This window comes from Oreochromis niloticus, linkage group LG7, assembly GCF_001858045.2.
Source record: "Oreochromis niloticus isolate F11D_XX linkage group LG7, O_niloticus_UMD_NMBU, whole genome shotgun sequence".
Taxonomy (NCBI): domain Eukaryota; kingdom Metazoa; phylum Chordata; class Actinopteri; order Cichliformes; family Cichlidae; genus Oreochromis; species Oreochromis niloticus.
Genome location: NC_031972.2, coordinates 8994676 through 9121081, shown reverse-complemented (window position 1 = coordinate 9121081; position 126406 = coordinate 8994676). Strand labels below are relative to the sequence as shown.

The window sequence follows — 126406 nt, the reverse complement described above, 5'->3', positions numbered from 1 at the left end:
TATTCTCCCTCTACACCCGAGACTTCAGTCTCTGAACAGAGCCCTGCAATCTTCAGAAGTTTTCTGATGACTCTGCAGTGGTTGGATGCATCGGTGAGGGTGATAAGACAGAGTACTGGGTTGTGGTTGACTGGTGCGAGCAGAATCATCTGCAGCTCAACGTGACAAAGACCAAGGAATGTATTGTGGAGATTAGGAGGACCAGGAAACCTGTGACCCCTGTTTCAATCCAGGTGGTCGATGTGGACATTGCGGAGGACTATAACTACCTCGGAGTACACACTGATAATAAACTGGACTGAGTTAAAAACACCCCTGGACACTGCATGAAGGGCCAGAGTCCTCTCTATTTTGTGAAGCAGCTGATGTCATTTAACATCTGTCAGACAATGTTCAGGATTTTCTATGAGTCTGTTGTGGCCAGTGCCATCCTCTGTGCTGTTGCATGCTGGGGAAGCCAGTTGAGGGTTGCAGACTGTGAGAGCTGGACTTCCTTAAGGTGGTATCAGGGAGGTGAACGCTGTCCAAGATAAGGACAATGCTGGACAATTCCTCCCAACCACTTCATGATGTGCTGGCCAGTCACAGGAGCATGCTCAGTGAGAGACTGAGATTAGTGCACCACTGGACGACATAGGAATCATGTGGATATCTCTGTAAACCTCCTCCATTTAATGCACAGTACACACTGCAGTAGTTACATACCCTACAGTTTAAACATCCTTTACAGAGAAAATAAAGTACAGTATGATAAGAAGGGGCACCTCAATGTCAACCAGATATATTTAATTTGTGTAATAAACTGGGATATTTATAATTAGAGCTATTGGTATCTATTAGAACCACTTTATATTATATTATATTTTGTAATTTTTTAATATATTTTCATATTGAATTTAGTTTAGTTACTCTCCAAAAGTTGAATCTGTTCATCTGGACGTAGCGTTTTGTGGGAGAAACGTTTCGTCACTCATCCAAGTGACTTCTTCAGTCTCAGTTTAGTTACGTTCTGTAGTTGCTGTCTTGGAGCAACTGTGACCAAATAATTTCCTCAGAGATAAAGTATTCTGCCTCCAAAGTGTGAAATGGACACGCATGCAGAAGTTGCAGTACCTGCAGAGGGAAATCTGGAAATCTTAAGGAACCTGCACTTCATACCTACTTTGCTCACTAGCGACTTCTTGCCTTTAAACATCTCCCCCTGCTGGTACTGCAACTTCAAGCTTTGGAGAGGCAAAGCGTGAAATGGACACAGTGGACCGGCGTGTCTATTACACGCTTTGCCGTGATACTGGGTTGTCCCCTCACCCCCAACCTATTTCGACAAATTGCTGCCCCTCCCTGAGCCTAGTTCTGCCAGATGTTTCTTCCAGTTAAAATGGAGTTTCCCCTTCCCACTGCTGCCAAAGTGCTTGTTTGAGGGTCATTTTGATTGTTGGGGTTTCTCTGTATTATTGTCAGGTCTTCTCCTTGCAGTATTAAGTGGCATTAGGTAACTGTTGTTGTGATTTGGTGCTATATAAAATGAAGTGAATTGAACTGAAACTGAAATTCATCAAACAACTTTAGATCCTGAAAGTGTTTCTTTGCCATTTAAACTTTCATAAGGACATGCATCACACTAAAGTCAGGGGTTCATGGATGCTTTTTTCATAATTTGTTGCTTCATTGCCAACCTTCTTTTGGCACAAGACGAATGTCCCTTTTATTTTAACGCTTGTGTCTGGTGCTCATCCTGAGGACACCAACTGACAAATACCCCAACCATTTGCGTTCAGGCTTAAGTTAGACACTGAGCTCGTCCTCTCATCCAAAAAGAGTAATAGGTGTCATTAACAAGACTGTTTATTATTTATGCTATTACACTGACCAACTGTTTCTAAGGTCCCGTAAAATGAATTTTAATGATTTGGTTTCATTTAAAATAATGCAAATAATGTTCAAAGAAAAAATTTACGTTACTCCAGACTGTGTACAAAGGTTTTTTCAGTGCAGGAGAGTAAATAATGTAGTTTCACTGTATAAAAAGCAAAGAGACTAAATAAAGATATATTTCTGCTGGGGTTAAATTGTATGTTGATGTTCATATGAGCATAAAAAATGTATAATTTATTTTTGGTCTTCAAAAGACTGTTTTACAAATATATTTTTGAGGGTTTCATGTGAGAATATTTTAACTCATCTCTTTGTTGATATTATTTCATTTTCTACTTGGGTAGCCTTATCCAACCAAACTGAGGTCTAAACATTTATTTTTCATATATAGTTATATACTTTGTCAATGAAAGACTGGTGTACAGATAAACTTTCTGTGCTACAAAGTATCTAAAGTTTAATGGTAAACTGATCTTATTGGTAGACTGTTTGATGGTGCAGGGTAAGGGGCACTACGTCATTAGTTTCAGGTCTTCAGATGAGCTACGTACAGCCCTGTTGGCTGGAGTAAGTATTTCCGTGCATGTCGGTACAGGTTTCGGCGTGTTTGCAGCCGCTTGATGCGACGAAATAGGACAAACGGGGTAGTTCAGTGGTCCTGTCCACCGATGTGACAGCCTGCCGGAGCTCCGAGTAGAGGCGGGAATGGAGCGGAGCGAGGCGGACGAGAATGAGAGCAGTTCATCCCAACAAAACACGATGTGGAAACAGCTTCAAGCCAAAGCCAAGCCGCTGCTCAGCCCCAAGCTGGGCGCCAGAGAGCCAGAAGACAAGAAGGAGCGAGGCATGTGGATGTTCAAGAAGATGAAGCGGAAGGAAAATGTCGTCCTGGACCGGGTGATCTCCTCCTCACAGCCCGACCTGCTCTTCTCCTCTCCGGCTGATGTGGACATTAAGGAGGCACAGCTCTGCGGCAAAACAGTCGGCCGGGACAAGCTGCAGTTTTCGATCAAGCACAAGTCCACCAGCCCAAACAAACCCACGGTGTCTCAGCTGGTGCAGTCCCACCACAAGAGCTCATCTCTGGGGTCTGCTTGCCTGGAGAGGCTGGCCGAACCTCCGGGCGGCGATGGCGGGGGCGACGCAGCAACAGCTGCCGCAGCGGAGGAGACACATCTGGAGAGCAGTGAGGATCAGCTGGTGAGCTCCTGCCTCGATGATTTGGGTTTTTAACTGAATATATGTCTGAGATATCCAGTTTAGTAATCATTAGATTAACCCTCATTAATACTGACAGGTTAACGATCACAAGTTTTGAGTGTGTGAGCGGAAACAAGCAAGTACATGACAAGATTTGTAAAGCGATAAGTGTCAAATGGCATATGCGTCAAAATCTGATAGGTTAACAGATAATGACAACATAAAAACTGTTCCGTGATCTACATTTTACATCACATTACTGTGTTTTAAGTAGTTAAGAGTAGTCATTGTATAAAGTATTTAATTATTGTGTTGTATTCTTATCGGAGAGAGCCCTAACCATCAGAGTACGAAGAAGCACTAAGCAATCACAGGGTGCAAGAACTCCCCTTTAACAGGAAGAGATCTCAGGAGATTTGGTTGGTTGAGGGTGAGGGAAAAGACAGGAACAAAGATGAGAAGCAATACCACAAACAACAAACAGGACATAACACAAACTGGAGAGGAAAGAAGATAAAAGTTAATTAAAACATTATATGTAACTTAGCTAAGTTATAAGTTCTGACCTTTAAATTGCATCTTTACTAGTAACTTCTGTCTTGCATGAAATCCTTTTACTTAAACTAAGAGCAGAGTATCACTCTTTGTACTAACACAGTGATTGTCAGGAACATAACACACTGCAGTCATCACCTACTGACATTCGAGGTATATAAAATGCAGCATGAGCTAATTTACAAAAAAACGACTCATGATGCAACATTTAGTTAGAATAAAGTGGGACCTCCTTTGTGCTTTTATTAAATAGTTGGACCTGTAAATACACATGATAGCTTAATTAAATAGTGCTTACTTTGTCCACAGACAGTTAAATAGAATAGAATTAGCTTATATTAGTCTCCTCTTGTGGAAGTTAGCATTATTCGTCTTCTGTTGTGCTTTTTTGTTGTGCAGATTTAAAAAATAAAATTATATACATTGTAATAAATAAGTTAAAATATTTGAAAATAGTATTAAATAATAGCCATAACCCATAAACTGTGATAATACTCTGTTAGATTTGTATTGTTTATTGCCATTTATGCTTAGAAATATCTACTTATATATTCTTAGAGTTTTATAATTAGGTGTAGATTGGTAGAGGTTTGATCCTTAATAGTCTGCAAGCTTTGTGTGCATTCCAGAGCTCTCTGACTTTCACACCCACATTTTAGGAGCATGGGAAAGGTCGTACCTTGTCTTATTGTTTTATGGTAGGATAAACGTATCTATATCTGTTTTAGGCTAAGTACCTTTTGTTTAGATGGACGGCTCTGGGGAGTCTTCCTGGGGTCACAGTTTGACCCCCCCCCCCCCCCCCCCACACACACACACACACACACAAGGTATTCTTTGTTCACATGTATACCTATGTAAGCCGTTATATGTTAATGACCCTATGCATATTCATGTAACCACAATAAAAGAGCAGTGTTACGGGGGAGCGGACGAGAGCAACTGGGGTCAAGCGAAGGAACGGCGCCTGTCCAGTTCTCTCCCGTGCACGAGAAACATAAAGAATGTTGCCTACTCGTGTCTTGCTTGCTGTGTAATTACATTGCCTTCAACGTTCCAGCGAATAGGGTTAAGCTATAAACCTATCATACTCCCAATAACTGGCTCTGTTTTCATGTAAACAGTGTAGGCTTCTAGTATTTTGAAGGCTTATGAGAGAAATAGATTTCTAGGTCATTTGACAAATGACCCACCCATCAGCACGCCATAAGTGAGTGGCATCACTTTAGACTGATTTTACAAAAGCAAGGATTTCTATAATATCACATCTCTCATTTAGATCTCTCTCAAATCCTTGCTGGGATCCAGACAACTTTGGCTTCTCTGGGAAAATGATCCCTGTCTTCCCTGCTCTATGACCTCTATAAACAAACAGAAATGATGTTGAGTTTGATTTTGGTCCCTAATAAAGTGAAAAATATAAATAAAGCAGAATATGTTCCAGGACTGGCCTGCTTCTCATTTTTCTGTCACCTTTTTGCTTCTCATACCTGATTTCAAAATACCAAGATGGCAAAACAGTCAGCTAATTGGAGATAAAGTATCTGAAATTCAGGAGCGGGGCCACGCCTCCAAACACGCTCCTTCCGGTTCTCATCTATATATGTTCCCCCTGTTCTACAAGCTGTTTGTTCTCGTTTACATGCCCCACCCTCCCTCCCTCCCCTTTTTAATTCTTTAACTTCTTCTTTACTTCTCTACCAGGCCAGGGCCCAATCCCCTTCGAGGCTTTCCCCAAACCGCAGCTCAATTCATGTCCAAGCCATTTACCTTTATCTACTAAAATGCTGTCAAACCTCAAATGAGGACGTGGACCTAGCGAGTGAAATGCTTTAAAATGGGACTTCACTGTGGTCACATCACACTTTTAAATGAACTGACACTATCACACTATCATCTGCTAAGAACGCTGCTGTTATTTTTAAGAAAACATTTCATTATGAATTTTACATTTCAAAGCTCACCCAGTTTGTTTCTTTCATGTCAGAAGCATTGCAAAACTCAAACCTTTATTTACTGTATGTAATAACTTTTAATTCATTCATTCATTCTAATTTCTGTCTATAATTGTTCTGGTAATCTGTGCCTGCTGTAATGAATTTAAGGGCATGTGTTTGACTCTGTGTTTTTATGTTTGAATGTGTGATTCAACAGTGAAGCACTTTGTAACTGTGTGTTTTTAAAAAGTGCTATACAAATAATATTATTGCTATTGTTGTGAGAATGGATTGGCTAGACTGAGAGAGGTGCGCCTGGCGGCCTGGCAGCTAGTGAATAGTAACATGTTTAAGTAGACTAAATCAGTAACTCAATGAACCCCAATGAACACATTTGTGTGTCCTCCAAAGTCACACACAAATCATTTTAACGTTTGTAAATCTTAGTTTACCATTTGGATCATATCACACATATCACCCTGCCTACTGCGGTCTGCATGGTTCCTTGTGCAAGATAGGTTCCAAAGTCTCATTTACTTATCCATGTATGCCGAAATTAATATAGTCATTGCAGATAAGAAAAGATTATTGGTAAATCAGATGCTAATGGTTTTCCTTCACTTTATATATACACTGTTCCGCGGACAGATGCTCATTGGTCAAAGGTCAGTGTATGCACAGTTAATCCTTGTGAGCCAAAGGCTCAGGTTTCAGACTGTATTTTTTCTAATCTCAGATCCACATGATGAGTGGATGAATATCACACACACAAGCTCTACCACCTTCTGTTTGCAAGGGGGAAAATTTGGCTTATAAGAAAGGTGTTCTTAAATGGCAAGGAGCTAAAACAGAAGGGTTCCTTACTAGGAACTCAGAAATTCTTACTTCTAATTAAACTCACTATTAATACAAGATTAATAATTACTTATTTTAAAATCTGAATTATGCAAATCTCCATTACTACAATGCAAGAATTTTAAAAAAGGGGCCTTGGTTAGATTTTGTGGAGCTGTGTGGGTGTATGTGTGTGTGGTGCTGCTCTCTCGAGGACCCTGCTGCCACTCATTTTCTCCACCTGGGGTCACTCAACAAACAGCCCTCAGACATTATAAAGGCGAGATGAGGTCCATGTGTGAGGGTTGTTGCTGGGTGTCTGTCCTGCTCTGTTCACACAGCCCAACGGTGCATTCTGGAGTTTTGTTTTTGGGAGCATTGTGGATTCCTTTTGTGGATACAAGTAAATAGTGTGATCCTGTGGGCAACAGAAGTGCCACTTACTGAGTTTGAGCTGTTTGAGCAACAACACTTGCATTAAGGTGCTTTATATTGTAAGGTACAAAGAGCAGCCGACTAAGGGAAACCAATCCCCTCAGTAAATGTACCAGCTTTTCTGAACAAGACTAGCTTATGTTGACTCTCCTGTGTGTGCAAGTCCACTGAAGCATGAGAGTGCAAGAGTCAAACCGGACTGGCTCTCTGTCAGCTAAATCTTGTCACACTGTTAGGAGAGGGACTTCAGGGTATTTGTTCAGTTGCTACTGTGCTACGATATATGTATCATTTATATCTGTCCTGGCTCAAGTTAAAAAAAGATCATAATGTCACTTTAGATTAAGGTTGGTCGATTTGATTAAAGGGTGAATACTGCTATATCTCTCTCACTGAGGAATTGTTTCTAGTTGAAAACTTTTGATTAATAACAAGTATGATTAGCATTGAATCATACTTGTTATTAATCTCTGGCTCTCTTCCACAGCATGTTTTTTTTTTCCTGTCTTCTATCTCTCACCCCAGCTGGTTATGGCAGATGGTCACCCCTCCCTGAGCCTGGTACTGTCGGAGGTTGCTTCCTGTTAAAAGGGAGTTTTTCCTTCCCACTGTCGCCAAAGTGCTTGCTCATAGGGGGTCATATGATTGTTAGGTTTCTCTCTGTATGTTTTATTGTAAGGTCTACCTTACAATATAAAGTGTCTTAAGGTGACTGTTATTGTGATTTCATGCTGTATAAATAAAACTGAATTGAATTAAGTAAGACATAACAGCATCTGTTAGCAGAGTTCATAAATGTAGGATATATTTAACCTATTGCGGCTGTGTGTTTGCAGGCTACAGACTGGTATTTTGTCAGTATTCAGTTCAAAGTATTCAACATGCATGAAATCATGTCTCCACCATGATTTCAGGGTAAATGCTGGTGCTTCCACTAAAGTTCTAAGGCTTAATTTTTGGCCTTGTTTTTCCAAATCCAGCACGATTGAAATTGAATATTATTACCAGCCTATTTGTGTAGTTTTATTTATGGTAAATGGACTGATTCTTATATAGCGCTTTTCTACTCTCCCGGAGTACTCAAAGCGCTCTATACAACATGCCTCATTTACCCAATCACACCCACTCATACAAGCACTTCTAAACTCAAGTGCAACTAATAAGTATTCACACACATTCACACTCCGGCAATTTGGGGTTAGTATCTTACCCAAGGATATTTGGCATGCAGACTGGAGAAGCCAGGAATCGAACCACCAACCTTCCAATCAGTAGCTGATCTGCTCTACCACCTGAGCCACAGCCACATTTATCTCTGAATAATGTTTGAGTGCTTGACTGTGAGACTTCTTAGTCTTATGTATATTAGTTTAGAGCTGTGCTTTGCGGCCTTAATTTGGTCTGTGACCTTAAGACACCTCTTGTGGTGTTTTCCCTTAGTGTACCCCTTAGTACAGCCATCAGTCAGGCTTATCCACCAGGGAAGGATTACAGGCAAGCCAACCAGGATGATTCTTCACCTTGCTCCCTCCCACTCATGCACTGCTGCTTCTTTCATTCAGCCTCCTCACCTCCTCTACTGCACCTGCTCCTTTTCAGCTGCCACACTTCTCATGGGAGAAACATTTTTGTTTTTTGAAGTTTATGCATCTGCCAGGGTAGAATTGCTTCGGAAGTATCCTCAGAGTCCCTGCCTTTGGAGCTTCTCTGTCAGAGTTGCCCTCCCCTCACTCCACCTTTTACCTCCTTGCCTGTATAATCTTCCTGTGCCCTGCTCGACCCTGGATCGCTTTCTTTGCGAGGCCTCAGTGGCAGAATCCCGTCTAGCGATCCTGGGGTTACTCCGCTGTGCCTCTAGGGATGACTCTTTTCCCCTTGTCTCCTCATGTGGAAGGCTGCTGTCGGTGAGCTGTTTGAATGTGTGCTTCAGTATGTGCGCCATTGTGGATTCCAGCATTAATACTATCACTTGTTTTTATCCACCTTTCTTTCAGCTCTGTGATTGTGTTTTTTTTCTGTGTTTTTGTGGGAATATTAATAATAGTAATAATTCTGACTAGCATTCTTATGTCAATTATTGACTATGTGGGGCAATTGACTTTGAAAAATGAAACAAATAAGGAGAAAGAAACTGGTTCTGAATAATATGATGAGATGAGCAGTGACTCAGACAGGGACCCAGGCAGTTAGTATCAAGTAATTGTTTGAAAAGCTCAATATGATGGATACCAGCCACCTGACCAGTGTTACAGACCACAAGTCATACCCGCACCTAAAGAGAGCTCCCTGACAACTGCAGTCTCTTCAAGCAGACATGAAGGGACTAGAAATACAGCCAAACATTTGTCCTGGTCTCATACTCCCCAGTTCCAAGTCAGGGCCAATGATACACAGTGAGCCAACACAGGACAATCCCAGAAGTCCTGCGTCTATGCCTTGGTGTGAGAGATGCTTGATGATGGAGAAGATGGCTTTAATCTTGTGGGTAACTGGTTTACGCTCCACTAGATATGTAATTTCTCAAAAACAGGAGATAGTAATAGTAGTAACAATTCTGGCTAGCATTCTTAAGCTTGAGATTAGCTGCACATGACAACAACAAGAAAAACAAACATTTTTTTGTGTTTAGATTTGCTTGACTGTGTGCCTGGGCATTCAGGTTATTGCAGCATTTATACTGCTGCAAATAGCACAACATTTGGTGGTTCTGCTACCCAGGAAGCAGCCTCAGAATTCACAAATCTGCTGTGTCTGTTAGGGGTTACTGAGCGTACGTGAGGAACTGCGTTTGAGAAGCGTGCATTTCTGTGCACACACTCACAGGTGCAGCCATTTACTTGGTCACTTTAACCACACAGCGTTGACAACCACGTGATGATGTTAGAGCTCACATATTGAACGCGGCTATAACTGAACTGAATATGAAAGAGTACAACTCACACATTTTCACACATTTCCTCAGTCCAGCTACTTTGTAGGCGCTGTGAAAAAACGTGTAAAGTGAACTCCTTTAGCTCATCTATGTTCTCTTTGTTGAATCGGGTTTGTTCTCAGCCTTTTAGTTACTGTATTGATCACACAGTCTGTATAAGCAGGGATATTTATGTTATTGGGGACATTAGGTTAAGCCAACATGTTAAGGAGGGGTCTACTGTGGACATGAAGGAGATATAGTGCTGAAGACATTTCCGACCTTCAGCTCTCTTTTGTTTTATTGGATTCATTTTCAGCTTCATGAGACGGTACCTGTAAGTGCCACTTGAAAGGTGTACTATATACTTACAGTACACACAAAGATTAGATTATTAGCAGTGCCGGGGCATTACAAAGAACTGTTTTACTGTAATTCCATTATATTTTTCTGTAACTCTATGATGTGACATGTTATTATTAGTAAAAAATTTCATTAATCACATTACAGTTATTAAACAGTTAAACAGTAATAAGTTGTTCAATTATCTATATAATCTGCAGAGAGAGAAAAAAAAAATTAAATTAGCCTTTTGACAAACAAAACTGCGCAACAATGAAACTGTTGAGGGGAAACAAAATTAGGAGGGCACCCTAGGGTAGACCCAGAACTTATTGGCTTTAACCAATAAGTTCTGGGACTTTCAGGGACAAATTGGAAAATGTTGCTGTATTTTCCCATTTTCTTCACATAAGTGCAAGATTGGATGCATTGATGACACACATAGTTTAGCCTCACCAGTTTATTAGTAGGACGAGATTGCCAATCATAGCTGTTTGCCCGACTGCCTGTATCAGCATTTATAACAGTTGATAAATAAAAATGAAAAATTGAAGAAACAATGTTAAAGAGTGTTTCTTTGATGTTCCATAGTTTGTCCACCAAAGGGCACTCTGCACTTTTCCTGTTGCTAATATGTTTGTAATGCTACAAACAAAACAACCAGCTGAGCACAGTTGGGTAAACAGAGCGTAAACAAGGACATAACTGCACGCATCAAATGGTAGGGAACTTTGTTTATGTTTTTTGTGTCTGAAAGGAAAAAAATTGGATTTTTAAATGATCAGATATTTGTATTAGTGTCAAAATATTGCCTATAGTGGTTGGGTTCTATATGGCAGTTGTTACCATATAACTTTACTGATAACAATCCAGAGATTTGTCGAACAAACTTTCTTTTTTACACATTACAGATCAAACTCTTGTCTGCTTGACAATCAGTAACTAAAAGACTTTCAGATTCATTCAGAGTGAAAATGATGACGGATTGTCTCATTGTAACAGTATGTGATCAGAACCAAAGTGTTATTAAGAACAAAGACAAACAGTGCTGTTATTGTTATCTATGTGATGTTAATTCATTCTAATAGAAGTATTACATGAGGTTCCTCCTAAGGTAGTTAGTTTAAATTTGGGGTGAAATCTCCTAAAACCAAGAAGTAACCATTCTACTACTTTCAGTTAAAGGGAGTATACTCATGTCATCAGAGATGTATTACTACAGACCTTCATACTTGATTATAAAATTAAAGTTAAAATTAATTAGTGAGCTTATAAGTGTATAACAGTACTGATATAGTAATATAATAGCAATTATCTTGATATGCTTACTTTACACCAACACATAGTATCAGTAGTATCAGTGACACCAACTACATCTGCATTACTTTAGATAAAATACTGTATTACTAAAATATGATACCTGTCTGTAGATGTGATGTAGAGGTGAGTGTTTAAACATGGACGCCCAGTCCTAAAATAGGCATGTATCGGTGTAGCTGGTGGGTGTTCCCAGCTTGGCGCTTTGCTTCCTGATTTAGTACCACAGGACATTTAATCCTTTCCTAAGCTGCTTGTTAATTCTGGCAGAACGTGTTACTCCTGTAATGTAAACATCCTGATTCAGCTTCGGACTGGGTTTGTGCACTTTCTTGCCTCCATACTCATCTGTTTCGTCTTTCATACCAGCCAAAGTTATAGGATGCAGGGTGCACAAAGACATCTTAGTGCTGGGTCACAATGAAGCAGTAAAACCTGAGAGCTGTTGCAATGAAAGGCAAAGTAACACCGCAACAGATGGTTGCTGTTGACTACAAAAGAAAAAGGAAACTATTAAAACTGCCTGGTCACAAGATGAGAGATAACAAACAGAAGCACACAGGAGATGTGACTGGTACATTTTCCAAGAGTCTTCATACCACAGATTTTCTCCAGTCACGCTTTAAAAACAAAAGTACAATCACCAATACCACCAAGTGTAAAACTGGCATGAATTCTCACAACTCAAAGGAACAGACTTTGGGAATACACTTAATTATGGTTTGTTTGTCTGGGTGTTTAGTAAGTAGCTGAGGCTAGAATCCACTTAGCTTAGCATAATAGTTGAAACAGGGGAAACTGTTATGGCTTGCAAAAAGATTTACATATCATTGCATATTCAGTACTGGTGTGGGCTTTGAGCCATGAGTGTGCTTGTTGCCAAATGCAGTGGTATGATTGGTCAGATCTGTTTATTCTCATCTGAAAAATCAAGCTTGACTCCAGAAAAATAAATGCTGCAAATTAATTCTACAAGAGTTCATGGCTGGTGTAAATGGCTACATTTAGAATAACTGAGAAATATTTTTAATACACAAAATATTTGCATGAGTTTCAAGTGTTTGGTGTGTAAAGGTCATTAGCTCTTCTGATGCCCAAAGTTTTAAAAGATGATAATAACATGCAAAAGGCTCCATTACCAGTGATCCAGTACTTTGATCTGGATCACAGAAAGAATAAAAATGGACAATTCAGTTTCTGGGTCTGAACCCAAAGCCAACGTGGAAGTGCATTAAAGCTGCATTCTGGAAGACAGTATGTCTTCCAGAATATTCTTCTAGGCTGTAAACAGACATCTGGTCCTACAGAAGTCAGTGGGAAAACGGCCCTTGGACTTAACCTCTCCAAACACTTTCCCGATGAGTTTACTCATTTTGGGGCACACCGGGTACGTGTGGTTTCACAGTCAATCACTTCCAGCATTGTGAGGTAATTTTAGAGAAAGCCAGGTGATAATAACCCAGAACTACCTCTGTAGATTACATTTTACACAAAACTGTCCTTTGTACATGACCTGCACATGCTTGTGTTAACCCACACAAATAGTAGACTCATAATGACTTAAAAAAGAGGCACTCATGCCTAATGTAATCAGGACATGACACATGGAGCCAAATCCAGACAAGAAAGGCTTAGTATGCAATGTAACCTTATCATGAACGTAACCACTGACAAATGAGCAAAAGGAGAGCTGCATTTCATTCGCTATTCAAAATATATACTTAGAAAAACACATACAGTTTATAAGGTAACATAGACTTTGTTTTCTTCTTTGGATGTTAGCTGCCTTTTGGTCCATTCTCTGACAAAATGAACCCACACTGATCTGGGAATAGTTAGAAGGTCAGAGTTAAGTGGTTTGACAAACAACAAGAAAAAACGATGTCCTGCGAAACTGGACTGAAAGCGAGTGAAAGAGCAGCCAGTGTCTAAAGAAAGACTTTGAAAGACGTTCAGAAAGCTCATATAAAGATATGAGGAGTGGCTCAAGACTCATGCACAGTAATTTTACAGTACGTAAAATTGACACAGGAAACTTTATACTCTCCTCTCAGACAAGTTGCCTGCTGGTTGGATTTTATCTCTTCATTTACCATCATGAGCTCTGAACTGGTCTTACCCTACTTGTTACATGCAGCTATGGGTGGAGACTAGGCTACATAAGACATGAACAGCCCTCCTCCTACAATCCAGCCTCCACACAGACAGCTTGACACACTCAGCCTCCTCATGTTACACAGGATAGTCTCACTCACTTTATTATCATGTTTTCTGTTTCCGCCAGTGGAATTTCCACAGCTTGCCAGAGCAGAACTTGGCACACTTCAGAAGTTTCACCCTCAGAAAGCAAGCCTGTGTTTCATAATGTGTCTAACGGATTTATAGTTGAGCAGGAAAGCTGTAGGAGTTGCTGCTATGAAGCTTTAGAAGTGCTTTATAATTTATGTTGTTACATCACTGCATTAATATAAAATCACACTTTTACCACAGTTTTAAGATAAGATAAGATGACCTTTATTAGTCCCACAGGTGGGAAATTTGTTTTGTTACAGCAAAAGTGCAAAGTTATGTAGCAGAAATTAGAAAACACTGGAATGCAATAAAATACAATAAAATAAAATACTATATACAATAGAATAAAATAGAATAGAATAATATATACAATATAACAAAATAGAAATACAAATACTATATACAACTGAGTAGGAAAATACAAAAATACAACTTTGTCAGAAGAAGAATTGCACAAGAATTGCACATATAGCAGTCTTATTGCACATGTGTGGGTTTGTGTGTTTGATCAGCTGCAAAAGTCTTTATTGTGGAGTCTGACAGCAGTGGGGAGGAAAGACCTGCGAAATCTCTCCGTCCCACACCGTGGGTGCCGCAGTTTCCCACTGAAGGAGCTGCTCAGTGCTGTCACAGTCTCATGCATGGGGTGGGAGATGTTGTCCAACAAGGATGACAGCTTAGCCGCCATTCTCCTGTCACTCACCACCTCCACTGGGTCCAGAGGGCATCCCAGAACAGAGCTGGCCCTTCGGATCAGCCTGTTCAGTCTCTTCCTGTCCCCAGCAGAGATGCTGCCTCCCCAGCAGACCACACCATAGAAGATGGCTGAGGCCACCACAGAGTCATAGAAGGTCTTCAGGAGTGGGCCCTCCACTCCAAACGACCTGAGTCTCCGCAGCAGGTACAGCCTGCTCTGCCCTTTCCTGTAGAGGGCGTCTGAGTTTACCACAGTTTTACCACAGTTTTAAAGTACTGTAAATGTATACTTACATAGTCTTGACTTAAGGTCTTGATTTAAACATGCGGGGTTGCATCTGGAGAGGTAACTCAGTCACCTTATTTCACCCTCGCTAAAACACGTTATGTGAAACCTTCCACCATTAAACAAAAACAAACTCTAACCACAAAATCCTAATTTCAAACTATAGTCACAAAATCTCTGACTTATTTGACAAAATTCTTTCAATTCACAGTTTGCTGTAAAATTCAAAGCTGTATCTGAAGCTGTGTGCAACTTCATAATTATGTTTGACAAGACTTCGACTAGCCAAACTAACAAAAAAAAAATATGATGGTTTGATTTTATCGTACTTTTATTGAATTTATTTTATCCCTTTGCTCTGTGTTAGAGATTTATCTTTAAAGAACAGAAACTCACTCAGTCAAATTAAGTGGTCTAATGAGCTGATTGGTGAACCACAGCTCAACCTAGCATCCCTGTAGAGCGCTGAGTTGGAGCGGTCTGCTGGTTCAATTTTTTTTGATGACTCACTCTCTTTGCATAGTGAGTTTCAGTTTCTTCCTCTTCTTTATTTCTGGTCCCAAAGTGTAGAACAATAAGGTGCTGGCTTGATGTTCTCGTGTGGCCGCTGGGCCGCTCCCATGGTTGCCCTGGGTGGCCTGGACCTCCCCCTTATTGGGGGTGAGGGCTCTGCCGGGTGGTCTGGGGCCCTGGGACCCTGTTTTCGACTCGTATTAGAGGGGTGTTTTTGTCTCTAACAGGTACTGGAGTTGGCGATACATTGTGCATTTCTATTTGTTTCTATCTCACCCTATTTCTCTTCTCCACCGCATCACCACCTCCTCTTTTTGCTCTCTTGCCTATAAATGTGATAACTGAAGTAACACAAATAGAAATTAATAAATAAACAGATAAAAGATTCACATAAGAAAGAGGAGGCTATAGAGTTTTTATATAGCTGTTCTTGCAAAAGCAAAATTTGCTTGGTACCACAATACATTCAGATCACAATTCTGATTGCAAAAGCTGCCAGACAGGACAACTGAATTAAATCAAATAGATAAATGAAAAACTTAGATCATGAATTTGTCTGTAGCCAAACAATCCCTGGATTTTCTTTCTGCAGTGTGTTGTTTTTTTCTGTTTTATATCATAAATGTGGATATTTTGGTATTTAACAGTGTTTTTCACAGTGTTGTCAAACTGCGCCATTAATCAAGACAAATATCAAGAAGTTACTCAAAAATCAAAATTACTTTCAGCTGTCACTACATTATTCAATACACACCAATACAAAAAAATATTGTAAGTAGTCTGTGAACATGTGTGCAGTAGAGTCCACACGCTCAGTTTGTTTTCCAGTGAGTCCACTGTAAAGCGCTCATATATTATCATATTATAGAAATATTGATCAGAGCATCTCTCTGAGTGGAAGTGCTTATGTTGACAGGATGCTGCTCTCCCAGCAGAGTAGTTGTGTTACATTCGAAATGATGGATGCAGATTGATGTTTCATTGTCAGTGTTGCTTACATACATGTTTTCAATGAAGTGTCTTAGCTTTAATATTGCATGGAAATAATTCCAGCAGTTAAAAATAAGATGAGTTATACCATCTTTATGGTGTTTTAAGGAAATTAAATGACTAACTGCACTGCGTATTACATTACATTATCTAATGCGTAAAGTTTTACTGACAGTGATGAACCCATGGTTGTATTGTGTGTCTCTGTAGTTATTTTGTGCCTTTCAGTTGTGGATTAGTGACTGAACTCAATAAACGACTCTTTGCAGGCAGATGAAGACACAAACATGAGACTGGGTCAGTCTTTAGCATCATTTTAATCATTTATCAGTGCAGGAGCTTCTACCGGCTGGAAAGATGAGACTTTCTGACATTGAGAAACTCTTTAATTTTTTACTTCCTGTTTTGATCTTTTCAACGGCTTTACCAGCATTAATGAAGGGTTTCGTTTTAGTGATGCATAGTGATATCATAACAAAACTGCAGCATGTCATGACACACAGCCAATGTAGGGACCACAAACCAGGTTTATATATCTGTCATTTAGTGTCTCTTTGTATGGACGTTTTTGTAGTCATTTGTTGTCTCTAGTTGTGTCGTTCTTATATTAATCTCCCTGATCATAGGCTCTGGAACACGTCCCACTTACCCATGGACTGAGCTCCATCTGTGGCCTTTGTAAATCATCCATGTATAGTTGATTTTGGCGTGGCAGAGTGCAGATGTCTGTGACACTTCCACTTTCAATATGTGTAGAAATGTTCAATGAAGTTAAACGGTCCTGTCTTGCAGAAACTGTATATCAGGTATTAAAGCAGCGTTAGGCCACTCATGTCCATGCTGTTACCTATATTCTGTTTCTGCATTGCCACAGAGGTGATCATACTGCAACAGCAATGAAAGTTTTAGGGAATGGAAAACAATTTGCACCTCAGCACTGTAACAGATAGGAGGAAGCTTCTTTCATGTAATTTCCTGTTAGTAATCACCCCTGGGACAAGATACCGAGCTGAATTAGACACTTTAGTCAGAGGAAGTGTGCAAGCTTGGATGTAGATAGATACCACGATGTAGTGAAAACTACACTTCAGTGACAGGCTGGAAGAGACTTCTCATAAAAAATGTTGGTGAGTTTAAAGTCAGAATGTGGCTGAGAGGGCTTTTGTAGAGAAGCAGTTTATTGCATGTATTTAATGCATTCATTTGTGCTAACAGGGGATGGGAACTTCATGTCCTTCTGGGTTTTCTCCTGACCAAGCTCGGTCGGGGATGTACAAGCTGGAGATCGAGGTGAAAAGAGGACACAACCTGGCTGTCCGAGACAGAGGAGGTGCAGTGATATCTGTAGTTAATTTCATTTTTCAGCTCTCGCTTTTATGGATGTGTGATAGCTTTATTTGTCTATTTTTATTTGTCAATGTAGGAACAAGTGATCCATATGTCAAGTTCAAGCTTGCTGGCAAAGAGGTTTTTAGGAGCAAAATCATCCATAAAAACCTCAACCCAGTGTGGGATGAGAAGACGACCTTAATCATTGACAGTCTGAATGAACCTCTGTATGTGAAGGTAAAGACTTAGAACTAACACACACACACACACACACACACACACACACACACACACACACACACACACACACACACAGCTTTTCCATATAAATTCTTAATGAACATTGGTCAGTGGAGATTGTTTGTTGCTCTTCTGCAGGTGTTTGACTATGACTTCGGCCTTCAGGATGACTTCATGGGTTCTGCTTTTCTTTACCTGGAGTCTCTAGAGCAGCAGAGGTATGTCAGATATTAGTGGCAACATTGAGTTTTGAAAAACAAGAACAAAATAATAAAGAAATATTTTAATATAGAGATTCTTTGCATGTTTCATGACATGAAAAAAGACAGAATAAACACAGATAAAATGTTTGTCACACTTAAATGTTTCAGATCATTAAAGAAATATTAGACAAACATAACAGAAGTAAACAAAAAATGCAGTTTCTAAATGAAGGTGTTTAATATTAAGAGGTAAAAAAAATACAAACGTGCACGGCCCCGAGTGAAAAAGTGATTGACCCCTAAACCTAATAACTGGTTGTGCAGAATTGTTGTGATTCAGCCACTGGGTTTTCAAGCATGAACCGCCTTTTAAAGGTCATGCCACAGCATATCAATCGGATTCAGGTCAGTACTTTGATTAGGCTACTCCAGTCTCTTATAAGCGATTCAGACGTGGGCTTGCTGGTGTGTTTTAGATCATTGTCCTTCTGCAGAACCCAAGTGTGCTTCAGCTTGAGGTCACAAACAGATGGCCGGATATATGGGCTCAAACTGTGGTCATAAATATTTTGTACTTGTAAATCAAACTGAATAGTTGTGAACTGAGTTTTGTAACCTTGTAAACCAAAATATCTGAAAATTTTATGTTTGTGCATTTATAGATTAAAATTTTGTGTGTGCAAAAAAAATTTGTGTTTGTAAAAACTGTTTACTCAAGTTACACATTTTTTTCAAGGTCTGGTTACAGATACAAAGCAAAAAACTATGTATTTTGGTTTACAAGGTTACAAAAGTCAGTTCACAACTACGCAGTCTGATTTACAAGTGCAAAAAATTTATGACAACAATTTGAGCCCATATGGATATTCTTCATCAGGATGTTTTGGTAGACAGCAGACTTCGTGGTTCCATTTACCATGTACCATGCAAGTCTTCCAGTTCCTGAGGCAGGAAAGTGGCCCCAGACCATCACAGTACCACCACCATATTTTACTGTTGGTATGATGTTCCTTTTCTAACAGGCTGTTACTTTTTATGATAGATGTAATGGGACACACACCTTCCAAAAAGTTAAACTTTTATCTCGTCAGTCCACAGAGTATTTTCCAAAAGTCTTGCGGATTTTCAAGGCTTTTGAAGATTTTTTTTCAGGCTTTGTCAGGCAGGTCCTATTCGAGCTGAACTTTCCAAAAGATGTGATACACCACTGTTAATTTATGTTATAATAGGAGGGGGCAATGACTTTTTCATGAAGGGGCATGTAGGATTGTTTTTTTTCTGCTTAATAATAAACACCTTGATTTAGAAACTGCGTTTTGTGTTTGCTTGTGTTATCTTTGTCTAATATTTAAATTCGTTTGATTATCTAAAACATTTATGGGTCTTTTTTTCCCCTGAATTTATAAACAGGAAATTAGAGGTCATCCAGGTCTTTATGTCTTTATGCCATTCAAACAGTTTAACTAACCGGTGTGTATTATCTGGCCTTAATGGAAAGATAAGGTTGGGTGTCATCTGCATAGCAATGAAAATGTATGCTATGCCTTCTGATGATACTGCCCAGGTGAAGCATGTATAATGTAAACAGAATTGGTCCTAGCATGGAACCCTGTGGAACTCCATAATTAACCTTAGTGTGTGTGAAGAGGACTCTCCATTTACATGAACAAATTGGTGTCTATTTGATAGATATGATTTGTAGTTACATAGACAGATACCTTTAATGACGAATGAATTAGGTTGCACCTAATTACTGAATGTTATTACCTAATCATGGTGTGGTGACACTGGCCTTATTAAAAAAACAAAGCATGCCAGAAAGCAGAGCAGAAAACACACCTGCACATATTCATGACTGTGTGTTGCAGGACGATACCTGTGACTTTAGTGCTGAAGGACCCTCAGTACCCTGATCAGGACCTCGGTACTCTGGAGCTGGCCGTCAACCTGACACCTAAAGACAGTCCCATCGAGGAACGCCGAGACTCAACAGTATGTATGCAGATTATGTCAGCCGATATTTCTCTGACTTGATCTTTTTTTAAATCTTAGTTTAATTTGACCTCCTTTACTTGATACAAATGTCAAAAACACCACAACTGATACATTGACATGAGTTACTACAGTCAGAACTTAAGGGCAGGTTGAAAGGTTTTTTACATTTCAGCTGTGAAATTTGGTTGACATAGTAAAGAGCTTAAACACACGTACACACACACACACACACACACACACACACACACACACACAAATAGAAAATGTCCTGTTAGAGGGAGTCTGTTAGTATAAAAAAGTATTAAATGAAAAGTGTTTTATGTAGAAAAGCATTCCACTGTTTGTCCTTGTTTCTTGCACTGATGGATAAGCTGATTGGCTGAGGTAGAGAAATTTTTTTTTATCTAATCATGATGTTATATAGAGATCAGTCTAACTAATATTCTTCTAATATACTTTGGCTTATGAATGGCCTAAAGTAACATCCTTGTATCTCTTGTTTTTCAGTTATTCAGTTTTCCCATTATGAAATCAAATTGAATCACCTGCCTGCAACCCTGATTTTATTTGACTTGTACTGTTAATTTTACATTTTTAGTGTATTTTTTTTAAGTTAGTTTTATTAATTTATCCCAAATTATAATAATTCACTTTTCAAAAGGCACTGAAAATAGAAATTGACCACCACTGCATTAAATGGTGAGAATTATCTTAGCTTTTAAAAAACACATAAATTAAAATTGTCATAAGAAAGAGCAGTAAATCTCTGCAAATGACATAGTAGGATACAGACAATGCATAAAAACGGTTATAGAGACATCATACTTGCTCACTTCGGGGGAAACACAAGCTTAGGGCACTAAGAAAATGTCTTTTGCTGGCTGAAAGAAGGTTAGTTTTACATCTAGGTAGCTGTTAGATGCACTGACCACTAATGGTCTTCACATGTACTATATGTGCCACTGTACATTTCTATAGGTCATGTGAATGTATGTCATACCATTTTGTGGCATGTGCAGTTGCTCTTTGGCTGTTGCTGTGTTTCGCGCAGAGGAAAACTTCATTGCACAGCATAAGTCAAAGAAAAGACCAACTTTCAGAGCGCAGCATATGCTGGTTCCTATGCATGGAATTTCCATCTATGCATCCAACTACTTATCCCACCAACAGTAACTGTCTGTCACGTTTTTGAGGTGGCTGTAGCTCAGGCAGTAGACCAGGTCATCGCCTGATCGGAAGGTTGGTGGTTCGATTCCTGGCTTCCCCTAGTCTGCATGCCAAATGTCCTTGGGCAAGATACTAACCCCAAATTGCTCTCCGATGCATCCATCGGAGTCTGAATGTTAGTTAGAAAGCATACAAAAATGTGCTTGTGTAAATGCACAAGTTGTGTAAAGTGCTTTGAGTGCTCAGAAGAGTAGAAAACCGCTATATAAGAACCAGTCCATATACCATTTTTGATAGACACCAGATTTTACTTGAAGGCACCTGCATCCAGTACAATTTCAAGGGAGGCTGAAATGTGGGTGGCACCTAAACATCTATTGTCTCTTTTAAGTCATTACTTCCTCCCACTGTAAAAAAACATGATGGAGATGACTTTTTGAAGCTTGGATATATATTTTGTGATTTTGGACTCTCAATCCATTGTATTCATTTGTAACATAAATATTATAACTGTCCAATAGATGTACAATGTCTTCTCTAAACATCATTGGTGTTTGCTCTCTCTGCGGTATAGTATCACTTCCTGTTCCAGCACACACTTAAACAGAGTTTCTGTCTGATTTCTCAGGCTTTTTATCTGATTTAGTGTTTAGGTCAGATAAAGTCATTATTGTGTGTGATTTTAACATGATTGTAGATGCTAAAAATGACAGCCTCAACACAGCATTTAATCTGTTATTAGACTCAATTGGCTTTTCTCAAAATGTAAAAGAACCCACCCACCACTTTAATCACATTCTAGATCTTGTTTTGACATGTGGCATAGAAGCTGACCATTTAACAGTGTTTCCTGAAAACCCTCTCTTGTCTGATCATTTCCTAATAACACTTACACTACCAGCCAGCAGTTTTGGAACACCCCAATTTTTCCAGTTTTTTATTGAAAATTATGCATTTTAGTGTCTCATTGCATTCTGACATGAAAGCATAATAGAAATAAGCAATTGGATACTGTAGCTCCTGTGAAAAAGAGAGCCTCAAATCAGAAGTACTTGACTCCCTGGCATAACTCTCAAATGCACACCTCAAAGCAGATAACTCGTAAGCTGGAGAGGAAATGGCATATCACAAATTTAGAAGATCATAATTTAGCCTGGATAAATAGTTTGCTGCTTTCTAAAAAATCACCTCCTAAAGCTAGAACATCTTACTACTCATCACTGATTGAAGAAAATAAGAACAACCCCAGGTTTCTCTTCAGGCTGGCAAAAAGTCAGAGCTCTGTTGAGCCAACCATTCCTTTAATGTTAACTAGTAGTGACTTCATGAACTTCTTCACAAAGTTCATGAAGTTCACAACACAAATACATTTTTAACCATTTGAGAAAAAATCACTCATAATCACCTCACAGATGTAACATTATCTAGAGCAGGGGTGCCCAATCCCAGTCCTCGAGAGCTACTGCCCTGCAGCTTTTAGATGCGTCCTTGTTCCAGCACACCTGAATCAAATGAATGGCTCGTTATCAGGCCTTTGCCAGACTTGATGGCATGCCGAATTGGTAATCCAACTATTTGATTCAGCTGTGTTGGAGTAGGGATGCATCTAAAAGCTGCAGGACAATAGCTCTCGAGGACTGGGATTGGGCACCCCTGATGTAGAGCTACTTTAAGTACCACTGATATTTATTTAGTCTTTTTCTCCAATTGGTCTTTCTCATTTAATTTCAGTAATTACTTCCTCCAAACCATCTAAGTGTCTTTTAGACCCCATTCCTACAAGACTTTTCAAAGTAGTCCCACCAGTAATTAATGTTTCAATCTTAAGTATGATCAACCTATCTCTACTAATTGGCTATGTACCACAAGCCTTCAAGCTGGCAGTTGGTAAACCTTTACTTTAAAAGCCATCTCTGGACCCAGCGGTCTTAGCTAATTATAGGCCAGGCTTCATCTCCATCCTTCCTTTCATCTCAAAAATTCTTGAAAGAGTAGTTGTAAAACAGTTATCAGATCATCTGCAGAGGAATGGCTTATTTGAAGAGTATCAGTCAGTTTTCAGAGCTCACCACAGTACAGAAACAGCTTTAATGAAGGTTATAAATGATCTTCTTATGGCCTCTGACAGTGGACTCATCTCTGTGCATGTACTGCTTGACCTCAGTGTTTGATACAGTTGGCCATAGTATTCTATTAGCGAATGGAGCATGCTGTAGGTATTACAGGTGCCCTGCAAATGGTTTGTATCAAATCTGTCTAACAAACTCCAATTTGTTCATCTCCTTGGTGAGTCCACTTCACACAGTAAGGTTAATTATGGAGTTCCACAGGGTTCAGTGCTAGGACCAGGTCTGTTTACATTTTACATGCTTCCCTTAGGCGGTATAATCAGAAGGCATAGCATACATTTTCATTGCTATGCAGATGACACCCAACTTTATCTATCTATGAAGCCAGATAACGAACACCGATTTGAAACTGCAGGAATGTCTTAAAGACATAAAGACCTGGAAGCAGAATTGAAGCAGAAAATTAGAGGTCTAATTTCCTGCTTCTAAATTCAGATAAAACTGAGGTTATTGTGCTCGGCCCTGAAAATCTTAGAAATATGGTATCTAACCAGATTCTTACTCTGGTTTGCATTACCTTGGCCTCCAGTAAAACTGTGAGGAACCTTGAAGTTATTGTTGACCAGAATATGTCCTATCTCTAAAATTAGAAATATCCTGTCTCAGAGTAACGCTTTCTTCCACAGCATGTCTTTTGTCCTGTCTTCCTTCTCTCACCCCAACTGTTTGCGGCAGATGGTCGCCCCTCACTGAGCCTGGTTCTGCTGGAGGTTTCTTCCTGTTAAAAGGGAGTTCTTCCTTCCCACTGTCGCCAAAGTGCTTGCTCATAGGAAGTCATATGATTGTTGGGTTTTTCTCTGTATGTTATTGTAGGGTCTACCTTACAATATAGGCACCTTTAGGCGGCTGTTATTGTGATTTTGCATTGTATAAATAAAATTGAATTGAAAAATTGGCATACAGTAGCTTACTAATAATTATGTTATTATTAATAAACCCAAAACATTTAGTTACTTTCCAGGTTTGCACACGTATAGGAAAAACATCAACTTTGAAGCAGATTTTAGTTTTGTCGTCCATCAGTAAAGATGGGTCTCTATGTTTCCTGCTGCAGATGGAGGTTAAGAAGTATGGACTGAAACATTATGTGCATAAAGTAAGTGTAGTGGTGATCAGGCTCTTAGTGCTTTTCCATAGTTTCACCTTGATTGACCCTTTCCTAGGTCACCTCTAGTTGAGTAGCTGCTTTGAGTCACGATAGAGAGCACAATGCAGTAGAGTCATCTGTCAGACTTGTATAGGCTAGTAATGACTTCTGCGCAGTCAGTTTGTCTTTGTAGCCTTCGCTGTTTACTTTCAGGTTTCCGGAAGCATTTCCTCAATTTTTTTATCTTCATCTTTTAACTTCATGTTTTCTCAGCACCCCTTATGAATAAAATAAAAATCAGCATGAATTATAGACACTGTTACTATATTTTCCTGCACCACTGATCAAAAGGCTAAGATGAAATTCTTCCTGGTTCTTTACATAAATGTTATTTTGAAGCAAATGTTTAATCTCAAAGTGCAAACGGGTAGCATCTTTTCTGATATATCTGCTGGCTGTTAAATTTCAACATTTTTAACACCACAAACATATGGTTGTTTCACTTGGGATTATAGAGAACAAATATCTTAGTTCCTAATCCAACTTTATGGATGAGTCTTTGTGGGCTGATTGGCTCTCGCAATAATCAGAAAACTGATTATAGTAAGGCAAATATGTGGAGCCTCCTCAAAGTAGGCTTGATTTTCTGACATATAAATACTGTCACAGTTGTTGTTTCGATCAGTGATACTTTTTGTTATCAGCTGTTGTTAGCAGAGCAGGACTTTAAAACATCTTTTCACACTATACTGCCTTTACAGCCACTGCCAGCCTGTTGATTTAAAAAAAGCAAACAAAGGGTGAGATATTAATCACCAAAAACTCCATGAAAGACAAAAACTCTCCAAATGAAATGAAATGAATGAATGAAACACCACCGAAACACAATTTTTTGTGTTTTTCTAGTCATATGGAGTTCTGTTATTTATTTTCACATAATCACCCAATATTTACAGTGCTCTGATTTTAGAGCCTACCAATCCCTGAGGGCGATACTGATCTCCTTAGCTACATGCTGCTCCACTACTTTTTTTGGACTGCAGACACTTTCTACATACAGTCATGAAAAAATGATTAGAACCTCAAATAACCCTACCTTTGAATGGTAGGTTTATTTGAACAGTGAGAGACAGAACAATATATATAAAAAAAAATCCAGAAAAATGCATTTCAAAAAAGTTATAAATTAATTAGCATTTTCACGAAGGAAATAAGTATTTGATCCCTTTGCAAAATTCTGCTTTAGTGCTTTAGTACTTGGTGGCAAAACCTTTGATGGCAATCACAGATGTCAGACATATCTTGTTGGTTAGGTTTTGCACACATTTTGTTCCACTCCTCTTTGCAGATCCTCTCCAAGTCATTAATGTTTCATGGCTGATGTTTGGCAACTCAAACCTTCAGCTCCCTCCACAGATTTTCTATGGGATTAAGGTCTGGAGACTGACTAGGCCACTCCAAGACCTTAATATGCTTCTTCTTGAGCCAATTCATGTTGGCTTGCCCATGTGTTTTGGATCACTGTCATGCTGGAATACCCACCCATGACACATTTTCAATGCCCTGGCTGAGGGAAGAAGGTTGTCACCCAACATGTGACGGTACATGGGCCCATCCATACTCCCTTTGATGCAGTGCACTTGTCCTGTCCCCTTAGCAGAAAAACACTCCTGAAGCATGATGTTTTCAACTCCATGTTTGACCGTGGGGATGGTGTTCTTGGAGTCATGAGCAGCAATTCATCCTCCTTCAAACATGTTGAGTTGAGCTGATGCTAAATAGCTCAATTTTGGTCTCATCCGGCCACAACACTTTCACCTAGTACTCCTCTGAATCATTGAGATGTTCAGTAGCAACTTCAATTGGTGCCCTTGCGGGCTGTGCAGGATTTCAGTCCTGCACAGCCCACAGGGTCCCAGCTGCCTTGAGATCATTGACAAGTTCCTCCTAAGTAGTTCTGGACTGGTTCCACACCGTTCTCGTTATCATTGAAACTCCACAAGGTTAGATCTTGCGTGGAGCTCCACACCAGATTGGCAGTTATTTTATGGTTCTTCCATTTGTGAATAATCGCACCAAGTGTTGTCACCTTCTCACCCAGCTGCTCTTTGGTCTTGGCCATGGTGCAGAGTTTGGAATCTGGATAGATTGATTGCTTCTATGGACAGCTGTCTTTTATACAGGTAACAAGTTGAGAAGGCTCCCAATATCAGATCATTACCTCTAGAAAATACACCTGGGAGCCAGAAATCTTGCTGATCGATAGGGAGGCCTTAAATACTTAAATACTTATTTCCTTCATGAAAATGCAAATTAATTTAGAACTTTAATTTAGAACTTTTTTGAAATGCATTTTTCTGGATTTTTTTGTTATTGTTCTGTCTCTCACTGTTCAAATAAACCTACCACTGAAATTATAGACTGATCTTTTCATTGTTAGTGGGCAAACATATTAGATATTTAGATTAATACTAATAATTATTAATAAAATGTATTTTATTAATAAAATTAATAAAATAAAATAAAATAAAATAAAAGCACAGTGTAAACTCTGAGGCAGCTTTCTTTAATTTCTCTAAGGAGCCTTCAGAAAGCCTTAGTTTTCCAGGCTTCTTGAAGGACATTTAAAGCTTTTCTTTGCATGTTTCTGCCTTTTCTTCTCTTTTTTGTCAGGATCATTCCATACTACTTCAATACTGCTTAGGTTCAGACTCTGGGAAGGCCAGTGCATGAGTAATAGTGTACCACTGTGTGTTTTTCCCATCTAGGTAAACTCTCACTGTGTTGGCAGTGTGTTTGGGTTAATTACTGTGCTGAAAAAAAAAAAAGCTGTTGCCGATCAGATGCTTTCCAGGTTGTATTGTGTCTGTTGGATCAAAATTCATCAGTATTTACAAGATCCCCCAAATCTGGGTGAAATTCAACCCCAAACCCCAACATCTGGCATTTCCATAGATTCAATTAAAGAACAAAGACGAAAGTGTGTGAAAACGTAGCCAAAATCAGTGAAAAACTTTGAAAGACCTTCAGAAAGCTGGAGAACAGAGATCCTTGCAAACAAAATGTAATAAATTAAGGGGAGGTATTTTTGCACAGTTCGGTTGCTAGAGTTACATATCAACATCTCCATCTAGGCCTGTCTTTCCGCTCAGCAGCCATGTTGGTATCTTAGTAATGAACAGAGGTAGAGCCTTCAGTTTTTATTAATGAAAATTCACTTAAATGTTTCACAAATGTGGTGACATTGCCCCACAATGTTTCACAATGAATGGATTCCATAGCATGTAAAAAGCAAAAGTTCAACCTTGTGAAACTTGTCCACAGCACTAATTGGCTCTTGCTGCAATCGGGTCAGCCGTGTGAGATGGGAGTGCCCATTTCTGTATTACATTAGGTGGAGCTGTCTTGACATTCATCTTTAAATATTACTTGTGTTTCAGAAAAGCAGTGTATAATATGATTATAACACGATAATAACATATTATTTTCTCTTTCTGTACTGACTTCCTAACATTGCTATACTGTCCAACTCCGGATAAAACAAAAGCTTACCCTATAATACTTGATATGAAATGAATCAAGTTGCTCAACTTGACAGGGCTAACCTTTAACATAATCCAGTACAAAGAAGTGTAGCAGTATGGCTTTGGAGAGAACTCTTTAAACAGCTGCATACAGCAGACATAGACTGCACTGTATTGAAATAAACCCAGTAATTCTATTTATTTTGGTCTGCTTAGCTGTGATTATAGTTTCTGCTCAGTTAAATGGAGCTGCATGAAGAGATGCTTTCCAACTGCATCCTCAGCTCTGAGATATTAAAAACAGCATATCTTATTCATGTTTAATTCAACACATAAATTCATAATAGGCCAAGACTGAATTTCTTCTCCAGCTGCAGCCAGAGATACAGATGCAGAGAAACGGCAATGAAAAGAGAGTTGGAAGGAGACGGAGGGAAAGGGAGGCAACAAACAACAACAGACAGAAAACCATCACACTCAAATCAAAGCTTGGACAGATCAAAGTCTCATTGGCTCTAATTGGCACACCGCTGAGGCTGAGATATAGTGAATGCTCAGTTCTGGTGAAGATCATTTTTCTTTGGTAGACTCTATTTTTGGTGCCTTATTTATAAAGCTTAATTGAAGCAGGAGACTTCCCCTTAGTTTTATTTCCCGTTTAGTTAACAAAACTCCATCCTACAGCTTCCCCTAGTGGCTTAAACACAATGGTACCCTATTTAAATGAAAGAGGTTTAGGCTGTTTTCATTTCTTATTATTTTATTAAAATGCAGACACATTTTGCAGCCCTTTAGTTACAGCTATCCATTCAACTTTTCCACCATGCATGAGTCAGTAGAAATAATCTATTTTAATGTATATTCAGACTATGCTGCTCAGGAGGTCCTGGAAACGATCTACTAAGGTAAGCAATCACCATGCCCATCATCATCATCATCACCTGTGCATGAAGTAACAGCTTTCCTTTAACTGTCCTTACAGCTTTATGCTTATCACCCTGCTCTTCACTGTATTGTGTCTTTACCTTGACAGCCTTGTTACCATCTTGTGTCAAAGATTTTTTTTCCCTACTGAGTTCATATTTTTATCATGCTATGTATTGAGATATTTTACTCTTGCTGCTGTCATTTCCACCCACTATCTGCCACCAGGGCTCTGTTCTTCATCCATGCTAACATGGTGTTATCAGGCCAAGCTGATTCTCCTTACTTCTTCAAATAAAAGTTGGATGATTTCCTAATCTTAGTTTAACAAAAAAAACAAGAGAGGAGTTGAATAACTTTCAGTTCAAATGATCGTATTATTTTACATTATTTAGCCATATATCTATATTATATATAGAAATGAGCAGAACAATATTATTTTCCCAAGAACAAGGAAATGCAGACCCCTTTGGCACCCAACACTCCACAACAGTCCTCTTAGCCTTGTGGCTAAACCTGACCATCAGAGCAGTTTAGTATAGTCTCAACTTTTCTCCTACTCTCACTTTGGCAGTTTTACTGGGAACAATCCCATTACTAGGGCACCTGTGGCTCAGCTGGTAGAGTTTGTTGTCTACCATTTAAAAGGTTGGTGGATTTTGTGTGAAAGCAATACAAAGCTTAGGTAGATTAAAGGCCTGTATGAATGTGTGTTCTTGACTGGTTGAATGGGATTTGTAATAGAAAGTGCTTTAACTGCTCAAATTCAGTAGAAAGGTGTTACTAGAAGTACCAGTCCATTTACCAAGTACAAGTTTGTTTTACCTGATATGAGCATGTCCAGCAGTTTGTCCTCCTGACATAAACAAAAGGACCTGCTCAGAGAAAACATTTCTCCATTTATCTATTGAGTTTTAACTCAGCTGAGTAAACTTGTGCGCATCTGTAGTATGTAAAGACATAAAAAGCACATGTGCTGAACCCGTCTAATAAGCTGAACACAAAATTTTATTTTGCTACTGCAGCACTAAAATATTCTAATTGTGCAATAAAATGTTCATAAAGTGCATTAAAAAACAGAGCCAGTTTTGAGGAAATTCACTTTATGGATCCTGATAACACACAAAAATCTTAAATTAAATATCTATTTTTCTCCAATCCCAAGTCTGTAGGACTTTATCAATTTATCTACTTTATCTCTATTCTGGCAGGTTTTTTATTTATTTTTGTATTTACCTCAGAGCATCATGATTCGAGGTTTGATTGATCATCATCTTTCAAAGCAGGAAGAACAGAGCCCTGCATTATGTCTTTGTTGCTACTATGTGGCAAATAAAGTTGTGTGTGTGTGTGTGTGTGTGTGGCCCAGCAGCAGCAGTCTATACGTCTGTCAGAGCTGCATCGAAAAGCCCAGCTCTGGCGAGGGATAGTCAGCATCGCACTAATCGAAGGTCGAAACCTCATGCCCATGGATCCCAATGGTCTGAGTGATCCGTACGTCAAGTTCAGACTTGGACCCCAGAAATACAAGAGCAAGGTACAGCATGTGCAACTAAGGTCATACTTTCATGTTTGAAGCCTAGCTCCTTCAAATGAGTAGATGTGTCTAAGTGTGTGTTTGTGTGTGTGTAGACAGTGCCAAAGACCCTGAGCCCACAGTGGAGGGAGCAGTTTGACCTGCATCTGTATGAAGAGACAGGAGGTGTGCTAGATATTACGGTGTGGGACAAAGACACTGGAAGAAGGGACGATTTCATTGGGCGGTCAGTCTCTCTACTTATGTTTGGATGATTTCTGTGTGAATTCAACTTTATTTATATACCACCAAATACAACAGTAGTCATTATTATGTTGCTTTATCAAAGTAAACACCCTATATTATTGCAGACAGAAACCTAACAAGCCAACAGGCCCCTAGGAGGAAGCAGATGGCAAACATGACGGAGAAAAAACTGCCTTCTAATAGGTGTTAGTGAGGTGGCATTAGTTAGGTGGTGTTTAATGTTCTGTCTGTGTTCTCATTCTTGGACACAATACTTCAGAAATGTGCGCCATTATTTTGTTGGGAGAAAGGATTTTGATTTCTAATTCATGTTGAACATTTGACATTTCACAAATGGTAATGTATAAATGTAATGTCATTTCTCTCAGTTTGAAAGTGGATTTTACGTTATCCATGTGTCACTGTCTAACACATGGATCCTGGAATGCCTAGAACTATTCAAGATCAACAGGACCCTAAGAGCATTCATCAGGAATTCAACGGGGATGTGGTGAACAATACTAGAGTTCAATGTCAAACCAATTGCACAAGTCGCCATCAAGTGAGGGATTTACCAAGGAGATGCTCTCTCCACACTGCTGTTCTGCATAGGCCTAAACCAGGGGTGTCAAACTCAAATACACAGTGGGCCAAAATTCAAAACTGGAACAAAGTCGCGGGCCAACATTAATATTTATTGAAAAAAAATCTTCCTCCAGATATAAGAATGAATCTTTTCTTATGGACTCAAACAAGTTTTGCTGAAAAACTGAATATGGAACAAGCAAAGCTTAATACGAAACAATATATATATTAGCTGTATAATACCAGTAGGCCAGCATTAATAGTAATTTGGTATGGCTTCGCGGGCCAAATGTAATTAGGCTGCGGGCCAAATTTGGCCCGCGGGCCAGAGTTTGACACCTATGGCCTAAACCCTCTCAGCCAGAACATCAGCAAGCATAACTATGGATACTGCTACACAAAAGAGGAATCATTAGCCACCTCCTCTACATGGATGACATCAAGCTGTATCACAGAAGCGAACGAGATACTGATACTGGAAGCTCAAAGGCAAATGGGAACCACGAAGAGACTGCTAGGAAAAACTCAACCACCAAACACCTTCAGAGAGTAAGGCAAGTCCTGAGGAGTCAGCTGGTCAGGACAAGATCCAGACAATCAACACTTACAGTCATCAGATACCCTGCTAGGATAATAAGGCCGCCAAAGGAGGAGATAGAAGCCACTGACATCAAGACAAGGAAGCTCCTTACCATGCATGAAGGGTTTCACCCCAAGTCCAGCAGATAAAACAGCAAAAATCCATGAATACATCAGGAAGTGGCCACAACTGATTATGTGCTTAGTGAATACCTCAGGTATTAGAAACTTGAGAAAGAACAGGAAAAGAGAAAGAGTTGAGAAATACCAAGGGGTGAAGGAAGTGGTCAGTGACAGTGGTACCTGTGCTGATCGGAGCACTCGGGGGCAATGACCCCCAATCTGTCTGTCTGTTTGTCTGTCTGTATGTGGATAGATAGATAGATATAGACAGCAACAGTTTTTGGTTCAAACTGCATTTTTACTTAAATTTTCAGCTCATGAGCTCGGTGTGTTTTGTTTTGAATGTGGTTCAGCTACCAGTTGGACCTCTCCACTCTTGCTAAGGAGCAGACGCATCACCTGGAGCTGCCACTAGAGGAGTCTCGAGGCTTTGTTGTGCTGCTGGTCACATTAACCGCTTCGGCTGCTGTCTCTATCGCCGACCTGTCTGTGACCCCGCTGGATGACCCACAGGAGCGTAGAGAGATACTCCAACGATATGTAAGCAGCACCCTGAGGGCAACTCAGATGAAATAACTACAGCATCTTAACACACTGTTGTGCTCAATTTTCTTGTGCAGGGTGTGATGAAGTCATTCTTTAACTTAAAAGATGTGGGCATAGTACAGGTGAAGGTGATGAGAGCAGAAGGTCTCATGGCTGCAGATGTAACCGGTAAATGAGAAAATGACTCTGATTTCTTGCCTTTGCTTGCTCATAATACTTTGCATTATTCTTCATTCTTACTGTGATTCATCCATTATCATTATCTTGATTGGTCGCTCAGGTAAAAGTGACCCTTTCTGTGTGCTGGAGCTGAACAATGACAGGCTGCAGACACACACCGTTTACAAGAACCTCAATCCAGAGTGGAACAAAGTCTTCACCTTGTGAGTTGATACTTATCAGTGAAAACCAGCAAAAAAAAGGCAAACTATTTCCTTTGTCTCAACTCCTTGTATTAAAAAAATATATGCATGAAAATTGCCACTTTGCCGTATTTTATTGGTTATGGTTTTCTAGTAACTGTTCTGGGGTTGTGTGTTGCTGCTAACCTGGACCTTTAGCTGTTACTGAAGCCTTAGTGACTTCACGGCAATTTTGTGACTTCACGAATCTTTGCTCAATGCAGATAAGCTGTTAACAAATCAAGCTCATTAAAAAGCAGGTGACACAGTTGATGATTATTGAGTAGGATGCTTTTTGTGATACACATAGAGCCTTCTTGGCTGTCAGAGGAAAAAGTTTCTGGATGAGTAGAATGGGTAGGGGTGGGTTTAAAAAATCGATTTCCCAATTCAAATCGATTTTAATTTGAATAATGCGATATCGATTCATTAAATCCGAATCGATTTTTAAATATAAATGTAATTTTGCCAGTAAAGCCAGAATCTCAGGTTAAAACTCATGAAAGCATTTCAACAACCACCAAACAGCTAAAACAGCAAATGATTAAAGAGCCGGTAAGCAGATTCAGCACGATGGCACGTACACAGACACGCCATAGCCTGCTAAAAGAGACATCTCACAGATTCTGATGCTGCAGGTTTCGCCACTTCCATCAAAATTAATTGAACCAGCAGCAAAAGAAGATCAAAACTACATGTCATGTTTGAAAAACATTGTCATGAATTTACCAGTTTACCATAAAAAATCTCTATTTTCTGCATTATTTGTCAGCCGCTGCTTTGTTTTTTTCCCTTTTTTAAAAAAATGACCTCCAATAAGAAAGCCTAATTTCTGCAGTTTAATACCAAAGAAATGTAAACTTTTACAAATCATGCCAAACTACAAAATGCTTAGCTGTGTTTCTAATAAAACCTCTGTAACTTTGCTCCATTTCACTCCAGCAGCATCAGGTGATGTTCATATGTTGATTCATGGTTTTCCTCTGTTTTTGATCTACTACAGAATATTTATAAGGTGGTTATCTGCTATAAAAAGCCAGGCCAGGAAAATCTCCTTTATGTTTTTGTGTTTTATCCTCAGTTACTTTGACACAAAGGCATCTGCTGTGATGCTTACACCTCTGATGAAGTCTCATAAGTGCAGCTTTGTTTTTATACATAGATGTAAAATATGGATATGTGCTGATAAATAATCAAATTATAATATTTTGGACTGTCTGAGTCAAAACTGAATCTAACTGAATTGAATTGCATCACCAATCAGTTATAGAAATCAGAGCTGATACGAAGCCCTGAGAACGAGTATCTCTGTATGCGCTTCTCCATGAGCAATATATGAAGTAGAGCCAAACCGACTGGTGATTCCTGAGGTGGGTGCCAATAGAGGCTGGAACTAGTGCTGCTTTTGAAAGCCTCCTGTAGCCAATGAGAAACAAAACAAAATTTGATTTTCAGTCAGACAAATCAAACAACAGGATGTCGGCCATTTCCTCTGGCCTTGTTGTTTTTCGTTCTCACAGAGCTCTAGTTAGATAACTTTTTGTTTTAGCATACTCACAGTTGACATCAGGGTCAAAGCTGTGGTACACAGCATTATATTAAGTGTGAAGGGTGGGTTTATTAATTTCAAGAAAAGTTATAGTGTTCATGGACAGTTTTTCTTAAGCTGCAGGGGATGCCACTTCCCAAATATTGAATAAATTTCCACATATGAACCGTTCTCTCTTTCTCTTTCCCATCTACATGCCAAATATCCTTGGGCAAGATACTAACCCCAAGATGCACTCTGATGCATCCATCGAAATATGAATGTGTGTGAATGTTAGATAGAAAGCAGTCACATAGTAAGAGCATAGAAAAAAGTGCTTGTATGAATGGGTGCATGAGCCAAGTTGCATAAAGTGCTTTGAGTGCTCAGTTAGAGTAGAAAAGCACTATATAAGAACCAGTCCATTTACCATTTACCGTACTTTTCCCCTTTTTCCTCAGTAATGTCAAAGACATTCACTCCGTGTTGGAGGTGACAGTGTTTGATGAAGACAGAGACAGGAGTGCAGACTTCCTGGGAAAAGTGGCAATTCCATTATTGAATGTGAGTGTAATAAAAGTATATGAAAGACACACGATGTGTGTGAGTGAAGTGCTAACATGTTTGGTTGTTGAGTTGCATCCAGCTGTATGGGTGTAATGAACAGACACTAGGCAAAATGTGCAAACTATCAGACAAAGAAAATATTGGAATTTCTCCAAATCTATAGCACACAGTTCTTAGAGTGGCAGTACCACATGGCAAGCCATATTATTTGTTTGATCATTTCATTAAAGGGGTTAAGAAGCCATCAACACAGAAATTCTACAGCTGCCTGAGTTAGCACAAGTACCAACGTTACGATGCTCCTATCTTTAAGAAATAAAACAAACCCAGACAGGCTTTGAAAAAAAAAAAGAGTTCCTTCTTGTAGAAGCTGTTTTGTGGATGTTTAGTATACTAAACTTATTCAGAAACTCAAATGATCAAAATGTCATGTGTGTAGCTGGACTGTTATTATTGCTTGTAGTACCTTGAATGGCAGCATGAAAACTGAAAGTTTACAAGGTGCTTAAAAAAACACAGAATGCCCATTAGATTGGTCTTACATGCATCCACTGAGCATGTAAAAGTCTTTTTGAATCACAGAGAATCGATTCAGTTTCAATTAACTTTTATTTATATAGCACCAAATCACAACAACAGTCGCTACAAGGCGCATTGTATTGTAAGGTAAAGCGCCCACAAACCCCCACAATCGATAACCAGTTAAACTAACTAAAGCCAAACCCAATTATGTTTTTGTGTTTTAGGTTCGTAATGGCGAGCAGAAGGGATACCTGTTGAAAAATAAGGAGCTGACAGCACCGACCAAAGGGTGCATCTACCTAGAGATTGATGTCATCTACAATGCTGTGAGAGTCACCCTGTGCTGTGAATGCTCATTTTAGAACTAAGTAAAACAAGACTTTAGGCTGGCTTTTGTTGTGGTTATACATAGTTCTTCAGGACATAGTTCTTTATGTCATGCGTAAGAAGGTTTTTGGCTTCTAAATGTAATCAGTAAAAATGTAAAACCTCTACAATACGTACAACCACTTTTTACAAACTCCTGGACCAGACAGAAAATGTTATGCCAGACCTTGTTGTGTGTTTCTCTTGTTTAAGGTTAAAGCTGCTTTGAGGACTGTGGTTCCTGCAGAACAGAAATACATTGAAGAAGAACCAAAAGTCTCCAAGCAAGTATGTATCAGTATTTCCTGCTGATGTTTTTTCAAACTGGTGACAAAACTTATCATTCTTCTATAACTTCAGACTAAAAAACAACCACCGAGTACAATACAAATACGAGTAAAAGTTCTGAAAAGGTGGGGGTGGGTCATAGATTTCAAGATTTCTGGTGTTAAGAGGAAAACTTTTTCAAAGTGTCAAGGCTGGATCTGTCATAACAAGGTTCAAGAGATGTTGAACGAGGAGGAGAGAGACTTTGTTGTGATCTAGTGTCTTTGTGATACTTTAGTGGGACCCAGTGTGGATGTATGACAGGACTTCATATGTGAGTGTATGTGAACCATGACTGCAGAGTCATTGGGGCTGTCAGGACTTCCAGTAGAAAGGACAATGTGAAAGGAAGGCCGATGATGGGATGGAAGTATATACTATATTTGTATCTATATCAGAATCAGAATACTTGAACCATTGTTGGTAAACATAGACATAGCCTGAAGTGGAAGTTAAGCCATGCTTGAGGATTATCTGTGACAGTATGTAAATGATAAACACGAGTGGTCCAAGTACACATCCCCGGGGAACAGCTTAGGTCATGTAACAGCTAAAATGTTTAGAAACATCTTTGTGTCTTTCAGTTGCTCCAGCAGAATTTCAACCGAGTCAAGCGCTGCATTATGGTGCTGATTAGCTGGGGAACCTTCATCAACAGCTGCTTTGAATGGGAGTCTGCACAGAGAAGCATCGTCTCCTTTGTGGTATGAAAAGCACGAATGCACACACACACACACATATCCCTGTACACATGACCGATGAATGATCTACTGAGTGTCATGTTGTTTTGCTTTCTATTAGCTGTTTGTGGTGGTGGTGTGGAATTTTGAGCTCTACATGCTGCCACTAGCCTTGCTGCTTCTACTTGTGTGGAACTACTTCTTCTGCTCTAGCAGGGATGGAGCTGATGTGGTGAGAAAACAAGTAAAACGCAGGCCTTCTATAACCGCTCCTCTTTCAGACAACGTTATCAATGCTTCATTTTCTGTTGTAGTCCATGGATGGCATGTTTGAATGGGAAGTTGATGAAGATGATAAAGAGGAAAAGGTAATAATGTTTTAAAGCTATAAACATTAATATGTAATATTTACCAAGAGACTTCTTAATGAAGGAACACAGGTGTTTGGCTTATCCCAGATTGCCTTTTAGGCCTTCAAAGATAAAAATGTGTTTCTGCCTATCTGCATGCTAAATATTACATTATATAATATTAGTTTCCTAAAAAATATGAAGGCAAATATGCAAAAGTAGCATCTGGCATTCTTGTGACCATTAACCTCGTAATAATAATAATAGCTCTTTGTTATGTAGTCCAAGTGTTACACACATTTCAGATAAAGTCTTTTTGTATACAGTCTTACGGAGTTCAAGTCCTTAAAGAGTTTAAGGTCCTTAGAGCTATTATTTTGAAGGTTTAGATGCTGCTGACTGACATTTTAGAAAGAACAACGAGCTAGCTGTCTCAGCTTCATCAAAACCAAGATAAGGCTTCCAAAGTCAAGATGTGTTTCCCTACACAAACACATGGAAAGATTACTTCACAATCACCATCTGGACAGTCCTGCCTATGTACCCACATTCATGATGTTTCTTCTGTTCCTGTCAGGACTCAGAGCCCAAAGGCTTTATGGATAAACTGTATGCCATTCAGGACGTGTTTATCAGTGTTCAGAATGCTCTGGATGAGGTGGCGTCCTTTGGAGAGAGAGTGAAGAAGTACGTTTTCTGGGTTAACAAGTTTCCTGTCTGATTTCTTTTTGCAGCTGTTTGTTGTGAAACTGTTAGGTGTGACTTGTGATTTTTCAGATACATCCAGTTGAATGTTTTTTTTTAATGAAGCTCTTTTGTGCTTGTCCTTTTCTACCCGCAGCACTTTTAACTGGACAGTGCCTTTTCTAAGCTGGTTGGCAATCACTGCCTTATGTTTGGCCACATTTCTTCTCTACCTCATACCTTTACGATACCTCGTGCTTGCATGGGGTGAGTCCTGATTTCACAACACACAGATGACTACGCAGACAGACAAAAAATGTTACGCTATGTTGGTGGAGAGATGGTGCACAGGAAAGGAAGTTTCAGTTACATTTTTGTGAGGCTCTAGATCGTTTACCTCAAAATTATGAAATATGGCACTGGCTTTAGGGGGATGAGGTCTCTGTAGCCCTTCTAGATGTTTAATGAAATACTTAGTGCTCATATTTTTGTTTATTTTAAGGTTGTGGATAAACTTGTAACTAATCTAATGGGAATCCAATTAGATAAACATCCACCTGTTTCTATCTGATGGATCTTAGCATAGACTGTATATACTCAGACTCAGTTGCGGTTCTCAGCTTGGACTGCTTGGTCTCTGCTAGTCCTCAAACAGTTCTCTTGTTTTTTCTGCAGGTGTGAATAAATTCACCAAGAAACTTCGCGATCCATACATGATCGACAATAACGAGCTTCTTGACTTCCTTTCCAGAGTCCCCTCTGATGTTCAAGTGGTGGGTAATTTTGTAATCCACGAAGGATGCATGTAAATAGAGGTACATAGTATGTAGGAGAACCTCAGAACAGGAATTTTCACAAAACAAATCCTCAGGCTACAACGGCTGTCATTCACGAGGCATTCACTCCTCAGTCCCTGAGTTCTCAGTCAGTGTACTGCATGGACACAGTTAATATTGGAAATGTAGAAGTTTCCTTAAGTGAATCACACAGCTGTCATTTACTGTGTTTGCATGTTCATTTAACTCATAGAGAAGCATTTTAAAGTCACATTCATGTGATAGATGAAGCACATAATCACCACAGGTGTCTTGTTTGCTGTCGACAGCTGCCTGAGCATTAGTGTTGTGTGTGGCTTTAATAAACATCTACAGGTATCACACAGCATAAAACATGAGACCTGCTCATACACACGCATGTAACCTGATTAAAAACACATCAGTAAATTATATTCTGTGGTCGTTTGTACAGGTGTGGTTAGATACAGGTTTCAGGTTTATGTGGTGGAATAGTTTTTCAGAGGGAGACTTTCCTGGATTTTCTTGTGCTCCATCTAAACTCTTAGGAATCATTTAGAGAATGAATTTCCTGATCCTGCCCAGGTGCCCTCAACCTCTGACTGCACATTTCCCCTTCATGCTGACACGCTGTTTCCAGAGAAAAAGCTCAGTGTTTTCTCTGTAAGAAAGTGAAGCTGGGCCTGTGTTGTTAGATTAGGTCATTGGTGCTGCTCTAGGTAGATTCTATACTGTATGAACCAGAGTTGGAGTCTGTCTGTTGTCACAGTACTATCTGTTTGTGTTGATGGACAGATGCAGTATCATGAGCTGAAAGTTGACCCCGGGCAGAGCCCCAGCAAACGCCGGAGGACAAACCTAAGCTAGCTGTAAACAATGTAAACTATCTTGTTTATATATTTCTTGTAAATTTTAATTATTATGAGAAGATGTAACTGTTAAGTGTTTTCTTTTTGTTACTGAGGAAGGACACTGATTTTCTAAATCTTTTAAAAGACAAGACAAACCTGTTCATGTTTTTAATCTCTCTCATTTCTCATAAGAACACTGCACACAAACTAAGTAACAGTGGTAATAATAATGATTGTCATGAGTATACATGTACAGTGTGTCCCAGAGTCTGCATGTAATGAAGATGCGCTTCTGTTTGCATGTAAGCATTGCATCTCCAGCTTTTTTATTTCTCTCAACATGTTTGTGCCATTTCAAACAGGATGCCAGTGTCCCATGCTATGTTAAGGATAGAGCTGCATGCATTTATACACCTACAGTAAATAAAATCTCCTATTTGGAAATATTATCTTTTTCAGGAAACATTTCTTTCTAAAGATGGAATACTAACATCTCAGCTCAGTGGGTTTTATTCTTTTTGTCTGCTTCTCACCTCTTCCAGTTTGCTTTCTCTGTTTCTTTTTGTTTTTTGCCTTTTTGGAGCACATCTTAGTGTTACTCGACTTACTCGTCATCTGTTCTTTTTAATCAGTCGTGTTTTCGGGATGTGATCTGCATGTCTGCATAAGTTGCTGGTGTTATGTGTTTTGCATGACTGAACAGAAATTATATGCAAGGTGCTGAATGTGTTTATCTAGTGTGTCTGCAAGCTGCATTGACCTGATACTGTTTACTCTTACCACCGAACATTACGTCTGTCGCGCTGCACATTATCTTTCTCTGTTTCCTGTTGCACTATCTGTATCTACTGCTGTGGAGTAATTACTGTGGTTGGAATGAAGCCAAAAGTAGGACAGACTGTATCAAGTGTGTAGCATTCCTCTGGCAAAATATATTTCTACACAGACCCACATGGCTTTCTGTGTCTGTTATGCAGTTTACAAAGTGAGCTTGAGCAGATCTCTTAAAAAGATTCATTATATTTCCAAAGGTGGTAAGTAGTGTCTGCATAGAGGTACTCATGAATAGGGCTTACTGGGAACAGGCCTGGGGGAGCTGGATTCTCTCTGGTCAAATTAAAACAGCCTAAACCATGAAGCTGACAGATTTACACCCTTCCTGTTCACTTCTTGTGAAACAGTGACTGCCTGCAGTCTGTCAGTGATGATAATGTTTGACAGAATAAATAAATCCAATGAGTTCTTTTAACTTTCAGTAAATTAACACAAGAAAAAAATAGTGTTAATGAGAAAAGTGAATCTTAAATTCAGAGTAAAGTAGAAGATTTCAATTTCAAAGATTTGTGTTGCAAGTAAAATTTTGGTTTTTAAGCTGTAGTCTTCTGACTTTTTATTGCAAATTTTGGTTTATGAAATTAATTCAGTGATTTCTTTTTATTAAGTAGTTCACTGTAGCACAAAGAAACACTGGGGTAGGATTGTAACCCAAACATCCAACTAAAAGATTACTTTAAAAATTTACTTTCACTGATAAATGGATGGCAGCAGTTAGCACTACAATCTCAATACTTCAGCAACAAGGTTCTGAGTTCAAACTCCCTTTGCCAGTAACGGCTTTGTATTTATCTACCAGCAGGGGGACCCCTTAAGTCATGGTGGATGGTGGAAGAAGCGTTGGAGTCAATTTAACAATAAGTATCAGTTGACTTCTAGTTGACTAAAACTGAACTAAATGTGCTAAAATTTTAAATTCACTTGCATAATAAAAGCTACATTTTGAGAAGAAAGTGGGAGCTAACTGAAACATTATTATATACTCTCAACTTCACCTGAAAGAAAATCAATGTATACAGGAAGTGTTTTTAGTTCAGTTTGTCAGTCTGATCAAATGTTCTCACTGCCTGTCTGATGAGATTTTAGTGTAAAATTTGAGACTTGGGATGTGAGCATGATTGCCTTCACAAGGTGTTCTGTGCCTTGTGTTTAAAGTTTGAAAAGGAGACTTGAAATGACTGAAAACTGCTGAAAGACTTAAAATGGCTAGGAATTGAATTATTTGGCCTTCACTTTGGTTGCCATGTCTGGAGAAAATGGTGGCACTGCACTTCTGAGAAAGCTGAAGTTCAGAGATCAGAGCTGCTCCATAGTACTACAATCTCAGGATTGTGGTACTATGTAGTATCACCTTACAAGAGGACAACAACCACACAGACATGCATGGCTTCACCCAGAGCCTTGAAAAGCACCTGCTGCTGCTCCAAAACCAGAAAGTGGCTGTCCACAGACAGTCTGAAAAAGGTAGGTTAGCGAAACTCCAGCTGTGCAAAACTTGTCATATCAAACCCATCAACACTTGAAGATGTAATCACTGCTAAAGTAACTGCTTTAACTGAGCAGCCTGCTGAGTGAGCTCTGAATACATTATTATATTTCAGTTTTATGTTTTTAAGAAAATCTTGTTGTTATTATTCTGGGTGTGAAATGTGAAAAACCAGTGGATTTAAGCCGTTTCAACAGACGCCTGCACCATACCAATATGCAAGAAAGTTATGTGAATAGTTATGTCGCTTCCATGCAAACTAGTTTAGAAAGCATACATACACATGCTGAATGAGGAAGTACCAAAACAGGCAAAACTGGGTGAAGCCAGATTTTAACTGATGTCTCTCTTTAGCTGCCCATCTATTTGAGCTCAGTTTTATATAGCACCAAAATATTGAATGTCAGGCCACTTTGAACTGTGAGGTCAAGACTGGATTAGACAGAAACCCCAACAATCACCCATGAGGATGGTGAGAAGAGAGAGGGAGAGGGAGACCATGGTGAGAAGGAAATCCCTTTTCATGAACAGAAGATCCCAGAAGTGACCAGTTTGGAGGTGAGGAGGAAGAGAAAACAAACGGAGAATGGGATGTTTTTTTGTTTTTTATCTTACCATTATGAAAGAAGTAAAACTTTTATTTCGTGTGCTTTTGAATTGACAGACTTACTTTTATCTTCATGTCAAGCATTTAGAAGACTTTAACATGGCAAGAAAGGCCTTGTGATGAATCTGTCCAGCTTGTAGCCTTCCACTCACCCAAAGTCACCTGGGATAGGCTACAGCTTCCATGTGTCTCAGTATAAACACATTTATTTTATTTCATGTTTGGGATATTTCAGCTATTATGTACTGTATACACTACCGGTCAAAAGTTTTAGAACACCCCAATTTTTTCAGTCATTGTAGCTTTAAATGGTTCATTTGAGAAGCCTCTTCAGTTCTATGAGCAATTGGTGGAGAGTCCCAGATTTAAGCCCTATTGGGAGCGTACTTCAATGTCTTTGACCCGCTATTGATCATCTGCTTAATCACATGAAATAAGGTGTGAAAACAGGTGTGGGTCACTCGAAGAGGAGTGAAAGAAGCCATCTATGTAATAGTGTAATAATGTAATAGTTGATATACTTAATACGAGTCCTTTGATATTCTTTTCAAAGTAATGTCTGAATTGGAGATATAAGAAGAAATCTTGATGAGCAACTTCACATCTGTCTGACATGGTTTTAATATTGATAGTCTATAAATTCTTGGTTGCCATAAAATGTATGGCACTGTGTTAACGTCTGCAGTGGCCTGTCTAATAAAGACAGCTCTATGGGTTTCCTCTTTTCTGACTACATCAAAGTATAACAGTTTTATTTGTGCTGATAAATAATAGCATTTGGTCCATCCCTCCTTCATTGTGTCATACTGGAGAGTTTTAGAATTCACGCCAGGAAATTTACCTTTCCAAATAAATCTATTTATCACCTTGTCTCATTCTCTAAACTGATAATCACGGATGTGGATAAGCAAAACTAGAACAAACAGAGCAGTCTGGGCAAGATATTAGTTTTCCCACCATTATTCTACTCAAGTTCTAATGGCAGGAGAGCCCATCTATCAACAGCCTCATTTCTCTTTTCATTGATATGTGCATAATTTTCAATAAAAATGTACTACATTCATAATCTTATACCCAAATAACATATAGAAGTAGCTCCCAAGGTCTCCTAGTATTTCCTAGCTTGAGAGACTAGGGGAAGTTTAAACATTAATATTAAGAGTATACCCTGCATCTGCAACAAGTTAATTAATCTAGAAACTCCTCGTTCTGAATTCTGATCACGGTATTGTCTGCTTGAAGAGAAATTTTATACTCCATTTCCCTTATTGTAATAACATTGAGCTCTAAATGCGGATTGATCCTCATCAATTAAAAAGGGCATCACTTCCTCCAGTCTTTTTGTTAGAATGGTATATTTGTGTATATTTTTAAAATCCTGGCTCATTACACTGACTGGTCAATATGCGCAACACTTTGGTATGCTATAGGTCAAAGTCTGTGCAGACCAACTAGCAGGGATCCTCACCAGGTTGTTCAACCTCTCCCTGACTCATGCCACCATTCCCACCTGTCTGAAGGCCTCCAGCATCACTCCCAACAACAAAAAGACTAGAATAGACAGCCTCAATGACTATGCAACTATAGCCTCACAAACAGCTTCTTCTCCTGGGCCACTTGGACAGTTAACAAACATAAGCACCCCGCACCCACACCCTGCCTACAACTCTGGGCCATGGTCTGAGTAACTCCCATCACTCAGGTACTCACACACAGACTCTATTGAGACCAACTCTTGGGAATAACCAAAATGACTGCCTCACTCCGGGGGTATGGACTCTTTGTTTTGAAGTATAATTAAAAATCTTTTGCAATAATGGTACCAATTCTTCCCTCAGTGACTTATAACACTCTCCTGGGAATCTGTCAGTCCCCGTCAATTAGAGTGAAAGAAGAAGACATAAGCCTGTTAATTCACGAGCTGCTCTTTCTTTAGTTAATTTATCATTGTGCAATCTCCCAGCGGAGGGCAGGTCTCGCTTAATAAGAAATTCTTCTACTGTGAAGAAATCAGACTGTGTGTAAAAATGTGATAAAGGTTCTCAAGTGTGTGTGTGTGTGTTTTGAGAGCTCTGATTTTATAAATTGTCTTTTTGGACTGTGGTACCTTAGAGGCTTTAGAGACTGCCTCTGCATTGTAGATCTATAAGGTTTACTCTGTGCATTCCTGTTAAAACTATGTAATCCTTACTGCTTCCACGGGAATTAACAGGATAAGCAGCAGCTGGGCGTTACTAATCAAATGCACTGGATTAGTCAATCATGTGCAAAATCCAAAATTTTGCACTGATACGAATATAGTGATTCCAATTCAATTATCGAGATCTCTAATCGATTTGTTTCCCTATTGATTCTCATTGGGTTCTTAACTGCTTCGCTTTGAAAGCCACAACTCACATATGAAAAACATTATATCATTCAAACTATTTCCATGCTATTGATCAAATGTTTGTGCATGTTGGAGGTAGTTCCTCTCTTTATTGTAATCAGTGTTGGGGTCATTACTCAAAAATGTATTACACATATTACACAAAATACTTTTCTTAAAAGTAATGGATTATGTTACTTAAGTACTCCCAGGAGAAAGTAATTCATTAATTCTTGTTATATTACTTTCTGGTTTCTCTGTAAAATGACCTGTTGTTGTAAAAAAGCAACTGTTGTTGTGTTGTTGCTATATAAATAAAATTGAATTAAATTGACTTCTCAAACACACAAACTTAAATCAGCTGATTGTAGTGCATGTGCAAGTGGAATCGATAAGCAGGATAGATAGGCAGGCAGGCTAACACTTCCAATGAGTAGAACTACTGGGAACTGGCTCTCGACAAGCACCGGTTCTTGATTCCCATCCCTAGCTACATCTGAACAAACCACAAGACCTCTGGAATAACGAGACCAAAGTGGAGATGTTTGTCGAGAGTGCACAGCAACACCTTTGGAGAAAACCAAATATCACAAGCACCTCAGACCAACTGTCAGCCTGCTGGTGAAGGGATGATGATTGGGGCACCTTGTGGTCACTGAGTGGAACATAAACTCCTCTGTATACAAAAGTGTTCTAGAGTCAAATGTGATCTGTCAAATCTGTCTGACAGCTATAGCCTGGATAAAACTGTGTCATCAGTAGGATAATTTATTTAAAAGGGACAGTGGATATTAATGAACATATATGAATGTAAATATTCTTGAATGAGCTAAAAGGCTACTTTTCATCTGCAGTCCCTGGCAGGTCAGACAAAAGCAACAAATAAGGAATTTAGCACGCCATCAGGCAATGTCCAACAATCTAGTCCAGACAACAAATACATAAAATCACAACAAAAAATGTTAAAATACAATGAAACACAAAACAACAAATAAATAAAAACATACAACATTAAAGATAACACATATTAATATCAAGCTAGTGATCATGAATCTGATTCCTCTTTAGCCATCGTTTGACATTAGTTTTAAATGTGTTGAAGGCAGCACATTCTCTTATTACAGCTCGAATATTGTTCCAGATCTCACTACCTTTAACTGATAACACCTGTTTACTGAATGTTGTTTGTCTAAAATGTAGCCTCTAGTAGAGGCTCTGGATACTCTTCCATTGATATTGCATTAGAACATGATAAACTCCCCCAACCAGGGTGGAGCAAGTCCTTATAAACAGAAAAAGCTAACTTAAATATTTTACAGTTTTTAACACTTTTTCTTTTTAGATATTGAAGGAAAATGGTTTGCTGTCTAACACTTTAAATGCCTTTCTAAATAAAGATTCTATTGGTTTTAAAGTAGGTGTACTTGCCACTGATCAATTACTGAAACAGTATTCTATATGAGAATAAAATAATAGAAAAGAGAAACATTTTGGCTGCATTTTTTGGCAGTGATGATCTAATTTGTCTAATATTGTGTAGGTCAAATTATTTTAGATATGTTCTTAACATGATTCTGATAAGGTGGAATCACTAAGATATTTAAGTGACTGTTGCAGCAGTCACTTAATCATCTAAATCATAATACGTCACATTAATAAGGAACTGTGAGCATTAAAACAGTTTGTTAAACTCTTTATTGCACACTGTGCCTGTGTATTCGTTTCCACAAACCGTCTTTTCGTTCCGACATTATTTTTAAAAACCCTCTTTCGTTTTGTGACAAACCCTGTGGGGACAAGTAGACAAAACGTCTTGTCTGTAAGTCAGATTATGTCAGCGGCGGAGGCTGAGCCCTGCTCCTTTCTGTGTAAGCAGGCTGGCCAGTTCGTGCGCACATGCTCAGTGAGGTCATTTGTGCGCACGGAAGCTTTAAGAGCGCAGCGCTGGAAGCAGACGCCAGCAAAGATCGGTAGAGAAGCACAGGCGCACTCGGAGGAGGAGGGCGCAGATCTCCTGTGGACCATCAGCTACCAGATGAGCCATCACTGACAGCCGCAGACCCGGCTCTGCGCTGGGCACCCGGAGCGAGGCGCATGAATTTGTGCCACACGGCTCTACTCACAACTTGTTCTCCATAGACACTTTTCCTCATCCTGTTTACTTGTCCATTCGTTGTCATCATGGTACTGGGCAAAGTGAGGGCCTTGGCGATCTACTTTGACAGTCTGAATGAGAACAACCTGCCGGTGTTCTCCGGAGGAGACCTGGTGTCGGGGAGGGTTGTTGTGGAGGTCACTGGGGATGTGCGGGTCAAGAGGTTGGACATAACCGCGAGAGGAGTCGCCAAGGTCCGGTGGACAGAGTCGAGAAACGCCGGAGCAAACACGGCTTATACTCAGAACTACACAGAGGAGGTGGAATACCTGCATCATTACGACACCTTGATAGGAGAGGAGAGAGGTAAGGAGTTGCTCCTTTTTCTTCTGCTGTTTCGTGATCTGTGTGAAGTGATGCGGCGCAACTGATCACTGCAAACTTTTGACAGAAGCTCGTCCCCAAACTTTCTTAACGCGGAGTGCGTAGTCATGTGCCAGAGCCCCAGAACAGCGGACCCTCCGCGCAGTGGTACTGATGCAGCAGCTATAGGCGCGATCCATCCTCACTTAAAACCAATTATTAAAGTAAACGTTTGATACGCGTACGTGAAGGGATGAGGGAGTCTGCTTTTACATGCGGACTGTCTGGATGTTGACATCACAGTGAGGAGGGGAAAAGTTGAAATCTTCCAGTGAAACACTTGATGAAAAAGAGCAAAATCGCAAACAGTCGATGGCGCTTCGTATTTTAGAGCAACATTTTGGTTGAACTAATGGCACAAGGACCTTTTTACTGATGACATCCTCAACTAGGCTAGCGCAGGCAACTCCCTTTGTTAGAAGCGGTTCAAACCTGTTCAGAAACTGCCAGCGAGAGAGGGAGGGGGGAGGACCAGGCTGACGCTCAGCGCGCGTGTGTGTTGTAAAATCAGCTGCTGCTCCTAACACTTGTATACCTGTGTTGGAGGACCAGGTGATTTGGGTATGAGTAAAACATGCCACATCAAGCATTTAGGTCACACGTGAACTGTTTGTTCAGCAGGTTGTTTTTTTGTTGTTTTTTTTAATTATTAGAGGTTGGGAAGATGAATAATCTCAAAACTGAAACCATGCAGCCTGCAGGAGTCTAGTCTGTGGACAGAGCTTCTTTTCCCAGCAGTCTAGCGAGGCACAGCTTTTGCTCTTTGTTTACTCAAGGATGGATGGTGGCAGGTCAAAGGTCGATAAGAAAAGATACAAACTGTTTCACAGGTCCAATCTCGCAGTCTTTAGATGCAGCACTTTAAGTCTAAGTCTTTAGACTTAAAGTGCTGCATCCACCTGGTGGCTCGTCTCTGAAGACTTCCAGGGAATCTCATGAGCTTCCAGGAGATGCAGCTTGGCTCTTTGTTTTAAGTTGAAGACATCTTTACAATATCTAGGAGTTCAAAACGGCCTTGCAGATCTCACTTTGGCCAACTCACAGTACAATAGTGTGACAACACAAAAAGTTTTCACATTTTCAAAAGCCTGGGCCTTGAAGAATCAGAAATTTTGCATTGTTTAAGCTTAACTGGTTAGCTTACCATTAATAGTCGTTGTATGTTTCTATAGGTCTGCCAGTATTTTTGAACAATGCAATTTTTTTTAATCAGTAGATTGAAAACTCAATTTAAGTGGCTTATTTATCATTTCATTGATTTAAAAAAAAATCCTTGGTAAATGTGACTGGATATAGTCAGGTTTGGGCAGATAATGAAAGTGCAGGATAGTCCACATATGCATATCTCCTGTTAAAAAATCCAGTTTTATTATTGTCATCTTTTGCTCGGTTGAATAATGACTGTTACAGTTTACATCAACCAAACCAGAACATATCCAGCGTCTAATGATGTAACCACTCGCATTTAAAAGCAGACATATCATTTTTGCTTGCTATAAGTACTTTAAGTATTATTTCAGCTCAACTGGTGAAATTAACTTAAAGGTCATGCTTGGACCCTTTTCAAAAGCCTCAACGCTGGGTCATATCTATTTTCTCTAAGCACAAAAGTGACTGTAAGAAAAGAAAGATGAAACTAGCTGTGTGCCTTTTAATAAAAGGGCATGACTGTAGAGGAGGACGTTTTTCCTTCATCCGTTCAGAGGTTTCAGAGTTTGCGTGAGAGCGGCAGGTTACCTGGAGTTTGCTGTCACTGTATCTACAACACCCTTCCTCTCTACTTCCCCCACCTTCTCCTCTTTCATGCCACACACCACATGGCTGGGCTAATTGTGGGCAGGGGCTTGCCGGGGCTGAACCAATCAGAGCGAGACTTGCAAATTCATGTCACGTTATCCACCAATAGGAGGACGAGTTGTAATGCGTGAGTTGGAGTTTCCAGCTGAAGGAAGCTGCTCAGTCTGGTTCATACCGGTCTACTCCTGCTTGCTCCGTGTTGCCGGTGACTTGACAGGGCGCACGCTTATACGCGCACTGACATACACACACACACACACACACACAGGCCGTTGATGACAGTTCTCATAGCAAACACTGACGTACACAAACAGCACAGATTGAGGATGAAGCAGACCTGAGGTGGAAGGAAGCTGAAGTTCAGCGGGAGCATTTAGACGCAATATCACATACAAACAATAAGAGATGAAATGAGGAAGTGCTGCTTCTCCCACAGGGTGTGTTGTTTTAGCAGCCCTCTGACACCGCAGACAAGCTGCTTTTTCGCATTCAGGCAAAACAACTGTTAGTGGAGTTTCTCAAATGAATTTTGTGACGGTAGAGAGAAGACTGTGGATGTGAGTGCTTCCCAAAAAGTGTAAGATAGAGCTAACAACCCATTTTTTAGGGCATAACCTCATAAAATCCAGGTCTCCAGGGTGGCATCTTTAATTATTGTTGTGATTGACCAACAAAGCAAATATATTAAGCATAAAAGACCAATTCAATTTTATTTACCTAGCAGTACGGTTGGCTCAAGGTGCTTTATATTGTAAAGACACTACAGGCACAGGTAAGGCAGGGCTTGCTTGTTTCAGAGGCTGAAAACAGCTGACAGCAAAGTTTAATATGACAAAGAGCAGCATATCTGGAAGCTACAAACCAAGAATCTGCAGTTTTGCTTTTTTTTTTAAATCATCTTTTAAGGCCATTTTTCCATGTCCAACTGTCCCATTTTTTTTTTTTTTTATCTCCAAACCTTTTCTTCCTCGTGATCAAATGCCTTTCTTTGTGTCTGTGTGTGTGTGTTTAATAATCCCTCTGAGGTGAATTGGAGTTCATTGTGTAATAAGGCTACGTGACATTGTGCATCCATAGCTTGTACTAAAAGGTAGGAGGCTAGGTGCAGTGTGCAGGTGTACTCAGCGACGTGTTCTCTGTCTTTCAGATGAGGACTGTCCAGAGGAGGGCGTGACTGTCCTGCACCCAGGCTTGCACGAGTTTGCTTTCAGCTTCAACCTGCCTCAGATGTGAGTACATGTACATGAGAATTTCATCATTAATTCTGCTCTTTACTTCACTGCATTTCACTTTATTTTCGTCAGAGCTGAGGTTTTACAATTTTTCAGTCTTGAGAAGAAAAATTTGAAGATTAAACCTGAGATTTAGAACTATTGTCCTGTTACAATAAAACAATCTTTAGTTGTTGCCTGATGTCAGTGAACTAGTTATTCCACACAGTTTTATTTAAAAGGTTAATCACCTGATTTTAGGTCATTTAATTACATAATTTGGATTAAAACTGTATTGAAAACTCCAAAAATTGTTTAAAAAAAATCAAAATTTAACAAAAGGATTAAAAAAAATCTCAAAGATCAATAAGAAGAAATGTGATGTGAAAACATGTTCATGACATGGTTGCTGACATGACTGTGAAGAAATGAATGCATACATTAATAAAGAAAACAGTCTACTTGTCTACTTCCTGTTTTTTGTTTGTTTGTTTGTTTGTTTGTTTTTAGTTTAAGTTTCTGCTGGAGCTTAAATGTAACGCAACACAGAAAAAAATGTGTTTTGTGAGGAGCTGTTTTCTGTTTTACTCCTACATGATCCAAAATTGACATTTAGCTTCTTCACTGGACATTTTTGCAAATGAGTGCTTCCGCATCGTGGACAAGATTATGTCTAATTAACATTTTTAAGCCAATATGTTTTTGTTGTAATACAAAAATATACAAAACTGCTATGGTGGTATCCATTAGCTAATATTTCACATTACATAAAACTTTTTAGGTAGAAATCAGTCTTATTTCGGTACGATCTACATTAACCTAACTGTCATCTCACTCTTGATGTTGTCTCATTAAAAACATATCTTCCACAGATACTACATTCTAATATTCACATAACCAACGTAATTAAGAGATACATCAATCCATCTTGTTGATGATGTAAAAAATCTGAAACTTGGATAACGAAACATTTGCAATCAGACCAGTGTATCTGATGAAATACAAAATTTGGAAAATAAGGGGGTGGAGCGGGTTTGGATAAATAAATAGTATCAGTATAGAGGCACAAAAACGTGGTTACTGGTTACTTTTGAAATACAGAATTTGCTCACGAATATGAACCTGCTCCATGACTTGTGTAACTGTAGCTTAGGCTTCATGTTTCAGATGTCTATAAGCAAATTTTACTAAAGTAACTGTTGCCGTCTGTATTTGTCACATGGTTTTGTTTATATAACTGTTTGAAGGCCCAGACAGGTACAGTTACCTAATTTTTTATTTTTTTTTTGAAGATTAAAAAAAGATTAGAGACAGATTTGTATACCAGGACCCAGAGTTTTACCTTGTGACCCTTTGGAGGTATTTGACCCCTAGGTTTTGATAGTATATTTAAAAATGAGGGACAGCAGTAAGAGACGCTGACCTTCAGTTATGTTTTTTCTGAGCACCAGGACTTGTTGTAGTGGTTCTTATTCTGAAGGAAAGGATGTTGAAGTTGCACACAGAGCATAACCACAGACCACCCACACACTTTTTAATCGTCCTCCCTTCTCGCCTTTTCTTTTTCTCTCTCAGGGCTCTGGCGACTTCCTTTGAAGGGAAGCATGGCAGTGTGAGGTACTGGGTGAAAGCTGAACTGCACCGTCCATGGCTGCTCCCCGTCAAAGTGAAGAAGGAGTTCATTGTGTTTGAACATATCGACATCAACACCCCGCTGCTGCTGGTAAGCATGTTCACTTTACGAGGCAAGTTCAGATTCATTTGACTCCCAGTGCACTGCAGCCAGGTAGCTTAGCTTAGCATTAAGACTGGAAACATTGCTAACACATCTACAAGTAACATGTTATTTATCCACATAAATAAAAAGACAAATAGACAGCTTTTATTGTGGTGTTACTTTTAGTTCTTCTTCCATCGCTGCATTGTTCTCATGCTGAAAACAGTGGTTTTAAAAATGTTAAACTGCTCCTTTAAAGGGTCCAGGTTCTGAGTTGGATGCTATTTCTTTAAAATCTTTTGCCAGCAGTTTAAAGAGATCATATGTGTTAACAGGCCCCCCAGGCTGGTACAAAGGAGAAAACGCTGTGCTGCTGGTTCTGTGCTTCAGGCCCTATCTCCCTCAGTGCCAAAATAGAGCGAAAGGGCTACACACCAGGTAAGCCACACCTCCTACAACTTCCCCCAGGTGTTCTCTTCTATTTTTGAGAATTCACTTATCTTGCTTCTCTCTCAGTCTGACAGGCTGATTTCTTCTCCCCTCTTTCCAAGGTGAGTCAATCCAAATCTTTGCTGAGGTGGAGAACTGTTCATCACGGGTTGTGGTTCCTAAGGCAGCGCTTTACCAGACTCAGACCTTCTTCGCTAAGGGGAAGGGCAAGGAGATCCAGCAGCTGGTGTCCAATGTGCGAGGAGATCCTCTGCCACAAGGGAAGAGCCAGAGCTGGGAGGGAAAACTGCTCAAAATCCCTCCTGTGTCCCCCTCCATCCTGGACTGTCCCATCATCAAAGTAGAATATGCCCTTGTGGTGAGTTCACATGTTTTTTCATATGTTACATGAAATATGATGCCAAGCCTCCCTTTGCTGATTTTATTCAGGGACACTGACAGGAGCATAAAACAAAGGATTCAGAATACACGAGCAGGATATTTGCAAGGTTACATTTGTCTGATAAAATTGCATATTCCATTCAAAGTCAACTTGGTAAATTAGTTGGTATATTTAAAATCCAATGAAAAATGCCTTCATAAAATAAAAAGAAAACAAAACAAAAGAAAAACAATTATTTGCTACTGACATCTGATTAACTGATTATATGAACTGATTATCTGACTAATTGACTAACCTTTTTATAATACCCTAGCACTATCTGGCTAATAAGCTGGTACAAAACAAAAGACATATTACTTCCTTGTGATGTACAGATAACCTTAAACAACAATAAACTCATCATAAACCTGCTTTTAAAACACTAAAACATTCATTCACTTGTCTCCTTTGCATGTTTCCTTCCTGCTTGCAGGTGTACGTGGACATTCCAGGTGGTTTGAATTTGTCACTCTCATTGCCGTTGGTGATAGGAACCATACCTCTTCATGCTTGCACCACCCGCACCTCCAGCATCAGCAGCAACTGCAGCACTTTGAGCTGGCTGGGCCTGCCAGAGAGACCTGAGGGTATGTACTGTAAATACAGATGCTTGCGTGCATGTTCATGTGCGCAGGGTACAGAATGTGAACTTACGCCTGTTTGTTTATTACAGCTCCACCAAGCTACAGCGATCTGGCCATATCAGAGTCTCACAGGCAGGATTATCTGCAGGGATGTGATAGGTCTGACGCGGAGGGTGAGGACCGCGGGTCTCTGCTAACATACATCACAGAGTTCAGATATCTGCCTCCGCCACTGTATTCTGAGGTACTTTTAATACACACACACACACACACACACACACACACAGTCTTAATCTCACAGGAAAAGTGCCCAAACAACATAAACAGACCTAGAATGAAATCCATTCTTTGTACACAAAATATCCAGACAACACAAAAACATCTAAAATAACATATCATTCACTGCGCCCAATTCACAGATAAAATTTGAACCACTTTTATGATTTTCAGAAGTATCCGAAACAAAGTGAAATCACTGACAAACAGAACTTTTCCCACATGATTTAGGAAGCAGCACCTGTATGGGTACAAGATGTAGACACAACTAATAAAGCCTAATAACACACAAAAATACATTTGCCTCACAAAAACAAACTTCACCTTTTTTCAATTTTATAGTAATCACTTCACGAGGATCCTGTAGTCATAAAGCTGCGTTTTCCCCTTCCACCCTCTAGGTCGATCCTTATCCTGACCCCTTGGTGCAAGGGACGGTGGAGGTCAGGAGACCTGACACCTGTCCGTCCCGCTGAGGAGAACCTGGGATCGCTGAAGCCTGTGCACAAAAAGACAGAGCTGCTCTCAGCCACCTGGCCCACACAGCCAGCTTCTCACCAGATTATATATCACCGTAAATAAGGCTGGACTCTGCCTGACCCGGGGAAAGTCAGCTGAGAGAGTATTTGGTGACCATTGAAGTGATGGACCAGGGATTTCAAGCCGTGCTGGATCCGCCATATCGTGTGCTCAAGACATGGCAAAAAAAGACAGTTTTTTAACACCACTTTATGACTCTGACAAGGCAGAGAACAAATACTACTCCAAGTGGTCAGAAGAAGCCTCCTCCTGCCTCACAGTGAATTTTGCACATGCCGTTATTACTGTTTTTCTATCAGTGGTTTTCTATACAGCAGATTGCCGCAGGCCTATACGCTACAGTATATATATATATATATATATATATATATTTACATAGAATATTTTACTCTAAATGGGAACATTAGTGACAGGATAAGAGCTATCTGCAGTAATTCAGATGGCTGAACTTGTGACTGTGGCCTGAAGCTGCCACTGTCCCCATCCAGACTTCAGGTGGAAACTGTCTCATTTAGTGAACAAAGATGAAAATTCATTGAGATTCAAAAAAAAAAAAGAAAAAAAAAAAGACAGATGGCATCACTGATGCAGAAATGTGTCACATCAACGACCACCTCGAGCGTTTAGAGCTCACATTGTGTGTGTGTGTGTGTGTGTGTGTGTGTGTGTGTGTGTGTGTGTGTGAGAGAGAAAGAAAGTCTAGAGACCAGGTGTAAACCCCAACTGGGTCCACAGAAAAAGCACAACTCCAACTAACTAAGATAAAATACCACAAGTCGCCTGCTGGTTTCAGCTCTAAACTAGAGCTTCTCTCGCTGTAGATTTTTCCAGAAGCTTTGTGCTTGCAAAAAAAAAAGAAAAAAAAAGAAAAAGGCAAAGCATAAAAGGTAAATGTTTACAGTTGCATATATCAAATTGAGAATGTTGTCCAAACATGACTTCTTCCACATAAAATTTCAGATTACCAAGTGCAATATATTTTTGTATTTGTGATTTTTTTTTTTTTTTTGCACTAGTTTTTCATATACTCTGTTGCTGTCTATTCCATTTGCGCATTATATTGTTGTCATGATCAACTTTTGATAAAATAAAAGATTTATTTTATAAAATAAGACGGTGGATCTGAGTATTTGTTATCATTCTTACATGTTGCAATAACACCCAGGTGCAGTGGGTCAGTGATTATAAACTGCAAAAATCGAGCTTGGCATCAAGGGCAGGGAATTCTCCAAGAATTTAAAATATTAATCAGAAAGCAGTACAGTACAAACAATTTCCTAAATTTTAGCATTATGTACGAGGAGGTATGTCTGCTCACGATTTAAGAAGTTCAAACAATAAAAATATGAATAATATAACAAAAAGTTATTGAAGTTCAGACATGTAGACAACCAATACTGCCTAAATTCTGGTCTAATTGTAAATAATTTTTCTTATCTTTTCTTGACACGCATGTAACTTACCATTCTGGCTCTAGATGCTCAAGTCAGAGTGCAGCAATTTCATAATTCTAGCTGACCTAAGCCTGCTTTTGTGCCTTTGTTTGGAGATGTAACCTGCTTAAAGGTACACGTCACGACTTGGTTTCAGAACGTTTATTAAAGAAAAATAATGTGGCGTGTGGCTCTTCCAGTGGAGGTAAAGCTCTGTAACTTGTGTTGATTTGACTTCTTTACCAAGTGGTAGTACGAATACTTACTGGTATCTTATTTATATATTTCAGGAGTTTAAAAAAAGCTCTGCTAAGGAGAAGAGGCCTTCATCACTGAGTAATGGTGTAAAATGCAAAAATGTGTCACATTAATAGAAACAAAAAACAAAAAAGGGAGGTAGCGCCACTGTGTAAAAATATTTGTTACACCCTGTTGTGATTTGTTACTGCAGCTGAAGACTCCTCTCCAGCAAGCAGCCTGCTGGAGATGTAGCAAAGCAGATGTAGGACAGAGCTCACATGAGCTGCTGACCTAGTTACCCATTGCACACTGGCAAACAGCAAGGAGGGAAAAACAGAGTCAAGCTTTTGCTTAATGCTGTTTTCACTCGAGCTGTGGCATAGCTTCGCGGGGAAACAGATGTAAGTAGAAATGTTGGAGAATGTGTTTCTGTTCCATTCTCTCAGAAACAGTCTTGTATTATTGTAGGGTCTACCTTACAATATAAAGCGCCTTGAGGCGACTGTTGTTGTGATTTGGCGCTGTGTTACTAAATTGAATTGAATTGAAAAACTGTTGTTGTACACTCTTACTTGCATGAAAAAATAGATGCACCAAGCGTTTGTGTGTAGAGGGTAAACACTCATTTATTCTGTGTGAACTAACTCATGGAATCCCCAGGAAACACCTCACAGCCTTTGGCTGACATTCTTTTGATGACTTTTGCTGTTGCATCACAGCCTGCTGTGATAAGATTGTCTGTCAGCTGCTGAAAACATGCAGAGCAGGATTTCAAATGATGAACTCCTACAGTTTTTCACATAGACAGAATCCGACTTGTAAAAGTAAATTTTTAAGGTCAGAGCTGCACTTCTTGGAATGGCCACTTGACTTTGGCTACAGATAAGAAACCAATGCTAAGACAGACAACTTGATAGCATTTAAAAGCATGTTAACAATGTAGTGCAATCAAAGGGTCTGATCAGCTGTGTGTAGCCTACCTGTTACCAGTGTTGAGTGTAATTAATGCAGGACAAGTGTCAAATCTAAAAATAGGTGTGAATTACAAAACATACCAAAGTAAAGCGATCTCCTTTGATCTCAGAGCACGCTCATAAAGCATCTTGCCTATTTGCATCCATGTGCTGTAAAGACAGTACTGGCATCTTGTAGCTGCAGTCAGCTACTGCTGCTGAATTCTCCGCTTGTTTTGTGCATGCAAAAATTGCAGCACAATTTCTCCACTGTACAGGTACAATTTGAGCTGGGCAAGCTATCCAAATTTTCCAGAGAATAATTATTTTTACTTTTGATACTTTATGCACAAATTTCCAATAATGCAGTTTTATGGTAGTCATGTGTTTTCACAGTATTTTATTGCCTGGTTTGAAAATTGTTTGACAGATTCCTTTACCATTTGTCATTCTCAGCTAAAAAGAAGCAATTTGGAGGAATATAGTAGATATTTAACTGTAGGAGAAATAGTATTTTACAATTCTTCAGCCTGGAAGGAGTTCAAGGAAATGTGAAGATAGGCAGCACAAGCATGTTTTAATCTAATCCAACGTAGCTTGTTATAATGTTAAATAGTAGAGAAAGATGTTTGTGTGTGTGTGTGTGTGTGTGTGTGTGTGTGTGTGTGTGTATGTGTTTGTGTGTGTGTTCAGGGTGTTTCTGCTTGCCTTTCTGTAAGAATCACAGCATGCCACTGATAGTAATTTTGTTATATTTTTCAGTAACACAATAATGTAACATGTTACTGTACTAAGTTCAGAGATCACATTAAAGCTTTATTTATGTCTTTACCTGTATTACTAAGGTTCTTCAGTTCTCTGCACACTTTGGATTGAAACAACAACAACAAAAAAACAGTCAAACATTCTTCTTTCCTCCTGCACTCCAAGTACAATGAGCTGTTTTCAGTTCCTGCACAGGGAGGAGAAACAGTGGGTCTACAGCTTTTGAGGAGTGTAGATAAGGACATTACTTTTTTTTTGTTTTGTACAAAAAACACGAGTCTGATGCTGTAATGCAAACTCTGTCCAGGACAGACACAACTTCATTATAATGCAAGCTCTTTGCAAACATCTGCACAGACATGCTAATAAGCTAGTGAAACTACTGACACCTATTCTTGTAGAGTCTTTAAAGTCACTTTGGGCTGGTTTAAGGTTTTCGTCTTTGCTTTTTGTTGTTTGTTTTGTTTTCATAACTGTGTGTCCTCATTAAGATAGGGATTTGTGTGTCAGTGTATGGTTTATATTGTTCGCTGGTATTTATGTAACAATGCATTTTAGGCTATATGTGTATGTAATGAGTAGTGCAAAAAGCAATTATGTAATTGCTGACTTATTTTAAGGAAAGTCACAAGTAATGTGGAATATATTACTTTTGTGAGTTGCAACACTCCCATCCAACACTTTCCACATCTGTGATTCAAAGCACAGGAAGGTCTTAGAACAGAGCCATGCAGCCACTGAAATCACTACATCAGTGACAGAGAAGGTTTATTGCACAACAAGAATTTTAATTCTGATAAAATATCAGTCATATATCTCATTTCTAGCTCAAGGTCACAGGGTAGTTGGAACCTATCCTAGCTGTGACTGGGAGATGAGCAGGGTACACTTTGGATAATAATATTTTACAACAATTCAGCTTCATTCTGATCCAACCAGTTCTGAGTTCTGACTTAGAACTAAAGACTTGCCAACCACCTTTTGGGAAGGAGTTTTCAGTCTCGAGCTCCTGCATGCTTAGAACAGGCTGTTCTTCTTCATCTACAGCCCTCATACACAGAGTGAAAAACACTCTGTGTATGAGGGCTGCACCTCTGTTCAATCAGTTTTACCTTGAATCTTAACTACATAAGACTTTCGCATAGCAATACATACACACACACACACAAACACACACACACAAAACAACCCCACCCACCCAGTACACAATGATGAGAGGTCACATGAATAGTGTTTTGGCTTCCGCTATACAGGCGGCTTCTGTCCGGCTGATAAACAGAAACTGGTTTGAACTGGATGAAGAAACACAGGCAGAGACAACGCAGGGCATGTGCCAAGAGACAGGCATACAGATAGGCTTTACATTTTTAAAAGGACCTGATCGTGTTGCCATGAAAGATGAATCTTTGTTATTTGACTTGAGATGTTGCCTTTACAATATACAATATTGAAAGTGTTGAAGATAATTCCAACTTTAGTCACATGTTAGTTAGCCTGGCAGGACTGCTTTAAAAGAAAACAGGTTTGTTTTACGACCATTTTCAAACACACAAACAGGTATAAGTGCAGCATTACGATTCTGGCGTTGCAGTTATAGTGTGCGGCAACTCAGCACAGTTTAAGAGAACACAGATAAAAACAAAGTACAAAGAAATGTGCATCAATCTAATAACAGGTAGCACAGATAACATCATCATCTGTAGCTGCATTGATCTGAGCACAAATTATAGTTTTGCTCATCTAAGAACATCCAGTGGAGGACTCTTTGTTACCTTGTGTCCAATGCCTCTGAACAGACATCTTTCTAATATGAATAATTAAAGTGTAACTTTGTTTAAGCTGTCTGTTCATTGTGCAGCACACAAGCATGAAGGCTTGTTTTCTGCTGTGTCTGCGTGTTTTAGCAAGTTGCCTATGTTGCAGACAGTGAAGTCCAGGCACTCGTGTACACATTCATGCAAAGTGCTTAACAGGAATCTGGGCTGTTGGCCAATTCACAGCCTGTCCTTGATGACTTCTAAACACAGCTGAAGTTTGCTGGGTGAGATCTGTGTGTTTTGAACTGCTGCTGAACCTGCCCAAAAAAGCTTTATTTAAAAAAAAAAAAAGGTTACCACATGGACTAACATACATTTTAATCTTTGAGCTAATGTGCACAGTGGCTCATTTTATTTCCATCGAATTTATCTTACTTCAAGTATGAAACTTACTGGAACCTTTGACCTTTATTGTAGTATCCTGCTCACCTGCGGATGACCAACAAGCTAAGCCAGACTGCCAAAATGAGACACAAGGAGACAGAGTTCACACTGAAGTTGTGATGCAGAATTTATTACAGCCACACAAGCAGCAAACATGTCAAGCATTAATATGTAGTTATGTTGATGCAAAATTGACTGGCGTGGATCTGGGTCTATAAACAGTGGCATAAAATATGCTCATATTATCATATTATCGCTGCTGAAATCAGTGACTGGCTTATGGAGAAGGTTTGGCCTGTTTAGAGGAACTGAACTGGGCCAAGGTACAATAACACATTGGCGGTTGTTAATGCAAGCATGTACTTTTTAAACAGTGCCTTAAATGTCATTGTTAATAGTGTATGTCATACAGACATTGTTAGTATCATTGCTCTTGATTGTTTTCCTGGAGGACAGGAATCACTTGCTTAGAGTCAAGAGCATAGTGAAGGAAGGAACACTTTAGGGAGAGACTACATTTTGATTGAGGAAGACATTAACCTATGATTTACATTGTCCCCTGGTTTCTCAGTCAGACCCACACCAACAAGGCTATGGTGAAACTCAAGGCTCCATAACAGGACTTTACAAAACAGTAAATGTGTCTTTCTCTGTTTTTTATATGCAGTGTATGGGTATATTGTTAAATGATTTACTCAGGTGTAGTCTGTTTATTATTATTTATTTTTTTTTGCCCTATTTTAGAGCTAATGGTACTTGTAATAATTGTAGCTTGTTCATTGCTTTGAAAGCCAAGCTTTGTAAATTGGAGTCCTGGCTCCACACTGTTGAAAATAATCCTATAACTAACTAGATCTTGGTTGTCAGTGTTGGCCAAAGTAGCTTAGCACTGGTTAGCTGTCCCTCAGCAGGCCCTCCCAAGTTGGGTGACTGTGAGAAGGACGCGCAGTCGGAGTCTGTGTCTTGTTCTGTCTTCCTCCCGTCACCACTAACCAGTTGCAACAGGTGCCTGCCCTTGCTCAAAGTGGGTTGCTTGATTTTGGGGCTTAGGGTATTATTATATTATTTTAGTATTTATTTATTCCAATTTCCCTAATTTTACAATAATTGATTACACAAAAGTGGACAGTAAATTTGAATGAATGATTATTTGTCGATTGTCATTTTACTAGTACAATCAAAGTCAGTTTGGCTTTATCTTAGGATAAAAATAGTGTTAACAATAAATTAGAAAAATTACTAAATAAAAAGACTGAATAGAATAGGTAATTAATTAAACATAAAATAAACTTAAACCGTTTGGGAGACATTGTTGTTGATACTGTGAGCCTTCTTCTTCATCCTGATGGCACAGATGGAGTCCATCCCAACACTATAGATAGTAGAATAATACTTTCTTCTCTGCAGCCGTTTCTTTGGATGTTTGGCCTGAGAAGAAGAGTTTCTGTTGTGCCTTCTTGTCTTGCTGGGGAGTGTTAGTGTCAGCTGCACAGAGAGAGTTACTCCCCAACAACTTCTAAGCTTCTCCCCATCAACCTCCTCCAGCTGATCCAGCAGAACACCAGACACTTTGCTTTTATGGAAAGCTCTCTTCACAACAACGGACTGGTACACAGCCCCAATTCACCAATTTAAAAATATCCCATTAACCATTACCTCAACTGATTGTATTTTAAATGTTCTTATCTTTCATTACAAATGACTTCTATCATTGTTCGATTTTACACCTTTAATAGAGTGCTCCCTGAATCTGCTGAAGGACCAGCGCTGCTCTCAATGACTGGTGCTTCCCCTCCTCTGCTGGTGTCAAAGCGGCTAGAGAAACCTTTCAGGAAATCAGGTAGTGTAGCATCATCATCTGGTAGCATTCTCTTGGTTTTTTAGTCTTTCAGCCCACTGATCCCCATCCATGAGGAGTTGTTATCATGAAAATGGTCTTCTGTGTGCCGTTTCTAGTCTGTGCATCAGGAAAGGGCTTGGGGTTTGGGGTGAGGAGAGGATGACATGACAAAAGACAACAGCCCCCAGCAGCCTAGCCTACTAAAGCAGAACTAAGGGAGGATTTAGGATCGCGTGATCCAGCCCTCATTATAGGCTTTGTCAAAAAGGACATTTTTAAGCCTAAACTTAAAAGTTCTCTAAGTCTTAACCTTACTGTTAAACCATAGTTTTTAGTGAAAAAATGTAGCTATCCCCAAACTGAACTGGAATAGTCTTCCAGATTGCTTTCACCTGCAAGCAGTTCCCAGTCCATATTGTCAAAACAGTCTTGTGGCATTAACGTTGCTTCCTCACTGCACACCTTTATGGTTTTGATTGCAGGTCTTTCACTGAGGATCTGTGGTGTATACATTGAGATCCAGAGTGAGGGAGATGTGATCTGATAGCCTGAGGTGGGCAGATAGATGTGCCCCATAAACTCTCATTAAATTTGTCTAGACCCGATCGAGCGGGTCTGTGTCTTGTAGGGAAAATATAGACAATATGCCTTATAATCACTGGAATTGGTAAAGATGACCTTGAGACTTGAAAAACATGTGTTAGTGGTATAAAAGTGGTTACGCAATTTGTCAACTGAAGTATTGTCTAGTGGTGATGGTAAGAAAATATCAGTACCTGTAATAGAGTTGCAGATAACAACTTTTCAGAGGTCTTGCTGTACGAGTGCAATATGAGTGAAGGGTTAGTTCAGTGTTTACAGACAGAATACTTGAACCCCAGTGGATTTGTTGAAGGCAATCTTGTTTAAAAAGTTCAGTGCAGTTGAGAAATTATGTGAAATTATGTCCACAAAGGGCAGCTAAGAGGTGTAGTGATGAGGAAGTGCAGAGGGCACACAGCTGCAGTAGCCAATCCAGTGGCAACCAGGCTATCACAAGAAGTGGCAGGATGAAGAGAGATGTTGGAGAGGCTTGTCGGGCAGCCATCCCCTCTTCAGTGCTCAAGCTGTAGCCCCTGAGGCAGACGCATCAACCGCTTTAGAGCAGACAGCTGACCAGAACTTAACTGGTTATTTGGGTGGTTGTGCACTGGAAAGCATGGTACATCAACATTTTACAGTGGGTCAAATTTGTTGATTTGTTTCGCTAGTATGCTCCTTACTGTCCTTTACCAGGACCAGGCTCTGGGTTGCAGGGTGCAGAGCACAATTGGGACTTTGGCATATCTCATCAGCCAGAGCCAGGAGATCAGATGAGATGACTGGATCTCCTCCAAAGGTGGCCAAACCGGACCAGAGGAGTGTGGTGTTACAGTGAGCTGCGACCGAGCACTAAGTGGAGGGGCGGCTGCCGATGTTTCCACAGCAGGAGATGTGTAGAGAAGGTAGGTGCTTCTCTTGTGTTAGCCACACATGAAAACCCCATGATAAGTTTCCTAAGTTCCCACTTTGGTCACTGCATATCAGTTTATAAAAGTGAGTATGTCAGCAGGCAATGTTCACAGACAGCTATAGCTTGAGGGTAACAAACAGTTTGCAGACAGACATTAATGACCTTATAGTACTGTATCACCACAATAGAGGACTGCTGGCTTACTTGTGGTGCCTAGGGTATTTAAAAGCAGAATTTTAGGCAGAGTCTTCTGTCACGGATCGGCAGAATCATAAACCCACTTGCTAAGTACTGGGAAAGATTAAACAGGTATATTCACAGGTAAGTGAATAAATGTAGAGTTAAAGCAATCTGTGATTGCATTAAAGATCTGGGAGAGGTGATGAAGGTATGCAGGCTTTTCCAATCTGCACACACACACTGTCATATTAAGCTCAATCATATAAGGCCTCAGAGTACATGGTGAGATCTGGCTGACATGATGACTTAGAATCCACTTCAGTCTTAAATATTCAGCTGATCTGCTAAAATGTGCACAGCCAAAAGGAAGACAGAGACCATAGGTGGAGCCACCCCTGAAGGAAGGTAAAACATGTCCACAAGCACACGAACACTGACAGGAGAGAGCAAGAAAGAGAGAAAAGGGAGGCATGTGTTTTTACAGCTGCATTTAATCATTAGTAATTCATTTTAAACTCTCTGTTTCTGTCTCTCTCTCTCTCCTATAAATTGCCTTATGTCCTGTCTGTGTTCCTTTCTCTTTTCTTGCACCTGCTAATGCCAGATAGCTGCTCCTTTCTAATATTGTAGGGTCTTTATCTTAAAATATAAAGTGAGGTGACTGTTGTGACAACAAAACAGGGCTTTCTGGTCATTCTTATAGACCTAATTTTTTCTAAAGCTCAATTATGCATATGCAACTCTTAAAATTAGAACCCACGCTCAAATGTATACTTTTTCAGGATTCAAAGACATTGAACACTTGATTAGTAACAAATGAAAAACACAATTAGTAAAAGTGGCTTTAAAACCAAGAAATAGCCACTGAAACTGGACTAATAAAGGGTGTAATTCCTAACAAATGAGGACCAATGATTATACTGCTGTCAGTCTTTTCTGCCCTCTGGTGGTTAGTCTGCTGAAACACACATGAAGATTTCTTTGTGCTGTATGGATTTCACGATGGTTCTGCAATTATCATATATTTATCCAGATAAATACTAGTTAGTTAAAAAACAAAGGAAAGACTACCAACCTTATGATAAGTACATTTACGGTTTACCTCCTGAGCTACAGCTGTGAGACCAGCTTTAATGCTCCTACACAGCAATTCTCCATTTCTCTGTGTGAGGGTTGAACAACATTCTTCATTCTCAGCACTGTCAATTCAATTCAAATCTATTTTATTTATATAGCACCAAATTATAAAAACAGTCACCTCAAAGCACTTTATGCTGTAAGGTAAAGAGCCTGCAATAATAAAGGAAGGAATAGTAGGAAGAAACCTCTGGCAGAACCAGGCACAGGGAGATCTGATGAGCGTGAATGGATTTGTTCATGGGAATCATCATCCTGAAAAAGATTACTGCCATTAGAATAGGAATCTGTTACAGTAGGATAAAGGGGGTCAGTAAGAACAACTTTGTATGGTGGGAATGTGCTAAGATACTGGAGCAGAGCAGGCTGCAGCACAGATTGTGCTTCTAGTGTAAAATGAGTTCAAACTAGTCTTTGAGAATCACAAGAGTTTCTATTTCCAAGTCTGGAGCAGTTCGCTGAATCCTTAAAACCCCTTTAAATAAACATTTAGTTTGTAACTTGTTTCAATGCAGCAAAAATCAAGACCTCAAATCAAAATTTATTTTCTGTTGTTTGTGGGATCTGGATGTCATAATTAGAAATATGGTATCTAACCAGATGCTTACTTACCTTGGGCTCCAGTAACACTGTGAGGAATGGTGGAGTTGTTTTTGACCAGGAAATGTCATTTAATACTAAACAAATATGTTACCCTGTTAAAAGGTAGTCATCTTTCCCACTGTTGCCCAGTGCTTACTCATAAAGCATCTTGAGGTGACTGCTCTTGTGATTTGGTGTTATTAAAATTGAACTGAAACTGAATAATTAGAAAATAATGTCCAACTATGTCATTCCACTATGCCATCACTAAACCATTTTAATGCATTTTGATATTATTATATGTGAAAGTTTAAAAATTATTTATGTGTATACCTATACATACTCAGTAGGGTTCATCATTTTGACTGAAACTGCAGTATATCTGTCTTCACACAATCCTGATAAAAAGTTGAATTAAACTGAAATATGTGAGAAACGCAGGAGGCAACGATAACAAATCACACAGAGACATATCTATATATTTATATATATATATATATATATTTTTTTTTTTTTTGCAAAATACAAATACTACCACATTTCTGAGTGAGGGAATTGCTGTACATCTGCAACAACAGAGGTGTGTTTAATTTGTTTTTCATTGTCTCCAAATTGGCGACAAAGGCCAGCTTATGCCGCTAACAATCTCTTTGAATATCTAACTTAATAGTTATTAGAAGCATTAGTGCATGAAACAATGGCATAACAGAGCCAAAAGTGTACATTTCCAAGTGTACAGAGGACATTCACTGATGTCGCCAAAAAGAGGAAATGAAACTATTTCATTGGGGCGCTTCAGGTACAGGCAGTAATCAAACTGAAAACAGATACAGAGGGGCTTTCACAATGTCAACACTGCATCTCCCTGTTTTGTGAGCTTCACCTCCACCCGTACACAATCCACTCCACTTGAAGCCCAAGGATGAGCTCCTGGCTCTCACTTCAGTGTGGTACAGTAAGACCAGCTTGATGAAAAGGAAAAGGGTGCAGAAGTGAACACATCTGGGCTCTGCCCTGGTTAACAGACATCACTTCATCCCATCACAGCAACAGGGATTTTCAGTGAGTGCATTTATTCGCTGGATTTACAGCAGAGATGGTGGCTGAGGATTTGAGCTCCAAATATACAGTTTTAAAACCAAAATATTCAAATGTGAACAAGCCTCAGCCACCAGCATCTCTTCAGTATTAAAAACTAAAAATAAGTGGATTTCACTCTGCAGTCCTTCAGCCTGTCTGTGGCTGGTGTCAGACCCAGCTGACATGCAAGGCACAACTCAGTCATTTATGTACACTTGTAGAGTTACACAAACACAAACATGCGGCAGTGGAAAGTAGCCAAGTACTTTTACTTTTCATAAATGTATGTTTTGTTCTTTATTTTGCAAGATTATATCCAAAGATAAACTTATAGTGTATGGTGGAAAAAATTCTTGTTCTTAGTACATTTTTTACTAAATATGGTGGCAAATCCTACAATGTATTCACATGCGCTTCTATTATTGCTGTTACATAAAACAGTAAAATCATGAACAATCTTGTAAACTGACCATGGGGACGCACTAGACTAAACCATCGTGGACAGTCTAACGGGTAACATTTTTGGCTGGTACTTAGCTTGAACTTAACCGTCCTGAGGACTTCTTCCACCACTGCTAGTATTTAAAAATGATTAAAGTGGTAAGTGGAAAACAGGAGCTTTGTCCTTTGTGCTCTGACGGATCGTCGCTGTGAGATCACGTTGGGTCTGACACCAGCTAAACAAACTTTTTTCTACCTTAGAGCAAACGTAAAGTCTCCCTGAACATCTGATGGGAAACGGTGTGCATGTGTGCATTCTGCTGCTGCTTTTTATATCATTGTTATTAAATGGGACTGCAGACATCCAAAAATATCAATCTGATCTAACAAGAAAAGACTCAAGTTTAGTTTGAAAACCACTACACTACAAACTCTGTGCAGCAAAGCATCACTTGTCCCAGTCAATATGGCTTTTAGGATCCTCACCCTGACTGCTAAATCCTGCAAAGCTATCAGCACATGCTAACTTTCATGCATCAATTACAAAGACACGAATAACAGTTTCATTGCTGCAGTCGCCTCACGCGAGCGCCCTCTGCTGTCTGGTTCCACACACGACCTCGTTTGTTTTCTTAGGAATAACAACTTTTAGATTGTCTTTTTATAAACTGGATACCAAATTGTGAACTATACTTCACTTCAGATTACTTACATTTGAACATTTTAAAAAGAAAGTAAGTGAATCTATGGTTTAATTTTACTAACTGCATATAGAACCAGATTTTGGGTCTAATTTCTTCATTTCTAAGAGGAAATTATTATTATTTATATAATAATAATTAATGATATAATTCTAATTAATAATAAAATTCCTACATCTTTTAGCTTCCTTCTGCTAATATACATAATTTTGTGCATATGTAGCCTGTGTGACTGACATTTTAACTGAAGTACTTTGAGGTGGGTCATTGACAGAATTACTTACTCAGTTACTTCCAATCACAGCTTTTTTTGCTTCAGTGTTTTCTAATGTTTTTGGTATCATATCTGAATTAACTGCAGTCCCCTCTTTTGCTCTGAAATTGTCTTTACATCAAATAAACTTGTTTTCTGTCCAGCTTGTTCCAGATCACTTTCTTCTCCTTCACAATGAAACCTCTCATGATTCGACATCACTTTCTCTTCCTGCACTTACTCATACTCCCATTTTTTCAACCCATTTTCTTCGCCACACTTTACTTTCCATACGTTCTGGTTACATGAGTGATTGATTATGTGCATAAATATATTGTACCTGCAGCAGTGAACTGATGCTCCATTTAGCCACCTGACATTAAATTCACCATTAGCGTCACTATTCAGAGTACCAGATTTTCTCACCTTGATCTTTTTGTTGCTTTGCATACATATGCACATATCTGGCACATATGTACATACGTTATTTGCTTATACCCACACACACAAACACACACACATAAAACAAGCAATACATGTACACCAACAGCCCCTCTGACAGCTTCAATATGTTTTTCTCCCGAATGATATCCTGGACCAACAGTGTTTGTAGAAAAGGTGGGGGAAAAAAAAGAAACTCTTAACAATTTCAAGCTTTTACTTATGAATGAAAACAGTTGGATATTTCCTTCTTACTTTTTTGCTTTGTACTAGTTGAAGTTTAAACTAGTTTTAAATTTTTTCACATATTTGTGATTTACTGAAGTATTTCCTTTTCAGGAGAATTTTTATATTGTTCTTTTTACACTCCTAAATTCCTCTAATACACCCATTTTTCTTGACTCTGGGATTATTCATATATTCACTGACCTCAACGTCAGAAACTCAGGAAATGAATGATATGAACATCTGCCTGTGGTGAGTGTTTATGAACACTTTTAGGGCCAGACAACAGTCTCGTCTAACTCACTGAGCACTTCTTTAATTTGACTGAACTCTGTCATTTAAAGCTTTTGGATGTTTTAGAATCTGGGTCTGGTTGGGATTGGCCTGGTTCACTTTTACTATCAAATGAATAAATGAATAAAAACTTCCTTGGACAATATGAAGCTCTGAAAACTGTAAAAAGTTGGATTTAAGTCAAACTGTTTTCTTCCTTTTCTTTCTCGATGTCTGAAAACTGGTTCTGAACTTCAAGGAGTCATTAGTGTGAAGTCTACCAAGAGTATATGCTGGAAATACAGCTGAGCAATCACTGTATCCACACATAGGAGCTCCCACCCCCATGTACATGTTACACATATAGCACACCCACTCAGTACAAGAAGAATATGATGTTAATAATAATAATAATAATAATAATAATGATAATAACACTATGCGGTAACTTTACTAATACTCCTTCCCTGGCTGTAGAGAGGCTGTGATCATGTCGTCCACCCTTCTGATAGCCTCATCCGTTTAACTGACGGGCTGTGGTGCTCTTCATGACTGGACAGGGGGTGGAGGAGGAAGCTGTCGTTCCCATGGTGATCCTCTCGCTCATCGCTGCCTTCATATGAGCTCCCACAGCTGGACACGCTGTCACCAGGGGAACGCCCTTGTTCATGGGACCCCCGGCCTGTGGTGGAGTATCCAACCGTGGTCATGCCTCCTTCAAGTCCTGTTCCAATCATCCGGTCTCTGGGAGGAGAGGCTGGCTCAGACTTGATGTGGACGTTTTGATGGGCAGAGGAGAGGTTTAGGTTTGAGTTCTGGCACAAGTTCCTGTAAGATCAAAGCAAGAGAAACAGCATCTTAAACTCAGAGCAAAGCAAATTTTAAGAATGTCTTCAGAGGAAATATCGTTTAAACGCTTGTTTTAATCCTTTGGTGAGAATATAAAGATTCTTGTTTTTGGCTGCTGTTTCCAATTGAACATACAAGTGGATGGAAACATTAATTTACAGAAATGTGATCATGTTGCACTTGGATTCCTGGAAATGTCTGTTTTTTAAGGGGATTTCTCAATAATTAAGTAACAATTACTATCAATTAAACTATTTTTTTTAATTTTCATTTTTTCCAGTGTATGCTGGATAAACCAGGACACTAACAGCTCAAATTATTGCAGTGATTCTGGACAATTATTTCTAAGGCTTGGCCTGTGGCCTGAAGGTAATATACACAGCTGCTTACCCCATGTGTCCCAGTGCTGAGTGCTGTAGATTCTGTATCTGCTGTTGCTGCCAGTTCACTGACCCCAGAACAGAACCTCCAAAACCGGACAGCGATGGCAGGTCACTGCTGAGGGAGAAATCTGAAGATGGACAAAAAGAGAAACTTGAGCAAAGACGAGGAAACCTGTGGAGTCCAGCAGCAGTGTGCTTTTGTTGTAATCACCTGTGCCATAAGATGAGGAAAGTGCAGACTGGTACCCACCCATCCCCTGACTGGGGATAGTGGTGGCAGAGAGAGTGACAGCAGGGGTTGACAAGGTCTGAGCTGTCTGGGAGTGATTTATTCTCTGGTTCTGCAAAGAAAAGGTAAGATGTCACCAAGCTAAACAGTGACAGCTGATTTGGGGCCAGCATTTTATGGTTATCTGCCAGGCCCGGTAATCATGATTTGCTCATTTTAGAAAATCAATAATCTCAAGTGGTATTTCTAGCATTTGCTGGTATTCATGGTAACCTGGTCATGCCAATAACTCCTTTAGAGATCCTAAATTTTCAAGCTCATCTTCAGGAGCCTTTCTTCATGGTTCCTTAAAATCACTTCAGCGTCAGAATTTTTCAAATATCTCTAAAGTACAAATAGTTCCCTTACTTAAGGTAATAATGTAAATGACATTGGCCCTAATTTCACATATTTGTAGCTTATATATCATCTATAAACTAGCAGAAGGAGGCATACATGAAAAGTATGGTTCTCTCTCCTGATCCTCAGGTTTTTTTCAGAGCTACTTACCAACATCAGGTCAAAGTCCTCACACTGCAGGGCAGCAATAAAGCACAAACTCAAATGAGTCCGCACATAAAAATCCACTTATGAAATCAAACAAATCAAAAGACTAAGCAAAAGGAAGCACTTACAACAGCTGGTATGTTGTTGCACTTGTTGGAAGGGGGCATCAGTGTTCGCAGGTCAGGTTTACGGCTCATGTTCATTGAAGGACTTTTATCCTGCATGTTCTTGGGGGTGCCTCCTGGAGACAGCAGTCCAGGGGAGGTGCAGTGGTTGCTGTAGCTGTCGTTTCCTGGTCAGGCAAAGTTTTAAAAAGGTATCTCTCATTACAAATGACTACAAAATCACTACTGTACACCAAACCCATTTTTATTTATGCCTACATTTCATGGAAGTATATTTATCATTGCTATCTTCAAACTTTGGTTTCTGATTCTGACCAACCACTTTAGCAGGATGTTCTAAGATTTTGTGTAACACCATTTTTACATAAAATAGGTGAATCTTCCCTTTTTTCTAGTGTGAGACTTGTAAAAGTGTCTTTAACTTCAGTATCTGCAGATGTATAGTTGACTGAATGCACTCTGTCCCCAGATGTTCCGTTAAAAAGTTTCTGAGGAAGGTGTCAACTTCCATCACTCCAATGAAAAAGACTAAAAACAAGCTCATCCACTCAAAGTTTTATAACTGCAAACTCTAGCTGAAGCCAATAACCAGGGAGGGAAGATTGTCTGTCTCAGAAATGAATTTAATATTTTAATTCTCTGCAAGGTTTTCAGAGTTTAAGCAGCTGAACAATGAGCAATGACAGACTCCCAATGTACCGCTTTATTCCTCATCTGAACTGGACACAGGGAAGATACCTAGCTGTCCAATCACAGGGAAGGAGACTTACATGAGTGCTAAACAGCAAGAAGAGACATTACGACGCTACAGCTTTCTTCGTGTATGTCCTCAAATTACGACATGAAATGAAAAATGACACTCTGAGAAGCACCTTTTTTAATTGTGGGTCTAGCAGCAGTAAGCTGCTGAGGTACTTGCAAGATATTTCATCAATGGATGTTCTATATCCTAGCAACCAAAGGGTTCCAGGTTAAAAAAATTTAAAAAAGTTGCACACCCAATCAAATGCTACCAGTTTTGATCTTGTCAAGATCCTAGTGTGTGAGAAGAGCCTGAAAGAGGATGGTGTGTTTTCAGCTGGAAAAATAAAGACTTTTAAGAGAGAGGAGATTTACAGTACAGGATTTACCAATCATCACCCTGATTTACCAAGCCCTTAAAGACAGAGTATTTGAGCCTATGGCTACTGTACTCCTTGCCCTCCAGGAGGCACTATAGTGCATCTCTAGCAACTAAAACTGTATTTAGGAAATGCTGCTGCAGTCAGTGCCCTGATGACATTTACCACTGGTAATACCTACTGTTTAGAGCAGGCATATTTCTGCTCATACTGAGCACAAGGTGGCGCAAACATATACATAAAACAGCAGGGCTGGATCCACTACACTCACATTTTAACTGTTTCCATTAGAAGACTACACTATCATGTTCACCACAGCAGCAACAACTGAGGGAGTGGAGGAATGTAGATGAAGCCCCCCAAGAACTGGCTGTTCTTTCAGTGCCCAGACAGACTAATATATAAAATATCCTCATCTACATTTGTAGTTATGGCTGCTCTGTTATCTGACTTTTCACGTGTTTATGTCATTTAATATTTAGGTGACCTAAAGACAGTGTTCAGTTTACTCTGTTATGAGGAAGATCTATCTATCAATAGAGAGAGAGTGATAGAGAGATATATATAAAGAAATAAGACAGAGTAGGGTTCTTACCCACACTTGACAAAACAGTGCTCGACAGCTCTGAACCCATCAGTCCTACAGACAGAAACACACACATCAAATGAGTACACAATCGGGGTTTTGTTGCTCATATTTATTATACATGCCATAATACTTTGGGTGTTAGATTCTTGATCAGGAACTTTTGCAAACTATTTATCATGTAGAGCTCAGCTGTTATTCCAAACCTGATATGCAGAGATTGTCTTCATTCTTAAGAATAATAATTATTCAAATGAACCTACTATATAGGTCTCCACTAAAGAAAAGGACGATTCAAGAGAACCTAACACAGTTGGCAAAATTGTAGTTTTATTATCCTACGTAACCGTAGGAAATGCAAAGTTAGAAAGATTACTGGGAAAATTATCCTTTGCTGGCCTTAGCATATCTATTGATTGTCATTATCATAGCAAAAAGCAGGAAAACACTCATGGCTGAGTCACTTTTTAAGTTGTATTCTTAAGTCTAAAATGCCATTAATGCCTGACTGCTACACCTTTTTGTCACTGCTGGACCAAATGTTGGCCAATACTGGGTTTTTTCCTCATATAGAAAATCTGGAAACACTGCAGTGCGTCAGGCTTTCTATGAAAGGAAAATCAGCAGGATCGTGAAAAGATTTTTAAATAGAAGACAAAAAACAGGAAAACACGTGCTAGGTAGGTTAACACCGAGTATTTGCTAGGTGTGGACCAGCCTGCTTATTTGCCCAAAGGCCCATTTTGAGCTCTAGCTGTGTTACAGTCCAAAACAGCTGAACATTTAATAAGGTCTTTGATGAGGACTGAAGTAAAAGCTACTGACCACAAACATACCTGCATTTCCTGTGCTGGAAGGACGTTGAGGCGACATGCTGTTTCTTTGCAGAGATGAGTGAGAGATGGGCAGCAGGCTATGGTTACCTAGACTGCCCCCTATGCCCTGATGGGAGTAGAGCAGCCCACCCTGATTACTGCCTGGGATGGATATACCCATGTCATAGTTGGAGGAGGGCAGACCCTGCACATAAAACAAACAAAGCCAGTCGTCACTAGTAAGGAAACACGAAGCTGCTTAAAACAACACTATGCATCAAAAAGAGCAGGTGTGAACATACACAGATTCTCTGTCGGTTGATCATCAGGTCAATATCTTCATTGATCTTCCGGTATTTATCGTCCAACTCTGGGCTCTGGCCAGCAGAGTCATCAGCCTCGATGTCAGGGCTTTCACAGCCGTTTAAACCCTTCTTTCGCAGGGTCTGGATAAAAGAAGACAAACAAAAGAGACAAACACAGCAGGGTGACTTTACTGTATGTACTACATCCATGGATCTTCTCTGAGACCTTCCTCTTTTCCTCCTGCCTGGCAGCTCCATCTTCAACATTTTTTGTAAAGTGTGTCCACTATCTCTCCTCTGCACATGTCCTAAACCTCATTTCTAAGCTTGTCTACCCTCTCAATCTCCGAGATTGTGTTAAACAGTCTGGTCTAAAAGTCCATTACCCTGTCTCCCAGACATCTGCATAACTACACAGGTATGTCACCTGGACCAAATCTTCATCCAACTCTTCTTCATTTGCTAACTTTCCTCCATACTCACTATAAGCCTTTTTGTTGCTTCCCTTCTCTCTGCTGTACATCTAGCCTTCCAGTACTCCTGTCTACTTTATTTCTCTTTATGGCTATCCCACTTTTTCTTTGCTAAAACTTCCTCATTCCAATAACAAGACTCATTGTCTTCTTTGCTCTGTCCTGATACACCAAACACCTTCTGGCAGTTTCCCTCAACTGTACTTTTCCAGTCATCTGGTAACTTTTCCCTACCACCCAGAGCCTTTCTCAACTCCTCCCTGAACTAAGTGCATAATTCTTCCATTTTTGACTTAAATCATTTAAATCCTTACATCTGCCTTCACTTGCTTTCTCGTCTTGATGTCCAAAGTCAAAATCGACCTTCCTTCTCTCCATCATATCAGCTAACGCTTTCCTTTTAGCAGCCATAGTCCCTACTCTCAACTCCACACCCCTGCCTTTCCTTCTCTCTCGCTGCCTCCTAACACACCTCCCTCTATTTCTGTTCCTACGTATTCAGCCAGGAGTAGTGCAGTTTCCAGCAGCACCCTGTTGGCCAACAGCATCAGAGGCAGTCATTGTTACCCGGTCCAGAAGAATCTGGTACGGAAATCTCATTCTTGATGACCCACATATTCAAACTAACAATGACTACCATTCCTGATGGTAGCCTCTCCATTTATACAGGACTGGCACTGCACTGCTACTTGTGACTACTACAAAACATGCAATCTAAATATTATTTTTGATCAATTAAAGGCACTGGTTGTGTGATTAGTTTATCTGCTCTGAGAAAGTTTTGATCTTGCACCAGGACTCTTCTTCTAATGAAGAGGTTAACCTTAGAACAAACACTTCCAACCACAAGAGGGCGATAAATGAGTAGCTATCCCACCAGTGAGCCTCCAAACTGACTTCTATAAGCCAGACAGCAGTTTAAAATGCAAGCAGTACAATCAGACCCAACATACTCGTTTCACCAGCATGTGACAGCATTCACAAAAAGGCTTCTGAATTTTTATACTCATGTTATGTGTGAAAAATAAACAGAATTTAATTTGTGTGTGTGTGTGTGTCTCAAAGGTCAGATGCTTCATGTGAATATTGGGAAATCTCTTCTCTTACACAGATATTGGATGATGATGATGGTGGTGGTGTGAGTTTGTGTGCGTCTGTTTGTGCATGTGTGTGTTTATGTGCTGTACAGTGTGTGGTTTGGGTCTTGGTGGCCTGCTTCAGCGATTCACACCCCGTTAGCCCAGTCTGTCGCTGTATGAGCATGGCAGTGCCTCTTTCAAACACAGACATACAAATATGACTGTGGGAGCAGCTATCCCACTTATCCCAGTCATGTACACCTGTTGTGCTTTAAAAGGGAGGGGGGGGGGAGGGGAGGTTAGGGTCTGCAGTGAGAGGAGGGGTGAGGCAGCTTCCACCAATACCAGTGTGGCTACTGGAAGGATGGCCGTAGAAGGTTATTTTTTGCCCCTGTGCTCCGCAGTGTTCCTCGTCTCTCCCTCGCAGTTTGTCAATCTGGCTGCTCTATTAAAACATAAAACCGACTCCACTAGCCTACTTATCCCTCATCAAATACACACAGAGCACACACTTACTACGCACTACATTACACCCCTCTTTGCTTTTTCAGTGGAAATAAAGACTGAATGCAAGGAAGTCAGGTGGAAACATTTTACTGATTGACTTTAAAGGAGCAAACTGTATAAATACTTCATGTGTTTATGCAATAAAATGGGAATTTAAGGTAAAGTAGAGGTCTCCTAGTGGCTGATATTACATCTGTAAACAGTGTTTAAGCGTTAAAGTTAGTCTTAGTCCGCTGGTTTCAAATTTAGGGTTGACCCAACTCCAAAGGGATTGTGAAATGATTCATTTGAGAGGATAGAAGAAAAACAAAATTGTAATTAGGGCTGAGAGATAAATTAATCTCAGTAATTATCACAGGAAAAATTACCTCTATAATAATGATGATAACCTGATGAGTAATTGGCAGTCTGCACAATCATCTGTACAATCAGCCTCTGAGGTCACAGCACCAGGGTTATGTGGATAAAATGTTCACAAGGATCAAGAAAAAGACAACACACACACACTTTCTCTCACTCTCTCTCTCGGAAAATTAGAATAAGTGATCGTGGGGAGAGTGTGCAAGACGAGGCGATTGTTGTTAAGAGACAACAATCACTGACAAGAAAACAAAAAACTTTTCCAGGATTTTAAAAGGTTCCACAACCAAGCAGCCAAATCTGCTAACAAGCCTCACAAGTAGTTCAGTCTGCAGTTTCTTTTCTTTAACAGAAAAGTATCGGTAGCTGTTTGTCAGCTACATCAGCAGCCATGCAGTCAAGCTTCAGCTGCAGCCAGGCAACCACACCCGCTCCGGCAGAGAAATCTCAGTAGTGCACATCATCACAAGCTGCTTTGGCTTGCCTACAGTTGCTGCACATGACAGCTGCTTTGAAACCCACCTCCAATCCACAGCATGTCTTTTGTCCCGTCTTCCTCCCCTCACCCACCCTTGTCACGGCAGATGGCCGCCACTCCCTGACCCTGGTTCTGCTGGAGGTTTCTTCCTGTTAAAAGAGAGTTTTTCCTTCCCGCTGTCGCTAACGCGCTTGCTCATAGAGGGGGGTCATATGATTGTTGGGGTTTTCTGTGTTGTATTATTGTAAGATCTAACTTACAATATAAAGCGTCTTGAGACAACTGTTGTTCTGATTTGGCGTTGTATAAATAAAGTTGTATTGAAAATTCCATCCAACTCATCTTTCCATAGTGTATCTGACTGAATCCTATTTGCTCCCCACATATCCTGTCCATCTCTACTGCCATCTAATGAGATACTTAAGAAAAAGCAATTCAAGTTGTAACATACAAGTAAACAATATACACTAAATTCTTTCAAGGGACTAGTGTTGTAGTTTGCCGAGATGAAGCTAATGTGTTACAGATTCATATACTTTTAGGTACTGCAATATACATCATTGCTTCTTACTGTATAGACTGAGTGGATAAAACTTAACTGGTGGTTTTCAACCAGTCAATTACTTGTAAAAGGTAGTGGGGAAATTTAGCCATCAGTGGTGAGATCTAATAGAACTGTACCCAACTATTGAGCTAACATTCATTACAGTTCAATTCTGTTTCATTTATACAGGATTAGGTGCCTTTTTCTTTTAAGGCACCTAGTGAAATATCTATGGAGAGTACCGCTCTATAGCAGACCTCTTGCCCTCATTGACCTCCAGCTCTCTCTCTGGGCAGCAGCTGTGCCCACACCAAAGCTAGGCCCTGTTTGAGAGTCACTCTGTTGTGTCTAACTTTGTCGCTCAGTGATCATTTGTAAATATAGCCAAGATCACAGCACATTCATTAAGTGGTGTGAGCTGGTGTTGTCAGACAGTGCTGTTAAATCAGGTGCAAGGTTCTCAGGTTCTTTGTACGAAATATGTCTGAATACAAAGAGCATTAAATTACATCTTTAGTCTTGTTGTGTTTTAATGAAATTCAAAAGCATTATTTGGGGGGTGGCTCTAGCTCACGAGGTAGAGCAGAAGGTTGGTGGTTTGATCCCTGGCTGCTCCAAAGTAACCAGATATTTGGACAGTGCTCTGTTCAGTAAGCGATATCACAGTCTTCACATAATAATGCAAATACATAAGTACATGTTCTGAGGTCTTAGTTATTTCCAACCACTGATGAGGAGTGTGTGTTTGTCAGGGCTGAATATGTGTAACGGCAGGTGGCTGGAACAGATTCCTGTTTTGGCATTTGCAACTTAGGGGGAGACAGCTGACGAGGAAAGAGGGAAAGGGAGATACCATAATATCAAATCAGCTGCCCGTCTCCCACCCAACTCCACCATTCATCGCTTTTCCATCCATTTTGTTTTCTCTTTTTGGCTTCACTTGCTCCATTGGTATCTCTTTTCATGGGTGGTCTCCTTCTCTTTAACATCAGACGATACTTTGAATCTATGTGAGCGCCAGTGTGTGTGCGCAGTTGCTCTGAAAGTGAGCATGTGCCAAGGAACATGACACGCAACTTTTACACCATCGCAGGCAGCAGATGGCAGTTTTGTCCAAAATTAGACCTACATTATTTACAAAGACACAAGAAACAACTGTAAACATTCAAGTTATGGATCCCAAACTTTACACGCATTTCTCTGAAACTTTCCTCATAATTTCCTTAAGAAATAGCTTCTATGTAGCTATCAGCTGTAAACCTGTTATTTCTGACTGAGGTTGGTGAATGACAGGTTGTAGAGGCCAATAAAGGAACCTTATTCTACACTGGCTTTTCAGCCCTGAAGTCGACATTTATTACTAGAAATATTCACATTTACTGGATTTTCCACCTGCGTGTGCAGTTTAAAAAAAAATTCTGCATACATTCATGTTCTCAGGAGGATGAATCCTGCAGTTCTGTTTTTGCAGTAGCGCCTTAAAGAGGTGGATATTTGTACTGGATCATGTGATGCTGCTGTTCTCCACTGTGCAATAGTCTTATGCTTCCAGTAGAGAGGGGTCAGGCTATGTGAAAGACTGTTTCTATCACCTGCTATCAGTACAGCACTGAACTGAATCCAAGCAGACAGCATAGCTTCATACACTTTAGAATTCATCCTGCTGCTTCTATCGCCAGTGACACAATCACAATAGGGACCAGTGAAACTGTTTCATTAGCTGCCATAATTGCATATGCTATAAAACTATCCTCATCTTTTTTTTTTAACTAAGGAAAGAATTATGCTACCATCACCTTTAGATGTCTTCCCTGCTACTTTCAGAGACAATGGGAACTTTGAGAAGAAATAGCTGAGGGGATGGGAAAAACTACAATATGATGCTGTAGTACTGGAAAAGTTCATATATCATTAAGCAGTTTTGTCCCCTTTATGATGGCTTCTATATTAATTGTAGAATCAGATGTTGTGTAATGTTGCGCATGAAAGGTAGGTCTGGCTACCTTTCTTTTGAAGAATGTCGCTTTCATCACCTCCAAAGTTTCTGCTCTGGTCTGCTTTTTTTTCCAGCTCAGTGATGCAGCAGTACCTTTTTAGACCACACACTGTGAAGTCCAAAAAACAGCTTAGAAATTCATATCAAATCAATCACTCCATCCTACTGCCACCTATGCAGAGAACACCCCTAACAGGTCTCCAACCCACTTTGTTTAACAAAGAGGGACATATAAGCATTCACTGACCATGTTAATTGACCACGTTACTGGGGAGGAAGCCAGAATACCTGGAGAGAACCCATGCAGGCATAGGGAGAACATGAAATCAGCACAAAAAGGCCCCAAGCCAGCTGGTGGACTTGAACCCAGAACCATCTTGCTACCGACCACACCACGATACTGCCCAGGGGATCATTTCATTTAAAGAATATAACATAACTAAGCACCTGGAATAAATTTCTGACCCTTAATTTGCCACGAAAAACTAAAAACAGTCCACACCTGGCCATGAAACCGTAATCACACATATAAACATCTAAATGTTTATATGTGTGATTATTTTTTAAATACATTAACAGCACACAGATTTCCATCCACAACACTAAAGAAGTGAGACAGTAGTGTAACATTAGTTTCACTCTACTGTTAATGTGGTATTTTCAGTATTTCTGTATTAATTTTAACTCACAAGTGTGTTTCTGCAATGCTGCTGTTATATTTAGTTATGGATCTAAGCTTTTCCTCCACTACTGCTAAATGAGAAATAAAAAAAGGACATCTCATTGTGTATATATAAATATCGGACACACTTTTACATGAAGTCCTTGACTTCCTCTGGTTAGGTATGTGCTGGACTGGACAGAGAGGGGAAAAGGAAGGAGGGAAGAGAAGGAGGTTGTGGGGAACTTCAGTGTGGTTACTCAGTCTGAAGTTGCTTCTCTTCCTATTCTTTATTTTCCTCCTGTGGTTCACACACTTATACACACACGCACACACACAGTCATTCACAGCAAACCACAATTACACACTCACTGCCCGTCATGGCTATTCTTAGCTGTGTTCTGGGCTATTTTTAGACCACTACCGGTTTCCAGCCATTTAGCAGGGAGGGATCTCAGCCAACACAAAGGAACTGGACTTACTCCGCAAGCATATGTGAGTGTAGGTTTCATCTGTTTCTAATCAGAACACGGCACGGATCCACAGTTTAACACACACACGCACGCACAAACACACACAGCGGGCTAAAGCAAAAGAAGGTTAACAGAGTAAAAGTGAGGAATGCAGACTTATAAATAGCAGCAATGTTCCCAGGCTAAATGGACACAAAACAATAAGCTGATAGTTATCTGGCCAGTAGCCTGTACACACACAAACAGGCACATGAGAACAAAAAATGATAACCAAAACAAAGGAGCCTCTCTTCTACTAAATTCCTGCCTGCCAGATATTTCATTGGTCTTTTCACATCTATGTGGACATACTATCATCTAGAACTTACACTTCATTCCCCATCCAGCTCAGTTTTTCCAATACTCCCTCATAAATAAGCATTTCGCTCATAGGGAGTGATGTGATTGTTGGGTTTTTCTCTGTTTTCTTTGTATCGTTGTAGGGTCTTCTTGACCTTACAATATAAAGCACCTTGAGGTAACTGTTGTTGTCATTTGGCGCTATATAAATAAACTTGAACTAAAAAATCCTCTTGCTCTTTATAGACACTCTGCACTTAATGATGGCTGTGGGTGAAGGTTTTTACATAACTCACACATTTGAATACTAGTCCTTTGTTTGTGCTGTTGGTCCCTTTTGGGGCATTTTTAAAGGGATTAGGACACAAAAGATATGGTTTACTGTGTGGTATAGACTGACCAAGAAGTCTGGGTTAAGTTCATTTCTACACTTCCTGGCTTGTTAGCTTATAAACCTGGCAAAAAATGATCAGTCCTACACTAAAATAAGTAAATAAATAATTAAAATCAACCCTGAGACAGACCTAAACATACCAAGCATTCATACTGAACAGTCAAAAATGCAATAGATGATGTTATGGTGGTTAAGTCTAGTCTTTAATATCTATAATTTATACCATGACATAGAGTTGCATGAAAGATAGTCTTCACAGGACAATCAAAAATGAAGAACTGCTTCCTTACTGAACCTTACTGCTTCCACAGGAATTAAGAGAGAAGCTAGCAGCCAGGCGCTGTTAATCAAATTCACTTGATTAACTGATCATCAGTGAGTGTGTGCACCTCCAGAAAAGCTGAACTTTTGCCAGTTTGCTGCACTGAAGCATTCAGATGTGTGCTAACACAATATCACGATCTTCACAGGAGTGAAACACATTCACCCCAGGCTGACACACTACAATGATCAGAGAAAGCTTGCAGTCAATGAGTGGAGCATGCACTCTTCGATAAACCAAAGAATCAAATGTGAGGCCATTTGTATGACAGCTAAAGTGAGAGCTTTCTTCTCAGACTGCATGCCTGAGCGTGCAGCCACAGTTTAGGGTGTATGGCAATTCACTATAACACTGTATCATAATACAGGGTGGGCCATTTATATGGATACACCGTAATAAAATGGGAATGGTTGGTGATATTAAAGTCCCGTTTGTGGCACATTAGTATATGTGAGGGGGCAAACTCCTCAAGATGGGTGGTGACCATGGTGGCCATTTAGAAGTCGGCCATCTTGGATACAACTTCTTCCTATTGAAAAAAAGAAAAGTTGTATCCCCCCTCACATATATACCCACATTAAAATTTATTTTTTTATTTTTTTTATTTTTTTTCAAAAAAGGTCCGACTCCTAGTCTTTTATAGAATATGGGGTACAAATTTACAGTTGTGCTCAAAGGTTTCCATCCACTCATCATGGGCTTTTTCCAGGCTGGAATGATTGTACAGCATATACAGTGCCTTGCAAAAGTATTTGGCCCCCTTGAACTTTTCCACATTTTGTCACATTACAGCCACAAACATGAATTAATTTTATTGGAATTCCACGTGAAAGACCAATACAAAGTGGTGTACACGTGAGAAGTGGAACGAAAATCATACATGATTCCAAACATTTTTTACAAATAAATAACTGAAAAGTGGGGTGTGCGTAATTATTCAGCCCCCTGAGTCAATACTTTGTAGAACCACCTTTTGCTGCAATTACAGCTGCCAGTCTTTTAGGGTATGTCTCTACCAGCTTTGCACATCTAGAGACTGAAATCCTTGCCCATTCTTCTTTGCAAAACAGCTCCAGCTCAGTCAGATTAGATGGACAGCGTTTGTGAACAGCAGTTTTCAGATCTTGCCACAGATTCTCGATTGGATTTAGATCTGGACTTTGACTGGGCCACTCTAACACATGGATATGTTTTGTTTTAAACCATTCCATTGTTGCCCTGGCTTTATGTTTAGGGTCGTTGTCCTGCTGGAAGGTGAACCTCCGCCCCAGTCTCAAGTCTTTTGCAGACTCCAAGAGGTTTTCTTCCAAGATTGCCCTGTATTTGGCTCCATCCATCTTCCCATCAATTCTGACCAGCTTCCCTGTCCCTGCTGAAGAGAAGCACCCCCAGAGCATGATGCTGCCACCACCATATTTGACAGTGGGGATGGTGTGTTCAGAGTGATGTGCAGTGTTAGTTTTCCACCACACACAGCGTTTTGCATTTTGGCCAAAAAGTTCCATTTTGGTCTCATCTGACCAGAGCACCTTCTTCCACATGTTTGCTGTGTCCCCCACATGGCTTGTGGCAAACTGCAAACGGGACTTCTTATGGTTTTCTGTTAACAATGGCTTTCTTCTTGCCACTCTTCCATAAAGGCCAACTTTGTGCAGTGCACGACTAATAGTTGTCCTATGGACAGATTCCCCCACCTGAGCTGTAGATCTCTGCAGCTCGTCCAGAGTCACCATGGGCCTCTTGGCTGCATTTCTGGTCAGAGCTCTCCTTGTTCGGCCTGTGAGTTTAGGTGGACGGCCTTGTCTTGGTAGGTTTACAGTTGTGCCATACTCCTTGCATTTCTGAATGATCGCTTGAACAGTGCTCCGTGGGATGTTCAAGGCTTTGTAGCCTAAGCCTGCTTTAAATTTCTCAATAACTTTATCCCTGACCTGTCTGGTGTCTAAATCCAATTGAGAATCTGTGGCAAGATCTGAAAACTGCTGTTCATAAACGCTGTCCATCTAATCTGACTGAGCTGGAGCTGTTTTGCAAAGAAGAATGGGCAAGGATTTCAGTCTCTAGATGTGCAAAGCTGGTAGAGACATACCCTAAAAGACTGGCAGCTGTAATTGCAGCAAAAGGTGGTTCTACAAAGTATTGACTCAGGGGGCTGAATAATTACGCACACCCCACTTTTCAGTTATTTATTTGTAAAAAATGTTTGGAATCATGTATGATTTTCGTTCCACTTCTCACGTGTACACCACTTTGTATTGGTCTTTCACGTAGAATTCCAATAAAATTAATTCATGTTTGTGGCTGTAATGTGACAAAATGTGGAAAAGTTCAAGCCACTGTATCTCTAAAGAAACCCTGAGTTGGCCTGGTGCATCCATCTAAGTGTGTGTGTGTGTGTGCGTATGCTAGATAAGGTGCTTAGGTATTGAAAAAAGCACTTGTGTCACTGGGCGAGGCTTCTAGTAAAAGTGCTTTGAGTGCTCAGAGTCCCAGTCCATTTCATTTGGCAAAACAAATTAACAATGGCACCCTTACATACAGAGCTGGAATTAAAATGAGTCTGGAGAAGAAAAACTCCACTGGCTTTATCAAAAAGATCCCCTCATTCATCACTCCTTTCCACAACAGTTTTACAAAGTTTAGGAAACTAACAAAAGTGCCATGGCTAGGCAAAAGAAAAAGTGTCCACACACACAGGAAAAGGAAGCTGGACAGTAGCGAGGGAGGAAAAGTTGTACAGAGGTTACAGTGGCAGTGACAGCAGTGAGCAGTAAATAACGCTGCTGTTCAAACTGTGTCTTTACAGCACAGAGATGAAGGGACTACAGGTATAGATTATAGTAATGAGCTAAACAGGATTGTAGTAGATTACAGAGGATTACATAGTGCGTAAGGCTGGCTCTGACGGGGTTGCCTGAAAGTTCATGTGGTCGGCAATGTGGGGGAAAAGCACGCACACGGTGTGTCCATGTGCAGGCAGAGAGAAGAGAACGGCATCAACACAGTCCTCTGCCTTCTCGTCTCAACAGGATAGTCCTGCTTATGAGAACAAACCTTGGATGTTTACATTTAATTGTCTGAGTCATTTTCCTCATCATTTCCTAAACATAATCTGTTGTTTAGCAATATGTCACATGTTTCATTCAGAACTGCCTGGATTCTGACATCTTACAGCTTAGATTTGACCTTGGTGTCATGGTGTGCTTAGCAAGTGTCCACAACATGTGGGTGCGTGTTTCCACAGAGTGTGTGTTTGCATGTGTCTGCAGAAGCAGTTGCTATTGTGCTCTTTTCCTAGTACTATGACTATTAAAATTAGGCAGAACAAGGTTCAGTCCAGCACAAACTTTAGTACTGTGTGCTGCTGAAATGCTATACAGTGTGTCACACACACATTTGCACACAATCAGTTCTGAGGTCAGATCCTTAAAGCATTATAGTTCCAATTAATAAACTATACAGAAAGATTTTTAGCTACACCACACTGGCTGTGAGGACATAAGCTCCACCCACCAGTTGTTCGAAACTGCTCTTTTATTTGCTGGGCCCACGTCCTCATTTTAGGTTTGACAGCGTTTTAGTAGATAAAGGTGAATGGCTTAAATATGAATTGAGCTGCGTTTTGGGGAAAGCCTCGAAGGGGACTGGCTGTGGCTCCCAGGCCTGGAAGCTCCCCACGTACTAAATAAAAGTGAAGAAGTTAAAAAACTGAAAGGGGGAGGGAGGGTGGGGCACGTAAACGAGAACAAACAGCTTGTAGAACTGGGGAACATAAATAGATGAGAACCAGAAGGAGCATGTTTGGAGGCGTGGTCCCGCTCCTGAAATTCTGATACTTTATCTCCAATTATGAGGGGCAGCAAGCTGGGAGAAAGTGGTCTTGATGTGGCAGGGTGTCCACATCAAATAGTATAAGTAAGAATAGTATAAAAAAAGATTAATGGATGGTTTCTCAGAATTCTTTTCGATCAATCAGGAAACTGAAAAGACCGAAGTCAACAGCTAATACATGTTCATTGTGTGTGTATGTGTGTTTTTTACTTACATCCACAATGTCAGAGTTGGTCCTGCTCTCGTGTGGCTCATTGTATTCGGTGTATTTCAGCAGAACTTTGTCCATGTCTGTGCTGGCATACTGAAACAGCTTGTTGGTGCTGTTGAAGATGATCAGGGCAATCTCACAGTCGCACAACACACTGAGCTCATAAGCTTTCTTCATTAGGCCAAATTTACGCTTAGTGAAAGTCACCTGGAAGAAAGGAAGGTAAAAGGAGAACCGTGAAATGTCTAGTCCATCTACCATTTTGCCAACTGTAACCCTATTACATATTATATAGAACTTATATGGTCATATATATGGATAAGTATGGAAACATGCAAATACAAGATTTAGGTATGCAACAGAATAATCTTCATCAATTTTGGAAAGCCATAAAGGTTTTGAACAGTTGTAAACTGCTGTGGCCCTGACAAAATAACAGAATTAACAGAATAACAGAAAAGAATAATAGAATAACAGAAAAAAACAATTACAGGTTTCTGTGGCTAGGTTACTGTCAAAGGTATTACAACAAATTCTTTTACATTATCTTCAAAAACACATAACAGCTACCAATAATCTTGCTCGGTCAACAGGATAGACAAGTGAAGGCCAAATGTTTATGATAAGTAACGTTATTGCCTTTCACACAGTGCTGATAAATGTACGTTCCAATGATTTGATGCTGAAAATATGGTTAAAATCAGAGTCAGAGAGGGACAGAGAAGACAGGAATAAAGCATAGAAAAGTAAAAAATAAATAAATAAATATCAGGACAACTAGATGATCTCAACAACTTGGTAGCTTGGGTGGAGGTGGGTTGCAAACCAGCTTGCATTTGCACTACAAGGAGTACAAGTGTGTCAGGTCAGCAATCGCTGGTGCTTGCTGCTATTTTCCACACATGTCAGCCATCATAAACTGAGCCACTGACATAAAAAAAGGAAATGTTATTTTTTCAGTATGAATAATTGTCATCAAAATGACCAAATAGACATACTTTTACTGTGTTCACAGCACAAGCCTACACACAAAGAGGCACTGGTATACCTTGGTACAGACGAGGGAAGGACTTGGGAGGTCAGTTCTGCCCTGTCAGGGGGGTCAGGAAGCACATGTGCCTGCATTTCCTGTCATAACAGGAAGAAAGGAACCACTCCCCCAGAAAAGATATGTGTGTGTGTTTGCGCCTGTGTGTGCGTGTCAATGCACCTATTTACAATCAGTCGTTATAACCCAGTTGTTATTTTGCCATGAGCTAGATGGTGCTGGCACATTTTGAAATGATTCTCACACACAATCACACAGTCGTGTTTGTGGGCGTCACAAGACATGGCTTTGCTAGCTTGTCTGTATTAAGTGTTCTTGGTTTGTGTTGTACTTAAGTGAAAGCAGGTGAAAGAAACAGAGCGTGAATGTGTATATACAGCAGCGTTTCATGTGTTCACCTAAACACAGACATCCCTCTGCACAGGGTTCTTGCTCAGAGTAATCATGATTAAATGTTTCATTGCATGTCACAGAAGCTCCTTTCTTAATGAGGCCATCAATTTGTATAATTCCTCTTTCTGCTGTATGATCTTTTTATTTGATTTGATCCTATCCTTTCATTTTTGATTTTTACTTAAGTGCAGCAGCTTTTCCTTTGTGGTTATTTTTTATTTTAAACAATGCACAGGAACTTTGGAAACTGACATGGAAACACTTCAGTTCGAGTTGTGAAGTTTTCAAGTGGAGCTAAAAATGTACCCTTAATGAACTTGTTCTATAAATACACTGTGATGAGAATAAACAGGGGAAAGACTGAGGGGGAATCACAGGAAGAAGATGAGTCCTTAGTTCAGTCAGAGGCTGAGCCAGAAAAACTGTTTGCTAAATATAAAAAAAAACCTCTTTAAGTACTTTAAAGGACATGATTTATACTCATTTCCAGCTCAATTCAATTCAAATAATCCTTCTTCAGCTTATACTTGGCCCGGTGCAGCTCCTTAGTTTATCCTTTACCTGCAACAAGGCAGCATGGAGGCTGGAGTGGTTAATTGAATTGAATTTAAACTTGCGAAAGTGTACCTCATAAGATTCTGTTCTTTCATATCTCAGTGATTAAAATAATAAACTGGAAGCACACTGTGAAATAAGTGCTTGTCAGAGTCTCACATGACTTACATGTCTGTTCCGTTCATCCATAATCCGTGCTATCTGGATCTTCTTTCGCCCCATCTTTTTATCGTTGACTTTTCTTCTTTTTCAAAACTGTCGTATTTTCAGGTTCCTTCGATTTACTTCCAAGTCCTCACGCTTTTTCACTTCTCACTTTCGAACTGTTGTGTGGTTCCTGCAGAAAAACAGCAATAAACAAATCGAGATTAACAAAACTTATATATACTTATATTGGACCTACAAAATTCACTGTCTGTAAGTCGTGTTGATGATCAAAACTCAGAACTGTTTTTGTTTTACAAATGTGATTTCACACACACACACACAAACACACACACACACACACAAACACACACACACACAAAGAAATGTGTGTGTCTGTGTGGTTTTCTACATTTCAACCCACTCCCAATGAACCAAAAGAGACTCCAACAGGAACATGTATGAACACATACATGCATAATTGAAATAATTACCAAAAAATGAATTGTGAGTGGGTATCCTCTCATGCTACAGTGCACAGTTTAACTGCCATGCATGCGTGGACAGGCAGCACATTGTCTGTTTGCATGTCACCGCTGTTGTATCCCCCAGACACACCCATAAACCCAGCTTCCTCAAGGGGTTTACTGTACACTCAGGAGGAAGTGAAACAACTGGGCATGTCAGAATGCAAATGATAAAGACGGAGGAGTCTGGCTCTGTCATACGGTATATAAAAAAAATATCTACGTTTGAAAAACCACAGTCGCAGACTGGAATTAGGTACATCTCAACCGCTCACCAGAAAACTTCCTCTTTGGGTGGAGCTGAGTCGGACAAGAGAGCGGGAAACACCACGACCCAACTCCAACTACGGTCTTTACCCTCAGACTGGTGTCTTTGAAAATCAGTCCTAAGCAGAGCTTAAAAAAGGACAATTCACTGATGAAAATTACAATTTGAAAGAGTGATAACACAAGTAGAACTTACATAACTAACAGTTATTCAATAATTTGTGTTTTTTTGTACCGTCTTTAATCTAGCCTTCAAAATCTTGATGAGCAAAGGACAGAACTGAATGAGAAACAACCCACACTCAAATAGCAGCAACTAGTTCAAAAGGACTCCAACTAGGACCATAATTTACAAAATGAACACCATGTTGTATTTGGTCAGACTTGAAACTATCAACTAAGACCACAAACTGATCAGGCAAAAGCTGACTGCGGTCACAGATCCAGTAAGTGATTTCTGTACAACTGGACTTGCTTTGGCAACATGAGGAGCTACCCTCTGAGGGTACCCACTGTTACCACGAGGAGTTAGTTGCAAGAAGGAATCTAGCCATTATTCCGGTAAGAAAAAACAAAGGACATAAGGAAGTGAAACTGGTGATGTTTAGAGTGTGCAGCGTCGATATATAAAACATTAATGTAGCAGGTTTTCAGTGGTGGGACATCAGAGAAAACCCACACAGCGGACACTGCAAACTCTACACATACAAAACCATACTCTCCTGCCTACTTCAAGCTCAACGCTATAATATCTAAGGCAGTTTTCTTTTCCCTGCACATGCATTTTTACTGGCTTATCTTGTGACTAATGTTAACACAAAAATCAGGTACAGGACATCATCATATGTCATTTCTTCCAAATAACCACAAGATGTTTTTGTTGTTAAAATACAATATTAATCCAATTAATTTCCTGAAAATCATCTTAAGCTAACAGTGAGCAAAAGCATCTTCCGACTTTTTGTGATTGTTTCTGTAATTGCACAAAATGTAATGCAAGTTACGTACCAGTGCCTCTAATGCAGCTGAAAGGGGGCTTTATTTTTTTTTTAAATGACCCATGCAAAGATCTAATTCTCTGGAAAAAGGCACAGACTTTAAAATGACCTGTTCTTTCACAAATATGTGTAAAGACAGACTGCATGGATAGGTGCTTGACTTTAGACACCTGTCGCAAATCAACTGAAAACACCTGAACTCAAAGAGGGATCCAATACTTTTGACCATGCAGTGAGTGTGTGAGAAGAATCACAGTGAGCAGTATGTGGTGTCGTGTTACTAAAGCTCACATTTAAGAGAAATGAGCCTCCTGTCCTCTTGGTCAGAATGTGACAGTTTTTATTAGCAGCATGAATCTAAGCAAAGGGTTTGTTAATAACTTGTGTTGCACAGAGCATGAAACAGGATGTGAGCTAATCACGGGATATAGAAAATTTATGTTTAATATAAAAGCAAGAGTACCAGTTAATGCAGTGTGTGCGTGTGTGTGTGTGTGTGTGTGTGTGTGTGTGTGTGTGTATGTGTATGTGTATGTGTATGTGTGTGTGTGAGAGTAAGAGAGAATGCACATGCCGTGTGACCTGTGTCACACTCCTGAGGTGGCGCTTAAGAGCACGCTGAATTAACGGGATGTTCACACATGCAGGAACAGACGCCCACAAACAAACACACGGCAGGTTCTCTTGGCAGCTTCTCTGCCATCATCGTCATCGCAGCACTGCGAGGACAGAAGAGGTGTGACTGTTAAGGTGGTGTCAGCCTTTGGGCACACAGGATGAAACGAACAATAAAATAAGAATTCATGCCGATGTAAGCGATGATGAAGGTGTGTGCTCTCTGAACAAAAGCTAGAATGACTTTGTTGCACAGTGTACTTCTTCTTTTGCCTCATCTCTTAATAACCATCATCATCATTATTTAAAAGGTATGAAGGCTACCATGGAACTAAAGTGGCCCAAATATACATATACATACACACATATATAAATATCCCATCCAACTACCGGCCAATAACCTGCCTCAGTACCACATGGAAGCTCCTTTAGGGGATTATAGCAGCTAAGATGAAAAGGCACATGGCGGGGCACAGAAAGGAATTGGCAAGAATACCAGAGGAGCGAAACACCAGCTACTGGTAGACCGAGCAGTCAGCCAACTTCAAGCCCATAGCACAAGTCACCATCAAGTCCGGGATCTACAAAGGTTTGCCAAGCTGTGCTACCAACAGTGAACAAGACATCAATTCATTGCTACCATAGAGGACAGCTACAAGTACCTGGGGATCCCACAGGCAAATGGGAAGCATGAAGAGGCCGCTAGGAAAGCTGCAACCACTAAGTACCCGCAGAGGGTCAGGCAAGTACTGAGAAGAGAGCAGAACCATAAGAACAAGATTCGGGCTATCAACACCTACGACCTGCCTGTGATCAGGTACCCTGCTGGAATAATAAGCAGGTCAAAGTAGGAGATAGAAGCCACTGACATCAAGAGAAGGAAGCTCCTGACCATACATGGAGGGTTTCACCCCAAGTCCAGCACCCTGAGGCTGTATGCTAAGCGGAGGGAAGGCCGGTTTAGTGCATGTTTAGTAACGAGTATGTCGAGTATGGCCTGGAAGTTACGAGGTCAAAATGGAACATCCCATCTAGGGTGGTTGAAAATGACTGAGCTAAGATCCCGTGGGATTTCCAGATACAAACAGACAAAATGGTGGTGGCTAACCAACCGAATATAGTAGTGGTAGACAAGCAGAGGAAGATGGCCGTAGTGATAGACGTAGCGATACCAAATGACAGCAATATCAGGAACAAGGAACATTTGAAGCTGAAGAAGTACCAAGGGCTCAGAGAAGAGCTCAAGAAGATGTGGAGGGCGAAGGTAACAGTGGTCCCAGTGGTAATCGGAGAGCTAGGTGCAGTGACTCCCAAGCTAGGTGAGTCGCTCCAGCAGATCCTAGGAACAACATCCAAGAGCTCTGTCCAGAAGAGCACAGTTCTAGCAACAGCTAAAATGCTGCACAGGACCCTCCCAGGCCTCTGGTAGAGAAACCAAGCTTGAAAGATAGACTGCCCCAGGGGTGAGAGGTGAGTATGTCACTGGACACTGTAGTGGTGACTATTTTTCAGCTTACCCAATCTAAAAATAAAAACAGAAGGTTCTGAACCTTAATTACCGATGAAAATTCCGTCTCATTTCAGCTCTGGTGTTCACATATCTACTTGTTTTCATGTTACACAATCTAAAATAACAAAGAGTGACTGCACCCTGAGAAGATCCTTCCAAATAATAATTACTACCAAAACACTCTTGTATAATTTGTTAGTTCACATGTGTGAGCTGAATCAGTCTGCGATGTCACAAATAACACATAAATAATACATAAAACAGCAACCAACCGCTCAATGTGACTACTGAGAATTCAGTAAAAGATTTTGTATAAAATAAGGCTGTTGGCAACAGGAGAGAAAGGCAGCATTACTTTAAATGATTAAAGCTGAAACTGCAGTGCTGGCTTTAGTGGTTTGTTCATGTTGATCACAACACTTCTGCACTCGTCATGTGCTTCAAAACCCCTCAGTGGTTCATACTGTGTGCCTGAGTTATAAAAGTAAGAAAAAAGAGTAAGAAGACAATTTTCAGTGCTTTGTGTTTGCAGCAGATGGCCGCCACTCCCTCAGCCATACTCTGCCAGAGGTCTTCCTGTTAAAAGGGACTTTGCCCTCACCCAGTGTTTGATCATAAGGTATCACCTGATCTCATGGGGTTCACTCTTAAATAGAGTTTAACTTTTTTTCATGGTAAATTGACTGATTCTTATATACTGTACAAATTTTCTGCTCTCAAGGAGCACTCAAAGCGCTTTATACAGCATACCTCATTCACCCATTCATACAAGCCCTTTTTCCTATCTAACACACACAGTCACACTCCAATGCATGCATCTGAGAGCAACTTGGGGTTAGTATCTTGCCCAAGTCAGGCATGCAGACTGAAGCAGCCAGGGATCAAGCCACCAACTTTCCGATTAGTAGATGACCATTTCTACCTCACGAGCTACAGCCACACAGAAAAGGCTTCTTCCTTTGTAGACAGAGAAACAAACAAATTTCTCCGCCTCAGTTCTCACTTATACAATAGAGGAAAAACTTACACTGTGTAATTTTCTTTACCTCGTCCCCATTATTGTCTACTTTTTTTTGTTGTGACAAAAACAAACTGACAGCTGAAGCCCCATAATTGTTGTTGGTATTGCCACAACAAATGACCAAAATTAAGTAGTTATTTTACAGTATCAAAATCATCCACAGCAAGCAGCAGCATGCCGACTAAAGAGCATTACATGAATATCTAGTGTGTGAGTCATGCTGCCTGTGAGCCTTCCTCATTTTAGGACATTACAAGGAACAACATGGTTTAAATTTAGGGCCTCACAGGCGAGCACAGTCAGCATATTGTAGGGAATTTTAGGCCAAATGGAGATGTAAGCTGGTGAAGGAAGATTGCGTAAAACAATAAAAATCAGTATTTGGGCACTTGTCTGCCAGTGATTTAACGCAGAGTTTGATCTTTTCTTGGATGACGGCAAATCTACACCCAGCTCACCCTCCACACGCCCACATGCACGAACCTCCCAGGTATTTTTAGACTCGTTTTAAAACAGGATTCCAAAAATACAAGAATGAACTTTTTACCCTGAACAACAATACGGCTGGTTTCTGTTTCGCAGACAGAGGAACAACTGTTAAACAAAGGAAAAGATGAAAATCAGCCGTCTCACGCAGCCCTCAGCTGCTCCCTCGGCAATTATTTTCCTACACACCAACCCTCACAGACAGAGTGTGGCTGTGTGTATGTGATTGCCTATGCGCTGTACACTTTTTCTGTGTGCGTGTGTCTTGCTACATATCACACGGAGGAATGGCTAATGGCTGACATGTGGCAATGCCCTTGTATTTCTTGGCAGGACACCGCATGTCTCTATATAGAGACATAGAGCCAGAGAGGGTGGGGGTGGGTGGAGACTGCAGGTGTGAGGGGTCTGACAGAGACAGGATGTGGATGGTCAACTCTGAATGGTCCCATGTGATCACTGCCTTCAGTGAGTCTAATGTTGAGTGTTTTTAGATCAACCTGGAAGTGAATCATTTGAAAAGCAGCAGCTGACAGTTGCTATAGAGTGAGCAGTACTAAGGCTGCTGGAATCAACATGCAATGAATCACATGTGTCATCTGAGAAGACTGCATGAGTGTTATTTCTGCTAATACCACCTGCTGTGATCAGTCTTCTCTCAGTAACAGGTACTGCAGTTCTCTGGATTTGTCCATGTTTTACTAAATGGGTATCAACAAAAGTCACAAAATGTGATTTTCCGCTACAAGCCACAAAGCTTGAAATTAGCTGTAAACATAGAAAATATTTAATCTCGGGTCCAGATGGGAATTCTCCGATATTTCTTGACTGCAAACAGTTTTCTCAGGGTTTTCGCAGCAAACAAACTCCATTTAAGCTACACTACAGACACAACAAACAGCAGGCAGACTTAATGACTAGCTGGTGGACACAGTGAGGCATAGGACAGCAGTAAATCATGCCGGAAATCTGACTCCATTCCAGGCATCCCAGTTCACAAGAACCACCAGACATCAGCAACAGGAGCAAGTTACACCTGATGAGTTCCAGTTCCAGAACTGGTTCTGAATGTGTGGACTCGCTCCTGCTAGCAACACTCCTCAAGGTAGAGAGAAACAATTGCTTAGACCTCTTCTAAATTGTTCCTAACAGGTTGATTTCCTGTAAAGGTGATGACCAAAAAAAGAGCTAAAAGACAGTGAACACAACTCCAAATAGAGCATCAGTTTACCCAGCTTATCGAGACGCTGCTTGTTAAGAAACTTTTATGATTTTTATTATGAGGCGATATTGTCTGAAAGTTATTGTAGAAGATAACACTGGCAACTTAACTGATTTAGTACAAATATACTGTTGCTAAGTTGACAGACCCAGTGATAACACATTACAATGGTGGTGCAAAGATCAACAAGTATTTATGGTTGTGTAGCCATGTGACAATCATTAAATATCTCAGTAACACACAGCACGCAGTAGTTTTTTTAAAATGGTGTGCACTCAAAAGACATTTTTGGAGCACAGGAACCCATTTAATGAACTCTCACGTGATTTCTCCCTGCTGGATTTTAATCTTAATTGAAGTTCTAGATTTTTCTGGGGGATTTATCCTGGAAGAACCAGGATATAAATGCAAATTCAGAGAGAATGTTTAACCCCCCAAAAGATAAAAATGTTACTTTAATGTTTTTTTTTTTTACAGCATTTCTAAGCTCACACTTTAAAAAACCTACAATCAAGTTTAGCTGTTTTGTGTTTGCACTTTGACAAAAACACATGGAGCTACAGAAGAAATGGATGTCTCATGACTCTTAGAGGACCTACTCCTAATAAACAGAAAAAATGCTGAGAAATGTCCAGGGCATTTTATTTTGAAAGCCTACTTTCCATACACCACCTGGCTCCACCCAGCCCTGTCTCACAGAAACACTGATAAGGGAACTACTATTGCACACTTAAACATCCAGGCTGTCCTGTCCAGCGGTGGCATTAAGAAATAATTTCAGACCTCAGGCGTTTTGATACCTCTGTACAATACTTTGTTCAATTTTCCACCTACTGTGGAAGTGGACATTAAAAAAATGTTGGAAGACTTTTACTATTGGCAAATTTGAACTTTGGGAGGAAAGCAACCTCATGAGTACTGCACACAGCAGGCTAACAGCTGGTGTGTTGTCGGAGAGCTGTGCAATGCTTCAAAAGTGCAAAAAGCATATTGGTTATGTTTGGGTGCCTGATACGAGGCAGAGCAATATGATAGCAAAGTTCAAAGTCTCTCATAAACTTTTACCAACAAATAAGTATGCAAGGCTAAACTACTGATTAAAGTTCCTTTTAAGGCTCCAGATATAGACATGTGTAACCTGATCTAATACATGTGGTTTGGTTAGGGACATCCCTCTATAAGCAGCAGATGAGTCACTTTGTGGCACAGACACTAAAACACATGCTCAGCATAAGGGAATGACATCATACAGACATTTGCAGCATCTTTAAAGGGTTTAACATTTATCTGTGCAAAGGTATGATGAACTGGAGTGCAAGTAAATGTCTGTTTCAGAAACACACAACACAAAATTCTAACATTTTATTTAATAAAGTACTATTTACTCTTTTGGGCCAATTAGTGGCTCCTTAGTGTAGTGGTTTACACATTCACCTAACAAGCAAAAGATCCCCAGTTCTTTCGGTTGTTGGAAGACACAAATCTCTTTAGGTTTGCATCAGGAAAGACATATGGCTTAAAATCTTTCAGATTCTTTTTTAACATTTTTAACCCCATCACCTCGTCTCTTTAACACAGAAACATTCTTTATGTCAGATGGGGTGAATAAAAGTTTATGCTAAAAATGGAATTAAAATGAAAAGTGAAACAGTAACTTGGTTGGTTTTAGAAGTTACTAAACTTTACCTGGCTGACAGCGTTTCTCAAAATTGCTCAAAAGTTTTAGAACACCTCATTTTTCCAGCTTTTTATTGAAAATGATGCAGTTAATGGCTCATTGCACTCTGAAATGAAAGCATAGTACAAATAAGCAATTGGAGTTAAAAAAGAAATCATGGAATACATTTATAGACCAAAATGTATTCTAAACTTTTGACTCTTTAAAGTAGCCACTTTTGGCAGATATAACAGCTGAATACACCCGTGGCTTTCTTTCTACAATGGAAATCAAATATTTATGGGACCATATCTGTTGCAGAAGGTCCCATAAATGTGTGGCACTTGTAGGTTGCTTTGCTTTCACTCTTCTGTCCAGTTCATCCCAAACCAGCTTGATGGGGTTTTGCTGGCCCGAGACCATCACAATTACTCCTCCATGTTTGACAGTTGATGCCACAGACTGTAGAACCATGCTTTTGCCTACTGGATGGCATACAAAGATGCTGTGTGATGAACTAAAGATTTGAAATTTTGATTCATCAGTCCATTATACCTTCTTCCAGTCTTCAGTAGACCAATGGCGGTACCATTTCAAGCTATTCATTGGACTTGAACAACTTGAACTGCAATAAATAACTGAAAAAAATGGGGTGTTCTAAAACTTTTGACCGGTAGTGTATATATTTCAACACTTCGTATTATTTAATTTAGTTTAGTCAGTTACTGTTCTTACTGTCTTAGAGCAACTCTGACCACATCATTTCCTCAGGGATTAATAAAGTATTTTGATTCTGAATTTCAGAATACTACATAGATATAATGGGGAAAACATCAGGCTCGTGTACGGCTATGTGCCCTATTATAAATGTATATTACTGGCTGGGACCACATCTTCATTTAGGTTTGACAGTGTTTCTAGTAGAATTTAAGTAACAAAAACTCTCACTGTGGGGGACACCCTGTGACCACCTCTGTACATGCCTCCTGGATGCATGATGTAAACTTAAGTTTTGTCTCCTATAATCTGACCAATGTAATTCTAAAAGTTGCTATGAGCAAAAAAAAAAGAAAAAAGAAAAGAAAGAAATATATATACGCCTGCTTTCCAAATTTAAATATTATTATTTTAAAAAGTTTTCAGTGATTATACACTGATATTATTATTATTTTTTTACACAACAACTTTAGGTCCTGAACTGGTGAACGAAATCACCTGAGAAGATACAGTACCAGAGACATTTTGGCTTAAAATATAACTTCAACTATTATTTATTTATCAAGATTCTTGTGATATTGGCTACAGCTGGTCAGTTTCTGGGTTACACAGCTTCAGCCTTTAATATTGGTCACTTACAACAAACCTGCCTCATCAGGAATTCATCCCGTCCAGATAAGCACCTCGATAAGCAGGCAGATGAATAAGTACAGTGGTTTCCATCAGCTGCAAACTTTCTCCAAGCACTCACTCCAGCTGTCTTACCTGCGCTGCTGCAGCACAACGGAAACATTCCTGAGGCGGAGCGGCGACGGTACAGGAAAGGTCCCGAGTGACTCCACCAGCCTGAACCGGAGGGCAAGTCGACTACCGATCCGGACTCTGAACTACGCGATAGTACGACCAAGCCGAACAAAAGAAAGACAATTAAATTAAGTTAGCAGGGAGCCGACACCGGAATACAAGTTGTCCGGAAACCGGCGAGCCTCCTCTGACTGTGGAATCCGATGTGCAGACAGAAAAGGATAACCCGCTGCTGTTTGCTTCCTCTTGTTTATTTGTCAAATGCCGCGTCAAGCCAGCATCGCGCGCACACACACACAAAGCGCAGAGGTACCGTGAGGTGAAGCAGCTTACCTCCACGCTCACTCCCGCATGTCTAATTATTTGTGACTTCCTTCCGTCCAGCGGTTCACTCCATCGGTGAGTCTCCTCCTAGAGCACGCGCTTCTGACTGTCAACGAGCACCTGGACGTCAGGAGGCGGCATCGTCACGCGGGCACACACAAACACATACATATACACACACACACACACACACACACACACACACACACACACACAGAGGCAGAAACACAAAAATAAAATAAACGAAACTTGCGAGGGAAAACAACGAGATATATTGGTTAAAAAAATAAATAAATCCGTAGCTAGATTCTAGTTACACAATCTAGATTGACGAGACACAGTTTGTAATTGTTTCTTAATTATTTCCATTTGAATTCATACTTTCAACAGGTCTACAAACATGGGAACACACTGTTTACTCTTGTTCAGGCTCACTACTGTCTCTTAGTGGAAACTACTGAAAAGTGCACCAATTCTCTGTAAATGGTACTCATGATGAGTGGTTGTTGATTAGTGGTCATGATAATTTACATACTAATGATCAGGAAATTGGCCTCACAGCCCATTGATCGTCAGTGGTGCTAGTTTCAGTCATTATGTAAATGGACTGTTTATAATGTTGGGGAAACCTGCAGTCAGATAAGAATGAAGAAGTCAGTGAGTGATAAAACATTTCTCCCACTGAAAATGCTACGTCAAGATGAACAGAATCAACCTTTGGGGATTTCCTTGCCTGGATGATTGAGCATGCATCAAGGCAACTAAGTTAAGAATTTGAACTGTCAAAGACATAATATAATTTACACCTGTTAATTAGGCTTCACTTTTAGGTGATAGTTTCTGTTTTTGTTTTCTTCACTTTCTGTCATAATTTATTCATTTCTCAAGAGTTTTTTACGTGTTCACACTCATTTTCTGTGGAAGCTATGAATGTATGTTTGACAGCTACAAAGCTGACCTCGACTATAATTTTTCAGTGTTGCAGTTGTGATGAAACATAAGCCGTGTTGGCACACTAACACACAAGTCCACAGATGACGTTGGCAAGCACAATAACAGCAAGTCGGTAAGAATGTAGCCTTTGCTGCTCATAGTGTGAACTTAACATTTAAGTGTCTTTACTTCAAAGGGACTTTATCTTCTGTCATCTATGTCCTGTTCTATTGGTGAATGCTTATATTTAACACTTGAACTCAAGGTAAGTATCACTGAGTAAAAAGCCAACACTTCAGGGTGCATTAAACACACATCTTTACACAGTTTTTTTCTACTCTTGGATCTATATGATGCCATGCAGAGTGTATATCTCTAATATGGTCTCCTCAAGAGCACAGACTCACGGTCCACATACTGTTCAAGTCTTTTGTTTATGAGGTGCAGCCAATCAGAAGAAAGTTGTTTAAAACAGAAGCTCAAGCTAAAACTGATGGCTTCAGTCATGAACCTAAGCTCCACCAACGCCCTGCAACTTTAATAAGGATTCTGTTGAACTATGATACAAAGCTACTCTAGTAGAGACTACTGAAGTAGCTTTGCATCAAATAGGTCCCCTCAAAAATGCTGACAGGATGACAAGTCCAAACATTTTACTGGGAAATCCCTTTGTGGAAATTTGTGTATTCCCCTTTTCATAATGTTTGTTGTTTTTTTTTAGGCCAGACAATGTATGGAGAAAGTAAGTGAAAGACTTTTCAGAAATTAAGTCTATATTATTTCCATAAAAGTACAGAAGATATAATAAATATATAATATATATAATATATAAATATATAATATAATAAAATATAAATATTTTATCTGTTATATTTTTAGATCTTTATTCCTTATGGCAACAATTTAATGTCATCATATGCTGACATATGTGACATATGCTGGTTATGTTTGCTTTGTACATATCACTAGGTAGCTGTTCCTGTACAGTGTATAATTTTTAAAAAGTCAAAAGTGTTAAAAATGTTGTAACTCTTATGCAGCATGTACAATATCACATATAATTATAAGATCATTTTTATTTTTTTATGAAAACAGCTGGTCACAAACAATACTACATAACTTGTTTGAATGAACCCAAAGACACATGGCTTCATCTACTTGGTTTAGTTGTATTTCACCATAAACAGATACATTACAGAGTGATGGCTTTATCTCCTGTAATTGTCATCAGCTTTCCTGTTTTATCTGACAGGCAGCATAAACAGCTTTAGTGACACTTTCGTCTGCCTGTCATTGGTCTGTATATTAGCTGTTAACCACAGCACATCATTCCACAATTTTCATTTATATAACTTTATTTCTCTTGTGCATTACTCCCAATTTCTTATACTTATCTACTTGTCTTATTATTAGTTTTTCAGTCAGCTGTAGAGCCTTAAAACCTGTGTGCAAGGCACTATATGAATAAAGTTTGATTGACAGATGATTTATTATGCATGTATGCATTAATGTATCCAGCTCATACTGTGAACAAATTTGAGATTTGAAAGGAGAGGAGGACATTATAGAAGAAGAAATCACATGTTGCCCAATTTAACTTAAAAAACTGGAAAAAATTAGGTGTTCTAAAACTTTTGACTGGTAGTGTGTGTGCATGTGTGTGTGTGTGTGTGTGTGTGTATGTACACACACCATGGTGTTAGTAAAAGATTCAAATTATTGTAGGGTCTTTACCTTGCAATATAAAGCGCTTTGAGGTGAGTGTTGTTGTGATTTGGTGCTATATATACACATAAATAAATAAGTACATTAAATAAAATAAATAATATTACTCATCTTTAATTTCTCCTTAACACTTTTTATACTATTATTCTTTTGTGTTCAGTATTATCTGCAAAACTTTTCTTTTAAGTATCTTTATTTTGACTTCATTGAAGTGAGTTTTTAAATGTATGTCAGTACTTAAATTTCAGCAACTTTCACTTATTTGGAATTTTTTGTTGGAAAAGTTAATTTAAATAACAATATATACAGTTCACACATTACTGATCTATATAACAAGCACATACAAAAGCAGATACAGTTCAAAAACACACTGTGCAATTCACTCCGTGAGCAGTAAACACAACAGCATTGAACCCCAGCCCATCAAACATCCTGAACAAAGAGCAATATTTAAAGCTGTGCTAATCAGTATTTTTGTATTAACACTGAATCAAATGAGCCTCACTTGAATGACAAACACAATGAGAATGATCATTGGTTTGGTTTAATAGAGCTCATCTATATATACTGTATGTCAGCACAAGTGTCTAGTAAAGATAAGACAAAGCAAAAATCCCACAATGAGGCCTTTTTTCTATATTTTTGTCCACCAGAGAGCACTGAGGAGCTTATGTTATTAACTGTGAAATGTATGGTCGAGTCGATAACTTAATAAAAAAGATTTCATGACATAATTTAACATAAAATTATGTATTAAAAAACTGTTAAGTGATTGTCAGATGAAACGCTTGCAGTGGTCATTACAATCAAAATAAATATTTTCCACATATACAAAAATTGAATTTATAAAACATTGCTCTAGTAATAATTAAAAAGGAAATAGTATATAAAATAAGAAAAATTAGCATGTCTACTACCTTAACATGAAAATACCTGTGAAAATACATACACAATTCCTATAATAGTTTATTTTCATTAGATAATTATTTGAAACAGACCATTTTGTGCTTTAATATTAGAATTAGATACTTTTAAAAAAGTGGGTCATTTAGCAACTAAAGCATTTTTTTTTCAGGAGTGGATAGACATCAACAACAAAAAAAGACATAAAGAAGAAAGTGACTTAAGATCAGTGTCAGTGTTGCTTCATATCTCATGGATATTTGTATTTTGCATGTTTACGGCTTGTTTCTGCTGCCACCAAGTGGTCAAAAGTCTACCACTTCCACCTCAACTTTACTTATTGTCTTCAAAGTTAATATTTGTTTCCCGTGTAATAACAACGTTTTATCACCTTCTAAACAAGTGTTCCAGTTTAATTCAGTCCTTCCATTTGTCCATTACTAACAGGCATATTTCTCTCGCTAACTCACCAGTGCCTTTGGTTCAGTCTTCACCTGGAAGGTTCCCCAGCAGCTCCAGCTGTGGGTTTGCTCAGTCAATCCCTTGTATCAAACAAGAAAGGATTCTTTTTATAAAAGAAAAAACAGAACTCAAATACAAGAAGAGATTTTAAGCCAGACCAGCTGGCTTAGAAGAAGGGGTACCCAGAACTGGGCAGTGTTTGGATCTGAGCTCTTTCTCTGCACTGAGCAGCAGATAGCCCACACACTCAAACACCGCCCACTCCATTCCACCACCACACACAGTTGCACACACACACACACACACCCAGTGACCCCCTATGTCCAAGCCAGCTGAGTGTATGTATGTGAAGGAGCAGGCTCACCTGTTGTTATCACTCATGGTATATTTAGATTTGAGTTGTCACAGATGGTACCAGTGTGTGTGTGTGTGTGTGTGTGTGTGTGTGTGTGTGTGTGTGTGTGTGTGCGTGCTGCAGAGACAGAAATGTGTTGCTGACACTCAGAAGCCTACATGGGCCGTGGTGTAAGAGCCCTGGATTACTTCCCATAGACCATCGGCTCTACACATTACAGAGAGATAGAGAGAGTGATCAAACCTCTGAGCATGTCGTAGATATCAGCACTCCAAGCATCTGCAGCAGAGGATTACCTCAGCTGTCCACTCCTGTCACTTGTGAGCAGAGGGAGGAAAGGGGACAAGCGTGTTTGGTTGAATTCCTTAGTCTATGAAACAGACATGGGTGCAGGCTGAGTGTCTGAAAACCCCAAAGACAACAGCCCTACTTGTTTCTAGACTGGAGACAACTATTTCAAAGCAGATTCATTGAAATTTTAGATGGAAATTAGAGTTATCACAAAATCATACATTTACTAGTTGGTTCCATTACATTTAAAAACAACCACTGGTGATAAGAATTTGAATACTATAATATCAACTAAAATATCATATGTACTCCTATTTTTCAACAGCCTGTCACACACACAATGTTAAACAGGCTGGATGATAAAGATAGTGGTGACTAACATCATGGCAAGAACTCAGGGTTTGAACTACACATTAGCATATACAACACTGGCCTATATAATATTGTTTGGTACTACCATTAACATTAATAACTTTGTGATTGCTTTTGTATTCAGTTGATGACTGCGATTTCATCAAACAAGGCAGTTTCTCTTTGTTATGTTCTCATGAGCCTGGAGTTCTGTCCGGTCAACTTTGCTGCGTATGTTGAGTGTGAGCATAAAGTTTGAACTTATATACTTGAAAATTCACCAGGCTGCTTCTGTTGTCTCTGATATCCTTAATAAACACTAATGACCCAGGGCTCTTGAAAGTCACACATCCCCATGCGTCACATTGCCTCTCAGTGTTTTACATGTGCTGTAATGTCTCATCAGAATCAGAATCAATACTTTAATAATCTCTAAGGAAATTATGTGACTACAGTTCCTCTAAGACAATAAGAACAGTAAAAGACTGAACTAAATTAAATAATACAATATATATCCAATATATGTACAACATATAAAAAAAAGTTAAAAAAAAGGTACAATATAAAGCGCCTTGAGGTGACTGTTGTTGTGATTTCGCGCTGTATAAAATTAAATTGAATTGAAAATTCAATTGAGTATAAGTTACATATATAAGTTACAAAATTTAAGAAATAGTCTAATATATACAAATAGCTCAATTACAATAATACAGAATATATATGACTGACATTTTACTGCAAACTGTACAACTTTGCTACTTGTTATTTTCACTGTAGAAGATGTGCAAAAGGGTGTAACTATTGCAGTATGTACTGTACATTAGATAGAGCAGTTGAACAGGGAAATCAGTGGAGATCTTTCAGTGGTGCCACTCAGTGTCTCTCTGAACATGATCCTGTGACTGGCCAGCAGGTCATGGAGTGGGTGAGAGGTATTGTCCAGCATTGTCTTTATCTTGGACAACATCCACCTCTCTGACACCATATTAAGGGTGTCCAACTCTATCCCCACAACGTTACTGGCCCTGCGGATCAGTTTATTTAGTCTGTTGGCATCTGCGACCCTCATCCTGCTGCCCCAGCATGCAACGGCATAGAGGATGGAACTTGCCAAGAGAGACTCATAGAAAATCCTGAGTATTGTCTGAAAGATGTTAAAAGACCTCAACCATCTCAAAAAAATTATTCTATTCTAAAAAAAGCAAAAAACTAAAACTAAAACCCCCACAATTTTGTTGTACATGTATGTACAATAAAAGGCTGATCTATTCTATTCTATTCTATTCTATTCTATTCTAAAATAGAGAGAGTCAGTGTGTACTCAAGATATTTATAGTCCTCCACATCAACCTCTTGGATTGAAACAGGGGTCACAGGTTTCCTGGTCCATCTAAAGTCCACAATCAATTCTTTGATCTTCGTCATGTCGAGCTGCAGATGACTCAGCTCACACTACGTGATAAAGCAGTTAACCACAACCCAGTAGTCAGTGCCAAAGGTCTGTAATCCTGGGGGCCACTGGGACGTGGTGTCAGGAATGACTCAGACTCATCATGAACAGTTTATGAAAGACTCCACAAAGCTGGGGGGACAGGCCTTAAGGACACGGGGACTCACCTCTTTTGTTCCAGTAGACTTGCCTGAGTGGAGTCTTCTCATTTGTCTCTGAACTTGGTCATAAATGAAAGTTAAATGTGGGGAAGGAGTGTCAGGACTTTCACAGGAGGCTATGGTGCAATGTGGAAAGAGAGTGGTGTGGCTGGTTGACTACAGGTAAGGCTGTAGGGGTAAGGCTACCTCCTCTTTATTGCCCACTCTGAAGGCCCCATTCTTGTCATTCAGGAGTGATTTGATGTCCTCAGTCACCAACGGCTTGTTATTTGGGTAACAACGGACAGTCCGAGCTGGGAAAATGGAGTCGATGTAGAAGGTTATGTACTCAGTGATACACTCAATAAGCCCATTAATGTCCTTAAGGTGAGGTTCACAGAGTGTCTCCCAGTCTGCAACCTCAAAACAGCTCTGCTGTTCTGCTAAGACCTCCTCTAACCACCTCCTAATACTCCTAGTGGTCACAGGCTCCCTCCCCACAATAGGCGCATAGCAGGGGTACACCACCGGTTATTAACAAGAACAGCAAGCCCCCCAACCAGTAAAAAGAAAAATGTGCTTACATTAAAATAAACATATGCAAAGAAAAGAACAAGAAAGAACAAAGAACAAGCAAAGAAAGAAGAAGTTAGCTTACTATGAAGAGAACAAATGTGTACAGATAATCCTAAAAATGATATTACTAGAGGCAAGTTTTATTTTTGTCCAACTACAACTTTTTTGTGTGCTTTATTGCAAAGTATGTGCCACTGTAATAGAAAAGTCACTCCATCACTTTACCAAATTCCAATAAAATGATCAAATGTATGGAAACTACAATGTTGTTAGGAGGAATTTGGTTTTTTCTTTCAGTGCCATTGAGGGTCCACAGCAGTGTGGCTGGGTGAAGCTGGGATGTCGAGAGATGAAGTTACCGTGAAATCCATGAGCGTGTGAAAACAAATCCATCTTCACCCAGCTGCCAAGCATAGTCCACAATCCACTGCGTGTGTCAAGACATTCCCTCCTCATGTCTGTGTCTGCGTTTTCCTCCAGCTCCTCCATCAGCATTAACCATTTCTTTTATCTTATACAATACAATTTATGAAATACTTTATTGCAAAGAATTGCTGAACAACATAATACTGTATGTAAAGTCATTAGTCTCAGAATCATATTCACTGCTTTAAAATCCAGTATTTGATTAAGAGGTGGTTGGGGTGGATGGTGAATATATAAAGCATGCATAGCACAGATATTGTCTAACTCTCCACAGTTCCATCACAGTTCCAAAAGAGTTGAGATGAGTAGCAATGATTTTAGAATCTTATAAATCAATATTTTATTCACAAAAGAACAGAAAAAAAAATCAAATGTTTAAACTGAGAAAGTGTACCATTTTATGACCAATATGTGCTCATTTTGAATTTAAATGCAAGAAAATCTCAAAAAGTTGGGATGAAGCCATGTTTCCCATTGTTTAGCATCCCTTCTTTTAACAACTGTCCATACTGTCCCCATGTCCATGGGGAATGAGGAGAGCAGGTGCTGGACTTTTGGGAGAGGAATGTTGTTCAATTCTTGCCCGATAAAGGATTCTGGCTTCTCATTGTCCCATTTTTGGTTTCATGATGCTCCAAATGTTGTCAGTTGATGAAAGGTCTGGACTGCAGGCAGCCTAGTTCAGCACTCTTCTACTACAAAGCCACGCTGGTGAACTTCTGCCCATCGTTACTTCTCTGAAACTCCAAGATGCTCTTTTTATACCCAATTATGCTACTGGCCTATTGTCAATTATTTAATTAATTAGTTGCAAAATTGTCCTCCTATTTAGTACCATTTACTTAGCATGCATATCTCTGGGAAGAAACTTGACTGCCTGAAGGAAGTCCACACAAAGAGAATACAAACTCCATGCAAAAATGCCCCAGCCAGGACTAGAACCGTATTAGGTAGCATTATATCGCATCGCAGGAGGCCTGTCATGCCTTGGGCACAAGAACAAGTGGTCAGAATCATAAATGCCATTTATTCCCATAGTCCAGAACAACCAGCTGTTCATAAAAAAGATCTGTGAGTTTTCCCGACTTCTGAGTTGAGGTAGAAGAGTCATAGAAACAAAATAAATAAATAAAAATGAATTGAAAAGGCACTACTTTTTATTTGAAGGTGAACAGTCTGTTTCTGGTTTGCGTCTCACTTTTCCCTGTGTCACTGCTGCTCAGTAAGCTATTTGCAAGTGTGTGTAAAAAGGAGGAGTTGGTGCTCGGCAGTTTGGATGGCAGTGATTTTTATTTATTTTTTAGCTCAGTATGTGCAGCTTTTCAGCCTTCTGCTCCAGCTCGGCTCACACCACAGGGCTCAAACCTCCAGGCCCCAGCAGGTACTGAAATGGGGAAGGTGTGGTTAGCGTGACAGGTATCAGCTGTGCCAGCCAGCCTTCCTTGGCGCTGTCCCCTGATCCCGCCCCTCCCCTGCAGCTGAGCCATAAACCACACCCAAAATGAAACACAGATATGGCATTTAAGACCATTAAAAAACAATTTTGTGAATTCATCGTCTTCACTTGTGCAAAAAACATAACAAAAATATTGTCTCAAGGGCCATTACTTGGTTTTGGCTCTCTCAGTGATATATTATCACTTTATGTTCCTGTTACAATTCACAATTGGCCTCCCTCTTCCCTCTGCTGGGGTGAGCGCATAGTTGTCAACATGATGTGTGGCCTTGGGTCTTCAGCCCTCTTGAGGTGTTGCCAATGGCTCGGGTCTCCTGGGTCTTCTGTGTGTGTAACACTCACAGCAAAATTATGTGTTTATTTGTGTACCTCCCTTTGTGTCCTTCAGGTGATGTGTGTTTGTTGGAGTTGGAGACCACTGTCCATCCTCGAAGCCAACAGACATGCTGTTGGCTTCAAGGATGGACAGTGGTGTTCTGTGTCGCCAATTTATTTAGAAACATTTAGATGAGATTATGCTATGAAATAAGACATTAAAATGCTTTATCCAGAGCACGCCCTCTGTTGAATTACCTGATAGTTATTCAATTCAAATTCTATTTGTATAATGCCAAATCACAAAGACACACTTTGGAAAAGGATTAATAAGAACTAATGATTACATGCACAGTGGTGTATAAACACATAGTGACTGAAAAAGGTTACTGAATCAAACACATGGGAATCCCCCAGCAGCCTATATTTATTGCAGTGTAACTAAGTGAGGATTCAGGGTCACCTGATCCAGCTGTATGTCATGATCTACAGGAACGCATGTCAGGCGTTGTGGAGTAAAGGAACCAAATGTCAACTCACAGGCAGGTGTTGATAAAACAGCTTGTTTTTGTTAAACTTGATGACCAGTATAAAAATAAGGCAAAAAACACAAAAAGCAAAAGGGAACAAGGAAATTAAACTAGAGATGCTAGGAGACAGGACATGAAGGAAAGTTGACTTGATGATCGGACAAGTGACAAGGTGAGACTGAGACAATAAATACACAGGCAGGTGATTAGGGGAAGTGGAGGCACATGGGAATGCAGCTGAACTGAATGACAAGGGGAAACAAAACTGAACATGAACCACACAGGACAAGGACTACCAAAATAAAACAGGAAATCGCTAACACTGAGTCATGCACAGAGACACGACGAGGGAGCAAGAGAGAGGACGCAAACATAAGGCAAGAACTGTATCCAAACTCTGACCAATTCTGTTGACATATGACCGATTAAAAGGCATAGCATACATTTTCAATGCTATGCAAATGATACCCAACTTTGTCCATCCATGATTAACTGCCCTTTTCGCCTTCATAAGCTGCAAAAAACCCACCGACCACATTTTCGTTTACATATTTAATGTTTAAGCAATAGCTATACATCACAGTCTTAAATTTGTAACCATTTGATTTAACTTACTTGTATGTACTTTAACTTTTTGACTTGTTTTACAGTCTAATCCAGAATTTTCAAAATGTTTAAATTTTTGATTCAATATAGTTTCCTTTTTTTGACTTGGTGTATTAAATAGTAATGTATCAAAACTGTCACAGATGTGACATAAAAACAAATATTAAAAAGACTTTTTAAAACGTTCCCCCCAGCTTTTTATTTACTCATTAGTAAAATTTGTCTTATGTTTTCTTTTTTTAAATAGTATATATATAAAGTGTATTTTCATTCAGATATAACCAAGCACAACAGTAAATAGTCCAGCGGTCTTTCCTCCCATGTTCTCCTGTCGGGGTTAGAGGGTAACTGTTGTCACATAGTTGGGATAGCTCGCCTAATGACTGACAAGTGGGCACCAGATCTGAACTCTGACACTGGTTTCCCATCAGAGTTTTGAGGCATTTGACATACAAATTTAAATACTGGTCTGGTTTTGTCCAAACAGATATACACAAATCCAACTAAACAAAGCATTATTCCAAACAAATATTTTATTTAGTAAAATATTTGTTAATATTTGTCTGCCATTTATCACCAAAATTAAAGTATTGTAGTGCCTGCTGAATCATTAAGATACATAACTCGAAAAAATGCATTACAAAGAGATTAAAGCATTCAAAGGCGAACAGAAGATGGAGCTCACTTTAACACCAAACTTCAGAAACATACTAGCACTCTGTCAGAGTTTATGGTTCTTAACCAAGACAAATTAAGAAGTGAAACAACCACCCATGTCCACCTACTTCAAAATCAAACACGAGGAGTACAGGAACATAAGAAGTTGCAATGAAACAACAGTTATTGTGCATGTCGACTTCTGAGGCCTGGAAATGTAAATTCAGCTCAGAAGCACAACCCTACCATTGTGGACAAAACCTCCTACAGATAACACTTCACACAGGCAGGTTTTACACCAAACATGAAAAGGCAGGGTTCTTCACAACTTCAGAGTCCAAGCACCAGGATGCAGCAGCCATATGGACCGACGTGGATCATATCCTGAAAGATATTTATGCCAAATTGCCACATTATTCACTTCTGGTCTAATGGTCAAAGCAAACAGTTTTGCTGTCCTTCCTCCAACTGATATTCAAGAATGCAACATGGAATTCCCTACATCCCATGGCAAGGGTGCCCCAGATGGCATTGGGGCGACAGTGAAGAGATGTGCAGACCGCGTTGTGCTGAGAGGTGAGGACATTGTGGATGGCAGACACTTACACTACATTATCATTATATCTTATGACACTATATTCATGCAACCATTGAAACCCATCACAGGAACAAGAAAGATTCATCAAGTATTAGCTCAGAAGAATATCATCCATTGCAGACATGTTTCATGTTTTTGCAGCAAGCCCCTGATTTGCCAGTGTTTCAGTCCAGTTGCTTATGGCATCTCCTAACACCCAGATGAACATCAGAATTCTATGGCTGTTGTAAAACAGAGACCTCTGGCGATCTTGATGGAACCAATGGAAAAAGAGCCCAGCAGAGCACCTGAAGCAACTGAACTGAACAGCCATACAGTATATTTCAGTACAACCAAATATTAGACAAAAATGGAGGAGCATCTAGTGAAGGACTTGTTTTGAGTCCTCAAAACGATTCTAACATGTTAGTCTCACTGATGTGTCCCATACGAAGCATCTGTTTTTAACCATTATGACAAAGTAGACAAGATAAAACCACAGAATGCTGTGCAAGAGGCCCATTTTCATTCGTTGGTAATAATGTTGTAAGGCCGATCATTATTGTCTAAGACTTTTTTTTTCACAAATGCAGTTAATAACTGAATAAAGACCTAAATTATTTGATCCTATGCAATTATTTCAAGATTACATTTTATCAGATGGTTTGCTGACTTCACAGACTATTTACATGAATTCAAGCAAGGCCCGATTAAACCATCTTAAACCATCTACTTCTCATAGAAACCAGAAAGCTTTTTAACTAAGCCCATTATCTACATGTGGAACCACAGGTAACCTACGCTTTTACCCCCAACCACAAAGCAATAAGACCTTGGTCTCCCATCTGATGCATTTTTAGAAATTCTCATCAGCACAGATTACTACTAGCAATATAAGAGAGTGAGTGCAGAAAGTCATATAGTGGAAACCACAGGGGGGCGGCTTTGAGGTTGTAACTAGGAAGGAACTAGGTTGGGTTATTTCTAGAGCATGTGCTGCTCCAGTCCAGGACGTGACAGCTGAGCATGTACCAGAGGAAGGCTAAGCTCAGGGTCTCACTGCGATAACCACATGCACGTTCATATAATCAACATTAGTGATGACCTTCAGCCTAGTCGTGTACATACATACAATACTTTGTTTCTTAGCCTTTTACAGCATCACTTACATTTGTCCCATTTACAGACTTCGACTCTACTGCTCAAGAGAAAAACCACAGAATCCTTTACTCACTGGCACAAGGTAGTACCACAGCACACTGGGTTATTCAACCCCAATCCTCTTAATCGTCTGAGTACTTGATGGGGGCTGGGACAGATGAAGTGTGAAGCAATGCTATCCAGAGGCCTTCATTCAAACCAATATGTAAAGGCCTGTGGGGAGTCAAGTGACGGGGTTCATGAGGATCCGCCCAAAAGCTCTATGGGCAGTATTCTGCATCACAAGTGCAGTGTGTGACAAAGGCCTTGACTAACTGCCGTTACTATTTTATCACATACATCACATTATGAGATGAGATTTCTTAGCAGTCTCTAATTATTATAGTCAGTATGGAAGGTGTCCTTTATTGTTTTAAACATGAGCTGCTTTGGCGAAGAGTGCCTTTATGCTATGACATCATTTCCAGTTTGTTAATCACACTCATGCCAAGCACCTGAACTAAAATTTTAATGTGTCCACTGTCCTCTTTTTTTAATTTTAATTTTTACATAAAAAGTATACAATAAAATTAAAATGTAAACTTTATCAGAAGCAGTGCTCACACTTGTCTCACAAAGACCTGAAGGACACAGAGTGCATGCAGTGATCAGGTTCATAACGTGCTGTCACACGTCACTCCATCTTGTGGGCAGCCGAAGTACAGCAGGAAGGCTGTACAAAACTACTGCATGTGAATGTGCATTCTGTGTTAGAGTCCACTTTGTCTGCTTTATTCATAACTGCTGAGCCAGGAGACCTATTGGATTTACATATTATTTTAAGTAACTGGTACCAAATACTCTGCTTTTTTGTAGTAATTTGTGGTTTTGCTATATTAGTCTGCATCAATTATATTGTGTACCATTAACTTTGATTGTCATTTTATTCCACTACAAGGCAATGTACACGAGGCAAAGGTATGGCCTAATTTAGTGTAACTAACATGACCTTGAATATTGCTATGCAGCCATGTGGAAAGTTTTTCACAGGACTACAGAGTCCTGTGAAAAACTATGTACACCCCACACCTCACCCACTGCTAAAGAGATAAGCCGCACAGTATGCAAGTAAATGTCTGATGTGCATACAGGAGCTCCACAAGGGACTGTGCCATCTTTTTCAGCTCCACTCCCATGAGCACAGATACAGGAGATATTTGATATCCCATGCTATCACATATGCTACTAGTAAAGGAGGACTTCCCACTAAATGTTAGAAAACTTAAATTTTAAAAACCACTTACCATTCATTTTCACAGATTTGGGTGTCCACACCTGCCCCTTCAGCATTTTAAGGCTGAGAGGTTAAAAAAGAAATAAACTGTTAAGAGATTAACAATCGATGCTCAAAATGTCATGCTTAATTTCCAGAGTGAAACAGTCTTCAGTACCCACTCCACAAGCCTTGCCTTTTTAGCCCGTATTTAACTACATAAAAAATAAGTAGACATGCCCTTTATTTTTGCTACATAGAATGGATGGACTGACATCTATGCCCAAATTTGTTTTTATTAGTCATCTCTCATGAGCATAGACAGTATTGCAATAACTGGTGATTAAAACAACCACAGAAAATGCAAGGAAAATGCTTAGCTTTTTTTCAGTTGAACACAGTGAAATCCCTCCTAAATCCCACAGCAAGTCTCTACATAATTGAGTAAGGCATCACTCAACTATGAAGTGGCCCTGGTTGGAAGTCGAGCGATGCAACAAGCCTCCACTCTTAATACATGAACAACCAATCCCCTCACTGTTACCGGCAGCCCTAAGCAGCTGAACAACACCCACCCTCCAGAGGAGGGCACAGCTGAACCATGTAACATCCTGCTCCCTGCTCACACACGTTAAATATCCACTACTTCCTTTTAATCAAGATCCACAGTCTCACTGGTTGTGCAGTCATGCACACCTCATATCAGTCATTCATGTTGGATCAGTGAAGAAGAGTTCAAAGCTCATCCCAGTCACATTACAGTATAGTATGGATATAGCTAGCAGGACATCATTTTGGTGTTTCGAAACCAGATGCGATGAACAGGGTCAGCTCTTACTGAAACTGCATGCTCATTGGCTAATGGCTTGTCAACCACAAATTGGTACCCAGCGAGAAGATCAAAAATAGCCCTCATTTCTTTGGTTGCAAAACAACCAAAATTAAGAAAATGGAGTCCACTTTCTGTATCGTATGACCTGAACTGAACACCCGAGCCCACAGGCTAAAACATGTTTAGAGAGTCCCCGGCAGAGGGCCGATATCCTTATGACCGTCCCCCCTTATCTGCAAAGTCTAGGGTTCATGAGGGGTGCAACACAACAAGGGCAACAGCACGAGCTATATGTAAGCTCAGACTAGAAACAGTGTCAAAGATTTTACAATTTCCAAAAAAAACATTTACAAATTCTTTACACTGTTAACTTAACTAGGAGAGGAAAAGGAAGCATATTAATTTTCAGGATCTCCAAGGCCAAAACAAGAAACAAAAACCTCACTCCTCCTGGAAAAAGAAGAACACACTAAATTCTAGGTAAAGACCAAAGAAAAAGTACTATGCCTGTGCCTGGCCACAAAACAGAAGAAAAGGTTCACATAAAGAGGAAATGGCAGAGAACCCCAACTAAGCTACCACTAACTTCCAGTACCAAATATGAACACCAACTAGAAGTGATGGCGCGTTTGAAGCTGAAGTGTCAAAAAAAAAAAAAAAAAAAAATCAACACACTGCTTCAGAAACATTGTGTCGAGGCTTTGTTTGTCTGAAAGAGTCACATGATCAATGACATGATCAAAGCTTCATTTGGCATGCAACTGCTTCAGTACTTGATTTAGTGGTTTTTAAGGAATTGAATCATTGGTGGGATTTATGCTGTGTTTTGGTGGTGATTTTGTGTGATAGCAAACCAGTGTGTGACATAATTACAGACATAAAGCCAGGAAGAGTGGACGCTCTGCCTATTCCTAAATAAAAACCAGTTTATCAGCAGTTCTGCTCCCAGGTCTAAAATGTACATAAGAAGTACACATACTATAGCTCTAATTAGAGAAGTTACAGTATATTATATATATAAGCGTACTTGTCCATTGGCTAATTATATAATCACGTGGAGCCAGGGACCTCACAGCACAAGACACCTATTATAAGGTTGTGTTGTACATCTTATAGTGTTTGTTTTTTTTATTAGTAAAAAACTTAAAGAAGTCACAAGCAAAAGCAGAACACGCTATGGCACATGTTTAAACAAAGCACCATGTCAGCCCAATATCAGACAGAACTGTCACATGATATCAAACAGAAGCTGTCAATTCAGCTCTGTAGAGTGCGCAAGTAGTTCATTGTAAGTTGTAGATTTAAGGTGTTCATCATATTTTTGCCCACCAGATGTCACTAAAGACGACTGTGTTGAAAAGGTTCGAGTAATGAACCATTTTTCAATAAAACCTTCAATACTTCACAAGGCTTCATTTGGCCATCACTAAAAACTAGGTCCCACAACAGAGACACACTTACCAGCACTCAGAGAAAGTAAAATGGTAAAAATGGTGTGACTTACTGGGAAACCAGTTTATTGTGTCAAAAATAAATAGAACACTTGAACATGCACATGTAAACTGGAAATACAACCATTCAAAATAGCCATTTATGAAATATGTGTGTCCTTTACAATATACAGACACTTCTGATAAAAGCAACAACATTTTACTCCTATTTGTCTCTATTTTCCCCAACAGTAAATTAATGTGTTTATAAAAGAGTGAAAAGATCTTTTTACAGGATCTAATTACAGAAAGGTGCGAAATGGTTGCAAAACACATTACATATTTAACAAAGATGGTATGACATGGGGGAAAAAACCCAACAAAAAAACTCAACAATGATTAGCTCATTTTAAAGACTAGCATGATATTGATACTTTAACTTTCACCTTCAATAAGAAATGAGTTTGGCTGACGTTGAATCTGTCACACAGTTCAGTGCTTTTATGGAATGACTCAAGTACAACCCTCAGGGTCAATGAAACAACTTCTGTCCACCTGCGATGCTTCAGAGGAAGCTGTGCGTCCTTGTTGACAGTCAAGTCGCTTAACTGCTCACAAATTGGACAACCAATCCAACCAAGAAGTCCTCAGCAACAGAGAAATCCCTCATCAGGAGTCCCCGCCCATAATTGCAAGGAACTCCTCCTGGTTTACTGGAAAGGGGGTAAACAAGTCCAGTCAGTCAATGAGAGCACCAAAAACAAAAGAAAAAAGTTTTAAAAATGACAGTTTCAGTTCTCTAAAATACAAAAAACCTTTCGTTTTTGCATGTATGTGTATATATGAATTTCTTGTAATCTTTTTATCTCGTTTATTTAAATTCTTTTATTTTGACTACAGCTTCTCTGTTCAGCCCACTTTGACCTTAAGTGGGCTGGAGCAGTGAAACTCCTCTTTCTGACAGTGTAAACATGTTACATAATTTATGTTCTTTTACATGACAAAGAAACAGCTGCTGTGACAAAGAAAGAAATCTGTCAACAGAGTCTTTGGACTTAAATTGTAAGAAATAAAATTACAGAAAAGGTTCTGGTAGCTGATTGCCCAAATGGTTTTTTGTTTGTTTGTTTTAAACTGTAGTGGTTTAAAAAAAAAAAAAGTGGAACATGCAGACATTTCTATATCTCTGCCATTCAGTTTGAAACCTTTTGTCCCCCTACAATGAAAATGGAAAGGGTATCACTTTAGCCATTTAATCAATTCTGCACTAAGCTTTGCAGTCCACAAAATCACTGAAATGCAGCCAGATGCTGCTTAATTTACATTTTTGCTTGTTTCTTCACATTTTCCTGACATGCAGGCATTTAAATCAAGCACCCCCATCTCTCTGTGCAACCTAGCTTCCAAAGGTAGGAAGTAGTAACAAAGTAAAAAATACTTTATTACTGTGCTTAAGTACAATTTTCAGGTATCTTTGCTCTACTTCAGTATTTATCTTTCCAACTTCTTTTTACTTTTACTCAAAACAGGTTCATTACTTTTGCTTTAATGTATTTGGTTCGAGCTATTTGTGTCAGGTAATTTCAAATGCAAGGTTTCTATCAGTCCAACAAGCACACAAACTATGTGCAGTTTGTCTCACAGTGTGTTGCTAGCTACAGGTCCAGCTGCTGTGTTTCACAGGGAAGAGAAAAGAAAGAGCGCTATCTTTAACTTAAAATCTCATGAAGTCATTATTAAGTAAGTTTAAAGAATGATTGACTCAATAGTGCTTAACAGAACCACAAACAATTTTTTTAGATTTGAGGCTTTCTTTTTCAGAGGAGCTCCAGTAGCCAGAGTCGTACACGGTAAAGATAAAAAACTATTAAGATATGTATTTTTCCCAAACTACTTGACGATAAATATGTTAAAAGAAAATTGTACATAGTGTGATCAGCTACATGAAATGTGCTCTTTTTATGGATCACTAAGTAAACCACATGTCTACGTGACTTTGTACCTAATAACTTTTGTGATGATAAACTTATTTACCAATTAGCAGCTTCCCCTTTTCTGGAACATACAGACTTAGAAAAGGGGAACCTCAGCTCTGAGTTCTTAGAATAACTTTGTTATCTTTGTACACACATAAGCTTGTATAAATAAAGAACGCAGACAGTGATACAGCGCGAGTCTGTGAGTATGAGCGCTCTATGACTGCCCTCGCGAGTAAAAGACAACTGCAGTGTTTGTGTTTTCTAACTCAGGTGTCTCAGCTGAAGAACTGCAGGGTGATTTTTAGAAATCCCTTGTCATTTAAATTGGTCCTTCAAGCTCAGCAATGGAAACAACAGACACGTTTCTGTGACTCCAATCCAAGGTCTGACTGCTGTATCCTGACGTCGTGTCGCCATACGAGCACCTTATAAATGGTGTTCATAGTAGGGCTGCCACGATTAGTTGACGAGTCACGATTACGTCGCCTATCAAAATCGTCGACGACTAATTTAATAGTTGACGCGTCGTTTGAAGCTTTGTAAGATCCCAAAAGACACAGGAATAAGTAGTAGGATTTAAGAGTGCAATAACGGACTGAAACACAAGATGGCAGCACTGCATGAAGAAGGATGCCAGCTGCCGTTAAACTCCGAAGAAGAAGCTGTGTCCCAGAATTCATAGTGCGGCCCTGCTCAGTTTCCAACAATGGCGGCCGCTAGTTAGTTTTAATATTACTCTTATTATTCTTTCTGGGTCACAAAATAAACATTTAACATATTTTCAGGCGAGAATGTAGCTGTGTAAACCTCAAATATCTGCTCAGTTTATCAAGACACCACATATTTTCAAAAGCGCTCCGACGTTTTCGGAGACGTCTGTTACCCACCAGCTCGATAGCTAGCCGGGATTCAAGGCTCATTGAAGCCAGTGAGAGCACCAGATTCCCGGCAAATCGTTTTCAAACATCACCACCGTCTTTCGCTACTCAGGTTAAAAACGATATATAAGTCACTTAGAAAACTTAAAAATGTTATTGTTTGGCTTCTTTTAGTATTTTATTTGTTCCTGAGTAAATCAGTTTGGCTGAGATTAAAGTTATAGTTTTTACACAGCTGAATAAACGTCAAGCAGACAACTGATTATCAGAAGTGTGAGATGGTCGAGAATATACTCCGGTGTCCTGTTATATTTTAGATAGCAAGGAGCAGACGGCTGAGTTTATTAAACTTCACTGAAACAATCTGCAAATTTCACTAAAATTTAATAAACTATCATCTTATCTTTATTTTTAGTTAGTACATACCTTAAACACTTAAAGCTGTAAGCTAATAATAGTTATATAAGAGCAGATGCATGCTAGTGCGTTGTACGTCCAACGGATGCATGATCTGATTAGTCGACTAATCGCAAAAATAATCGGTGACTAATCGACTATCAAAATAATCGTTTGTGGCAGCCCTAGTTCATAGGCCTCTTTTGTACGTACACCAAAACAAACAAAAGTCCTGTTCATCCACTCCTGCTCACTTAAACAAACTGAACGCGTTTCCCTTCTAGGGATTAAATGTATAGCAATAATTGTCAATGTCGAAGAAAAGAGCAAGTGCTGACTTACTTTCACCATCTCCGTCAGTATCGAACTCCTCGATCATGCTGCGGAGCTCTTCATCGCTGATATTCTCCCCAAGTTCCCGAGCCACACGTCTCAGGTTCCTCAAACTGATCTTTCCTGATTCGTCATCATCAAACAGCTTAAAGGCTTTCATGATCTCCTCTTTCGGGTCTCGCTCTAGGATGCGATCAGTCACTGCAGAACCATACATAACATGCATCAGAGTTACTGAAACACTTCAGTTAAAGATGTCAGAGATTTTCTTCCTCTTGGTCCCTGTCTGCACAGGGGCACATGCAGGGAAGGCAAACTTACCAACTTCACTGAAGTCCTCAAATGTTATTTTCCCATTTCCCTCTCTGTCATAATCCTTAAGGATCTTGAGAACATCCACTTTCTTCACTTCAAAGCCGAGTGCACGCATTGCCACCTGTTGACAGTTTGTGACAGTGAGATGTTTCTGTATTCCTACAGCAGCACAGCAGATGTAAACATGTGAGGAAAAACTGCTTTTTGAGTTCATTATGACAGACATATGGCACATATTAACATACTATACACAGCAGATTAAATACCGCTTCACTGGACTATTTTTGGCTGTCAAACTTGTTTTCCTCTCATCATCCAGTGCTCACCTTCAGCTCGTGGTAGTCAATTTCTTTGTCCTTGTCTGTGTCAAACAACTCAAATGCTTCTTTGATTTCATGTTTCTGATCCTCAGTGAGTTCTCTCCTCTTCTTACGCTTTGTTTTGTCTGCCATGAGCTCCGTTCTGGAGAAAGACAGATGCAGCATATGTTACACAAATGTACACAGGTTTCAGCTGCAATCATATTGCAAACTTTTTTCTTTAACTTAAGTGACATATTTATCCGCTGTTACCCCAAATTAAAGCTTCAATACAGAGTATGTTGTACAGCATATGGCAGAACACCACAGCTTTACAGAAGAAGGTAGCAAAGGGCTGACAAAACACACAATAGACAAAGACGCAGGCAGTGCACTCAGTGTTTAGACAACGTACACAGCCTTGTGATCAGTTTTACCCTAACAACTGAGAAAACGAACTTAAAATCTGTAACTATTTACAGACTGAAGTTTACAAGTATCTACACTCTGTGTTTGCAACACAAGCAGAGTGCAGTACATATATCGTTAGCAATGTAACGAAGTATCTACGACCAAATACTTATTCAGTAAAATCTAATTTATCAGCAACTTAACCACATGATAGAGTAATACTCTGACACCTGTTTATCTAAATATCAATAACATTACAAAATAACATAACAAAACAAATTGACTGTAGTATCATTATAACATTAATTGTCAGATACACATAACACTGTGAAGTGTTTGGCTGACAGCTGATACAGCTACTTTCCTCGGTTAGATTTTCTCTGTTTTTGGTCCTTTTCCCCCTTTCTGTGCCAATTCAACACAAGATTCTCCATGTATAATATTTAATATAAGGTTTCCCCCTTACAATTCCACTACACATACACAAAAGTGTATGTGCACTGAATAAAATGTAATCAGCAACAATGTTGGTCAAGAATGCTCATTTGTTTAAGAAAAAAAAGAGAAAAAACGCTCCTTTGTACTGGTACTGATGACTTTCTGCTGTGGCTATGCGGTCGATGCTTACTGAACGTGTACGTCTGTAGTGGATTGGATGAAAGACAAACGATGCACAGGGGTGGCATCTGAACAGTAGTTTTGCAACTAAATGTGGCCTATAGTACAGTGCATTGTAGTCGTCCAAGTCACATTCAGAAAAACAAACAAAAAAAAAAAACAGTAAGCAGCTAACGTCGACTCTACACTGATTAGTAGCTCCAGCTAATTCCTATGCAATATCCCTCCCGAACAAACACAGCAAAGTTAACATGCTAGCGCCTCTTATGTGAAAGAGCTAGCGACTAGCTCTGTGCGCTGGTATGAGGGATGTTGGAATAACTGCGACAAACCGGCTTACCTCAGAGACAGGCTCATTGTGAGGGGATTTAACGGCCCTGAAACAATTACTCTTATTACTGTCACCAAATACAATCTCACCGAGGCCGACACACAACAATTCCGTTTATCCGCGCTCACATTCACATTTCCTATTGGTATCTGGTCATCAGGCAGCAGCAAATTGCTTTCTGATTGGCTAGTGTTCTTCTTCTTCTGCTGCTTTTTTTTTTTTTTTTTTTTTTTTAATATTTCCTCTAGTGCAATCGCAGCGGATCGGAGCAGTATCGCCACCAGCTACACGTGTGCTGTACTGGATAACAATACAGTAGATGTGCACACGTGTATTGCAAATCAATACAAATCATTTAAACTACGAGGATTATAACACGTAAAGGTCCCTAAAATGTAGTAAATATTTAAGTATAATTCTGAACAGTATTCACCATAGAACAAGATCCTGTGAGTATTTTTTAGCGCATTTTATTGTGTGCCAGCTATGTTTAAAACCTATTTTATACGAGGCTGCGACTAATTACTATTTAAATTAATGTTTAAAATTTACTTGACATTATTATTATTATTATTATTATTATTATTATTATTATTATTGTTATTTTAGCAGCAGTAGTAGTAGTAGTAGTATTTCAACTGCTGAACAAAAAGAATATCCTATGTAGGATAAAGTATTTTTAATATTGTTGTGCTGATATTTTCTTGGTAAGTTTATTGATTTTTTTTCTAAGCATTTAGAAAATGATGCTGGACCTTTGCAGTCAATGCAAAAAGAAAATGGAATACCATGAAAAATGTTCATATTTGAAAATCTAGAACCATGAAAATTTTTTCACGTGTTCACATATGTGTATTTTATGTCTCTGGTCTTCCTACTCTAGACCTCCTCCACCTGAATAAAAAAATACATTTTCATTTTATTTATTTCTTCAGCAATCAGTAGTTGTTTTTTCATTTGTTTGTTGTGTCTGTTTTAGTCATTTGTGTCTCTTTGTAATCTTTTCAGATTTTATTGACTTTTTAACAAGAACTCTCAACTTCAAACAGAAACCCTGCAGGAGTCTTTTAAATCTGTAACAATTAATTTTTTAAATTAACATATTTTAAGGTGTTTTGTACACAATTACCTTCATATAAGATAAATGCTGTGCAATGAAAAATCTGTTTCTCTCTGAAATGCAAAGTATGGATTATTGTTTGAGAAGATCACTTCAAGTGTATGTATTTTATACATACACTTTAACGATCTTCAATCTGAATCTTTATTTGTCTGCAGATATCATAGTGTGAACCTGTTGATGAGGTGCAGACATGAGTTTGATATCAGTAGCAGGTGCATCCCCAGCACTTCCTGAATGGGCATCTTTCTCCTGCTAACCAAATGAGCTTCTCTGTTTTCTATCACCTACACTTTCAATTCTAACACTTACAGCTTTCTTTTATAAAAGCCACATATACCCACTGGCACACACATGCATGCAATACTTTATGCTGCTCTAAGTACTTCATAACTATATAGAGGTGGGACTCAAACCTCCAACTTGGCACTCAATCTCCTCTTCTGCCTGAGCCACAGCCACCCCCTAGTACTCCATCATTACTGTATAACTGAGGTATTAATTACCTCAAGGGATGAAAAATGAAGGCAGCGCTTTAAGTGCCAAAACCTACAGTTTCTCTTACAAGACATTAGCTGCATTGCTCTATTATATCTCTATTTAGCAGTGTACAGTGTATACCACTTATGATAAAAACTGCAGTCTTTTCTCTAAATTAGATAAAGACATCTGCTGTCTAAAACTGAGTATTGCAATAATGATGAGAAAGCCTCTCTCTTCACTGAGCCTTTTGTTAGGGCAGCAGAGGGATTATGCTGTGATTAACCTCCAAATGAACATTACTTACACCTTGAAGATATCTCATGCTTATTTCCTCCATCATGTTGTAGCCTGCATTTTCACTGTGGGTTCAAGATTTGCTTTCCTTACCAAAATTTCTATAAAATGCCATAAAAGCTTGCATTAGCAAAAAGTATTTGCATATTTGTTTTGAGGCAAGCAGTTAATATTTCACATACATTAAACCAAACCAAATTAGAAAACTGGTCTACCTTTTTAATAACTTCACTGAGATTGAACTAGGCTTTATTTATTTATTTATTTTTGTCAGCCAAACATGGGAACACTGTGTATAACGGCAACAAATTCATCTCATTAAGAGTGTTAGAGCTGAATTGAGACACACACCTGGGGACATCCACTGAGTCTGTTTCTTGTAGAACTGAGTTCAACTTAAACAGTCAGCTGTGGAACAGCAGACAGAGGCTTCTTGTGCTGCTTATGTGAGCCACCTCTGTCTTCAGCAATAGAGAAACACCTATGAAACAAAACATACCAATGCTTGCTATGCTTCCCATCAGTTATTTTGCACTGCTCAAATATATTACACACAGTGTCCACTATATTAGGAATGGCTCCTTACTTTCAGAAAGACTCAGTTCTGTATTAAAGGTGAACCTTCTTTGATAATCTGCTAACATATGCTAGCATGTCATTGCATCACATCAGTTAAGCAGATCTTTAAGCGCTTCCCAAAGGTGTTCTGTGAGACTGAGACCTAATGAATGGGGAGGCCAATGAACTAAACACAGAGTTTACTCCATACAAAATTACCCCATACAACCCAACTTGAAAAATGTAATCGACACAGTCCCTCTAAGAGATACTATCTGCGCGAAAGGTAATAAGTATCCGCCTATCATGTTTTCCAGGATGTTAATTCATGCTTTTCTGCCAAAGACACTGCTCATTTCTGTGCAAGGTGTCTTTTGGCAGTGATCTCTGACACGCTGAGTTATGGGATTGCTGTGAGGAGCGTATGATCTTTTGGCATGCAGGGAACGTCCATGAAACCAAAACACTATCTTTCCCTAAACCTAACCAAGTAGTTCTCAGAACATTAACCTAAAAACATAGTGTTTATTGACTAACTCTAACAAACTAGTTTCAAGTTTCTAAACTTAAAAAGCAAAACAAACAAGACACACACTCTCCTGACTGATAAGTCTGGAAAGTATGTATAATCAGTAAAATGATCAAACATTAGGAAAAACTCTTGATAGGGAGCTTTTGTGAGATGATCTCTGTCATTTATCTCATCACAAGTGTTTCAGATATTTTAGTCACAGCCAGATAGTTCCAAAAACATGCATCCTCCATTATCTGCTGGTTCTAAATTTGCAATAGATGAAGCAAGGTGTTTAAATACTTAAGCACATATAATAAAAGCTGTATGAGTAGGTGAATGTCGTTTATTGTATAGAGTGCTTGGGGTTCATTCATTGACAATTCTTCTGAATGCAGACATTTCAGATAAAATGTTTCTAGATTTGCTTATCTTTCCAGTCCATATGAATGTTGTCTCTTCAAAGACTTTCTTTACCACTGTCATGAACTTCCTACAGATAGTTCTCACCGGCAGTGACAGCACTGTGTGAAGTAGGTGCCACTGGGTCTCTGGTTATCTCCAAGTGAGTCTCCTGTTTCACATGTGTATGCTGAGATAGAAGCTGGAAGGAAAGCACTCACTCACCCAGGAAAGAAAGTGGATCTCTGTTCCTCAAAGTCTCTTCTTAACTTGATAATGTCCTGATGTCCAACCAGGCGTAAACGGTTCTTGTAAATCTACCTAGAGAGGCTTCATTCCCTTTTGCACGAGCAAAATGACAGAAATGACAAACGGCTCATAACCAAACTACACCCTGCTGCGGTGAATGGGCTCCCTCGAGTGCAGTAAAGCATCATACTGAAGAAGAGATGGGTGCGACTGTTCCTGCACAGATGTTCCATCGGTTTGAACATGGTGAGATTAAATGACCAGTAATTATTTGTTGAGTTTAAAGATGTGTTTGATTCAGATAATTGAAAATAGATTGTCGTTATGTATTGTCATTTTAAGAGAACTCTGAAGGTTTATTGTTTTATGAGATTTATGTTCATCGTCATAGAAATTTGTGGCTTGGTCTTTAATTTGTAGACACTGCAGCTTTCAAAAATGATATTCAAATCTAGAAATAGTTTCAGCATTACAGTGGAAAACCCAGAGTTCACTGTTAGGCTTTCAATTGGGCTGTTGCTGCAAAATATTGTTTCACAAACATAACAGATGGACTAAGCAGACCAAATGAATTACAGTCTTAAAAGTCAAAACGCATGAACACATGATCAGCTACAAACACAAAGGACATGTAGTTGTTCTTATTTTACTGCTTTTAATAGTATTTGGAGGGAAAAAAATCCCGGGCTGTTTACCCGAGAATTCTGGAAAATTTTGCCTTGCCATGACTATTCCAATATCCTCCTCTGCATGTCCTCCATAAATCTTCTCCTCTTGGTAATGTCTGGAAAAACAAATACCTACAGCATATGAGAGAAATTGGCCAAAGGATGGGTCATTGGCATCGTTCACTGGTTTATGTACTTCTGAAAACTGAAGCGTGGCATTTTTAGATTAGCTGCCTCTTTTGTTTGTTTTTTTAACTTGACCTTACAGACAAGGGTTGGATCTAACAGTTTTATTTATGGAAAATTCTTGGGCTCCTTCCTGTGATGTTGTAAGCTAAGGTCTTGAGTTTGTAATGTGAAAACATGCTAACAAAGTAGCACCTCGTCAGTCACTGTCATCATAGCAGGCAGTGGCAAGCAGAGGTAGGATGCAAACACAGCACTCAGAAGCAAAGCAGTAACTAAGAGAGTCAGATTTATTTGCTGTAACTGCTAGACTAAAAAGAAATACAAAAGTACAAAATTCCAAATATGAGAAATTGGGAATGAGGAAAAATTGATAGAAAGCACTGAACACATGGAAACACACAGCAAATGGGAACAACATGACAAGGAACAGAGGGAGACAGAAGACATAAAAATACACAGGAGGTAATTATCTCCTGTAATTATTGTCTGTCGTTAATCTGACTAACAACAGGGGAAGCAAAACTGAGTATAACGCTAACAGGACGAAAGACTATCAAAATAAAACAGGAAGCTAAAAGCCTGAGACTACACACATAAACTTGACAGAAAAAAATAAACATAACCCAACCTAAGCAAAGGTCACTTTTAAACTGAAAACTACAACAAATTCAAACGGAATATATGAAACAGAAAACAGTGGGTACAAAAGCAAGGATCATGACAGACATGCCTTAAAGCACACCTCTAGTCATTCATTCTACTCTTAATGGACACATGTTTTACATAAGGGCCATGCATTTTGAAGAAGACTTGAAACTAGCAACTGGGAGTATTAATCCCCATTTAATTAGTGGTTAGGATTGTTGCTTGTTACTGAACCTATGGTGGGTTCTAGTATGTTAACTCTGGATGTTTTCCCGGTGGTTGCACTAGTTATCTCGATGGGTCTTCACAAAAGAGAGTCTAAATCTCAAGACTTGGACTTGTCAAATGAAGGTGAGTACAATCAGTGATGTGTTATAGTTTTGTCAGGAGGAGGAAGCCCAGTAAAAAAAATAACCAGTAGCGCTGTACTGCATTTGACTGTAGCTATTTGTGTGTCAGACCTCCATGCCTCAGACCAAGCTTGTATTTCATACCCCCTCTCCATGCTTGAACCCAGTTCTTTAGGTCTAATAAAACAAGCACATTCAGGATCAGCAGGCTGCACAGAGGTGGCTTTCTCAAGAAGCCACATGTGAGCGTGAGCTTGAAGCACATGCTATGTAAACAGACCAGCAAACGGTCAGCCTGTGCATGTATGTAGGTGTGTGTGTCTGACTTTGACTGAGGTAGGCTAATGGAGACATCAGTGGCAGGTTAGAGAGCTGGACTCAGAAAGGAGTGCTTGTTTCTACTCGGACAGAGTTTGATTCACATTTTTCAGAAGCTTAACTCTGGTTAAAGGAGCTTTGTTGATACTCAGATAACTGAGTCTGAGGCTTGAATTTACACAACCCTGGGCTATTTCAGTGTACAGTGTACTGTATTACTTTTTCAGCAGACCTTTATAAATTTAGTAATATTTATAATTACTTATAGCAGTCAAACTTTAACTTTTGATAAAATTCAAGTTTAAGCAATTCAAAGTGTTTGATGTAGTGAAGCCTTTGCTCACCACACTGCTGGTGACTATTAACTGGATTGTGTAAATGAAAAAAAAAAAAACAATTAAAAACATTACCAGATCACAGAAAAAAATAGTTTGAAGTTGTATTTCACATTAATAGGTTGAATAATACAACAATACAAGATAGATGCCTATATACGGTTAATAACAAAATAAAAAATAAAATAAAATAAAAAGCAATGACAGTACCATTTTTCAGGGGGGAAAAACAAAGTACATAGCATCATTTTAATGTAGCTGCAAAGTGGTGAGACTTTATCGCCCTATTAAACTATTCCTTTCTGTTGATGGTTTTAACGCTGAACTCCTCAGTGTAAGATTTAGCAGAATTCACCTCGACATATATGTATTTTGGAGGAATTTTTGGAGTAGTTAATCACAAACTGGAATACAAAATGTAGACAGCTTTGCCCTTTCTGTCTATTCGCTCTCTTTGGGTTGACTGTAAATTAGTAAGGTCTACTGCGGTCAGCTATGGATGTTTCACTGTTAAAAAAAATATTAAATCAAGTTCAGTTCAGTCTTATTTGTATATTTATTAAGCACGCCAGCAGTATACTTGCAGTGTACTTCATACAACTAATGTCAATACACAAGCACTTAAAATAGCAAGTATGGAAGTACAAAGGGACTAACAGAAAATATGGCACTCATTTGAATAGAAATCTATAGGATTCTGTATTAACAAGCAGTGATGTTGTTGCACTGACACATGCACGCAGTAAAGGTTCACAGCAGTTTCATCTTTATGGAGGTTAGTGTTCAGTATACTGTAATCACATTACATTTTCAAGTAAAGCAATAATGATAATGTAATGAAACACACTGCTGTACTAAATTCAGTAATCATGTTAAAGTTATAAGTATG

The 126406-nt window shown here is 39.5% G+C and overlaps 4 protein-coding genes across 11 annotated transcripts; 2 read left to right on the top strand and 2 right to left on the bottom strand.

The window, feature by feature from the left end:
* The first annotated feature begins 2395 nt into the window (after positions 1-2395).
* mctp1b (multiple C2 domains, transmembrane 1b) lies at positions 2396-40397 on the top strand. 4 transcript variants are annotated; one of them, XM_005449456.4, is made up of 21 exons: positions 2396-3075; positions 17399-17513; positions 17607-17749; positions 17891-17970; positions 19824-19947; positions 28724-28762; positions 30154-30318; positions 30414-30544; positions 32184-32370; positions 32451-32544; positions 32657-32759; positions 34767-34869; positions 35619-35720; positions 35974-36048; positions 36672-36791; positions 36889-36999; positions 37082-37135; positions 37695-37804; positions 37959-38068; positions 38477-38574; positions 39391-40397. In XM_005449456.4, exons 1-21 carry the CDS (start codon positions 2581-2583, stop codon positions 39460-39462), a joined length of 2631 nt encoding a protein of 876 aa, XP_005449513.1. In that variant the 5' UTR covers positions 2396-2580; the 3' UTR covers positions 39463-40397. The 4 variants fall into 4 exon arrangements, with proteins under 4 accessions (XP_005449513.1, XP_003439668.1, XP_005449516.1 ...); XM_003439620.5 differs by having other exon boundaries at positions 30151-30318; XM_005449459.3 differs by lacking the exon at positions 2396-3075 and adding an exon at positions 10780-10810 and having other exon boundaries at positions 30151-30318.
* Positions 40398-46687: 6290 nt separating this feature from the next.
* arrdc3b (arrestin domain containing 3b) lies at positions 46688-55003 on the top strand. Its single transcript, XM_003439476.5, has 8 exons — positions 46688-47202; positions 50204-50285; positions 51843-51990; positions 52320-52422; positions 52536-52792; positions 53289-53442; positions 53529-53683; positions 54117-55003. Exons 1-8 carry the CDS (start codon positions 46923-46925, stop codon positions 54189-54191), a joined length of 1254 nt encoding a protein of 417 aa, XP_003439524.1. The 5' UTR covers positions 46688-46922; the 3' UTR covers positions 54192-55003.
* A 10830-nt stretch (positions 55004-65833) lies between these two features.
* On the bottom strand, positions 65834-101661 carry mef2ca (myocyte enhancer factor 2ca). Of its 5 annotated transcripts, none has more exons than XM_005449453.4 (13): positions 101439-101661; positions 97417-97527; positions 97045-97166; positions 87284-87452; positions 85123-85326; positions 73449-73592; positions 73168-73351; positions 72341-72385; positions 70628-70791; positions 70503-70526; positions 69936-70065; positions 69732-69852; positions 65834-69320 (listed from the first exon to the last, which is right to left on the bottom strand). In XM_005449453.4, exons 4-13 carry the CDS (start codon positions 87335-87337, stop codon positions 68981-68983), a joined length of 1410 nt encoding a protein of 469 aa, XP_005449510.1. In that variant the 5' UTR covers positions 87338-87452; positions 97045-97166; positions 97417-97527; positions 101439-101661; the 3' UTR covers positions 65834-68980. The 5 variants fall into 5 exon arrangements, with proteins under 5 accessions (XP_005449510.1, XP_019216307.1, XP_005449509.1 ...); XM_019360762.2 differs by lacking the exon at positions 97045-97166 and adding an exon at positions 88062-88182; XM_005449452.4 differs by lacking the exon at positions 97045-97166.
* Positions 101662-113899: 12238 nt separating this feature from the next.
* cetn3 (centrin 3) lies at positions 113900-119579 on the bottom strand. Its single transcript, XM_003439473.5, has 5 exons — positions 119405-119579; positions 118063-118198; positions 117743-117857; positions 117431-117622; positions 113900-114548 (listed from the first exon to the last, which is right to left on the bottom strand). Exons 1-5 carry the CDS (start codon positions 119419-119421, stop codon positions 114505-114507), a joined length of 504 nt encoding a protein of 167 aa, XP_003439521.1. The 5' UTR covers positions 119422-119579; the 3' UTR covers positions 113900-114504.
* Positions 119580-126406: the final 6827 nt, after the last annotated feature.

Excerpts from the sequence above, each read along its gene's own strand:
- mef2ca (XM_005449453.4), bottom strand. The coding sequence starts at position 87,337 with ATGGGGCGAAAGAAGATCCAGATAGCACGGATTATGGATGAACGGAAC. Across the intron at positions 73,352-73,448 it reads TCAACCGACAGAGAATCTGT|GGTCTGCCCTCCTCCAACTA; the intron begins GTATGTTCACAC and ends TTTTATGTGCAG. Across the intron at positions 69,853-69,935 it reads TTCCTCATCTTATGGCACAG|ATTTCTCCCTCAGCAGTGAC; the intron begins GTGATTACAACA and ends GTCCATCTTCAG.
- arrdc3b (XM_003439476.5), top strand. The coding sequence starts at position 46,923 with ATGGTACTGGGCAAAGTGAGGGCCTTGGCGATCTACTTTGACAGTCTG. Across the intron at positions 47,203-50,203 it reads CTTGATAGGAGAGGAGAGAG|ATGAGGACTGTCCAGAGGAG; the intron begins GTAAGGAGTTGC and ends TCTGTCTTTCAG. Across the intron at positions 53,443-53,528 it reads CCTGCCAGAGAGACCTGAGG|CTCCACCAAGCTACAGCGAT; the intron begins GTATGTACTGTA and ends TGTTTATTACAG.
- mctp1b (XM_003439620.5), top strand. The coding sequence starts at position 2,581 with ATGGAGCGGAGCGAGGCGGACGAGAATGAGAGCAGTTCATCCCAACAA. Across the intron at positions 32,545-32,656 it reads CATGGCTGCAGATGTAACCG|GTAAAAGTGACCCTTTCTGT; the intron begins GTAAATGAGAAA and ends TTGGTCGCTCAG. Across the intron at positions 37,805-37,958 it reads TTTGGAGAGAGAGTGAAGAA|CACTTTTAACTGGACAGTGC; the intron begins GTACGTTTTCTG and ends TTCTACCCGCAG.
- cetn3 (XM_003439473.5), bottom strand. Across the intron at positions 117,858-118,062 it reads TTGACTACCACGAGCTGAAG|GTGGCAATGCGTGCACTCGG; the intron begins GTGAGCACTGGA and ends AACTGTCAACAG. Across the intron at positions 117,623-117,742 it reads TGAGGACTTCAGTGAAGTTG|TGACTGATCGCATCCTAGAG; the intron begins GTAAGTTTGCCT and ends ATGGTTCTGCAG.